This window comes from Aegilops tauschii, chromosome 7, assembly GCF_002575655.3.
Source record: "Aegilops tauschii subsp. strangulata cultivar AL8/78 chromosome 7, Aet v6.0, whole genome shotgun sequence".
Lineage (NCBI taxonomy): Eukaryota > Viridiplantae > Streptophyta > Magnoliopsida > Poales > Poaceae > Aegilops > Aegilops tauschii.
Window position 1 is genome coordinate 602,236,938 of NC_053041.3, and position 144,179 is coordinate 602,381,116.

General features: G+C 45.1%; 7 protein-coding genes, 1 long non-coding RNA gene and 1 other non-coding gene across 12 annotated transcripts in view; 4 read left to right on the forward strand and 5 right to left on the reverse strand.

Moving 5' to 3' along the window:
* Positions 1–372, forward strand: part of LOC141027848 (DIMBOA UDP-glucosyltransferase BX8-like) — a 4,592-nt gene extending 4,220 nt beyond the window's left edge. Inside the window, exon 2 of the mRNA XM_073505377.1 lies at positions 1–372. This exon is cut by the window's left edge and continues 706 nt beyond it. Within this exon, the coding sequence (XP_073361478.1) occupies positions 1–178 (178 nt within the window). The 3' untranslated portion in view covers positions 179–372.
* A 7,355-nt stretch (positions 373–7,727) lies between these two features.
* LOC109731985 (zealexin A1 synthase) lies at positions 7,728–9,351 on the forward strand. Its single transcript, XM_020291170.4, has 2 exons — positions 7,728–8,630; positions 8,737–9,351. The coding sequence occupies exons 1-2, from the start codon at positions 7,728–7,730 to the stop codon at positions 9,349–9,351; spliced, it is 1,518 nt and encodes a 505-aa protein (XP_020146759.2).
* A 2,006-nt stretch (positions 9,352–11,357) lies between these two features.
* LOC109732000 (uncharacterized) lies at positions 11,358–11,867 on the forward strand. The gene has a single exon (XM_020291181.1). The coding sequence runs from the start codon at positions 11,358–11,360 to the stop codon at positions 11,865–11,867; it is 510 nt and encodes a 169-aa protein (XP_020146770.1).
* Positions 11,868–43,762: 31,895 nt separating this feature from the next.
* On the reverse strand, positions 43,763–49,005 carry LOC141027479 (uncharacterized). The gene is made up of 6 exons (XM_073504535.1): positions 48,898–49,005; positions 47,687–48,061; positions 47,074–47,590; positions 45,374–45,821; positions 45,104–45,297; positions 43,763–45,000 (listed from the first exon to the last, which is right to left on the reverse strand). Exons 1-6 carry the CDS (start codon positions 49,003–49,005, stop codon positions 43,763–43,765), a joined length of 2,880 nt encoding a protein of 959 aa, XP_073360636.1.
* LOC120970116 (small nucleolar RNA Z247) lies at positions 47,614–47,752 on the reverse strand. The gene has a single exon (XR_005764862.1). It is a non-coding gene; the product is annotated as a small nucleolar RNA Z247 (small nucleolar RNA).
* Positions 49,006–58,702: 9,697 nt separating the features above from the next.
* LOC141027480 (F-box/LRR-repeat/kelch-repeat protein At2g27520-like) lies at positions 58,703–59,371 on the forward strand. The gene has a single exon (XM_073504536.1). The coding sequence runs from the start codon at positions 58,703–58,705 to the stop codon at positions 59,369–59,371; it is 669 nt and encodes a 222-aa protein (XP_073360637.1).
* An 11,880-nt stretch (positions 59,372–71,251) lies between these two features.
* On the reverse strand, positions 71,252–72,459 carry LOC141026464 (uncharacterized). The gene is made up of 2 exons (XR_012188653.1): positions 71,899–72,459; positions 71,252–71,808 (listed from the first exon to the last, which is right to left on the reverse strand). It is a non-coding gene; the product is annotated as an uncharacterized lncRNA (long non-coding RNA).
* Positions 72,460–73,661: 1,202 nt separating this feature from the next.
* Positions 73,662–77,654, reverse strand: LOC109732010 (glutaredoxin-C8). Its single transcript, XM_020291195.3, has 4 exons — positions 77,356–77,654; positions 74,272–74,351; positions 73,962–74,060; positions 73,662–73,861 (listed from the first exon to the last, which is right to left on the reverse strand). Exons 1-4 carry the CDS (start codon positions 77,511–77,513, stop codon positions 73,791–73,793), a joined length of 408 nt encoding a protein of 135 aa, XP_020146784.1. The 5' UTR covers positions 77,514–77,654; the 3' UTR covers positions 73,662–73,790.
* A 1,095-nt stretch (positions 77,655–78,749) lies between these two features.
* Positions 78,750–82,903, reverse strand: LOC109732011 (uncharacterized). 4 transcript variants are annotated; one of them, XM_020291196.4, is made up of 4 exons: positions 82,673–82,903; positions 81,857–81,923; positions 81,459–81,703; positions 78,750–79,333 (listed from the first exon to the last, which is right to left on the reverse strand). In XM_020291196.4, the coding sequence occupies exons 3-4, from the start codon at positions 81,639–81,641 to the stop codon at positions 79,067–79,069; spliced, it is 450 nt and encodes a 149-aa protein (XP_020146785.1). In that variant the 5' UTR covers positions 81,642–81,703; positions 81,857–81,923; positions 82,673–82,903; the 3' UTR covers positions 78,750–79,066. The 4 variants fall into 4 exon arrangements, with proteins under 4 accessions (XP_020146785.1, XP_040250889.1, XP_040250890.1 ...); XM_040394955.3 differs by having other exon boundaries at positions 81,459–81,695; positions 82,673–82,882; XM_040394956.3 differs by having other exon boundaries at positions 81,459–81,695; positions 81,857–81,932; positions 82,673–82,869.
* Positions 82,904–144,179: the final 61,276 nt, after the last annotated feature.

The window sequence follows — 144,179 nt, forward strand, 5'->3', positions numbered from 1 at the left end:
GGAGGACCAGTTGAAGAGAGAGGAAGTCCAGACGGCCATCACAAGACTCATGGATGGAAAGGATGGTGAAATGGTAAGAGAAAGAATGAGAAATCTAAGGCATGCAGTGGTGAAGTGCACTAGCGAAGGTGGGACATCTGATGTTGCTTTGCAACGTTTAGTGGATTCCAATATTTAAGTACACAACTGTTTAGGCTATGAATTGTCTATTTTTCGTACGAGTTTCTAATTCCCTTAAAATATTGATCATTAAAGATATTGCTTTTTTCTTTGACCAGCTATTTTTTTCCATCAAATAGTGAGATCAATTTATGATATTCACCTCATTCTTTTATTCTAGAAAATGCGAAAGCCTTGTGCTTCGATCTGTCAATAGAAAGAAAAGTTTGTGCAACTGATGGTTGCAAGAAAGATTTTTAAGGCGTCCACAAATTATTATGTCCTACGGAGACAGATTCTGATCAGATCAACGATGGATCAGTGGACGAAATACGCATAGATTAATGGGATTATGGGGCGATTGGGTCACATGGGGCTATCCAAATAAACTAGTTTTCATAACTACTATAATACAGGTATAATGAAAGGGTATCTTCTAATCTCACTGCTGTTAGCATCGAAAGTTATGATCTTTTTTCTAATTGGGTATCTACCGAAGTAAACCTCATTACATTATACTCCATTATGCCCGCAACAATGCTGGATGTACTATGCACTCGACAAGTGGCTAGGAAATGCCACACTCCTGGAACAATATCAAGCTCTATATAATATTGTTCGTCATAAGGGTGATACTACCGCCACGGTTCTGGAATCCTTTCCTCTGAATGTGACGTTCAGACGAGATTTAATAGGCCTCAGACTTGCATCGCGGAATGATTTGATAAATCGTCTCGCCATGGTACATTTATCACATGGAGTCGATCAATTTTGGTGGAATCTAAATGCGAGTGGTAAATTCTCGGTAGATTCAATGTATAGAGCGTTGATCTAATCTGATGTGGCAGTTTATAATAAGAAGAAGATCTGGAAGATGAAGATACCGCTTAAGAATAAAATCTTTGCATGGTATCTTCGTCGAGGAGTCATTCTTACCAAAGATAGCCTTATTAAGAGAAATTGGCATGGAAATATGCAATGTGTTTTTTATCATCATGACGAAACAATAAAACACTTGTTCTTTCGGTGCAAATTAGCTTGGTCTATATGGTCAATCATCCAAATAGCTTCTGGCTTGTATCCTCCACGTAGTGCTGCTAATATTTTTCGCAACTGGTAACATGGGATTTATCACAAGTTTAGAATTCTTATCAGGGTGGGAGCACTTGCCATTATTTGGTCGCTTTGGCTATGTAGGAATGATAAGATTTTCAACATGAAAGTACTTCTCTTATGCAGGTTACCTACAGGTGTATCGGTACACTTCGTTTGTAGTCATCTCTACAACGTGTGGACAATCAAGACCTGTTTACAGAGTGTGTGCACGCTTGGAGCACACGGCAAGGGATACTTTTACTAAACATGGATGGCAACATGATCTTAGAATTGGCCATCCTACAGTTTAGGCGGCATACATACTCGATTTCTTGTACTTCGCCTTTATTTTTTATTTTTTAGATTCGACTTGGTATGGCTGTGTGCATCTCAGTTCTGCAGAGGACTGGTGTAATGCTTAAACCTTCAAGTAATAAAGTGCCCTTTATCGAAAAAAAATGCACTGGATATATCGTGCATGCCTCACCTGTCCAACTTTTTGGAGACTTGTGCAACATTCTTCTCCCTCTGGATGGGAATATGAGTCTTGCATGGAAATTTAGGTCGTCAGATTAACTAGGCAAACATGTATAAGGTGACACAAAATATATATGTTTAGAAACTTCATTCGATGACTAATCTCAAAATAAATATTTTGTGACCTCACATTTTTGCTAATCAAACCAAAGAACTATGTGTGCCTGACTCATATTCCCATCTGGAGGGATTATGTATTCATTGCATATATCTCCTTGTATTTCTATTACATCACATAACCCCGACAACTTTTTTCACAAATTATGTGCGAGATTCAAGACACACTATGTTCCACCCATAGTGCCAGGCTTTGCTCCGCTCACCCCATGCATTAATATCTGATTTCCATGTTTGAATTCTTTTTATTTTTTAAACCAAAAGTCTAATTTATAATTAGTTTGCATATTTCCGTTCTTGGTGGCATTGACTTTGAAATAGGACCTGTCTTGAATATATTCCTATAAGTTTTGAAATTTGAATTATGAAACACAATGATACACAGTGACCCAAAATGAAACTAGGCATAAACTATTTTTCTTACAAAAATTTACATATATAACCATATGAAACAACCTAAAGTACACCGACACATGATGAAAACAATACGATTCACTCTGGATTTTGAGGGACCGCCATAAAATTGAGAATTTTTTTGCAAAAAATCTATGCATATTGGTACAGAATGTAACCGTGTGATGCACTAAAAAATAGTTTTTGTTGACACCCTATGAAACATTAAGATACATAGTTTTTATCATTTTAATAGTTTTAAAAGAGCTTCATATTATTACTATTATTGAGGGGAAGAGTTTCATATTATTGATCAGGTTTTAAAGTTGAAATTATATTTTGTTAGAACAAATATTCAATACCGATTGGCCTTATTTTCAAAATCTCGTCACAACAAACATCATTGCCCAAATAAAGATATTATATATCAGTTTATAAACTATTTAGAGTGGTATCGGGGAGAGGGAATCTCACAAAATATGGCATCATGGCATAAAGTGTACATCGACCTATTCATCGAAAATCTGACATAACATGTCGAGTAGCCGAGCTATAGTAAAAATGGCTGGGCGGGCCAGGCTAGAGGAGAGCCAAAATTTGTTTCACTCATGGCCTGTATTGCTACAACAAACTGGAAATGCCACGAGACTGTCATGCTCCAACGATGCTCCGTCACTGAACATGGCACATAATTGCATAAAGTGTATACATATTTGACAGTATAAGGATGATGGAAGTGACATGAAGCACAAAGTAACACATATTTTCCAAAAATAAAAGCATCAACGGGTAAGCCATGCACGGTATCTCCTGTGCATGGTAAGGAAAACCACTCTCTCCGTAGGTGTATCATTGCTCGAACCGCGATCATTAGCAAGCAGTGAACTTCACCTTCGATGGCACCATCGGTGCTAGCTTCGCCAACACAACACCTATTGCTTGTTCCCGCATTGCAGCGTCGCCTTCGACCATGAGAACGGGTTTGCTGCCATCGACATGTGTATATGCCCAGCGTTTTCAGCCGAGGCGACGTTCGTAGAAGGAACGTGCCAAGTTCTACCAGCTCGGGCTCGCCGCTGAACCCTCCGATGGATACCGTACGCAACATGTTGGCTAAGCAACATGGGGGCCATGTGATCTTTAGTTCCGTCGATGGCGGCAGTGCAGATTGCTCATCACCAAAGCCCTGCGTTGTTTAATAAAAGGAATATATTAATATGAGGGATATATCAAGAACCGTCCGTTATATCAATCCTGCACTTTTTGATAAAGCGAATACATTAATACCAACAAAATACTATTACATCCGTCCTGCTTTATTAGTCCCCTTGTATTTAGGGTCATAGTTTGACCATGATTTTAACTAATAAAAACATAGATTATACATAGCAAAAATAATATCATCAGAAACTATGTCCAAATATGAATCTAATGGCTTATTTTTTGTCGACATGCATTAACAATTTTGTTCGTTGTACATATGGTCAAAATTTTACACAAAATACAAAGGAGCCCAATAAACTATAACTGAGGTAGTATCAGATACTCCGGAAGTCCCCAACCCTGCATGGCGGCATGTATGCAGGCAATGACGCTTGCTTTCTTGGTAACAAATTACTCCATATTTAAATAATTAGCTGCAAAGCTTCAACAAAGAGGATACCTCAAGCTCTAGGGTTTGGACAAAAGGTGCGGCCTGAAGGAGATAAGCCACTGAAACAATGTCGTGGCTCCAAGAATAATTGTGGAGGAAGAGCCTGAGGGTGCGCAGACGGGCGAATCTGCCGTGCCGCCGCCGCAGCTGATGAGTAGGCACGAGAGGCGAGGGGAACTGCAGGGATAGAGTCCTGAGCCTCGGGAGGCGAGGCGCGTCGCCGAGGCAGTCAAGCGGGGAGTCGCCCTGCCGCAGCAAGATGAGCTGCAGCTTCCAGAGCAGCGGCGCATGGGCGTACTCCATGGCGATCAGATGGCCGACGTAGCGGAGCCGGCGAAGCAGCGGCGCATGAATTCGCATGCTCTCGAGGTCTCTGCAGCAGTCCACCTGCAGTTTCCGGAGCCGCGGGTGCGCCACGCGCAGCCCGGTGATCCGGTGGCAGCACAGGATGAGAAGGTCCCGCAGAGAGCCGCAGTGCCGCACCCGTCGAGCAGGCTCTGGAGTTGCCGGTCGGTGGCGGGGACGAACTCCAGCTTGACAACAGCAAGCGAGGAGAAGGGGGAGGGGTTGGCTACCAAGTGCCTCAGGCCGCAGTTCTGGAGCCTCACCTCTCTCAGCCGTGAGCCCACGGCGGCGAGGCTGTCCAGCTGGAACTCGTACGGCTCGACGTGGCCGCCCCCCATGGCTTCCCGGGTTGACTTCCTGGCGGTCCGCAGCACGAAGCGCTCTACTCGGGTGGCGCTCTCCGCGAGCACGGCCCACCAACCGTCCACCGCGGCGGCGTGGGCGCGGGTCAGGTGGGAAGACCAGACCGAGAATGTCTCGAGGACTCTCATGCCGACACCGGCACGAGCGGCCAGGATCGAGTCCACCTTCTGTATGAACTCGGCTGCCTGTGCCTCGCGGTCTTGGCCGTCTAGTGTGCCAACGCTGACGCTGACGGTATGGGCGTGGAGGTCGACGTGGGTGACGTTCTTCCATAGGTTGCTCCATCTACGTGCGAGGCAGCTCGTGCTAGCAGCCTGTCGGATCGGCAACCGGGAGAGGATGACTACCAGGATTTTCGTCAGGTAGCGCACTGATGCAGTCGGGGTCGTCGTGATCCTCCTGCGAATTAGGTTCCTCATGTGCGGCAATTGTTTCCTGGGCAGGTGAACCTTGAGCAGGGTAGGCGCCGGTCTGATGCCGTGCTTTCTTTGTTGGACGATCTTCCATGGCGGCGGAAGGCGACGATGGACCGATCGTACTGCCTGCGCCGTGCCCTTCCGTCAGATGGCATTGAGTTTAGACAAGCTTAGCCCGCGATATATAGCGCCATGTTGCATGTAACCCGATCGTAAAACCCTAGAAATGTCATGCCGCATCATGGGTCATGGTCCTTTACTCTTCGTGGGCCTGGTCTGTGCAATGCGCTCTGAAGCTTGTGCTAGGCCTGCTCGATCCATACCTGTCGAGACATGGGGGTGGTGTTATAAAGATAAAAGGAAAACGTTTGCAGCCGGTCGACCGGCTACCTGTTCCGCCGGTCGCTCGCGCACATGTACTGGGTCCATGGGTGCTCTTCTCTCGCCACATACCTCATCACGTGTCGCCGTTCCCCTTTCTCTTATCGATTTGACCAAGACGCCGCAACTTTCCCTATCTTCCTCACAAATCACAGCCATCGTTGCGCACAATGGCCACTAATCGCTGCTGTAAATCGAGAGGAGGCAGCTGCTGCTGCGAGGACTCCGGGGGGAGGGAGGTGCTGTGTTTTTTGGGCGGTGGTTTTGCTGTCGAATCTGGTGCTGCGGCTGCCGGGGGTCCCGACGAAAGCTGGCCGGAGCCAAGGGAGACACGAGGGCGAGGTGTGATGCGGGGCGACAACGGAGGTGCCGGAGTGCCACAACCGCGCTGTGCCTAGAGCTAGGACCGGCGTGCCGAGGTGCGGGGGCATGCTGGAACCGGCGAGGCGGAGTGCTACCACCGACGAAGAGCGGTGCTTCAACCGGATTCGGCGAGAGCTACTATTAGCGTCAATTTTTGCTACAACTAGGATTTTGTTTTGCTGGAATTAGTGAATTTTTTTGCAAGGATTTGTAATTGGGGGTGTTTTTGGCTTTTTTGCTGCTACCATATATGATTTTGCTACAACCATCCTTCTGATTTTTGCTACTGCCCGTCTTTGATTTTGCTAAAACGAGTTTCAAATTTTTGCTACCACCGCCCTTTGTTTTTGCTGCTACCGTATTTGATTTTTGTTACCAGCCTTTCTTTTTGTTTTTCTGTTGGATTCATCTTTTTGCTGGAACCAACGAAGTATTTTGCTGGGAGCAGCAAATTATTCTGCAGGAACTGGCTTCTTCAATAGCACGGCCATGGCGGCCGCTTTCCTTCCCTCGCGCAAGATGCGCCAGGGGAGCAACGAAATTGGCAAAGCTAGAACCGGCACACAATTTTGCTGGAATCGGCACCCAATTTTGCTGGGATTGGCCATGGTGACGGCTACGGTTGGAGCAACGAACTAGCGAGGATGTTTCAACCTGCAGCCTTTTTTGCTGGAACCGACTGCGTGTTTTGCTACATGGGGGCAGACACACGCGGGGCATGAGCGATGCGACCATAGAGCCGGCAAGGGGGTCCGGCGAGCTGCGCCGACGAGCGGTGACTGCGAGCCGACGACCGGCGCCATGGAGCCAGAGGCGGGAGGCCGCGGGGGGAACAACTAGCAAGCAGGGGACATGCGCGACTGGCGTCACTCGCGAGAAGAGAAGGAACTTGCGCGAGGCAATTCTGTGGTCCAAGACACGTGCATCGGGCGGCTGCACGGCGACCGGCGCCTAGTACTGGCCAAGATAAAAAGGATGCAAATTTGTCAACTAAGTAATCTGCAGCCGGCTCAAACAAACTGAATGCACACACAAATAATGCATCATTACGTATGCTTACATGGGACAAGTTTGCTTATTAGCCAGCTCTGAGTGTGGCAAATATGTAACATTATCATCATTGAAGTTGTTTTTGTTACGTGTACATATATAGAACGTCACACTCCATCGTCACTATTCATAAGAATCCTCGTACTTCCAGGAACATGCTTTAGATGCGATGCAACCTAACCATAACCATAATTTATAACCCATTTCCTTTATCGTTTAAAAACAGTTGTGAACCTAATCTGATGATGAATGCACAGTACTGGCGTCATGAAAGTTACCACTAAAGAAAAGCATCATATGCATGAAAGTTGACATTGCTATGTGTTACTCCATCCGTCTTACTTTACTCTGCGTATAAAACTTGTTCGAAGTTAAATTAGGTAAAGTATGACCAAATTTATCTTTGAAATATCAACATTATTATATAGTATGAAGATTAACTTTGTGATGCATCTAATGATATAGTTGATATTTTTCTTATATATTTGGTCAAACTTTGCGAAGTTAGACTTTAGGCTGATTTTATATCCAGACCAAAAAAACAGAGGAAGTACATCATTTTAGCTGCCCAACATGTACTCTCGTTTAGTAAAAAGTGCTATTAATAAATAAAAAGTTACATCTCTATTGCTTGGGCTATGGATCTGGTACGACCGCGCGCCGCCGTCTTGTAAGTCTGGACCTTCTGTTAGTTGATGCCTTGTGTAGTATGATCACGGGCGCTCGCGAGGCGGCGGATTTTTTATCCGCCGGCCGATGCGTAGCAGCCCCATCAAAATATTGTTTACTTGCTGTCGTCCAATATATATACTAGGTGCATTGCGATTTGCATCTTGAATCTTGAGCACCTTCCAATGGAAACAACACCCATCCAGCTCGTGAGCTACACTTTCCTCTGCGTCCTTGTCGTCACCGTACTCCTCAAGCTCAGGTCAGCCTCTGGTAGCCGGCCGAACCTGCCTCCGGGCCCATGGGCCCTGCCGGTGGTCGGCCACATGCACTTCCTGCTCGGCGCCCTGCCGCACCAGGCCATGCGCAGTCTCTCCCGGCGGCACGGCCCCGTGATGCTCCTCCGCCTCGGCCACGTCCCGACGCTCGTGCTCTCCTCCGCTGAGGCGGCCAGGCAGCTGATGAAGGTCCACGACGCCGCCTTCGCGAACCGGCCCGTGTACACCCCCGCGGACGTCTTCACCAACGGCGGCCAGAACATCTCCTTCGCGCGCCACGACAGCCGGCACTGGAAGGCCGTCCGGAAGCTCTGCACCGTGGAGCTGCTCAGCCCGAGGCGCGTCCGCTCGTTCCGCCCTGTCCGGGAGGAGGAGGCGGCGAGGCTCGTGCGGTCCGTCGCTGACGCTGGCGCCCTCGTCGATGTCGGCGAGAGAGTGAAGGTCATGATGAACGACGTCATCATGAGGGTTTCCGTCGGCGACCGGTGCCAGCAGAGGGCGCTGTACCTCAAGGAGCTGGATAGGGCGATCGACCTCATGTCCGGGTTCAACTTGACCGACCTGTTCCCGACGTCGCGGCTGGCGCGGGTGCTCGGCAGCCGGTCCCCTAGGGCGACGTGGGAGGTGCACGGGAGGATCCAGTCCATCATGGACGCCATGGTCCATGAGCACAAGATGGCGATGGGGAGCGAGGAAGCCAGCGCCGGCCATGAGAGGGAGGACATCCTCACCACTCTGCTACGGTTCCAGAGAGACGGTGGGATGGGTGGCATCGCCCTCACAAACGAAAATGTCAGCGGCGTCTTGTTCGTAAGTCACCACTCACCAGTCACCACCAGTCAAGACCTCTAGCTACCATGCATCATCTCTTGCACCGCATCTGCAGAGTATAAACTGTTGCAGTTTTTATCACCAGGACGTTTTTTCCGCGGGGTCGGAAACCACGGCGACAACGACGATCTGGGCCATGCCAGAGCTTATCAGAAACCCACGGATAATGGCCATCGCGCAATCTGAAGTGCGGCGGGTGCTCCAAGGCAAAACCAAGGTGGCGGAGGCCGACATCGACGGCCGGCTCCACTACCTCCAGATGGTCATCAAGGAGACCTTCAGGTTGCACCCTCCGGTGCCGTTGCTCATCCCCAGGTTGTGCACGGAACAGCGCAAGATCATGGGCTTCGACGTGCCTCCGGGCACCACCGTGTTCGCGAACGTGTGGGCGATCGGTAGGGACGAGAAGAGCTGGACCGACGCCGAAGAGTTCAAGCCTGAGAGGTTTGAGAGCGAGATGGTGGACTATGGTGGGACGGACTTCAGATTCCTCCCAGGTGGTGTGGGCCGGAGGATGTGCCCCGGTATGATGTTTGGTGTGTCAAACATCGAGATTGCTCTCGCGAGCCTTCTCTATCACTTCAACTGGAGGTTTCCTGGTGACGGAAATGGAAATAAGCTTGATATGACCGAGGCCTATGGTATGACGACGCGACGGAAGACTAAGCTCTTGTTGGAAGCTATTGCTTTTGAGCCTTAGCCTGCTAGTCCAAGTAACCATGTCGGTTTACGTGTCTATGTTCCAAGAGGTGTAATAAATCTTATTTGGCTGTTGAGATCGGTAAAATATATCTTTCATTCAGATATTGCTTTTGGCTCTAGGGTTTATATATGCACTTGCGTGTCAAAAATTTATTTTTCCCAGGTCAGAAAGAGGTCTTGGTACCACACCTTCCTTTTTACGTTGAGTAAAGGATTTCATTCATGTCCTGAATCAGCATCCCTGCGTATGAAAATCCCAAATTCTCCTCCATGTACAGTGTTTGTTGCGCCACACCAGTTCGCCATATATCCCTGCGTCATGACAAGGTAATTCTCCTTGCACTACCACATCAACATAACTGGTATGCAAAAAAATTAAATGCAACTTCACGTTGCTTCTACCAAACATTATCAAACCACCACTTCACACATCTCTACATAAAACAAACATGCTGCTATAACTTAACTTCACACATAACCTTTCCCCTCTTGTATCATCAAGATGAGTCTCAGACAGAAAAAGGATATCTGGACCGTGCTGCTTCTGGATTTCCAGAAGCAAACAAATTGCCGCCCTTGACAGTTCTTCATGAATGTATGAAACTCAAGGCTAGTCAGGAGTAGTTCTTCATGAATGTATCTTGCGGACGGTAGATGGTGGGCTGCCATGTTACCAATCGCAGATGGGTATCTTTACCCCTTCTTCTTTAATATATAATACGCCCACTCATGCATATCTGAGAGAAAAAAAAAATTGCCGCCCTTGGCAGTTCCAACTCAGTTTAGCTTGGTAGATCTCTTATCCAACGATGTTGAAAGAAAGCAATCAGATGATCTACAATTACTTCCTTAGCCAGTGCATACACCTCATGAAGATGGTGTTCTTCATGATTTAGAACAACTTGCAATACCTCAACATGCCTAACGCATTCATTCAGGTTTTTTGCTCATTCTATAGGTAGGAGTACTTTCCAATATGTACACAGAGGTTTTATTGACCATACATCATGTGCTTTGCGTGTTCAATCTGCCGTACTGTCAGCTACTTTTGGTGTGTCCGCCTTACAACTAGAGATTTGGCATTCAAACCACGCTGAAAAAGAAATACTTACATGAGTGTCCGGCTCCTTTCTAGTCACCTGTAACTGTAATGGATCATACAAAGGAGAATCGTTTCACCGAATGGGTTATAATTCTGTCAAAAGCTTAAATACAAAGCTGCAGCCAAAGTGGAATTGTGGGATACTAAGCTAATGAATAATAATATTTTGTTAATAAACAGTCGCTTAACCAGTCCCGACCTAGCTACACCTACTTTTGATCCAAGTTTTGTATAGCTACCCGTCTTGGCCAACAATTGTTGGAGGATCAACAAGATGCATATAAAGATCCAGTTGGAAGATCAACAAGATCCATACAAAGATCCTGTGATTATGTGAATCGATTAACTTGATTAATCTCAACCTGACTACCAGCTGTTGATCTCATAACTGCCCCTCTTTGTTTCAACGCAACTACCCATCTTCTCGTCTGCCTAGCTAGCTAGCCAACAACCTAAGGTAAGGATTAACAAGATGCACATAAAGATCATAGATCCAAGCCTGTCATAGTTATTACTAGCATGTATGAAAATTATGATATATCGACAAATGTAGCATGTCATTATGGAAAGAAAAATATTGTTCGTCGCACCTCAGGTGCAAGAATACGTACTGTTTATGGGGACTAAACTCTAAACACACACAGATTATCACTAGATATACCGTGCATGTCATGTTAATCAAACAGTCACAACTTCTGTCAGCATATGAGTTCTTGAGAAAGAAGGAAAGGTAAATCTAAATTCAACATCATTGTTTAAAGATCTTCATGGTGGAATCATAAGCTACTTAAGTAGCCTGATCGCTACTTGCTCATCCAACCTTACCCAAAACCGAAACACAGCAGCAAAAACCAAGACAGGGACGACCATACTCACCTCCAAAGTTAGCTGTGGTCTCCGGCATGGAGAAAACCGTAGGACTAGCTCTGCTGCTACTCTTCACTCTCCTGACCACGACGCATCGGTTCGCGGATGGCCAGGCCTACTGCCGGTCGCAGATCAGCCTCGCAAACGAGGCGTGCAGCCTGAGGACCTTCCCGGGGTCGAGGCCCCCCTACGTGCCCCGGCAGCTACTCAACGAAACCTCCACGTCGACGACACCCGGCAGCAAGGACTACGAGCTTCGGTCCCGGGACGACGACGACGACGGTGACGACGAAGAAGGGGGAGAACACGAGGGGCGGCACCGGCGTCGACAGCGGCACCGCCACAGCGCCGCCAACAGCGAGATGGACCCGCGTGACACGGCCTGCTGCCGGCGGCTGATGGCCATCGACAACTCGTGCATCTGCCAGGCGTCGGCGCGCCTCCCGGTGTTCATGACCGCGGTGTGGCACGTCATCAAGCTCACGCCGGTCGAGGGCTGCGAGGTCACCTTCGAGTGCCCTGGCGCCTTGTCACCGCTGGGCTGATCTCATTACATTGGTCAATTGATTGCGATTATGTCTACTACACCAAATCGAGATTGAATTCTACTGCTTGATCCATATTGTAATAAAGATAGATTAACACAGAAGCTGTACTATCATTGAGAAGATATAAATTACTACATTCTGAACTGAAGTCGGATCCATCGACTACATTGTATTTTATTTTCTCACTGTAATCCGGAACTAGCGAGCGACCAATCACCTGAACTGAAGTCCAGTTTGTCATCCAAGGACGGCAAAGGCAGGTTGGCGAGATCAGCCGCGGCAATGAGATCGTTGCTGGCGAGATCCTCCGCCACGAATGGCTCGCCCATCTGCCGCTCATCCGCGTACGGGAGCGCCTCATGCGGCATGACCGCCGCCGGCAGTGGCGGCGACGCCGGCGATGTCAAAGAAGGCATGCACGGCGCCGCCTCCGCCCCCGCATCTTGCTTCAATCTCATCTCCGACTGATTCGATTCATCTGATACAAGATCGATCTTGTGGCCGTTGCGACTCAAGTCTGCCGGCGACGCCGTCACAATCGCAACGTGAACGTAGCCGCTTAAGGAGAAGCGCGTCACGAAGTCATCGTAGGCCGCTTTGGCCTCCGCCTCGGAAGGGAAGGTGCCGATCCATCGGCGGATGTTGAGGCGATGGCTCCGGAAGTCGGCCACCCACCGGCCGGGCTGTCTTTCATAGACGCCACGAAACTTTCTCGAGGGTGGTTTAGCCACTTTGGCGCCGCGCATCCTCGGCACCCGCCGCCGGCGGCCGCTCAAGTGTCTGGCTTGAAGAATGGTTAGGGTGTCGAAGGTGTAAACCGCAGTGATCTTATTTGCCATGCATCTCGCGGCTAGCCTCTCCTCCTCTTCTTCTCCCTCAGGCGTCGCCTCCTCGGCGGCGCACGGGGGCCCCCTCCTCCACCTTCCGGCCCCCTCTCCCTGCATGGCCGGCGCCTCCTCAACGCCCGCAATGCGCCCCTCGTCCGCTGCCGTTCCCAGATCTGCGCCCTGCTTGGCGATGGATGGGCAGCCACCTGCTTGGACGCCCTCCTCTGCCCCCCGCGTGCTCTGGAGCCTTCAATGCCACCGCAGGGCATGGGGGTGCAGGCGGGGACGACCGCTAGGCCGCGCCGTCAATCAATGATCTGCGTTCCTCCTCGACCTGGCTCTGGCCCCGCCACCCGCATTGATGGCGAGGGCCTCCTTTCTACAAGCGTCCCCCACCGCGCTCCGCCCATTCCAAGCCCTCTCCTTTCAGCGAGCTTCTGCGCAAGAAGGCCTGGAGCAAGTGCTTCAAGTGTTTTGAGCCCAACCACAAGATTGCTACTTGCTCAAATCTTCCCAAGTGCCTCCTGTGTGGTCTCTCTGGTCACAAAGCTAGGCGGTGCTCGGCTCGAAATCCGGCGAGTCCCTGCCCCCCGACGCTGCAATCCCCGCCGCTCCCTCCTCCTCCACCAGGCACTCCACCACCCTGTGCTGTTCGTGCTCCCATGGATGCCCCGACGGCTGACGTGGAGGTGAGGCGCGGCACGGTGGTGGCTTCAGCGCGCAGATCCGCATCAATGGCGGAAGCGGAACGACGTCTCTCCAGGTGTGGCGTCGTGGCGGTCATTGTCGGCTTCCACCCCTCCATCGACCTGCCCGCCGTCAAGCATGCGATGGCACAGCGCTTTCGCATCCACAGTGACAACATCAAGGTCTCCTTGCGGGTGTTGGGAGAGTACCTGCTCATCTTCGACGATGCGCGTGTCCGCGACGCCGCCATTGCCATCCAAGGGCCGCTCACCATTGGAAGGGTGTCGTTCGTGCTCTCTCCTTGGACTCGTTTCCGCAGAGCCACTCCTTCCAAGTTGCTCTTTAAGGCCAGGATTTGCTTGGAGGGCGTCCGTGAGCATGCTTGGGATGTGGATTCGGTCAGAAACCTCTTTGATCCTTCTATGATCATTGATGGGATTGACCAGGAGGTGCGGTCGGAGGAGGAGACGGGTTGTCTGCGCCTTTGGGTGTGGACAGATGATGTCCAGAAGTTCAAGACGAGAGGTGTGCTGCAATTGGAAGAACCAAGGGAGCGGGGCTCTCCGGAGATGCAGTTCCCGGAGCTGGGGATATTCGAAGATGCGCCGGAACGTTGGGGACAGGTTGGCCTGCTCGGCCATCCTGTTCTCATCCATCTGGACAGGGTGGTGGATTTTCGATACCCACCTGATTCGAGCTCGGACAGCGGACAAAGCTTCAGCAGCGACATCAGCGGCATGCCGTCTGAGATCTCCTCCACGCCTCCCTGGCCGGCAAGATGGGGCTATCGGTGGTACCTGCACTATGAGGATGGGGACTTCCCACCACCGCCTGCCAGAGCATCGGCGCATTCTAGTCTTCGCTTTCCCGAGCAAAGCGATGGAGGTGACGACGGAGCTGGCGGTAGAGGAGCCGGAGCGAGAAGAAACCCTCCCAGCCAGGGCTATAGGAGACGACAGTATGGCCAGGGGCCAGGGCATGCTGGTCCCTCACAGGAAGGACGCGGCAGCGCGGGTGCTGCCGGGGTGTTCGGAGATGGCCGGCGGGTTGCTGCCGGCGGCGGCGGCGGTTGCAAGGATGCCTTGGCGACGCACTCCCCTCCCTCGCTCATTGATGCCGAGTTCATTGCAGCGCCGTCAGGCGGTGTGGACCCGTTCGCGTGCTCAGCCGATGTTCCTGTCCTGCCATTGGATGACGGGGAGGGGATGGGGCGTCTGTCGGCGGATGATGGTTTGGCAACTGATGAGTCGCCAGCCGTTGAGGGACAGATGGCCAGTTGCCCTTCCCTCCTTAGTTTGGGGAGGAGGGCCTCTGCCACTGGCTCTGCTGCTGGCTCCCTTGCAGCAAGCGCTGACCAGCAGGCGACGGACCGTCTGCATGGTTGCATGGCAGGAATATGCCAAGGAGATGCCATACCCCCCCTCCCTGAGCCGTTTGTCCTGACCGCCGAGCCGTGCGCTGGGCCTCTCGAGCAAGAAACGGGCCTCTCAAAGCGGCCTCCAACAGAAATCAGGCCGGGCCTCCCTCCCGCCTCTGCCGGCAAGCACGCTGGACTGAGCCCAATTGAAGAAGCCTCCCAGCCCACAAGCAAGGATGCCGAGCCAAATATCGTCCTGGACCAGATCTCTTCCTTCCTCAACGCCTTATCCACCAATGATGTTGCCGAGCTGCCGCCGCCACTGATCATCTCCTCGCAGCCGCCGGCACCGATGGCTCCCACCCCACCACCCCCAACGAACAAGGCCAAGGATGCCTTCCCTCATAGGAGCAGCGGCAGGCTGGCGGCCAAGCCGTCGCGGGTTCTGAGCGCCATGGACAAGGCCCGGCTGGTTCTGATGCGGAAGGAGGGGATCGTCTCCAGTGAGGCCCCCCCCCTCTCCTGATGCACTCAAGAGGTATAAGGAGCTGTACAAGGAGGAACTACCTCAACACTTCATCGACGCCGTCTCTGCCCTGGTGGAGGCAACAGATGTGGGCAAGAGCAAGAAGAAGGTTCCCAAGATGACTGCTGCGGGAAGGATGGTGGCGGCCTAACCACTACGGCCTGTTGATGCATCTGATGTTGCTTTAGTTATCCATGTTTAGTTTCCTTCAGCCATTTGGTCGGTCTGGTCAGCTGGCGCTATTGGGATGCCAACCCCTGCTGGTCCCTTGTCAGTTATTTCGTTTTTAGTTTGTTTCAAGACTTAGTTGGCTCTCTTCGTATTCCTATCCTCGAGGGCTTTTGACGCTTTGTCACAGATGTGCGTCTCTGTTTGTTCTCAAGTTCAGATTGTCATGGAGGGGCTTGCTGTTAGGTCACTTGCTTTGGGCCTTCATGCTGTTGTTCAGGGCCTCCCCCTCAGCTGCTAGATGGCGGCTGGATGCAACTAGGTTCTTATGGATCTAAACCTTTTCAACTGGAATGTTCGTGGTCTGCACAACCCGGCTAAGCGAAGGACAGTTGCTAAACTGATTGCTGATCTGAAGTGTAACATTGTCTGCCTGCAAGAGACAAAATTGGAGATGATGGACATAATTTTGGTTGCTGAATCCGTTGGTGCCAGATTTTCTGACAACTTTGTGTACAAGCCAGCGGCTGGCTCCAGAGGGGGGATTTTGATTGCTTGTTCTGATGATTTCTCAGTTGAGCCGTTGCTGTCAATCCCTGATGAGTTCTCTATTACAGCTACGATAACGGACAAATCTAACAATGCTTCTTGGAGTATCACTGCTGTTTATGGCCCCCAGAACACGCCTGACAAGCTCCGGTTCCTCACTGAGCTTGCTGCTTTGAAACCACTTGTGTTGAAAGAGTGGCTTGTGTTAGGTGATTTCAACCTAATTTGTAAGGCTGAAGAAAAAAGCAACACCAATGTTAACTTTAGACTGATGGGTCAATTCAGAAATACCATTGATTTGCTGGAAATGAGAGACTTGCCGCTGTGTGGGAAGAAATTCACTTGGTCCAATGAAAGAGCAGGCACAACTCTTACGAGGATAGATCGTATGCTCATATCCAATGACTGGGAGCTGAGATACCCCCAATACCAGCTCTCTCTCGCATCGTCTGCTGTCTCGGACCACTCCCCGTTGTTGCTCAAGAAGATGGATGTCAAGGTGTTTAAAGGGTTCAGATTTGAAGCTTACTGGTTGAAGTTGCAGGACATCGATGAAGTGGTCTCTCTGAGCTGGAATAAGCCTCTAGCATCGGCAGAACCAGTGAGACGACTGCACGCTAAGCTTGCCCGCACTGCTCTGGCTCTGAAAAGATGGGAGAAAAAGATAAAATCTGCTTCCAACCTGGCCTTCAACGTAGAAAATGAGGTTATTTTCAACCTGGATTTGGCAATGGAAGAGCGTGAGCTCTCGGAAGCTGAATGGAGCCTTCGTCGAAAGCTCAAGGCCAGACTGCTCGGTATAGCAGCCATGGGGCGGATCGCTTGGCGCCAGCGCTCAAGGATCACCAAGATCAAAGCTAGCGATGCGAGCTCAAAGCTCTTCCACCTCCGAGCAAATGGGCGTAGGAGGAAAAACCACATTCCCAGCCTTCAAAGCCAAAATGGCGCTGTCACTGATCACAAACTGAAGGAAGAAATTCTCCTGAACCACTTCAAATCCTTGATGGGGACAAGAGACTCTGGAAGATTGACAATTAATTGGGCACAGCTGCAGCACCCAACGGCGGACCTGCAGCACCTCGAGTTGCCTTTCACGGAAGACGAGATCAAGGGTGCAGTTTTTGATTTGCATGATGAGAAAGCACCGGGGCCGGATGGTTTCATTGGAAAATTCTTCAAGAGGTTCTGGAGCCTCATAAAGGACGATTTGGTTGCAGCTGTTCATCAATTATTTTGCCTTAGGGGGGGCAACTGGAGATTGCTCAATTCAGCCCACATTGTTTTGCTTCCAAAATCTACAGCTGCTAGATGTGCCTCTGATTTCAGACCTGTGAGTCTAATTCATAGTTTTGCAAAGATTTTTTGCAAACTTCTGGCAAACCGATTGGGCCCTGAGTTACAGAAGCTGATCTCCTGCACTCAAAGTGCGTTCATTCAGGGAAGGTCTATACAAGACAACTTCCTCTACGTCCAGAACACCATAAAGAATGCATACAAGAAGAACATTCCTCTGGTTTTCCTGAAGCTTGATTTTGCCAAGGCTTTTGACTCCGTTCATTGGCCGTATCTGATTGATGTCATGAAGGCCTATGGTTTTGGACAACGATGGAGAGATATCATTTGCCAGCTTCTTGCATCCTCCTCATCACGGATTCTGCTGAATGGTTGCCCTGGACCGGCGTTTACCCACTTGAAGGGCTTGCGGCAGGGAGATCCTCTGTCCCCAATGCTGTTTATTCTGGCCATGGACCCACCGCTGCGTATGTTAGATGCGGCTACGGCCAGAGGCCTACTTGAACCAATTCCTCAGAATGTTGTCAGAATGAGAGCAAGTTTATATGCGGACGATGCTGCTATTTTTGTATCCCCAAACCATTTGCAGATCATGGCCACTCTCAGTATTCTTGAGGCTTTTGGCAACATCTCTGGTCTAAAAATCAACCCTGCAAAATGTGTTGCATACCCTATCCGCTGCCACCAGGTGGAATTACAGAGCATGCTCCCGGATTTCGAGGGATCTGTTGGTTCCTTCCCCTGCAAATATCTGGGGCTTCCCCTCTCCTTCAGAAGATTAAGGAGAATTGATCTGCAACCTTTCCTTGGCAAAGGGGCTGGGAGGATGAGCATTTGGAAGGGGAAACTACTGAACCGGACTGGCCGTCTGGACCTGATCAATTCAGTCATATCGGCGACGATCACCTTTTTTCTTACATCCTTCACCCCAAGTGGTTGGTTCACTAGGAAGTTTGACAAACTGAGAAGGAACTTCCTCTGGAATGCTGACGAAGAGGCCCACGGTGGCAAGTGCCTTGTAAACTGGAAGAGGATCCGTGCCCCAAAGAATGTGGGAGGTCTAGGCATTAAGGATATCCAGGCTTTCGGTAGAGCCCTCCGTCTCAGATGGCCATGGTTTGAATGGGACAACCTGGATAGGCCATGGAAAGGAACTCCTGTCCCGTGTGAGATGGCTGACCTAAATCTTTTCGCGGCCTGCACCTCGATCTCCCTAGGGGATGGCTTGACGGCCAAATTCTGGTCCCATAGGTGGCTAGGAGGAAACGCACCAAAGGAATTAGCGCCTGGGCTGTATAATCTAGCCAGATCGAAGCAGCTAACAGTCCGCGAGGCCCTGCACAATGGGTCTTGGATGCGAGGGCTAAGGAATATCAACTCTGCCATCCTTATGGATTCGTTCATTGATCTATGGTGGAGATTGCAGGAAACTGTACTATTGCCAAGACCGGACACAATCTCCTGGAACTTCTCGCCGAATGGGAATACTCGGCTAAATCGGCATACCTTGTGCAGTTCCTCACTAGGATACCACAGCCACATCTTCACAGCGTTTGGAACATCAAAGCTGAGCGAAAAATCAAATTCTTTGTCTGGACACTTTTGCAGAACAGACTCTGGACTGCTGACAGGTTGCTTGCGAGGCGGTGGGATCATAACGATGCTTGTTCGGGCTGTGATCAAACCCTGGAAACTGCCAAACACCTGATCCTTGAATGCCCATTCGCTAAAGAGGTGTGGTTCAGAGCCAGTGCTTCTTTTCCCCTAGCCGCCCAGGCTGCATCGAGTGCATCTTCTATTCTGTCGTGGTGGCGCAAGGTTAGAGCCCTGAAGAAGAAAGGAAAAGAGATGGATAACTGTACTGCGGCTGTATACATTGCTTGGCATCTGTGGCTTGAGAGAAACAACAGGATTTTCCAGGCAAAGTGTAGCACAAGCTCCACGGTCCTCATGCTTGTTAGAGACGAGATCAGCCTCCTAATGAAGGCCTGGGAGTAGTCGTTATTGTTTCGGCAGCGTGGCTGCTTGTTTTTCTTTCTTCTTCCTAATCTACTCTCTCTGGCTGTACTCTCGTTACAGTCTTGTACAGTTGTTCCCCCTCCTATAATGAAAAGCAGAGCTCCTGTAGTTCCGGTAAAAAAAAAAAGAATGGTTAGGGTTTCTCTGGTGAGGATGTAACGACAAGTGTCTCAAGACCCAGTACGCATCCGGGTTCTGAATTTGGCATCGTGCACCTGTTTGTTACCTCACTGCCATATTCATCGAGATAAGCATAGGCCCATCATGTTTCTCGCTCGCCTGAACAAGCATAAATAGGCCTGCATGGTGCGCCCCATTAACAGGTAGAGTATTGTTCCTAAAAAAACAAGTAGAGTATTTTCTTCCTTCTTCTAATAAATAAAGAGAGTATTTACTTCGTTTTATTCTTGCAAAAATCCTAATACAGTATTCATTCAATCATATATAAACTGTCTCATGATAAGGGAAATTTTAGTGTTTATCCAAAAGGTGTAATGTTTATTTAAAAATATTCGTAAAATTATGATTTTTTATGTAATTGGTAAAGTGTTCTCACATTTTAAGTAGACGTTCATGTAATTAAAAAGTGTTCACCTGTTTTAGAAATGTTGCTGTAATTTAAAAAAACATCCACGCCTTTTTGAAAATGTTCATCTAATTTGAAAATAATACCATTTTGTAAATATTATTTTATTGTTACACTACTAGGGAAAAGCCTATCAGTAGCGCGGGTTTGAGGGCTATCAGTAGCGTAGGGTACCGCGCTACTGATACGGCGCTACAGCTAACACTTAGCAGTAGTGCGTTCCTGCCCGCGCTACTGTTATAGCTACTTAGCTGTAACGCTTTCCATACAAGCGCTACTGATAATCTAACTAGTAGTAGCGTTTTTCGTGACCCGCGCTACCACTATTCTGTTTTTCATTTTTTTTGTATTTATACGCCGTTATACAAATTTTGATACAGTACCAATTAAGAGGTTATTATATCATTATGTCCATTAATATATCATTATGAGGAAGAAACATGGATTAGATTCATTTGGATGATCCATCCAAATGAATCTAATCCGCGTTACTTCCATCAATGATATAATAATTAATCATGATCATAATAACAAATCATAATGATAATCATGATCAATATCATCATCATATTAATATAAAAACTCTTGCATCATATCATCACCAACAACACTAGCTAATAATCATCATAATCATTACCACCAACACTATTTAATCATCATAGTCATAGTGTATCTATCTAATCACCACCAACACTAGCTAATAATAACCATCATAGGCATTACCACCAACACTATCTATTTAATCGTCATAGTCATAGTGTAGCACATCATCATCTTCAAACTCATTCTAGCTAGCTAATCACTCCTGCTGCTCTCTCTCAGGTAAAATAGCATAGAACATGTGTAGCACTCCTGCTTCATCATATTGGAGAATGCAGATGAACCTGTATCCTAATTGTGGGCCGCGCTTCTGATTGCTACCTCCAAGTACTTCTCTGCTGCGATCCTTCACAATTTTGCTTCAGTCTTTGACTATTAAGACTTGCTCGCTTCCAGAAATCTTGAATGCACTCATGTGTAATGTAGGATGTCTTGGACGTAAGCTAACCATTCTCATGCGACCTTTAGACTCGATCCAATGAGGCACAACTATCATCGGCAATCCTTGTTGGAGAACATCATAGTAACATACTTAGCAATGAAGTTTACGTTAAAAACTAATGTATGCAAAAGATGCACTGAGGACAAATAGTAATTGTTTTACCATCCTTCCTAAATAGATGTGACCGTAGTTCAATATGCATACTAGTGGTCGCACGTTTTGAGTACTAATATTTCGAAGTCCCGGAAAATAATCTGTCTTACGGTATCAAGATCCTCAAGCCATGAAACATAATGACTTATCTCCTCGCAGTTTAGTTCAGCCCCGGGATAGCAGTAGGTGTTGTCTACCAAGCGCCGGATATGTTTGATTGAATGGAAATAAGTTGTCAATAGAAATTAGTTGTCAACTATTTTTAAATAAACAATATCCAAGACATAAATATGGTTGAGAAACTCACATAATGGTAGAACTGGAGGCGTCTGCACATCGACCCAAATGTCGATATTACCTTCAATATCATCTTCCGGACAAATATCAAAGGTGATAAGCATATCAGGCTCAAATACATAATCCTTGCATAGTGCTCTCTAATTTTTGCATTCAAAATAGGTGTAGGTGTCTGCATTGTATAATTTTGCCGCAAAAGTATAACCATGCTCGGTCCTCAAGTGAACTCTCTTTACCTCCATACTTTTCATAGTATTGAAACCAATCTTATCCAAAACATAAATTCTTGCATGGCAGGGGATACGCTAGTAGAATAGTAAAAAAATAAAATTATAAGTTGAAGCAAAAGTCATGCTTAATTACGAAAAAAGACTTGTCGTTCTAACTTACTGTATCCACTTCGTGTTGGGGAACGTAGCATGCAATTCCAAAAAATTTCCTACGATCACGCAAGATCTATCTAGGAGACGCATAGCAACGAGAGGGGGAGAGTGTGTCCACGTACCCTTATAGACCAAAAGCAGAAGCGTTAGGTTAACGCGGTTGATGTAGTCGAACGTCTTCACGATCCAACCGATCTAGTACCGAACGTACGGCACCTCCGAGTTCAGCACACGTTCAGCTCGATGACGTCCCTCGCACTCTTGATCCAGCAGAGGGTCGAGGGAGAGTTCCGTCAGCACGATGGCGTGGTGACGGTGATGGTGATGTGATCCATGCAGGGCTTCACCTAAGCACTACGCGAATATGACTGCAGGAGTAAACCGTGGACAGAGACGCCGCACACGGCTTGGAACAATTGGTGTGTCTCCAAGGGGTGCCCTGCCCACGTATATAAAGGAGGGAGAGGGAGGGAGGCAGCCCTAGGGGCGCGCCAAGGAGAGGGGAGTTCTACTAGGACTCAAAGTCCTAGTAGGATTCGGCCCCCCTCTATTCCTTCTCATGGAGGTGGAAAGGAGGAAGGAGTAGGAGGAGGCGAAGGAAAGGGGGCGCCGCGCCCTCCCCTACTCCAATTCGGCCTCCTTCCATGGAGGGGGCCGCCACCCCTATGTGGGCTGGTGCGCCTCTCTCTTATGGCCCATAGGGCTCATAACTTTCCCCGGGGGGTTCCGGTAACCCCCCGGAACTCCGATATGTACCCGGTACCCCTCGGAACCCTTCCGGTGTCTGAATACTATCATCAAATATATCAATCTTTACCTCTCGACCATTTCGAGACTCCTCGTCATGTCCGTGATCTTATCCGGGACTCCGAACAGTCTTCGGTCACCAAAACACATAACCCATAATACAAATCGTCATCGAACGTTAAGCGTGCAGACCCTATGGGTTCAAGAACTATGTAGACATGACCGAGACACATCTCCGATCAATAACCAACAGCGGAACCTGGATGCCTATATTGGTTCCTACATATTCTATGAAGCTCTTTATCGGTCAAACCGTAATGACAACATACGTCATTCCCTTTGTCATCGGTATGTTACTTGCCCGAGATTCAATCTTCGGTATCTTCATACCTAGTTAAATCTTGTTACCGACAAGTCTCTTTACTTGTTCCGTAATGCATCATCCCGTAACTAAGTCATTAGTCACATTGCTTGCAAGGCTTATCATGATGTGCATTACCGAGAGGGCCCAGAGATACCTCTCCGATACTCGGAGTGACAAATCCTAATCTTGATTTATGCCAACCCAACAAACACCTTCAGAGATACCTGTAGAGCATCTTTATAATCACCTAGTTACGTTGTGACATTTGATAGCACACAAGGTATTCCTCCGGCGTTCGGGAGTTGCATAATCTCATAGTCAAAGGAATATGTATAAGTCATGAAGAAAGCAATAGCAATAAAACTTAACAATCATTATGCTAAGCTAACGGATGGGTCTTGTCCATCACATCATTCTCCTAATGATGTGATCCCGTTCATCAAATGACAACACATGTCTATGGTTAGGAAACTTAACCATCGTTTATAAACGAGCTAGTCTAGTAGAGACTTACTAGGGACACAGTGTTTTGTCTATGTATTCACACATGTATCAAGTTCTCGGTTAATACCATTCTAGCATGAATAATAAACATTTATCATGATATAAGGAAATATAAAATAACAACTTTATTGCCTCTAGGGCATATTTTCTTCACTTCGAAGGTCTCCTCCAGCTTCATGCTGAAGCGCCTACCACCAACTAGGTGAGGCCTGTCGCACAGGCCGCGCTCATCTTTGCGGTATTAGCACATACCGAATTCCTTTTCGTCGTCAGACATTTCCTATGTTCATATTTGAAACATTCAAAGAAAATCGATCGAAGGCAACTACCAGGAAACTCAACACACAGATCACTACTACTCAATATGTAACGGGTTGAATTTAGGTCTGTCGAGTCTTCCTTCCTAAACTCTCATCTCACGTATATGGTGGGCACTCCCTCTCTGATATTGCGATCGTCGGTGATGGTCGCTACTCCTTTCCCTAGTGCATTACAAATATCTAGCACAAGGAAAAGAAAGAGAAGCGACCCCCATGACAACAGTCGGTATTCTTCTTCTCTCATATATGGTGGACACTCCCTCACCATTTCGACCGTCGATGATGGTCGCTACTCCTACTTCCCCTAGTGCGTAACAAAGGTCTAGCACAAAGAGAAGAAGGAGAAGCGACCCCCACGACAACAGTCGGCATTCTACCTCTCTCAAATATATATATGGTGGACACTCTCGCTCACTGAAAGACACACGAGCTGAAATAGACCTAAAGTCAACCCGTTCAATATATCGAGCAATGACTAGAAAATATGCACTAAGTTTTGCCGAAATATCATTGAATTCCCGTTCTGGCAAATCACAAGCACTCGATATGCCCTACATTGTAGCACAAGTCATGCTAAAATTCATGAAAATTTTTGGCATGACTTTTGCTAAAGACAGGACGTATCGAGCACCTGAAATTTGCAGGGACAGAAACGAATCAACATTCTGGCAAAACATGGGCCACTCGGAGGCACATTACAAACAAGAACACCAAGCCCTCCTCTATATTCAGAATGCATCATCATCGACATCAATGACATGGAAACTATATAGCACTAGCATTTTCATCATCGACATTTACTACACATTATCATTTGGCTATTCTCATCTAGAGGTCTGCTACCTCTTGAGCACTGCGTTGGTTTTCCCTTGAAGAGGAAAGGGTGATGTAGCAAAGTGGCGTAAGTATTTCCCTCAGTTTTTGAGAACCAAGGTATCAATCCAGTAGGAGGCCACACTCAAGTCCCTTGCACCTACACAAACAAATAAGAACCTTGCAACCAACGCAATAAAGGGGTTCTCAATCCCTTCACGGCAACTTGCAAAAGTGAGATCTGATAGAGATGATAAGATAATATTTTTGGTATTTTTATGATAAAGACTAAAAGTAAAGAAAGCAAAAGTAAACGGTAATAGAAATAACGGTAGATTAATATGATAGAGAATAGACCCGGGGGCCATAGGTTTCACTAGTGGCTTCTCTCAAGATAGCATAAGTATTACGGTGGGTGAACAAATTACTGTCGAGCAATTGATAGAATTGAGCATAGTTATGAGAATATCTAGGTATGATCATGTATATAGGCATCACGTCCGTGACAAGTAGACCGACTCCTGCCTGCATCTACTACTATTACTCCACACATCGACCGCTATCCAGCATGCATCTAGAATATTAAGTTCATAAGAACGGAGTAACGCTTTAAGCAAGATGACATGATCTAGAGGGATAAACTCATGCAATATGATATAAACCCCCATCTTTTTATCCTCGATGGCAACAATACAATACGTGTTGTTTCCCCTACTGTCACTGGGATCAAGCACTGCAAGATTGAACCCAAAGCTAAGCACTTCTCCCATTGCAAGAAAGATCAATCTAGTAGGCCAAACCAAACTGATAATTCGAAAAGACTTGCAAAGATAACCAATCATACATAAAAGAATTCAGAGAAGATTCAAATATTGTTCATAGATAATCTTGATCATAAACCCACAATTCATCGGATCTCGACAAACACACCGCAAAAGAAGATTACATCAAATAGATCTCCAAGAGAATCGAGGAGAACTTTGTATTCAGATCCAAAGAGAGAGAAGAAGCCATCTAGCTAATAACTACGGACCCGAAGGTCTGAGGTAAACTATTCACACATCATCGGAGAGGCTATGGTGTTGAGGTAAACTATTCACACACGTTCAGCTCGATGACGTCCCTCGAACTCTTGATCCAGCAGAGGGTCGAGGGAGAGTTCCGTCAGCACGATGGCGTGGTGACGGTGTTGGTGATGTGATCCGTGCAGGGCTTCACCTAAGCACTACGCGAATATGACTGCGGGAGTAAACCGTGGACAGAGACGCCGCACACGGCTTGGAACAATTGGTGTGTCTCCAAGGGGTGCCCTGCCCACGTATATAAAGGATGGAGAGGGAGGAAGGCAGCCCTAGGGGCGCCCCAAGGAGAGGGGAGTTCTACTAGGACTCAAAGTCCTAGTAGGATTCGACCCCCCTCTATTCCTTCTCATGGAGGGGGAAAGGAGGAAGGAGTAGGAGGAGGCGAAGGAAAGGGGGCGCCGCACCCTCCCCTACTCCAATTCGGCCTCCTTCCATGGAGGGGGGCGCCACCCCTATGTGGGCTGGTGCGCCTCTCTCTTATGGCCCATAGGGCCCATAACTTTCCCCGGGGGGTTCCGGTAACCCCCCGGAACTCCGATATGTACCCGGTACCCCTCGGAACCCTTCCGGTGTCTGAATACTATCATCAAATATATCAATCTTTACCTCTCGACCATTTCGAGACTCCTCGTCATGTCCGTGATCTTATTCGGGACTCCGAACAATCTTCGGTCACCAAAACACATAACCCATAATACAAATCGTCATCGAACGTTAAGCGTGCAGACCCTATGGGTTCAAGAACTATGTAGACATGACCGAGACACATCTCCGATCAATAACCAACAGCGGAACCTGGATGCCTATATTGGTTCCTACATATTCTATGAAGATCTTTATCGGTCAAACCGTAATGACAACATACGTCATTCCCTTTGTCATCGGTATGTTACTTGCCCCAGATTCGATCTTCGGTATCTTCATACCTAGTTAAATCTTGTTACCGACAAGTCTCTTTACTTGTTCCGTAATGCATCATCCCGTAACTAAGTCATTAGTCACATTGCTTGCAAGGCTTATCATGATGTGCATTACCGAGAGGGCCCAGAGATACCTCTCCGATACTCGGAGTGACAAATCCTAATCTCGATTTATGCCAACCCAACAAACACCTTCAGAGATACCTGTAGAGCATCTTTATAATCACCTAGTTACGTTGTGACATTTGATAGCACACAAGGTATTCCTCCGGCGTTCGGGAGTTGCATAATCTCATAGTCAAAGGAATATGTATAAGTCATGAGGAAAGCAATAGCAATAAAACTTAACAATCATTATGCTAAGCTAACGGATGGGTCTTGTCCATCACATCATTCTCCTAATGATGTGATCCCGTTCATCAAATGACAACACATGTCTATGGTTAGGAAACTTAACCATCGTTTATAAACGAGCTAGTCTAGTAGAGACTTACTAGGGACACAGTGTTTAGTCTATTTATTCACACATGTATCAAGTTCTCGGTTAATACCATTCTAGCATGAATAATAAACATTTATCATGATATAAGGAAATATAAAATAACAACTTTATTGCCTCTAGGGCATATTTTCTTCACTTCGAAGGTCTCCTCCAGCTTCATGCTGAAGCGCCTACCACCAACTAGGTGAGGCCTGTCGCACAGGCCGCGCTCATCTTTGCGGTATTAGCACATACCGAATTCCTTTTCGTCGTCAGACATTTCCTATGTTCATATTTGAAACATTAAAAGAAAATCAATCGAAGGCAACTACCAGGATACTCAACACACAGATCACTACTACTCAATATGTAACGGGTTGAATTTAGGTCTGTCGAGTCTTCCTTCCTAAACTCTCATCTCACGTATATGGTGGGCACTCCCTCTCTGATATTGCGATTGTCGGTGATGGTCGCTACTCCTTCTCTCCCTAGTGCATTACAAATATCTAGCACAAGGAAAAGAAAGAGAAGCGACCCCCATGACAACAGTCGGCATTCTTCTTCTCTCATATATGGTGGACACTCCCTCACCATTTCGACCGTCGATGATGGTCGCTACTCCTACTTCCCCTAGTGCGTAACAAAGGTCTAGCACAAAGAGAAGAAGGAGAAGCGACCCCCACGACAACAGTCGGAATTCTACCTCTCTCAAATATATATATGGTGGACACTCTCGCTCACTGAAAGACACACGAGCCGAAATAGACCTAAAGTCAACCCGTTCAATATATCGAGCAATGACTAGAAAATATGCACTAAGTTTTGCCGAAATATCATTGAATTCCCATTCTGGCAAATCACAAGCACTCGATATGCCCTACATTGTAGCACAAGTCATGCTAAAATTCATGAAAAATTTCGGCATGACTTTTGCTAAAGACAGGACGTATCGAGCGCCTGAAATTTGCCGGGACGGAAACGAATCAACATTCTGGCAAAACATGGGCCACTCGGAGGCACATTACAAACAAGAACACCAAGCCCTCCTCTATATTCAGAATGCATCATCATCGACATCAATGACATGGAAACTATATAGCACTAGCATTTTCATCATCGACATTTACTACACATTATCATTTGGCTATTCTCATCTAGAGGTCTGCTACCTTGTGAGCACTGCGTTGGTTTTCCCTTGAAGAGGAAAGAGTGATGCAGCAGAGTAGCGTAAGTATTTCCCTCAGTTTTTGAGAGCCAAGGTATCAATCCAGTAGGAGGCCACACTCAAGTCCCTTGCACCTACACAAACAAATAAGAACCTTGCAACCAACGCGATAAAGGGGCTGTCGATCCCTTCACGGCCACTTGCAAAAGTGAGATCTGATAGAGATGATAAGATAATATTTTTGGTATTTTTATGATAAAGACTAAAAGTAAAGAAAGCAAAAGTAAACGGTAATAGAAATAATGGTAGATTAATATGATAGAGAATAGACCCGGGGGCCATAGGTTTCACTAGTGGCTTCTCTCAAGATAGCATAAGTATTACGGTGGGTGAACAAATTACTATCGAGCAATTGATAGAATTGAGCATAGTTATGAGAATATCTAGGTATGATCATGTATATAGGCATCACGTCCGTGACAAGTAGACCGACTCCTGCCTGCATCTACTACTATTACTCCACACATCGACCGCTATCCAGCATGCATCTAGAGTATTAAGTTCATAAGAACGGAGTAACGCTTTAAGCAAGATGACATGATCTAGAGGGATAAACTCATGAAATATGATATAAACCCCCATCTTTTTATCCTCGATGGCAACAATACAATACGTGTTGTTTCCCCTACTGTCACTGGGATCGAGCACCGCAAGATTGAACCCAAAGCTAAGCACTTCTTCCATTGTAAGAAAGATCAATCTAGTAGGCCAAACCAAACTGATAATTCGAAAAGACTTGCAAAGATAACCAACATAGAAGAATTCAGAGAAGATTCAAATATTGTTCATAGATAATCTTGATCATAAACCCAGAATTCATCGGATCTCGACAAACACACCGCAAAAGAAGATTACATCAAATAGATCTCCAAGAGAATCGAGGAGAACTTTGTATTCAGATCCAAAGAGAGAGAAGAAGCCATCTAGCTAATAACTATGGACCCGAAGGTCTGAGGTAAACTATTCACACATCATCGGAGAGGCTATGGTGTTGATGTAGAAGCCCTCCGTGATCAATGCCCCTTTCGGCAGGACGCCGGAAAAGGCCCCAAGATGGGATCTCACGGGTACAGAAGGTTGCAGCGGTGGAATTAGGTTTTCGTCTCCGTATCTGATAGTTTGGGGGTACGTAGGTATATATAGGAGGAAGAAGTACGTCGGTGGAGCAACATGGGCCCCAGGAGGGTGGAGGGCGCGCCCCCCTGCCTCGTGCTCTCCTGGTTGATTTCTTGACGTAGACTCCAAGTCCTCTGGATCACGTTCGTTCCGAAAATCACGTTCCCGAAGGTTTCATTCCGTTTGGACTCCGTTTGATATTCTGTGAAACACTGAAATAGGCAAAAAACAACAATTCGGGCTGGGCCTCCGGTTAATAGGTTAGTCCCAAAAATAATATGAAAGTGTATAATAAAGCCCGTTAATCATCCAAAACATAATATAATATAGCATGGAACAATAAAAAATTATAGATACGTTGGAGACATATCAAGCATCCCCAAGCTTAATTCCTGCTCGTCCTCGAGTAGGTAAATGATAAAAAACAGAATTTTTGATGTGGAATGCTTACTTAGCATAATTTTCAATGTAATTCTCTTAATTGTGGTATGAATATTCAGATCCGAAAGATTCAAGATAAAAGTTTAATATTGACATAAAAATTATAATACTTCAAGCATACTAACCAAGCAATTATGTCTTCTCAAAATAACATGGCCAAAGAAAGTTATCCCTACAAAATCATATAGTCTGACTATGCTCTATCTTCACCACACAAAATATTTAAATCATGCACAACCCCGATGACAAGGCAAGCAATTGTTTCATACTTTTGGTGTTCTCAAACTTTTTCAATCTTCACGCAATACATGAGCGTGAGCCATGGACATAACACTATATGTGGAATAGAATGGTGGTTGTGGAGAAGACAAAGAAGAGAAGATAGTCTCACATCAACTAGGCGTATCAACGGGCTATGGAGATGCCCGTCAATAGATATCAGTGTGAGTGAGTAGGGATTGCCATGCAACGGATGCACTAGAACTATAAATATATGAAAGCTCAACAAAAGAAACTAAGTGGGTGTGCATCCAACTCGCTTGCTCACGAAGACCTAGGGCATTTTGAGGAAGCCCATCATTGAAATATACAAGCCAAGTTATATAATGAAAAATTCCCACTAGTATATGAAAGTGATATCATAGGAGACTCTCTATCATGAAGATCATGGTGCTACTTTGAAGCACAAGTGTGGTAAAAGGATAGTAACATTGTCCCTTCTCTCTTTTTCTCTTTTTTTTATTTGGGCCTTTTTTATGGCCTCTTTTTTTTCTCTTTCTCTTTTTTTTTATTTTTCGTCCGGAGTCTCATCCCGACTTGTGGGGGAATCATAGTCTCCACCATCCTTTCCTGACTTGGGACAATGCTCTAATAATGATGACCATCATACTTTTATTTACTTACAACCCAACAATTACAACTCAATACTTAGAACAAAAATATGACTCTAGGTGAATGCCTCCGGTGGAGTACCGAGATATGCAATGAATCAAGAGTGACATGTATGAAATAATTATGAACGGTGGCTTTGCCACAAATACGATGTCAACTACATGATCATGCAAAGCAATATGACAATGATGAAGCGTGTCATAGTAAACGGAACGGTGGTAAGTTGCATGGCAATATATCTCGGAATGGCTATGGAAATGCCATAATAGGTAGGTATGGTGGCTGTTTTGAGGAAGGTATATGGTGGGTGTATGATACCGGCGAAAAGTGCGCGGTATTAGAGAGGCTAGCAATGGTGGAAGGAAGAGAGTGCGTATAATCCATGGACTCAACATTAGTCATAAAGAACTCATATACTTATTGCAAAAATCTACAAGTTATCAAAGCAAAGTATTACACACATGCTCCTAGGGGGATAGATTGGTAGGAAAAGACCATCGCTCGTCCCCGACCGCCACTCATAAGGAAGACAATAAATAAATAAATCATGCTCCGACTTCATCACATAACGGTTCACCATACGTGCATGCTATGGGAATCACAAACTTTAACACAAGTATTCCTCAAATCCACAACTACTCAACTAGCATGACTCTAATATCACCATCTTCATATCTCAAAACAATTATCAAGCATCAAACTTCTCATAGTATTCAACACACTTAGAAGGAAAAATTTTTACTAGTCCTGGATGGCTATTACTTTAGGTCTAATTTTTCAATTTAAGAAAATTACCATGCTGTTTTGTAGGACTCTCAAAATAATATAAGTGAAGCATGAGAGAACAATAGTTTCTATAAAACAAATCCACCACCATGCTCTAAAAGATATAAGTGAAGCACTAGAGCAAAAACTATATAGCTCAAAAGGTATAAGTGAAGCACATAGAGTATTCTAATAAATTTCGAATCATGTGTGTCTCTCTCAAAAGGTGTGTACAGCAAGGATGATCGTGGTAAACTAAAAACAAAGACTCAAATCATACAAGACGCTCCAAGCAAAACACTTATCATGTGGTGAATAAAAATATAGCTCCAAGTAAAGTTACCGATGGAAGTAGACGAAAGAGGGGATGCCTTCTGGGGCATCCCCAAGCTTTGGCTTTTTGGTGTCCTTAGATTATCTTGGGGTGCCATGGGCATCCCCAAGCTTAGGCTCTTGCCACTCCTTGTTACATAATCCATTAAATCTTTTACCCAAAACTTGAAAACTTCACAACACAAAACTTAGTAGAAAATCTCGTGAGCTCCGTTAGCGAAAGAAAACAAAACACCACTTCAAGGTACTGTAATGAACTCATTCTTTATTTATATTGGTATTAAACCTACTGTATTCCAACTTATCTATGGTTTATAAACTATTTTACTAGCCATAGATTCATCAAAATAAGCAAACAACACACGAAAAACAGAATCTGTCAAAAACAGAACAGTCTGTAGTAATCTGTAACTAACGCAAACTTCTGGAACTCAACAAAATCTACCAAAATAGGAAGGCTTAGACAATTTGTTTATTGATCAGCAGCAATTGGAATCAGTATTTTATCACGTTCTGGTGATTTTTAACAATTGTTTTCGTGAACAGAAAGTTTCTGGAATTTTCAGCAAGATCAAATAACTATCATCCAAGAAGATCCTATAGGTTTAACTTGGCACAAAAACTAATTAAAACATAAAAACAAGTCTAACCAGAGGCTAGATCAAATATTTATTCCTAAACAGAAGCAAAAAAACAAAAAAACTAAAATAAAATTGGGTTGCCTCCCAACAAGCGCTATCGTTTAACGCCCCTAGCTAGGCATAAAAGCAAGGATAGATCTAGGTATTGCCATAATAATAGGATAGATCACGAAAAATCATTTCATATTCTCTACGTTCAGCAACAAGTTTTCTTTGAGGCAAGCAAAATTAATCAAAAGGGCTAAATTTAATGGGACAGAAGTCCCCAAGATCAACTTTGGGAGGTATAGGTTCCTCCTTCGGCCCTTCGTATTGCACAACCAATTCATCATTATAAGCATTTTTCTGACAGAACTTCGTGAGCCTAAAATCGAGAGAATATCCTAGCTCATTATTACGAATAGCAAAATCATTATTAAGTTCAGAAATTCTATCAACTAGAACATCGGTAGGAACCCTTTTTCTAAGGTTTTCATTAAAAGCAACATAGTCTAAAGATTGAAAACGCATTATTTCATCTTGATCAAAGAGGATAGCCTCTATGGGAGGACGGCCAGCGTCCACCCTATAGTGCGCAAAGATTTCTTTGGCATCTTTTATTATAACTCTGAACTCATGAGCCAAAAAGATTGTATCGGCACGCTTAACAGAATAATGCTCAATATTAGAAAATTCTAGGAAAATCCTTTGTATGCAAGGATGCATGTGCATAAATTGCCTTTCAAGTTCAACTACAAGCATGGCGATAGCGTCCGCAAGACTACTAGTTATATGAAGAATAGAACTACCCATAGAAGGCAAAGCACCGGCACAAGTAAAGAAATCTTGGATAACTCCTTTTCCAATAATATTACCACTACCAATTTGGAATTTTTTTTTATATGTAAGATAGGGGGTTCTTCAGCAGGAGCATCAGAATTTTCCATGTTATTATTATTGTCCATATCGACAATAATTTCCCCAATTTCAGACATAACGGCAGAAAGTGCGAGGAGCAAAAAGAAAGAGGGAGGCGAACGAGAAAGAGAGGGCGAATAAAACGGCAAGGGTGAAGTGGGTGAGAGGAAAACGAGAGGCAAATGGCAAATAATGTAATGCGAGGGATAAGAGTTTGTGATGGGTACTTGGTATGTCTTGACTTGGCGCGAATCTCCCCGGCAACGGCGCCAGAAATCCTTCTTGCTACCTCTTGAGCACTGGGTTGGTTTTCCCTTGAAGAGGAAAGAGTGATGCAGCAAAGTAGCGTAAGTATTTCCCTCAGTTTTTGAGAGCCAAGGTATCAATCCAGTAGGAGGCCACACTCAAGTCCCTTGCACCTACACAAACAAATAAGAACCTTGCAACCAACGCGATAAAGGGGCTGTCGATCCCTTCACGACCACTTGCAAAAGTGAGATCTGATAGAGATGATAAGATAATATTTTTGGTATTTTTATGATAAAGACTAAAAGTAAAGAAAGCAAAAGTAAACGGTAATAGAAATAATGGTAGATTAATATGATAGAGAATAGACCCGGGGGCCATAGGTTTCACTAGTGGCTTCTCTCAAGATAGCATAAGTATTACGGTGGGTGAACAAATTACTGTCAAGCAATTGATAGAATTGAGCATAGTTATGAGAATATCTAGGTATGATCATGTATATAGGCATCACGTCCGTGACAAGTAGACCGACTCCTGCCTGCATCTACTACTATTACTCCACACATCGATCGCTATCCAGCATGCATCTAGAGTATTAAGTTCATAAGAACGGAGTAACGCTTTAAGCAAGATGACATGATCTAGAGGGATAAACTCATGCAATATGATATAAACCCCCATCTTTTTATCCTCGATGGCAACAATACAATAAGTGTCGTTTCCCCTACTGTCACTGGGATCGAGCACCGCAAGATTGAACCCAAAGCTAAGCACTTCTCCCATTGCAAGAAAGATAAATCTAGTAGGCCAAACCAAACTGATAATTCGAAGAGACTTGCAAAGATAACCAATCATACATAAAAGAATTCAGAGAAGATTCAAATATTGTTCATAGATAATCTTGATCATAAACCCACAATTCATCGGATCTCGACAAACACACCGCAAAAGAAGATTACATCAAATAGATCTCCAAGAGAATCACGGAGAACTTTGTATTGAGATCCAAAGAGAGAGAAGAAGCCATCTAGCTAATAACTATGGACCCGAAGGTCTGAGGTAAACTAGTCACACATCATCGGAGAGGCTATGGTGTTGATGTAGAAGCCCTCCATGATCAATGCCCCCTCCAGCAGGATGCCGGAAAAGGCCCCAAGATGGGATCTCACGGGTACAGAAGGTTGCGGCGGTGGAATTAGGTTTTCGTCTCCGTGTCTGATAGTTTGGGGGTACGTAGGTATATATAGGAGGAAGAAGTACGTCGGTGGAGCAACGTGGGCCCCACGAGGGTGGAGGGCGCGCCCAGGGGGTAGACGCGCCCAGGGGGGTAGGCGCGCCCCCCTGCCTCGTGCTCTCCTGGTTGATTTCGTGACGTAGACTCCAAGTCCTCTGGATCACGTTCGTTCCGAAAATCACGTTCCCGAAGGTTTCATTCCGTTTGGACTCCGTTTGATATTCTTTTTCTGCGAAACACTGAAATAGGCAAAAAAACAGCAATTCGGGCTGGGCCTCCGGTTAATAGGTCCCAAAAATAATATGAAAGTGTATAATAAAGCCTGTTAATCATCCAAAACATAATATAATATAGCAGGGAACAATCAAAAATTATAGATACGTTGGAGACGTATCAAGGTCTTAAGGGGTCGACGATGGGGACGACTGCGGGGATGAGGCAGGGGCAAACTTGATTTCTGCATAAACAAAATATATTAACCACTTACCATAAATAAACTAATTCTATTAAGAACTTACTATAAATAAACTAATTCTATTAAGCACTTACTATAAATAAACTAGTTCTATTAAGCACTTGCTATAAATAAACTAGTTCTATTAAGCACTTACTATAAATAACATAGTTAGTTAACCTAGCTAGTTAACCTAGTTAACCTAGATAATTAACCTAATTAAACTAGTTAACCTAGCTAGTTTGAATTTTTACTAATTTACTAAAAAAAATCTACTCTAGATGAGGAGAGATGAGGGAGGGCGGAGGGAGGGAGGAGGGAGCAGGGGGTGGGGGGAGGGAGGAGGATCGAAGGAGGGAGGAGAGAGGAGGAGGGGGAGGAGGGCGTTGGGATGAGGGAGGAGGAGGGAGGGAGGAGGGGGTGGGAGGAGGGCTGCCGGCGGAGGGCTTGGCCAGAGGAGGGAGGAGGGGGCTGCCAACATCAAAGAATAATTGGCCGTCTACTCTCTCAGCTTTTGACGTTTTTCAGACTTTCCAACAGTTCCCCAGGTTCTTCATGGTCTACTCTCATCCATCTGACGTGTTAATTCGATAGATCTAGTCACCAACTCGAATCGGATACCTGCCAACACTGCTTTAGCGTCCTCTCTATACTTAGTATGCCCACAAGTCTAACCACTAGTATCTTGATCTGTAGTTGTGTCACGTGCTTACCGCACACCTCGTCACTATCACCGTGTCAAGCCCTTGCTGTCCCAATCGAGTATCGCGGGTAGCTAGCCCACACACCTCAACCCCAACTGCAGAGAACCACCGGTCCTTGTCGACTGATGTTGAGTTTCACGTATCCCTGAGGCCACTAAGCTCTAGCCCGAACAACATGTTACTTGCTTTTCTCGCTGAAATAGGCTTCGAATCTCCGTCGACTTACGCCATATCCTCTCCATCAAGACTGAGTACTCGAAGAACAGGTTCAGGTGGTCGGATTTTGGCGTGGGAATTGATTTTTCTAGGGCTCCAATGTTGCTGACGGCATCCAAGGACTTTCTGCGGACCAGATCCAAGCAATTTTTGGCTCACATTATGATATGAGAATTGAGAAGCTCTGTGCATCAACAAATGCTGGCCTTATATGGCGTGTAGTAAGATGGTGCTCCCTGAATATCCGGAGGGGTCCATGGCTGCTACAGTCTGAGACCGAGGAATGTGAAAGACTGAAAGCACAGAAAGCCACAGTAACAGATAAAGTTTCTGATATGCAAGAGACTTTGGACATCGGTGAAAAAGATAAACAATGCAGGAGATGTATCCAAGCAAAGCTTGTGAGATTGGAGAGTGATCTATCAGCCTAAGAAGCATCACATGCAGATGAAGCAGAGCGGGAGAACGAGCTTTGTAGAATTAGAAGATCAAATAGTGAATATGAATATCAGAGGAAGATACAATCCCTTGAGCAGGAAATTGAGGATCTCACTAGGCAAACTCAACTCAATGGAAAGCATGTAGCTATATACAGTACTTATTGTGATGATTAATATCACCACATTGATGTTATGTGCCTATGAAGGCATGAATATTAACTTTGTCAGTGTGATTTGTTATTTTTTGCGCTCAACTTACATGGCTATTTTCTCACATACCAAATTTTTACAAGGCTAAGTTTCTACCACTTTTGTAAATGTACGGATTTTGTTTATACAAAAATTTACAGGACACCGTGAAGAAACTTCAGAAGAAGAAACAGATTTGCTAATTCCAAGTCATCCGAAAACTACTTAAGCCTATTTTACAAGGTAACTTCAAGAGAATAAATGGGCCTGCTAATTGTCACTCATGGCGAACATTTTTTTTAGGTACGTGTCAAAGTTTGGTATAATCAACCGAGGGATGAGTTAATTTGCATCGAATGAGCGCCAAGTCACTCCCAAAAAGAGAAAAACCATACAAAATTCGTTATGATTTTATCATAGTTTTAAATAGTTTCAGCAGGGTGCCGCTAAATGGTCGTCTTCACAAATAGCCCGCTATAACTTCACTATAGCTGATTTGGAGGCCGCCACTATTTTCCATCACCCGCTATTTAAAACATTGGATTTTATATACAAAATAGGACCATCCACGACATTGCATAAAACAAAAATAAAAATCAAACGACGAGTTACTGCGGGATAGCCTGTACTGGAGTCTGCCATAAAATAAATTATTACATGCACAAACGGTGTGTTTCGCTTGCACCAAGATTTAGGCCTCCTTTGGTTTAGAGGAATCTTATAGGAATTTCATAGGATAGGACTTCTATAGGAAAATTTACTTTAGAGCCCTTTGGTTTGTAACAATGGAATCCTATTCCTATGAAGGAATTCTTCCTATCCTCCACATTTCATAGGAAAATAAACATTAGCCTAGACTCAATGGAAAAAAATCCTATGATGTGAATCAAAGGGCATCTCCTTTCTATTCCTACTCATATGATTTTAGATACATCTCCTCAAGTCCCCCACCAGGCCCGATGCCGTGCTCGCCTTCCTCGCTGGCCTCGGCCTCTCCGGCGCCGACATCACCGCCGTCGTCACCAAGGACCCCAAGTTGCTCTGCGCCAATGTGGAGAGAACCCTGGCCCCCAACATCCTTGGGCTCACCGACCTCGGGTTGTTGCGCTCCGACATTGCCCGCCTCGTCCCCCTCACCGCCGCCGGAGCCCATTTCCGCTGTAGGTATGTCGTCCCCAAGTTGCATTACTACCTGTCCCTCTTCGGCTCCTCGGAGAACCTCTTCCAGGCGCTCAACAAGGACCATTACCTCGTCGGTGCCAACCTCGAGAGGATGGTCAAACCCAACGTGGCACTCCTACACGAGTGCAGGCTCAACAATCGCGACATTTTCAAGCTGTGCATCCAAGTGCCAAGGATGCTCCACACCCACCCGGAGCGCTTCCAGGCCATGATGGCTTGTGCCGAAGGCCTCGGTGTGTCCTGCTGATCTGGGATGTTCAGGCAAGCGCTACAGGCTGTTGCATTTCTCAGGGAGGAGAATATCGCCGCCAAAGAGGAGTTCTTGAAGAACACCTTCAGGTGGTCAGATGCTGAGGTGGCCATTACTGTTTCTAAAGCCCCTTCTCTCCTAAGGAGGTCAAAGGACATGCTGCAGTGCAGATGTGTGTTCTTCATCGCTGAGGCGGGTTTCGAACCGGCATACATTGTTCATCGACCAGTAATGCTCAGTTAGAGCCTCGAGGGCCGGCTCAGGACCAGGTACTACGTTATAAGGTCTCTCAACGAAAATGTATGCTCAGGTGCGACCCAGACTACTATTCAGCTTTCAAGGAGACAGAGGAGGCATTCGTGGAGAAGTACATATGCCCTCACAAGGAATCTGCGCCGTACCTTTCTCAAGACTATGCTGACGCTTGCAGAGGGCAAGTGCCCACTAGATTCAGATTTACATGAACCAAGAATGTGGTATTGACGTTGAAAATGCTTGCCTTACCACATATTTCACTCTGCGTATTAAGCTGGTAATTCTGATTCGGCATTCTTTGCCTGGGCCAATGGTGGCTGTCTATTATACTATGTTATATGATGGTTTGGTCGTGGTTAATGCCTATGAAACTGATAGTTCGATTTGTGGACCGTGGCATGTTGATGCCGTCATTCGGTAGAGAAGAAAGCATGATTCGTATGATCTGTTTTCATGCCAAATTTTATCTAGCATGTGTGGTTTTCATTTCATCCTGTTTTTTTTTTCCATCGTATGTATGGCAGCAAAACTATCAAGAAACTGTAGATTCAATAGAATAGCTTTAAAGTTATCTACCTTAACTCAAACCATATTTGAAATTTGCAATTTGCAATTCGCAGACTAGATTTTTGTTTTGCTGTTTTTCATTGCTTTGGCTTTTAAAACTTCATTGGGAATTAGGGCGAGAGTGGATAGAAGGTGCAAAATCTCAACTATTTTGTTTATATGCTTCAGTTTAGACTCTTCAGAGCCAGAGCTACTTTATCAATATTTTTCTTTACCGCCCAAGCATCTGTATGACATGCATTTTTATTTTTTCTGAACATTGAGACTGGGCTTAACTAATTCCGTTGACAAATCGCTTTCTTATCTTAAAATTGATCAGTGTTTACTAGAATTTGAGAAAAAAGTTCTTTTGTTGTTTCCCGATGTTCAAGATGCAAAGGCCTTCATGGGATTCTAGGGAAACATGCAACATATGTGGTGCCTTTTCTAAGCTATAAGCTGGGATATTGAAGTAATTGTGCATTGGGTATTCCTTTATATTTTTCTTTATATGATGTTGATCTAGTCGTGATGGCTCCTCTGTAGTGCTCGGTTTTCTTAGAACAAGTATCATTTTTTTAACAAACACATGTGTATGAGATACCTTAGTCGGTTTCGCAAACATTACTTGCCCAGTAGCTCCTCATCAGCGATTGAGCTTTTTTTTTGCGCCTGCTAGCAAGCTGCAGCAGCCATCATGCCCTGCAAATTCTTTCTAAGGAACGTAATTTCTTTTATCGCTCATTTTGGGAGTAGTCAGCAGATTGATATGATGCACTTAACAAAGTTGGTTACTCCGATGTGGTTCCTGCATGGTAGGGTTATGAGATTTTTTACGGTACATCATCCTACCACCGGAACCAAGTAGTATTGAATCATCTCAGCCATCAATTAGCGAGGTAGTTTTGTCAAATATTTTGCTCCCTAATTTGTAAAAATCGCTCTTGGTGACCGTCCTTGTGCGGCCTCGTAGTTGCCATCGCCGGTCATCAAGGACGCATGTCCAACAATCGATCAGAGCTGGCTTCCGTGACCTTCAAGTGGGAGCTCGAAGTCTGCGATCGGCATCGAATCAATCAGCAGGCTACGGAACCGCCGCTACGGCGTCCTGGTCAGAAGCTCCGTCGTTGCTGCAGCTCCACCCGAGGTGCCTCCGCTGCTTGTGCCTGCGTCACTTGTGTGCTGCGGCCGCGGCCGCCAGCTTGATCGCCGGAAAACAATGGCTGATACATACGTACTAGTGCATCATGACATTATCAATCAATGTATTGTACATGGTAATTTCCTCAGTCAAAAAGACCGTCCGGCAAGGATCCATCGACTATCTACAATCATCGCTCTGTTGCATCTCATGTCCGCCAGAAAGTATTCCGCCGAACCGGTCCTGCAGTCTCGTCAGAGCAGGAGAAGAAAACACACGGATTTCACAATACGTATACGTGTAGAGTTTTGGTATTTATTTTGTAAGTCTTCCAATTTTACCCCTTGAATAAAATATACTGCTGATTTTTTCTAGTAGTATTGTCTCAGGGTTATACTATCAACTGCCACCTTCATCTCTTCTATTGATGATTCTATTCTTACTTTTATTTTGATTTCAATAATTCACGTGGTGTCTCATTGCTTATTTCGATAAAGAGATCAAACTCAAGTTCGAAATAGACTGGTGTTCAGGAATTCTGCAATCAGTTTCTTATTTAGGAAAAAAGGTAATCCAAAAATAGCATTTTGGTCTGACCACACGTATAGCTATGGACCTGTAGTGTTGTTGGGGAACGTAGCAGAAATTCAAAATTTTCTACGCATCACCAAGATCAATCTATGGAGTAATCTAGCAACGAGGGGAAGGGGAGTGCATCTACATACCCTTGTAGATCGCGATGCGGAAGCGTTGCAAGAACACGGATGAAGGAGTCGTACTCGTAGCGATTCAGATCGCGGTTGATTCCGATCTAAGCGCCGAACCACGGCGCCTCCGCGTTCAACACACGTGCAGCCCGGTGACGTCTCCCACGCCTTGATCCAGCAAGGAGAGAGGGAGAGGTTGGGGAAGACTCCGTCCAGCAGCAGCACAACGGCATGGTGGTGATGGAGGAGCGTGGCACTCCAGCAGGGCTTCGCCAAGCACTGCGAGAGACAAGGAGGGAGAGGGGTAGGGCTGCGCCAAGAGAGAGATGTTCTCATGTCTATGGCAGCCCCAAAACCCCCACTATATATAGGGGAGGGGGAGGGGCTGCGCCCCCATCTAGGGTTTCCCCCCCCCAAGGGGTGCGGCCAGCCCTAGATCCATCTAGGGGGGCGGCCAGAGGGGGGAGAGAGGGGGCGCACCACTAGGTGGGCCTTAGGCCCATCTGAGCCTAGGGTTTCCCCCCTTCCCCCTTCCCTGCGCCCTGGGCCCCTTGTGGGAGGCGCACCAGCCCACCTAGGGGCTGGTCCCTTCCCACACTTAGCCCATGCAGCCCTCTGGGGCCGGTGGCCCCACTTGGTGGACCCCCGGGACCCTCCCGGTGGTCCCGGTACGTTACCGATAGCACCCGAAACCTTTCCGGTGACCAAAACAGGACTTCCCATATATAAATCTTTACCTCCGGACCATTCCAGAACTCCTCGTGATGTCCGGGATCTCATCCGGGACTCCGAACAACATTCGGTAACCACGTATACCTATTCCCTATAACCCTAGCGTCATCGAACCTTAAGTGTGTAGACCCTACGGGTTCGGGAACCATGCAGACATGACCGAGACGTTCTCCGGCCAATAACCAACAGCGGGATCTGGATACCCATATTGGCTCCCACATGTTCCACGATGATCTCATCGGATGAACCACGATGTCGGGGATTCAATCAATCCCGTATTCAATTCCCTTTGTCTATCGGTATGTTACTTGCCCGAGATTCGATCGTCGGTATCCCGATACCTTGTTCAATCTCGTTACCGGCAAGTCTCTTTACTCGTTCCGTAACACATCATCCCGTGATCAACTCCTTGGTCACATTGTGCACATTATGATGATGTCCTACCGAGTGGGCCCAGAGATACCTCTCCGTTTACACGGAGTGAAAAATCCCAGTCTCGATTCGTGCCAACCCAACAGACACTTTCGGAGATACCTGTAGTGCACCTTTATAGCCACCCAGTTACGTTGTGACGTTTGGTACACCCAAAGCATTCCTACGGTATCCGGGAGTTGCACAATCTCATGGTCTAAGGAAATGATACTTGACATTAGAAAAGCTCTTAGCAAACGAACTACACGATCTTGTGCTAGGCTTGGGTCTTGTCCATCACATCATTCTCCTAATGATGTGATCCCGTTATCAACGACATCCAATGTCCATGGTCAGGAAACCGTAACCATCTATTGATCAACGAGCTAGTCAACTAGAGGCTTACTAGGGACATGGTGTTGTCTATGTATCCACACATGTATCTGAGTTTCCTATCAATACAATTCTAGCATGGATAATAAACGATTATCATGAACAAGGAAATATAATAATAACCAATTTATTATTGCCTCTAGGGCATATTTCCAACAAGTGTCCCATTGCTTTAGGGACGGTACAGAAGCAAATCAAATAGGCAAACTATAATGCCTTCTGTTAGTCTTGAAGGATTCATGAATTTTTCAGTGCTTTTTCATACTTATGTAGAAAACAACACACATGGCAGTATTTTAGCCTTACCACAATGTACATCTATAATATCAATTTTCATTTAGGTTAGTTGCATCTTGAAATAGGCAAACTATAATGCCCTTGCACTTTTGGTATTTTTATCAGACTATGGAAGGCCCTTCTCTTATAGCTGCTTTACATGCCATTATTTGAATGATTTGTCTTGAATAAAATTGAATGTAGAACTGGCATTTCAGGAATATAATTGAAATCTTGGGAATCATTTTGTGAACAACAACGCCATTTAGCTTTGGAACAGTTTTCCCTTTTTTTGGTTTAAGATATATATTAAGTCTGTCATGCACACCTAAGTAATTTTTGCAGCGACCCAACCCTGTGAAGCACCTACATTGTTTGTTCCGAAGCAAGCCACATATGCCTCCAGGAGATGTATTTGTGTTTAAGATTTATGTGCCTTCTCAAGTGTCAAAACGCATTCTTCTGCCATTGGTTGTAAACTTTGGTCTGTATTACTTGCAACATTCAGTGAAACAGGGTTAGGTCTGCCCGTGCAGATATGAAAAAAACCCAGTGTCAAGTAGAATGCACATGACAGAATGCACATGACAGCAGGGACCCTATCTACCGCTGAAGAATATTGCACTGCATATATTTATATAGGTGAGGATATAAATAATCAGCCAGATACCATCCAGTGACATCTGCATCTATAGGTGATTATAATTTGTCTTCACAGGTCCTTATGTCGCAGAGTTGCAGATAGTCCTGTCAAGGGTTTGGTTTGCCGATATTGATATATGGATGGATATGAGAAGCTGGTTATTCTGTCTGGGTGTTAGAGCATCTCTAGCAGACCCCGTTGTTGAGTATATCATGTACGTGTATATTGTGTATAGGGCCTGTAAAACGAGAGATTTAGGCAGTTCGGCACACCCAACCTGGGGCGCCCTAGGCATGTATTTATAGGGAGAATACAAGTACAGATCGATCTCAAAGGATCACAACTAAATAGAGGTTTAAACGCAATCTACAGCTGGCTAGGATATATCTCTAGCTAACCTACTTGGCGTACAAGTTACAACAGAATCGGTAGTTTAACACACACCCTCAATCACAACCGGATAAGTTGAGATTGTGTCTAAACAGCCGAAGTTGTTGTACTCCAATAGGTTTCGTCAAGCCATCAGCCAGTTGGTCTTGTGTAGGAATGAACCGAATCTCAAAAGCCTTGAGTGCAACTCGTTCTCGTACAAAATGAAAATCGACCTCAATGTGCTTAGTCCGTGCATGAAATACTGGATTAGCAGAGAGGTATGTGGCGCCAAGATTATCACACCAGAGAATAGGTGCATGTGCTTGATAGGCTCCTAGTTCACCTAGCAAAGACTGTAGCCAGATGATCTCAGCTGTAGCATTAGCTAATGCCTTGTATTCTGCTTCAGTACTTGACCGTGCCACCGTGGCTTGCTTGCGGGAGCTCCATGACACAAGGTTGCTTCCATAAAAAACTGCAAAACCACTAGTAGATCTCCTGTCATCTGCAGAGCCTGCCCAATCAGCATCTGAAAATGCACTGATTAAGGACGAGGTGGACTTGCGAATACGTAGTCCAGTGTGAGAAGAATGTCGCACATAACGAAGAATTCTCTTAACCGCTGTCCAGTGATCATCTGTAGGCTCATGCAAGAACTGACAAACTTTGTTTACTGCATAGGAGATATCTGAGCGAGTTAATGTGAGGTACTGCAATGCCCCAACCATACTGCGATATTTGGTGACGTCGTCAGAAGACAAAGGAGTACCCCCTTCACGCAAGAGCTTATCACTGACAGCCATTGGTGATGTAGCTGGTTTGCACTGTGTCATACCTGCTCTGTGGAGCAAATCAGATGTGTACTTCTCCTGAGACAAGACAAGATCCTCCCCTGATCGACGCACTTCAATACCCAAGAAGAAGTGGAGATCGCCAAGATCCTTAAGGGGAAACTCAGTGTGAAGATCCTGAATAAGTCGAGTAACAGCTGACGGTGATGAGCTGGTGACAATAATGTCATCCACATAAACCAACATGAAAATAATAACACCACCAGAGTTGTATATAAATAGGGATGCGTCAGCACGGGATGGAGCAAACCCCAATTCCTGGAGACGTGAGCTGAGACGGGAGTACCAGGCACGGGGTGACTGTTTGAGACCATATATCGCCTTGTCCAGCTTGCAAACATGATGCGGAAAGCGTGAATCAACATACCCAGGTGGTTGATGCATGAACACTTCCTCTTTCAGAACGCCGTGCAAGAACGCATTCTGTACATCAAGTTGCCGAAGAATCCAGCCACGAGAAACTGCAAGAGACAAGACCAAGCAGATGGTAGCAGATTTAATAACCGGACTAAGTTGTCCTCATAATCAACCCCATAGCGTTGCTGGAAACCTTTGGCGACCAACCGCACCTTATGACGCTCAACAGTACCGTCTGCACGCTGTTCAACCCGAAAAACCCATTTGCAGTCAATGAGATTTCGTCCGGAAGCAGGAGGAACGAGATGCCAAGTGCGATTTCGTTGAAGCGCCTGGAATTCTTCCTCCATAACTGCGGCCCAGGCGGGATCAGCGAGAGCAGCAGAGACAGTTTTGGGCTCCTGTGCATGCGACAATGTGGCAGAAAAGCCACGCTTCTTCATATCGTATGGCACCGTGCCATCCGTACGAACGTACGACTTGTGGACCCCCGCCTGGGATCGAGTGCGCACCCTTGGAGGTGGCGCAGGCGCGTGAGGAGCGCCAACCGGAGCGGGCTGGACAAGTGGCCCAGCACGAGTGGAGGCAGGCGCTGGCCCGCCAGGATCCAGAGCGGACGAAACCGCGTGGGGTTCCAATGAGGACCCCGCCAATGTGGGCCCGTCGGGTGGCGCATGATTAGTGGAGCGCCGAGGCTGCAGCCGGTCAGGGAAGACCGGATCGTTGCAGGGATCCGGGCCGGTCGGCCTGGCAGCTACAGCAGGCGAATCCTCGCCGGGATCCACACCTGCGGGGTCAGCTACGGGATCGGGGGCAGCAGACTCCGGATTTTCTGTGGCTAACTCTTCCTGCACATGCAATGACGCAAGATTTTGCTGCAAAATAGGATTAGTCCAAACAGGTACAGGTGAGGTAGTGCTGATTTCTGCATGTTGGTTATCCAAGTCTGTACGTTCCATAGCCTCAGGAGAGAACACAAGGATCTGATCGAGGAGTTGGTCAGGTGTTTGTTTCGGTGTGTCATTTGAGAAGGGAAAAGTATTTTCATCAAAGATGACATCTCTGTAAATATACACACGACCAGAGGAGACGTGGAGACACCTATATCCTTTGCATGCTATAGCCAAGGAAAACACATCTCTTGGAACGAAACTGAAGTTTGCGCTCATTGTAGGGCCGAAGACATGGCCAACATGCTGAGCCAAACGTGCGTAGAAAACTGTAGTCGGGTGCTTTCCCAAATAATTGTTCTAGAGGAGTAGTGTTATTGATTGTGCGAGTGGGAAGACGATTAATAAGAAAGCATGCGGTAAGAAACGCTTCATCCCAAAACCGAAGTGGCATGGAGGCATGTGCAAGGAGAGTGAGACCAACATCACATGATGATGCTTGCTTTCAGCGGAGCCGTTTTGTTGGTGGATGTGAGGACATGACACGTGGTGTTCAATCCCAAGTTGACGGAAAAAGGAGTTGAACTTCTCATACTCGCCACCCCAATCCGTTTGCATGCAAATGATCTTATGATTAAGTAATCGTTCAACATGGACTTGAAATTCAAGGGACACGCGATAGACATCAGCACGGGACTTGAGACAATTAATAAAGCCAAGTAAATTTACTATAATCGTCAATAAAGTTGACATAGTACTTGAAACCACCAAAAGAAGTGCACGCATGCCCCCATACATCCGAGAAAACAAGCTCGAGAGGTTTGGAGGATGACCTATTCGATCTTGAAAAGGCAAGTTGATGACTCTTTCCCTGTTGACAAGCATCACAAACAGGGATTTTATTTTTATTGGACTCGCGAAGAAACTATAAATTTTGACGACGAAGTGCTTTGTCCACCACCGGAGAAGCTGGATGGCCTAGACGATGATGCCACCATGCATGGGTATGCTTGACGATGGAGAGAACTTGATGTGTCCGGCCATGACTACCGGAGATGGGGTAGATGCCACCATCAGTGCCCCCTCGAAGAAGAACCCTCTTCGAAGCCCGATCCTTGACAAGGAAAAAAGTAGGATGAATCTCAACACAAACATTGTTATCATTGGCAAGGTTATCGGTAGAAAGCAAACTTCGTGTGGCTTGTGGGACATGAAGAACGTCATTAAGGATCAGAGGTCTATGTAAGGTGCGAATTTGAGAAGTACCAATATGAGAAATCGGCATACCTGAACCATTCGCTGCATGGACTTGATCCTTGCCGGTGTAGCGCTCATGCATGGTGAGCTTGTCCAGATCACCGGTTATATGGTCGGTGGCGCCTGAGTCCAGATACCACGCTGGATCAAAGCCTTGACCGGTGGAGACGTTGCTAGCGGAGCGCTCCTTGCGGATGAAGGAGTGATCGAAGCGGCGATAGCAGTCAAAGACGTCGTGTCCAGCGCGCTTGCAGAGCTGGCAGATCGTCTCGCTCTTGCCGCCGGCGCGCCCAGGACTGGGAGCGTTGCAGGCGCGACCGTGGTTGTGGCTGGGATCGCCACAGTTGTGGTTGTGGCCAGGAGAGTTGCAGGTGCGGTTGCCACCGCCGCCGCCATTAGGACCACCGCCGCCTCCGCCATTGCGACCGCGGCTTCCGCCAGAGTTGCGGCCGCGGTTGCCACCAGAGCCGCCGCTGCCGTTCCCGCCGCCAGGGTTGCGGCTAATGTTGTTCACCGAGGGGCCACAAGAGCCAAGGAGCTGGAAGATCTAATCGTTGTGTTGATGACGAATCTCGAAGTCCAGCAGGTGCGAGGAGAGGTCGTTGAGAGAGATCGCTTCTGCTCGAGTGGTGACAGAGGTCACAAGGGGATCATAGCTAGAGTCGAGGCTGGTGAGGAGGTAGATGATGATATCCTCCTCATCCAGCTGCTTGCCGGCGGCTGCAAGGGCGTCGGTGAGGCCCTTCACCTTGGTGAAGTAATCCACCATGGACATCTCCTTCTTCTGGATGGTGGCGAGTTGACGACGAAGCTGCATCACATGCGCCCTAGACCGGGTCGCGTACGTCCATTCCAGTGCGCTCCAGACCGCCGCCGAGGACGGCAGAAACAACACCTGAAGGAGGGTGTTGTTGGAGACCGTGGACAGGAGGAAGCTGAGGTAGTGCTGGTCCCGGGTGACCCAAGCGAGATACTCGGGGTTGAGGACCGGCGGAGCACCATTAGCACCGGGAATCACCTTGTCAGGGCCAGTTCAGAACCGTCAGCGATGGACATCCAATGAGCGCCACGCAACGCGGGAAGGATCTGGGCCTTCCAGAGAAGATGGGTGTCATGGGAGAGCTTGACGGTGACGAGGCCGGTGAACGATGGTGATGGTGAGGTGGAGGCCATGACGCCAAGGGACTGGGTGTCTAGGGCCCCGGCGGTGAGAGATGTGAGGGCGGAACTGGTGGAGGCTATGGTGGTGGAGGAGGATTGGCTGGAAGTCGTCGACATCTCAGATCGAGAGAGGATGCACTGATACCATGTAAAACGAGAGATTTAGGTTGTTCGGCACACCCAACCTGGGGCGCCCTGGGCATGTATTTATAGGGAGAATACAAGTACAGATCTATCTCAAATGATCACAACTAAATACAGGTTTAAACGCAATCTACAGCTGGCTAGGATATATCTCTAGCTAACCTACTTGGCGTACAAGTTACAATAGAATCGATAGTTTAACAGGGCCCACCTCATCTTTCCTCTATATAGTTGAGGTTGTGGCCCCTCTCTGTACTCATATATATGTGCTTGGTGCACCGATCAATGCATTACGATTGCACAACCCATACTTGTCCTTCTACATGGTATCTATCGCAGCATGGTCCTAAACCCTAAGCCGCCGCTGCGCCTCTACGCGCCACCGCCGCCGCCGCGCCTCCCTGTCGCCGCCACAGTCGTCGCCGCCGCCGTCTCCTTGGTTGTCGCCGTCGCCGCCGCCTCGCACCACCGTGCCTCCCGCCGCCGCCGCGGCCTCTCCAAGTCTCCGCCGCCGCCGATCGCTGCCTCGCTTCTGCCCCTTCCCGCCACCCGTGCTGCACCTTCCCCGCGCCGCCACCACCTCCCACCCGTGCCGCTCTCCCGCACCGCGACCACCTCCCTCCCGCGCCGCAGCCACCCGCGCTGCTTCCACGCCATGCGTCGCAAACCCTAACCCTAGCCATGAGTTCCTCCTCCTCCACCGTCTCCAACCCGTTCGCCGGTCCCGATGTCAATCTCATCTGCGACCTCAACATCCACGAGCGTGTCCCGGTGAAGCTTGATCAATCCACCGCCTCCTACTCCGCTTGGAAGCGGTATGTTTTGCTGGTGTTCCGCGAGTACCTCCTTCATGGTCACGTCGACGGCACCGTGGACTCGGCCCTCACGATCCACGACGAGGAGTGGATGATCCTCGACGCCACCATCATTCGCTGGTTCTACCTCACCATATCCAGCGACCTTTTCCACACCGTGGTGGATGACGATGACGACGACGACGCCTACGCCGTCTGGACCAAGCTCAACGGCCTCTTCACCGACAACAAGCTGCAGCGCAAGATCCTTCTCCACAACGAGTTTTACGGGTGCCAGCAGCTTGACTCGTCCATCGACGATTTTTGCATGCGCTGAAAAAGCTTGCCGATGAGCTCCGCGATCTCGGGGAGACGGTTGGCAACGAGCTCCTCATCAGCACCCTCACCGCCGGTCTCAACGAGGATTTTGGGAACGCCGCCTCCAACCTCACCCTCATCCTGAAGCCCACTTTTGCTAAGGTGGTGGCGTACCTCAAGCTAGAGGAGCGCCGGATGAGGATGGCACAGGCTCGGGCGACCCCCACCGTCCTCGTCGCCGGCACCCGCAGGGTCCAAGCCCCGCCACCTCCGCGCCCGACGCCGACCCAGTCGCCGGCGCCCGCCTTCCCGCCCGCCTTCCCGAGACTGCCGACTTCCACCTTCGAGGAGTTTCGTTCCAGTCTCTACGTCACTGGCGTCGCTTCGACTACGTCACTGGCACCGCCACTAGTAGAAAAAGGGTCATCTGTCCCGGTTGGTAAGGGCCTTTTGTCCCGGTTGTTGAACCGGGACTAAAGGGTCGTTACTAATGCCCTAGCCCTTTAGTCCCGGTTCTTACACGAACCGGGATAGATGGGCCTCCACGTGGCCGCTGCGGCCAGCCCAGGCAGGAGGGCCTTTGGTCCCGGTTGGTGACACCAACCGGGACCAAAAGGCATCCACGCATCAGCATTTCAGTGGCTGGGGTTTTTGTTTTTTTAAGGGGGGAGGGTTTAGGGGGTAATTTAGGATGTGTAAGCTAGCTACCAGAGAGAACTGTCCTCTCTTATTTCCGTGCTTGATTTACCAACGCTACTGCTATGCCTAAACATGGCTTAGATTAAAGTGAAGGCAACATGTGGTGCATGTCGAAATTATTATTAATCCTAACTTGATCAAGTTTGGATTAGTACTACTTTCGACATGCACCACATGCTTGTTGCCTTCACTTCATTCCAATCCATATCACCCACTGATATATAATAACTCTTCATGACCGCATCATGCATCATCATAATAACAAGTCCTACTAATCATCATCATACAACTTCTACTCGTTATTAATAACAAGTCATACGATCATCATCCTCATAGTCATCGAACCAACCCTACTTAATTGTTCTTAGCACATGATCATCAGTATTAGGTAGGACCTAAATACCCTCTTTAAGGTAAAATAGCATAAAACAATATAGACCCCGACTCTCCATTATGGAGAATGGAGATCATCCCGTCTCCAATTTTTGCGCTTCGCTTCCTTTTGATTCCAAGAACCTCCTTGCGACTGTCCATACATTTTTTCCATTCTTTGATTTTCATGTCTCCACTTTTTTTAGAAATCCGGTATGGACAGTTGAGATTCGTAGGATGACCTGGTTGTATGTTCAAAACATCAAGGCTACCATTCTGATACATCAAATGAGGCACACAATCCTCTGGGATTATCTGTTGAAAAACATAGTAATAACTTCATAGTTAGCAATGATGTACTAGTTTTAGAAGTATGCAAAAGATTATATTATTTTGTTTCTAATTACTTATTTATTTTATTTGTTATTTTTCATGCACCATTTTTCATGCATTTACTGATTATTTTGAGCTATAAGACCCTAAAAATGAAAAGCATTTCAAATGAACTCTGAAAAGGTTGAAAGTTGGCATGGTATCATCATGTCATCCACATAGCATGTGCAAGAAAGTTGAGAGGGTTACGGCAAAAACTGGATGCACTTCGTGTACAAAATGGACAATCTCTTTCAAAGTATCAGGATTTCATACGGAAACTCGTCTGTTACAAAGGGATTTCATTTTTTAAAATTTATTTGAACTCCTGACTTTCTGTGTGTTCAAAATGCACCATTCAAAGCCACATCATCATTTTTCAATCCTTTCTGACTTCATTTGTTATTTTACATGCATTTACTAATTATTTTGAGCTATAAGACCCTAAAATTGAAAAGCATTTCAAATGAACCTGAAATTGAAAAACCCTACAAATGAACTCTGAAAAGGTTGAAAGTTGGCATGGTATCATCATTTCACCCACATAGCATGTGCTAAAAAGTTGAGAGGGTCCCGGCAGAAGCTGGATGCACTTCGTGAACAAAATGGACACTCTCTTTCGAAGTATCAGGGTTTCGGAGGAAAACTCATCTGTTACAAAGGGATTTCATTTTCTTGAACTTATTTGAACTCCAGACTTTTTGTGTGTTCAAAATGCACCATTCAAAGCCACATCATCAATTTTCAACCCTTTCTGACTTCATTTGTTATTTTTCATGCAGTGACGGATTGTTTTGAGCTAAATGACCCTGAAATTGAAAAGCCCTACAAATGAGCTCTGAAAAGGTTGAAAGTAGGCATGGTATCATCATTTCACCCACATAGCATGTGCTAAAAAGTTGAGAGGGTTACGGCAAAAGCTGGATGCACTTCGTGAACAAAATGGACAATCTCTTTCGAAGTATCAAGGCTCCGGAGGAAAACTCATCTGTTACAAAGGGATTTCATTTTCTTGAACTTATTTGATCTCCAGACTTTTTGTGTGTTCAAAATGCACCATTCAAAGCCACATCATCAATTTTCAACCCTTTCTGACTTCATTTGTTATTTTTCATGCAGTGACGGATTGTTTTGAGCTAAATGACCCTGAAATTGAAAAGCCCTACAAATGAGCTCTGAAAAGGTTGAAAGTTGGCATGCTATCATCATTTCACCCACATAGCATGTGCTAAAAAGTTGAGAGGGTTACGGCAAAAGCTGGATGCACTTCGTGAACAAAATGGACAATCTCTTTCGAAGTATCAGGGTTTCGGACGAAAACTCATCTGTTACAAAGGGATTTCATTTTCTTGAACTTATTTGAACTCCGGACTTTTTGTGTGTTCAAAATGAACCATTCAAAGCAGAGACTGATTTTGAATGGTGCATATTCAACACACAAAAAGTCTGTAAAGATCGCCAACCCCAACATAAAAAAATGAGCATAGATGCGCCTATAGAGAGAATTAAACCTAAATTCATAATAAATTTCTATGAATTTCAAAGAAATTTACTCTGAATTTAGGTCAAATTCCCTGTATAAGGGCATCTATTTTCACTTTGAGAGGAGCTCAACAAGGCAGAGAGGGACGGGCTTATAAACCGGTGTGAGCGCCCTTCGGTTGGCGAGGTGGGACTAAACTCTGACCGCAACGAGGACCAACCCTTTAGTCCTGGTTTGTGGCACAAACCGGGACTAATGGTCATGGGCCAGGGGCGAGGCGCATTGGTCTCGGTTCGTGCGTGGAACCGGGACCAAAAGGTCCAGACGAACCGGGACCAATGGCCCACGCGGCCCGGCCGGCCCCCTGGGCTCACGAACCGGGACAGTTGCCTCCTTTGGTCCCGGTTCGTGAGCGAACCGGGATTAATGGTATTACGAGGGCCGAACCAATGCCCTGTTTTCTACTAGTGCGCCACCAAGGACACCCTCTCATCGCTATGATTGTATGTCTGGTGTTGCGGTCAATGGCGCATTGCACTTCCTATCTCATGATAACTACGTGCTCTGCTTCGACCTCGAGAGCGAGCAGTGGAAGGTGATCCATGGGCCACAAGGAGCCGCTAGGCCTAGGGGCCAAGACATCATAGGCATATCCGAGCTCAATGGCACCTTGTGCATATCCCGTATATCGCCTCATGTGATCAATGTATGGCTCTTGAGTGATTCCAACAAGAACATTTGGATCAAAGGGTACACGCACTAGTACAAAACAGGGCTTTCGTCACAGGGCAATATTCACATTAGTCCCGGTTCAGTCACGAACCGGGACTAATGTGAGCATTGGTCCCGGTTCGTGCGGCTAAGGCATTAATCCCGGTTCACCTGGGCCCTTTAGTCCCGGTTGGTGCCACGAACCGGGACTAAAGGGTGCGATGCCCATTAGTACCGGTTGGTGGCACCAACCGGTAGTAATGGGCTTTGAGGCATTAGTACCGGTTCATGGCACGAACCGGTACTAAAGGGCCCATCAAACTCTAACCCCCCCCCCCCCCCTCCCCCGGACTGCCTTTTCAGTTTTAGCAAAAAAAAATGATGGAGATGTCAAAAAAATAAAATAAAATAAGTTTCCCATGTGACATGTGGTCTAGTTGTTGGGAAAATTAACAAATATGAATTTTGACTTTATTTGCAAAATCTCTCTGGAATTTCTTAAAATGGGCATAACTTTTGCATACGAACTCGGATGAAAAAGTTTTTTATATGAAAAATCATCTACTCGAAAAGTTACATCCGAATTTAATCGGAGGAACCCCGTTAAACATTTTCAAAATCCTCAAAAACCTAACAGAAAAAAGATACGGGGCTTTTAAGATCTGGAGAGGCAAAAGAATTCAAAAAATTTCAAATTGTGGTCAAACTGTGGTCAAACAATGGTCAAACTAATTATTCTAGAATATTAGTGTTACTAAATAATTATTTCAGTTTTTTTAAATTTTGGTCAAATTGTGGTCAAACTGTGGTCAAACAATGGTCAAACTAATTATTCCAGAAATATTAGTGTTACTAAATAATTATTGTTTTTTAAAACAATAGTTTCAAACTCAAACAGTGACATGCTCAAGCTAAATTCCTGAGGGTTAATAGAATTGACATCTTACTATTGTCAGGAAAACAACAAGTGCAGACTTCGAAACAAGGGAGAATAGAACCCGAAAGTTAAGCGTGCTCAGGCTGGAGTAGTGAAAGGATGGGTGACCGTCCGGGAAGTTAGATGATTTGGAAGGACAATTCCTCGTTCTGGGAGATGCAAAGACGTGAAGACGCCAACCAACCTCATCGGCAAAATCGGCATTTGCAGCTTGAACTAGGGTCCCAAATCTTTTGGTAACCCTTGTAGTTGATCATGTTCAAGTTTTTTTTGTAGCATCCCTCTGACAGACCAAACGAATAATAAAGATTTATGAGAAAGAAGCAGAAAATGTATGATTTTAAATGTCAATTTTTGAACATAGTACAATCACAGCTGTCATAAACCCGCACATACACTCATCCCAATATATGAGAATAACTAAAAAGTGCGGATATTCAAATGTGAGTACGGGCCCAATTATATGCTCTTGAGTGACCAGTAAGTAAAAATACTAACAAAAATAAAATAAAAACCTTTTTTACAAATAATGTGTCTGTGTGTTCTAGATGTTTGCAAATTTTCGTGAACAACAAATATATGGGGTTGTTTGAAAGAAAAGGCAAATTTGGTGTTGAATTAAGGCTTTTAGACGACTCAATTTTGTTCACCGACCACCACACATGTTCCAAAACGCCCCGCCCCCCTCCCAATACAAAGTGTGCCCCACTCATGGGTCCCACTAGACCGCCACGTACGACCAAGATTGGCTACTGTGTCAAGCATATTGGTTGGGGGTTCACCCCAATCTCGTTAGACGGCTGCACTAGTATTACTAGACCAAGCTAATTAACGATCTTGCTTACAAAGGCTTGAAGGAAGAGGTTGTCGAAGAAGACAATGTTGCCACCACCGAAGCGCATGGAGCCATGCTGATAGCAAACACAAATAATCAACCAGTTATCCATGAAAAACATGGAAAAAAGCTCGAGGGCTTCTCATCCACCAAGCGCCACCAATACATGATTGGAGTTGAAGGACTTCTATTCAGATGACACCATCAAAGGGGTGTCACCATGACATGAAACCTAGTACACAAAGAACGAGAGTCAAGGACCTTCTCTCCTTCCCCTCACGACCCTAGAGTGATGGTCGGGAGTGGAAGGGAGATGTGATTGATTTTGTGGCGGCTCAGGTTCCAAGATGGCTGAAGTCAGTGAGCCTTAATGTTTGGCATTTTGTCAGAATGAAGTAAACAATCATATGAGTTTATATCACTAATCATAAATGGACAATGGTGTCTCCTTAAGACCTAAATAATGTATACAAATGAACTACACCATGATCCGTTTTATGAGTCATACTGTATTACTATTGATTTGGATTACTAGTGTAAGAAATCAGATCATTGTGCTCAAACTTGCTTGTGACTCGACATCTTTGTCATGGTTAATCTAGCCTCTCCGGGCATGGTTCGTGCCGGTAACGGTCAATATCGTGCATCCATGGCTTCTTAGGAGCGGGACATGGACGAAGGCTACGACAGTGGCAATGGGCCCGCAGAGGTAGATGGAGATAGTCCGACAACAACTTATCCAGGTTTTGACGGGGAGTAGAGAGCTCGGGGGAGGGTGGAAAGAGACAACAACAGTGTCAGGTGTAGGGGCTCGCCGCAGATATGGGGCAAAGGCGCCTCTGGGGCGGGCAGAGTGGTGTTGGCGGGGGGACACCTACGCTAGGGACGTGTGTGCGCTGGAAATCAATTTGGGTTGGGTCCAGGTGGGGATGCCACTAATTTGTTTAGTTCCACGGTGGAAGTGAACGGATGCGGTATTTGCCGAGTGCTAGCACTCAGCAGAAGGTTCTATTTTTTTCATTAATTTTTTTACTTATTTATTTTCTATGTTTCATTTTCATTTTTATTTTCTTTCCCAATTATGTGGTTTCTTTTTTTATTCTCTTGGATCCTTTATGTTTTGTTTCTTTTATTAGGAAGTATTCATTATTCAAATTTGACCACAATATAAGAAAAATGCCACATGTGTGATGTAGTAGTTTGTTTTGCATGTAGAAAAGGTTTCAAAGCTAATTCATCGGTCACTTCGCATGCAAACTTTGTCCGTCCCGTCTCAAAATCTAGTTCTTACCACAACGGGGTCATATCATGACACCATGCCAAATTTTGTATTTTTGACACTTTGCTTGAATTTTTCAAAACTAAATAACCACTAAGCTTCATGTTGATGCCCGAGTTTCGAACAACATGCTGCTTGGGACCCTTCTCAATTACTTTTCTTTTTTGATGGATTCTTCTTTACTTACTTGTTCAAAAGATAAGTAAGCAACATGAAAAGAAAAAAGAAGGAAAAATCAAAGCAACTAAAAGAAAATAGAAGAAGAAAGCAAATAAAAAAAGAAATCAAAGCAACTAAAAGAAAATAGAAGAAGAAAGCAAAGAATAGAAATAAAGAAAGAAAAACAGGAAATATGAGAAAGAAATTAAAAAAACACCATGGCCGAGTGCTGGATGTCGGGCACTCAGCAAAGCGGCTGCGCCGTTACTCTGTCATCCACAACACCATCTGTGGCACCGCATTTGCGAGTTAGTGGTCGTTGCCGTGTTTTTTTTCCAATGGCACTAGGCAAAGGTCCTGTTTCGTTGAGTTTTGTTGTTGGCGACTGGTACGGATCAACCGACTGAATCAGTCAGGTTGCAAGCTGTTGGATCCATCCCCTTAGAGTCGTTGGACCAGTCAATGCGAAGACACGTCCTTCTCACATCGCAGCCGCAGTGAAGTAAGGCGTCGCCATGGGAAAGCAGTCTCGCATGCTCGCAGCAGGACTTGCACCGGCAATGGTACACTGCACCCCCCCTCCCCCTCCCGCCGCATCTTGCCGCCGGTGAAGCTTCATTGCAGCCGCCGATGAAGCTCCATTGTAGCACCGTCCGCTACACTGCAGCTCAGGGCCGCTGGTTAAGCTTCATTGCAGCCACCGCTGAGGCTCCATTGCAGCACTTCCCGCTGCATCGCAGCTCTGGGCCGCCAGTGAAGCTTCATTGCAGCCGCCAGTGGGCCTCCAATGCAGCCACCGGTGGGCTTCACTGCAGCCACCGGTGAGGCTTCATTGAAGCCGCCGCGCGCTGCGTTGGATCTCCGGGCCACCCGACGAGCGCTCCACTGCAGCACCACCGCATGACTCCATTGCAACGCCAGTGATCCCCCTGCACCCAGCGTCCACTGCGGCTTGCAGCGGTCGTTCTCCCTAGCTGGCCACTGCAGCACACAGGAAGCTTCCATTTCACTGGTGAGATGGGCAGCAGGGAGGCAGAGGAAGAACATCGACTGAGGAAATTACTATTTCCATCTCAAAATAAGTGTCTCAAGCTTAGTACAACTTTACACTAAGGTTAGTACAAAATTGAGACATTTATTTTGGGACGGAGGGAGTAGATCGCAGAGGTAAGGGAGAGCTGGGGTCAACGACCCAGTTTCTGCTTTGTGTGGCTGGGGCGTCTCGCGTGAGAGTAAGGATAGGGCGTGGATAAGCGGTGTGCAGGCCCCACCAAGACACATGTCGTGCACCAGAGGAGGTTTACGCCACGGAGTAATCAGCCAACTGGTTTTAATCGATTTCCTTTGTTATTTTGCCGAGTGTTTTCTTTTCATGGAAGTCTGCAAAGCACCTGCTTTGCCGAGTTATTCTGTTTTGTGAGTGTTTTTCTCGTGGCACTCAACAAAGTACTTTTTCACCGATTGCCCCACAAATTGCACTCGGTAAAGATAATTTTTCCTGTTGTGACCAGTGCATACGATACGGTCCTTGCGAGAGATGCTAGACTCACGGGCTGTTTACAGGGGTTTAATGAAGTGGTTACCAGTGCTTGCTAAGATTTGGTTTAATGAGGCGGGCCCAGCAGTGAAAATCAGGGGGGGGGGGGGCAATTAGTGGAGGGCATGTAGGAGGGGTCCATAAGAGTCCGTTGTTTCCCTCCGTGCGTATAGTATTATCGCGGTCCTTGCCATGGGGAAATGCACGGACGTGATGAACACTCTGCCTTTACCTCGTCGGTACAATCGGCCATTGCAAACCCTCTCTCTTATTCTTTTGAAATAACTTTTAATGGACATAATGGATAATAATTAATTATGGTGTTCTCTTAGAGCAAGCTTCTTGCGTTCTATACTCACTACAGAGCACTGAAAAAAATAGCGCACTATAGCGTCGCTAATAGCACGCTATAGTGTATTGAGAATTGCCTCGTTAAATATATCGGTGTACAATGTCTCGCTAATAGCACGCTATAGCGCGATATAGCACGCTAATAGCATATTTTGAGGTCGCCGCTATTTTGTTGTAGCACGCTATTTTTTTCATTGCTACAGAGTAGAGATGCAACTGCAGAGTTAAAATTAGTCCCGACTGTAACAGAAATCTCAGCGACAGATTTTACGGAGACTTTAATTGCAGAGTTCCAAAGCAATACATTGTCAAAGAAAAAAGAAGTTCTAATGCAATACGACAGCAAAGTGCAACCCGAATCCGTGTAAGATACCTCCATGATATGTATAGTACATAGAAGATCCTTCAGCCTTCACCAAATCCCAGATCGATCGAAAGCGGCAAACCGAGAAGGTCTCTAGCTAGGCGGCCGGATTGACTCCTGGTCGAGTCTGTCAGCGCGCTGCCATGGCGTCGGCGACGCTACCACCAGCGCCTAAACAGCACAGCCTTGATCTCGGCTCCGCCGCTGAGACTGCGACGACCACGACTGCCGCCTTTGTCAGGCTGCCAACGGACGTCATCTTCGAGATCCTCAGCTGGCTGCCGGCCAATCCCCTGCGCCGATGCCGGTGCGTGTCCAAGAAGTGGCGCGACCTCATCTCCGACCCGGCCTTCGTCACCGCGCATAGGTCCCGCGCGGAACCGGAACCGCTTCTCGTCGCCTTGACCGGCGACTCCCATGCTACTTGCCTGCAGCTGATGGACACGGAGGGCACCGTCGTGAGGGCGGTGAGCTTAGCTGGGCAAGAGCACTGGACGTTCCGCGCGAGCCTGGACGGCCTTGCCTGCGTCACCTTGGGCTACAACAACTCCCGCATCCAGATCGTGGACCTAGCCGCTGGCATGACGCTCAAGGATTTACCGACGAAACCGGCTGTGGAAACTTCCTACACATGGAGCACATGCTTCGGCTTCGGACGCACCGCCCAGTCCTGTGTGTACAAGGTCCTCCACCTCTATGCCTACTACCGAACTTGCGAGGTCCTCACTGTAGGAGATGGCGCCCAATGGAGGCGGACGCAACGGTGCCCAATGATGGTCCGTCGTCGCCATTATTCCAGTTCCGGCCACTAGTAGAAAAAGCGGCTTCCATACGCCCCATTAGTCCCCAAAATAATCGAACCACGACAAAAGGGTCTTTAGTCGCGGTTCGGGAGGAGACCCGCGACCAACTATCTGGGCCCAGCGCGCTCGGTCGACAGCTGGCGGACGGGAGGGGCTTTAGTCCCGGTTGGCCTGGCCAACCGGGACTAAAGGTCCCCGAAGGCCTTTAGTCGCGGTTGGCCAGGCCAACCGGGACTAAAGGCCCATCCAGCTGGCGGACGGGAGGGGCTTTAGTCGCGGTTGGCCAGGCCAACCGGGACTAAAGGCCCATCCCTATATATAGGACTTAGCTCACTTCACTTCACTCAGCTCACTTCACAATATTCAGAAGGGGGTGGTGGGTTTGCTTTTGGTTCCTCCTATGCATACAAGGTGTTCGATGAAATGCCCGAGAGACTGAAACAAACATGATATGAAGTGTCCGAGCCACACTTGAGCTTTCTCATTTATTTTTCCTCCGCGATCGCGGTTAGCAACTTGAACCTTTCATGTGTCATTGATAAAATATGCATGTGTGTAGTTCATTGTTTAATTTGTATTATTTCTAGCTAGTTAGTTTAACAAATGCATGATGGTTAATTATATACTTTATATAATAATAATGCAGATGAATCGGCAATGGATGTACGGTCCCCGACTCTCCGGCGAGTTCACTACGGGTTTGAAAGATTTCCTCGTAGTGGCAAATGCGAACAAGCAGCAAGGTTTTATTATCTGTCCATGTGTTGTCTGTAAGAATCAGAAGGGTTACTCCTCCTCAAGAGACGTTCACATGCATCTGCTTCGACACGGTTTCATGCGAAGCTATAATTGTTGGACCAAGCATGGAGAAAGAGGGGTTAGAATGGAAGAAGATGAAGAAGGGGATGATATCGATGACAACTATCATGATCATTTCGGTGATACTTTCATGGAGGATGATGCTGAAGGTGGGGAAGGGTTAGGTGAAGGTGAAGAAGAGGCACATGATGAGCCCGCTGATGATCTTGGTCGGACCATTGCTGATGCACGGAGACGCTGCGAAACTGACAAGGATAGGGAGAATTTGGATCGCATGTTAGAGGATCACAAAAAGTCGTTGTATAATATGTTTCCATTGCTGATTGCTTTAGTCGCGGAAGGTGAAGGTGACTCATCATTTGAAAATTTGCTGAAAATGTTGAATAATATGTTTCCGAAGAATAACGAGTTGCCCGCCAGTACGTACGAAGCAAAGAAGGTTGTCTGCCCTCTAGGTTTAGAGGTTCTGAAGATACATGCATGCATTAACGACTGCATCCTCTACCGCGGTGAATACGAGAATTTGAATGAATGCCCTGTATGCACTGCATTGCGTTATAAGATCAGAGGCGATGACCCTGGTGACGATGTTGAGGGCGAGAAACCCAGGAAGAGGGTTCCCGCCAAGATGATGTGGTATGCTCCTATAATACCACGGTTGAAACGTCTGCTCAGGAACAAAAAGCATGCCAAGTCGTTGCGATGGCACAAAGAGGACCGTAAGTCCGACGGGGAGTTGAGCCACACCGCTGATGGAACGCAATGGAGAAAGATCGACAGAGTGTTCAAAGATTTTGCAGCTGACGCAAGGAACATAAGATTTGGTCTAAGTACTGATGTCATGAATCCTTTTGGCGAGCAGAGCTCCAGCCATAGCACCTGACCCGTGACTCTATGCATCTACAACCTTCCTCCTTGGTTGTGCATGAAGCGGAAATTCATTATGATGCCAGTGCTCATCGAAGGTCCAAAGCAACCCGGGAACGACATCGATGTGTACCTAAGGCCATTAGTTGATGAACTTTTACAGTTGGGGGCCAGACCTGGTGTACGTGTCTGGGATGAGCACAAAGGAGAGGAATTTGACCTACGAGCGTTGCTTTTTGTAACCATCAACGATTGGCCTGCTCTCAGTAACCTTTCGGGGCAGACAAATAAGGGATACAATGCATGCGCGCACTGCTTACATGAGACTGAAAGTGTACGTTTGGTTAATTGTAAGAAGAACGTGTACCTGGGTCATCGTCGATTTCTTCCCCGAAATCATAATGTAAGAAAGAAAGGCAAGCATTTCAACGGCAAGACAGATCACCGGCCGAAGCCTGCGGAACGTACTGGTGCTGAGATATTTGATATGGTCAAGGATTTGAAAGTCATCTTTGGAAAGGGTCCTGGCGGACAATCAGTTCCGCGGGGAGTTGACGGGCACGCACCCATGTGGAAGAAGAAATCTATATTTTGGGAGCTAGAATATTGGAAAGTCCTAGATGTCCGCTCTGCAATCGACGTGATGCATGTTACGAAGAATATTTGCGTGAACCTGCTAAGCTTCTTGGGCGTGTATGGGAAGACAAATGATACAAAGGAAGCACGACAGGACTAGCAACTTTTGAAAGACCCAGATGACCGGCATCCGGAATGGTTTCAAGGTCGTGCCAGCTACGCTCTTACCAAAGAAGAGAAGGTCATTTTTTTTGAGTGCCTGAGCAGTATGAAGGTCCCGTCTGGCTTCTCGTCGAATATAAAGGGAATAATAAACATGGCGGAGAAAAAGTTCCAAAACCTGAAGTCTCACGACTGCCACGTGATTATGACGCAATTGCTTCCGATTGCTTTGAGGGGGCTCCTACCGGAAAATGTTCGAGTAGCCATTGTGAAGCTATGTGCATTCCTCAATGCAATCTCTCAGAAGGTAATCAATCCAGAAGATCTACCACGGTTACAGAACGATGTGGTCCAATGCCTTGTCAGTTTCGAGTTGGTGTTCCCACCATCCTTCTTCGATATTATGACGCACCTCCTGCTCCACCTAGTCGAAGAGATTTCCATTCTCGGTCCTGTATTTCTACACAATATGTTCCTCTTTGAGAGGTTCATGGGAGTATTAAAGAAATATGTTCGTAACCGTGCTAGGCCAGAAGGAAGCATCATCAAGGGCTATGGAAATGAGGAGGTAATTGAGTTATGTATTGACTATGTTCCTGACCTTAAGCCGATTGGTATTCATCAATCGCGGCACGAGGGGAGACTAAGTGGAAAAGGCACGATCGGAAGGAAATCAACGATATGTATGGACGGTCATTCTATGACTGAAGCACACCACACAGTTCTGCAAAATTCCAGCTTGGTGGCTCCGTTCTTCGAGCAACACAAGAATATTTTACGCTCGGACAACCCGGGAAGCCTGAATCCTGGATTAGAAAGGCCCACATGGAGACTTTCGGCAGTTGGTTGCGAAAACATTTAATGAATGACAATGATGTTGGAGATCAGCTGTACATGTTGGCCAAGAAACCATCTTCGACTATAACGATTTTCCAAGGGTACGAGATACATGGGAATACATTTTACACCATCGCCCAAGATAAAAAGAGCACCAACCAAAACAGTGGTGTCCGCTTTGATGCAGCAACCGAGAATGGGCAAAAGGTCACATATTATGGTTACATAGAGGAGATATGGGAACTTGACTATGGACCCTCCTTTAGGGTCCCTTTGTTCCGGTGCAAATGGTTCAAGCTAACAGGAGGTGGGGTAAAGGTGGACGAGCAATACGGAATGACAATGGTGGATTTCAACAATCTTGGTTACCTTGACGAACCATTCGTCCTTGCCAAAGATGTCGCTCAGGTTTTTTATTTGAAGGACATGAGTAGCAAACCGAGGAAACAGAAAGATAAGAAAACGATCAGTACATCATGCGATGATCCAAAGCGCCACATTGTTCTTTCAGGGAAAAGAAACATCGTGGGAGTGGAGGACAAGACAGACATGTCAGAAGATTATAATATGTTTGGTGAAATTCCGCCCTTCAAAGTGAACACTGACCCAAGCATTAAGTTAAATGATGAGGATGCTCCATGGATACGGCACAATCGTAAGCAAGCAGGGACACAAGGGAAGAATTGATGTGTAATAATTTATTGTACCTTCAAGGGATCGATGAACTGAATTTTTGATATATTATTTGTATTTTTAAGATTTTAAAATGAATTAGTTTTATTTTTGTGATTTTTTGATATATTATTTGTATTTTTAAGATTTTAAAATGAATTAGTTTTATTTTTCTGATTTTTTTGATATATAATTGTATTTTTAAGATTTTAAAATGAATTAGTTTTATTTTTCTGATTTTTTTGATATATAATTGTATTCTTAAGATTTTAAAATGAATTAGTTTTATTTTTCTGATTTTTTTTGATATATTATTTGTTTTTTTTAAGATTTTAAAATGAATTAGTTTTATTTTTCTGATTTTTTTGATATATTATTTGTATTTTTAAGATTTTAAAATGAATTAGTTTTATTTTTCTGATTTTTTGATATATTATTTGTATTTTTAAGATTTTAAAATGAATTAGTTTTATTTTTCTGATTTTTTTATATATAATTGTATTTTTAAGATTTTAAAATGAATTAGTTTTATTTTTCTGATTTTTTTGATATATAATTGTATTTTTAAGATTTTAAAATGAATTAGTTTTATTTTATATGAAAAAGGACCTTTAGTCGCGGTTCGTGACACGAACCGCGACTAAAGGCTCTTTCTGCGCGGGAACGAAAGCGGCGCGAAAAACCTTTAGTCCCGGTTGGGGAGGCGGACCGCGACTAAAGGTACCCTTTAGTCGCGGTTGGGGACACCAACCGCGACTAAAGGGTACCTTTAGTCGCGGTCCGCCTCCCCAACCGGGACTAAAGCTCTGTCTATATATACAGCACTTAGCATTTTCCGCCACCTCCCATTCTCCTCTCGACGCCGAAGCCCTGCCCCGACGCCGATCGACGCCGACGCCGCCAGGCTGCTGCCCGACGCCGATCGACGCCGACGCCCTGCCCCGACGCCGATGCCCTGCCCCAGTGAGCTCCGCCGCCCACCACTTCCCCTGCCCTGCGCGCCGCCGCCCCCGCCCCCAGTGAGCGCCGCCGCCGCCCCTGCCCTGCCCTAGCGCGCCGCCGCCCCTGCCCTGCCCTGCCCCTGCCCGCCGCCCCTGGCCCTGCCCCTGCCCGCCGCCCCTGGCCCTGCCCCTGCCCGCCGCCCGCCGCCCCTGGCCCTGCCCCTGCCCGCCGCCCCTGGCCCTGCCCCTGCCCGCCGCCCGCCGCCCGCTGCCCCTGCCTGCCGTCCTCCGCCTCCCGCCGCCGCCTGCCGTCCAGGAATGGAAGAAGAAAGAAACCAAATGAAAACCAAAAAGAAAAAGGAAGAAGAAGAAAGAAACCAAAAAGAAAAAGGAAGAAGAAGAAAGAAAAAGGAAGAAGAAGAAAGAAACCAAATGAAAATGTTAAATGTGTTTCAAAAAAAGGAAGAAGAAAGAAACCAAATGAAAACCAAACAGAAAAACAAAGAAAACAAAACAAAAGAAACCAATGCTAAAGGAATGAAATCAAGAAAATCGAGAAGAAAAGGAAGAAGAAAAGGTAGAAGAAAAGGAAGAAGAAAAGGAAGAAGAAAAGGAAAAAGAAAAGGAAGAAGAAAAGGAAAAACAAAATAAGAAAAGGAAAAAGAAAGGGAAGAAGAAAAGGAAGAAGAAAAGGAAAAACAAAATAAGAAAAGGAAAAAGAAAAGGAAGAAGAAAAGGAAGAAGAAAAGGAAAAAGAAAAGGAAGAAGAAAAGGAAGAAGAAAAGGAAAAACAAAATACTTGGCAGTGCTCAATAATCTTATTTTTTTAATTCCTCCTCCTCTATGTCCCCTTAATCTTATTTTTTAATTCCTTTATACTTAAAGAATTTTTACTACATGCAGGAGTGACATATGGCGGACGATAGAACCGAGCCGCTTAGGGATCCGGAGGCTGGACGTTATTTAATGGGCATCATCAACAACGAGATTCCTTATGTGCCGGGCTCAGAATATGAGCAAGAAGAGGATGTAGTCTCTTCTTTTCTGAACCTTGACGGTGGAATAGACATTGTCGATGATCAAGAAGGTGAAGGAACGGACATTGTCGACGGAGGTCAACCGTCAACAAACGACGATCTCGAAATGCAAGTAGCAACCACCTCCGGCGAGGTATATATATACATTGAGCCTCTCGTGATACAAACTTACTGAAATGTGAATACATATGTATTAACGCGCGCGACTCTCTTTCTTTTTTTAGCCCTCGGCCGGATCGAGTACGACAAAGCGTGGCAAATCCAAGGCGATGAAAACAGGAGAAACATATGCCATTGAGTTTGTCAGTGAAACCGGCAAGCCCCTACAGCACACCTCAAAGTTTATCAACCAATGCGGAGTCGTTGTTAGAGACAACGTCCCGATCACCGTCCAGGAATGGAAGGAGCCAAAGAAGGCACGTCTTGGTTTCAGTTTTGTCGACAAGAGAACGAAAAAGGATTGCTGGAGAAAGCTTATGGAACATTTCATTCTACCTCCGGAATACAACAAAGTCGATGAATTCGGTAACGAGGTTCTGGGTGGACGTGAGAGGAGGAGGCTAGTTAAAGAGTTCGCTCTTCAGAAGATGGGCGAAGCATTCCGGAACTTCAAGAAAAATTTAACCCGTGACTATGTCAACAAGGGCAAGACTCCGGATTTCAATGGACAACATGAGAAACTGAAAGATGATTGGCCAGAATTTGTGAGGCAAAAGCAATCGGAGCATTTCAAGGAAATATCGAAAAAAATAAGGATAATGCGAGTAAGAAAAAGTTCCATCATATTATGGGGCCAGGAGGATACCGCCTTTCGGAGCCTAGGTGGCAGAAGATGGAGGAGGACCTAAGGGTGCGAGGAATCCCTCTAGGTACAGAGGGATGGGACCCAAGGGCCAAAAGCTGGTGGTACGGGCATGGGGGATCGCTAGACCCGGAGACAGGGGTGTGTGTTCACTGGAAGAAAAAGTTTGCTCCCACCCAAGCCCTTATTGACGAAATGACCCAAGCTCAAGAGGGCTTGATCAAGTTCAACAGAGAGAAAGACGCACTGACAACAGCCCTCGGGAATAATGAACACGGAGGACGTGTACGAGGCAAAGGCAAAGTTCCGTGGAAAGTAGGGTTTTCCCAGGACAATGACCCGTACTGTTACAGAAGCCGTAAGAGAAAGACGGACCGGGATGCAGATCTTATGGCGAAGTTTGCATCGGAACTCCATGAGTTGAAGCAGACCGTGCATGAACTAGTAAAAGGAAAATCGGCTGCAGGGCCGCATGAAGATCATGAAGCGGATCGCGGAAGCCAGCAGCGGAGAAGCAGCGTGGCTTCCACGGATGCCCCGCCTGGTGCTAGTGCGCCGATGATCGAGATTCGTGCACCGGAGCCTCACTACCCCGTGGATGATGTAAAGGAGATGAAAGAATGTGATCTGCATTATCCCGTGGGGAACGTTTCCACGAAGGTAGCTAGCGGCAGTGCTTTACCCTGTACACCTGGAGCACTCCACCACAACAACCCCATTGCATATGGCTATGCTCGTGTCACGGTGGAAGACATAGTCCAAGGGTTTGAGGACCTGGAGATTGACAAAGCTACACCCGAAGGGGAGACAAGACTTGGAGATGTCAAGCGCCAGATCATTCTATGGAAAAAGAAGTACATAGTGTTTCCAGGCGAGGCGCCAAGGCTAACAAGTCCACCCCCCTCCGATGGTGGTGGTGGTGGCGGTGGTGGTGGTCGTGGTGGTTCACCTACACCTCCTTCACGCCATTCGACGCCGTCCCCCGATCCACAACCTCCGGCGGGTACGACACCCCCCAATCCTCCTCCGGCGGGTACGACGCCCCCCAATCCACCTCCGGCGAAGAAGCAGAAGCAGACGGACAGCAAGGAAACCCGCTCCTGGACTATTAACCCGGACCCTTATGTACCTAAGACCACAAGGGTACCGGAGCCATCACTGAAGCCTCTCCTCCCAAGGCCTTGGGAACTTAGTGAAGCTGAAACCAAATTGGCCGCGTCTGCTCATTATGAGAAATGGAAGGCGGATATGAAGGCGATAAAAGAGCCTGAGCCCAAGCAAGTATTCACTGAGAAGCAAAAGAAGTGGGCTAAGGATTTTTTAACGACACCGTCCCAAGCCGAGCTGAATATGCCTGACGACTATGGACATGAACTTCGTAGGCAAGCAAAAATATTGAAGGAGGAGAAAGAAGAAAGTAAAAAAAGCGGGAAACAAGTTGACCAGCTCGGGATGCAGAATAAACAATCGATCCCCCCGCTCATAGTGAAAGCCGGTCCGGAAGAGGACCCCGAGATCATAGCAGCTGCGGCAGCACTTGGATTGACTGTAGCGAGTGCCATGAAACAAGCGTCCGAGATGGGTTTGACTCTTCGTGCCTTCTTAGGCCTTGAGGATGCGCCAGTATGTGAGATAGCATTACAATATGTGCGGAATGGGCCTCTCGTCGAGCCTGCGCGGGAAAAGAGTCTACCACCACAAATGCGAAATCTGCTACGTTGGTACAAGCAATTCATAACATGGGCCGACAAAGAATATATTTATGCGGATGTTACAGAGGAGCATCACACCAAACGGTACTCTGTACAAGTTCATATAAGTGAATTGTTCCAGCTGTTCAATCTGCGCGACCTCGACAAAGCTATGCTGAGTTGCTACGTTCTGTAAGTGATTTATTTCTACCTCATCTCGTTCTTCATTGCCTGCACTATATATATATATATATATATATATATATATATATATATATATATATATATATATATATATATATATATATATATATATTGTCCTAACTATATTGTTGCGTACGCTATTATGCAGATTGAAGATTTGGGAATGCAAAATAAGAAACATCCATGATGTTGGGTTCATTGACCCACATATCGTTAATGGACATGTGTTACAATATCACCCCGAAGACGTGGAGAAAGACTTGTACAAGTTTCTTAGAAAGCATCAACTCAAAAGTCATATTCTATTTCCTTACCATTTTGGGTGAGTGTTTCTCTCTTGTGCCCATTCTCTTTTGTTTACTCCATGCATGGTATGTCTAATCGATGAGTTATGCATGACTGTGCATGTAACGTGTCCGCAGGTTCCACTGGATTCTGCTAAATATTGAACTTCACACCTCCAGAGTTCTAATCATGGACTCTATGGATTCGGATCCAAAGCATTGGGCCGACATGAGAAAAATGTTGCAAAAGTAATTATTTTCAATCATTTGAGCTCTATATCGATCGATCTCTTTCGTTCATTTCCTAATATCAAGTAACTAATAACTCCCTTGTTCATTTAATTTTCTTTGCCCTGTAGGGTTTGGAGACGGTTCTCAGAAGAAATTGTCGGTGAATTCAAACATGAGCTAGATTTTAGAAGGTTAGTTAATGTGGATAAGCAGCCACCGGGGACCAATCTATGTGGATACTATGTTTGTGAGAACATCCGGAGACAAACCTCTGAGCGGAAGGCATCGGATAGCGTGCGGAAGGCGACGGATAACTTGCGGAGGAGGCTTAGTCCAAAAGCTCGCTTCCGACCAATTCAAGATGAATTAGCAGGATTTTTCTTGAGGGAAGTCATCAATCCTAAAGGAGAACACTATACCGAGGACGAAGACATTTATATGCATACCCGAGATTGAAACTTGTTCGAAGTTGTATATGGTCCTCCATCCTAATTGTGTATGGAAACTTGTTCGAAGTTGTATATGGTCACCCGAGATTGAATATATATTATATATTCCTCTTGAATTCTTCTTGTTTGAAATTTCATATGCATGTATATAGTAGCGTAGAATATGTGTACTGAAACTTCATCAAAATTAAAACAAACACAAAATAAAATATAAAAGAAATAAAACACTACAAATTAAAAAGAAACCAGGTTTAGGGGGGCTAAAACCCTAAACCTGCGGAGGAGGCCTTTAGTCCCGGTTAGCCACGAGAACCGGGACTAAAGGTCCTCCGCCCCGACGGACCCCTGGCGCCCACGTGGACGGGCCTTCAGTCCCGGTTAGCCACGAGAACCGGGACTAAAGCCTTTAGTCGCAGTTCGTAAGAGGCGCGACTAAGAGGGGGGGGTCTTTAGTCGCGCATATTTAGTCCCGGTTGCACAGCCGGGACTAAAGGCCTTTGCGAACCGGGACTAAAGGCCCATTTTCTACCAGTGGGCGTCACGGTTAATGGCGCCTCACACTTCTTGTCCCAGGATGAAAACTATGTGCTCCACTTTGACCTCGAGAGCGAGGAATGGAAAGTGATCCATGGACCACAAGGAGCCATCAGGGACCAGAACACCAGAAGCATATATAGCCGAGCTCAACGCCACCTTGTGCATGGCTCAAATATTGTCGCCTGTTATAATCAATGTATGGCTCTTGACTGACTCCAACAAGAACATTTGGGTCAAAACATACACGATGCCAACAGATTGGAAAGTCGTCAATTATGTGGTGCCTTTGAGAGAGCTACATCTCGGCGGGCTGCTCTTCTACTACCATGGTAACAGTTCAAAGCCAAATCTGCAAGTATATGATCCTGTTTCGGGGAGGTGCACAGATGTGGCGACACCGACCAATATCGTCGGCAAAATCGGCCTATGCAGTCCGAACTTGAATCCTAGCTATATTATGGGCAGTCTTGCTGAATCTTCTTAATGTTCGGTGTTTTGTTAGAACAAAGCAGACAATTGTTTGATTATAAATCCCAATTCATACATGAATTTGTTGACCGTATGCATCATTTTGATGCAGAGGCCGGGATGACCTCCCTTTTCGAAACACTTCACGGCCACATCTACAAGTATATGATCCTCTTTTGGGGAGATGCACAGACGTGAAGACACCGACCAACCTCGTCGGCAAAATTGGCCTTTGCACTTCAAACTTTGGATCCTAGCTACATTATGTGGGCTGTCTTGCTGAATCTTCTTAATGTTCGGCGTTTTGTTAGAACAAAGCATGCAATTATATGATCATAAATCCAATTCATAAATGAATAATGGTGTCTGCTTGAGAACTCAAAAATATATACGAGTAATTTCAAAGCGATCTCTGTTTTATGGGTAAGTTATTACTAGTTGTTTAGCTTTGATGGTGTCAGCAATCGGTTCACTATGTTCATACCTATTTGTGCTGCAAGAGCTTTTCCAAATATCATGGTCAATTCATGTCTTCTTTGAGCACGGCTCACACCATTAATGGTTTATTTGGTTCTTTCGAATTATAAGTAGCGAAGAGTCGAAGAGTCGATGTGGCAGAGCACCATCCGACATCCATGGTTCATGCTCCTTTATCCTGAAAAAGCTTCTTGTCCTAACCAAGAGTTATCACGATCCCAGCATATGCTCAGCCCTAAAGAGAAGTGAATTAGGGGAGAAACTATACATAAGTTGCCTGAAATTGGTATTTCAGTCAGTTTCTTTAAGCTGAGGGAATGAATCAAAAATGTAATCACTCTTATTGTGTCTTGTATGTAGTCTAGTGAGCAGGCATTTGCCGGTGCGTGCTTGCTCTAAATATACGTACTGGTCACCATATTTGAGTTAAATTACTGATATTACAGTCCACACATGTATGCAGGATTTATGCTGTGTTTTGATGATATAAAAAATTATAATCTCATGGTAATTCACTCGGCCAAGATAAGCTCGAGTCCAGCAGCTGACGTACATGAGTTGTCGTCACCTCACGCTAGCCCTGCACGAAGAGCATTGTCACTAAACTTTTAAATATAATGAAAATAAATTTATTTAAAGCTTCTAACACAAAGTGAAGTAGTGTCACATGATTAATGTATTAAATCGTCCTCACATGCAAAACATAGGAGAAAATCCAATGAACGAAAAACATCAATAAATAAATACACCAAAAAATTAAAAATATAAACAAAGGCAAAATTAGCTTAAAAGAAGAAATGAAATGAAAAATGGAAACTGAGAACAAATAATGACAAAAATTTGCACACAGATTGCATAAAACCTGCAATGTTCCACAATATGCAAGAACCATATAGTTGTGTAACTTTCAAACAACAACACGATTTACACAAATATTGCATAGAACTTGCATGTACACGTTTATGTTTAATACTCGATGTTCAAACAAAAAATTTAGGGCAGTGATGGGAGCCGGTCGACCGGCCCAAGTTTGGGCCGGTCAATGCACAGCCACCCGATCAATTCATCCGTAACTGTTGGATTTGGCCCCTCTGCGTCCTCTTCTTCCTTCCACTCCTTGAGAGAAAAACAAGGGGATCCACGGGCACACCACCACCACCCCTCCTCGTCGCCGTTGTAGCCGTGCCCGACGAGCTCCGGCGAGGTCCCGCTCCATGGCTGCCGGGATTGCATAACGGCCCCATTGATTCCAGGCGCGATTCATCAAGGATGAAGCTCTAAAAACAGCCAGATCCAACTCGCGGGTGCCATGATTGCAGCATCCCCAGCGTAGCCTCGCCTCCGGCTCGCCGTGATCGTCGGCTTGGACCATCGTGCCCAGCAAAAAAAGATCTAAAAAATAATAAAATCATTGGTGGTCGGTTGAAGCAAAATCATTATAAGGTTCCAGCAAAAAAAATCATTAGTTCCAGCAAAATTAACCTCAACAGGGAGAACTTCAGTGGTTGATTGTAGCAAAAATAATTGCTAGTTCCAACAGAAAAAACGCTGATTCCAGCAAACTAACTCAGCAGGGAGACTTGAAGAAAAGCTAGTTCCAGCAAATTTCGCGCATCGGTGGTGAGGGCGCGTCTGGTTCCAGCAAATCGCTGGCCGATGGCAGCAAAAGCTCATGCCTATTCCAGCAAATTGATGGCCGGTTGCAGCAAAAAAAAAAAGCCCGCAGCCCGCCATCCATCTCCCACGGCGCAAAGACCTTTTGCCGGTTGAAGCAGCAGGGTGCACCGGTTCCAGCTCGTGGATGCCCGGTTGCAGCAAAAAGGTCATCGATGCGGTGACCATGGCAGCTCACCCAGCGCGGTCCAGCAAAAACCACGGCCACCTCTGCAACATCCAGCGGTTGCTTTCCAGCTCGCGCACCGCTCGTTCCAGCCCACAGCATTCGTGGTTGAAAAACTGCGCAAGGAGGGGAAGGTGCGAGCTAAGATGCCATCCATGGCGGACGAGAAAGAAAAGGAAGAGGATGAAAGGATAAGGCTAGGCGGTTGAAGCAGCGGGGTGCACCGGTTGAGAAGGAAAAGGAGAGAGGAAATCGGTGGCTGGGACCCACCAGCCTAACACGTCACGCGCGAAACCGTTTCACACAGGTAGTGGGCGAGCCAGGAACGTTTGATTGCCCTCGATCCAACGTCTCACGCGCGACCGGCCGAAGACTTTGCTGGTCCGCCGGCAGTAAACGTTTCCCAAAAATATAACAATGTGAAAGCGACACATACACAAAGGAAAAACTTGAGAAACACACGCAAAAGAGGGGAAAAAAGACAGAGCAAAAACAAAAATTGACTATTTTTTCTTCAAAAACTAAAAATATGAAAACTAAAATGGTGATCTCTAGATAAAAATGAATTGTGACTAATATTGATAGTGTGGTCTTCCACATCTCTCTCGATCACACACATGCGCATGTGCAAACGGACACACGCGAGTTAACAGACACACGGACACGCGTAAGCAAGCACACATGCTCGGGCGAGCGAGCACACACATCACACATGGAAACACACATAGGCACGCACGAACGTATGTTACATTTTTTTTAGGCTAACGAACGCATGTTATGTGCCTCTGCCTATTTGATCCCCCTGTTTTTTTTTTTTTTTTTGAGGCAAACCCACCGTGTTTGTTAATTGGATCGATTATCGCCTTTGAACGTGGGCTGTTCAAGGCCCAAAGTATGGGGCAGAGAGCAACAGGTTAGAGGAAGGAAAAATTTGACTGAAGCTAAAAACTTTTCTCAGGCAATATACAAATACCAAAAGTGGTGAATTAGTGGGTTTAAACCTGATAGGACTGGACTAAAGACGACGTGTATTTGTAAACTAACTTAGGCCCCGCTTGGAATCGCTGTAAGTTGATACGTCCGGATTTCATTTACAGTGTATATTACCGGCCGTAGCGTAACTTTCGCCGTCTTACAGGGGTATTTAGGAGCTAAACGATAATCCAAACGGGGCCTTAGATATTCTTACCTCCCAAGTCACGATGCTGAGCGTTGATTCTTTATTCAATGAAAATTGAGAGGCTGCGTACTTCAAAAACTGTGTACAATTGAAGCATATCTGTATTCGCTGCATATGATGATATGCAGAAACGATCTGGGGTTTGTGCTCGAGATGCAATCAATCAGTATGCAAGGGCCAAACAATCACATTGTGAGATAACAACCGAGGGATTGCCACGGAGTATGGTTAAAACAGTTTATACTTTAACACGAATACCGGTGATGGGTTCTGCGAAAATGATAATCCATAGTTGCATTGCAAGGCCTTTGTAACCTCGAAACAAGAAGGACGATATTTGTGCTAAAATGATATTCAAAGATCGTCCTTGACACTAATATTCAGAAGTTTAGCCAGCTCGCCACTTTCATATGCATCAACGGTATCTGCATTTTCCCCATGAAAATAGAAAGTAGGAGTCAGGATGGAACAAGAATTCATAGAAATCCTTGTTGTAACTGATCTATGTACCAGAACACTACGTACCATCAGAGCCTCCCAAGTGCTTTCCTCGGATAAAAACCTGAGGAACAGTACGCCTGCCAACCATGTCGGATAAGGCGTCCTGGATTTCCCCACCATCCTCTGCATCACAACCAGAATAAATCTTTTCATTGAAAAAATTCCGTGAATTGTAAGCGATTTACGACATTTTCAGGATGTTGGTGTTTCCGGTCTAAGAGCCAACTTGTGGAATATAGGGGACATAACAGCATAATATTGAAGGCAAAATCTTTTACAGATAGATAAACAAAGAGCATGATCGCATACAGATAACTAGTGAGAATGGATGTACCTCGCTGATCAAGCTCGACGACATATGGGTCCTTCTTCAGTTCAAGTTCCTTAAACACAGCCTTTGCCCTTTTACAGTACCTGCAAAAATTGAGTACTTAAACATACTGTTCCTTCAGACAGTACGAAAACACTGAAATATGGTAAGTTGACAGTAGTTGGGTTCTGCAACTATGGGCAGCGGCGGAGCCAGGAACAGAGTAGGTGTGGGGCTAAATTATGATAGGCGAAATTTTTCACCAAATATCAAACAACACACACCATAGTAGGAGCATATTACCACTCACACTAACATAAATCTCTAATCTCCAGATCAAACCCACCAATTGGTTTTCGAAGCCAGAGATCGGCAATAATTTCATCCATATTCACTCTGCTCTTCTCTTTAACAGCACAATATGTGTTCTGCTTTGTGTTACAAACTTTTGCTAGTGCCTGGCATCTTTTGGGTATTATCTATCCACCATATTCCTAGCAAATTATGAAATTACAAAAGATAAAACACAGTCTAATTAGAATTAAGCATGCATCCATCCAAAGATAGACTAGTTTTCTAGTTACAATATATTTGGGGTTTCACGAGATGGAATAAACAAGGATAAATTTACACACCAACCTAGGGTTGGCCTTTGCTGAATGGCTAAATTGGAGAACAGCTGGTTGGGGAGTTGATCGTAGTATCATCAGTACCGCTGGAGCGCCAGCGGTAATCACTGCTGGCCTGCCGCCTGATGCCTGGGTTTATGGAGATTAGAAATTTTGAGAGGGGAAAGACAAGAAGCATGAGTCATAAATCTCTGGTGCTAGCACAAGGGATGCGTGGAGTCATAGAGATGTACAGATCACTATATCGTCGCTCCAGTCAGCCAGGTGGTGGTGCCATGGCGCAGCTGGTTCTGCACTTACACCTAATACGGTAATACGTACTCATTTACGCCATGGGCTGGACCGGTGCTACAGCCCGGGTAGAACCAGCCGCAGCTCCGCCCCCGACTGTGGGCATCATCATCATAATTCATTATGCACATGATCTGACTGCCTCAGTGCCTTTCAGTTTCATATTATCTGACCATATCAGTGCCACCCCGCATAGCCATGCACTCTTCACAAGTGTTCGCGTTCAAGTATTGAACTTCACACAACCATTTAAGTTTAGCTTATTTCATTATACTTGCAAGAGTTCTGGTGAGCTAATCAGACTCGAGCTTGTACCGGACAAACTCAAAATGCTAACCTAATAAAGCATTCTAAAAGGAAAGTAGAGATCCAGATTCTCCTACATTATCTATGGCATGAAACCAGAGGCTCGCTAAAATGACTAAACCAGAACAAAGAGAACTTTTTCTTGTTTCAGATAAAACAAGCAGTGTAGAAAAGTACTGCTACTTTCTCTCATCATGTAGTGTATCAAGAATTTTAAGAAAATAGAAACTTAGAACACTAACACCAGGTAAGGCCAGATAATATCTTCCTGTTCAGTTCAGTACCAACAAGGCAACAACAAATAGCTGTTGCCTAAATCTTCATACAATACAAAATCCGGTTTACCGTGTTCGAGAATTTTGAAGCAGATAGAGCCATGGTATGATTTAGATCAAAGTTTCATGGGCTTGTCACTCAATGACAACGTAAATTCTCTTGTTCGGCAGTATGATTCTGCCGGGGGGGGGGGGGGGGGGGGGGGGGGGGGGGGGCATCATTAATAGAGGTGTTCAGCCCGTCCTTATTCCCTCTGTTTGCTCCATTGTAGTGCCACCTCGGGTGCAGTTCTTTCTCTGGCTCCTCTCCTCTCACATAGTAAATTAATGACTAGGCACAATCTTGAAAAAGGGGAAAATAAACAAGCCTTTAGATTGTGTTTTCTGTTCTGAACAAGAGACTAGCTTTCACCTCTTTTTTTTGATTGTGTGGTGGCCAAAGAGTTTGGGAATTACTCCCATCTTTCTTTGGGAAACCTCCAGGTGCTGATTACTTGTCAATTGCCAGATATTGGCCTGCCAATAAGAACCATACTGTACTTGATTCTGCCTGTGCTTGTGCTCTGTGGTGCATTTGGAAAACTAAAAATCCTCACATTTTGATTTGAACAATGCATTATGGTCTGATATTAAACAGGTTTGGTGGCTGATAACGATTACTCTAAAAGAGTGACAAATTATGCTCAAAGAGGATCACCTAAAGAGAGCGAATGCACTCTCACAGATGATCTCCAATCATGTGAATCGACCGCACCTGCTGTCGGTGGGGTGACAGGATGTGATCTGATAGCTGGAGGTGAGATGAGCAACCTGTCATCCTCCAACAGTCTTTGGCATGCTCTGTACCATCCTGGCACTGACACCACCTCTCCGCCTCACTCCAAGCTACCCTGGGAACCAAAGTTGCCCACTCTCAGCCCAAGTACACCGCTGGAGATAGTGAATTCGCCATCACAATCGCCTATGAAGAGGATGAAGGTGGCGTTCGTCAACATCTCCACTGTGAAGCTAGGAGGCGCTTATGATCTGGGTTTGCTGTGAGTTTGGAGGAGACCAATGTTTGCCACAACTGTTTCTGGTTTTGTGTGATGTAATGGTGTAGTGGAGCAAGAATGTCTACAGTCCAAACGATTTCGGCTCTGGTTTTAGTACAAAAGAAAGCAAGAAATCACCATACTACAGTAGGATCCTGGAAAGGAGAGACTATTCTCTGGTTCCTCGTCCAAACAATTTTGACCAAGTTCAGAACTTCAAATTTCAGTTTTCCGTGCTCTAGTAAGTTTCAAAGTAGATAAAGGTTTGGATCTGCGCTCGACGGTACGGACGATTCAAACGAAGCAATAAATCACCATACTACAGAAATTCTGCAAAGGAGAAACTAATATCTCTGTTCCTTGACCAAAATAAATTTCTGACCAGGCCATGGGGCTGAATTCACTAAGCAAGGCCCTAGAATCTAGATGTCCTACATCGCCACCGTCAGATCAGCGAGACCAGAACACGCAGCAACCACATCCAAATCCAAGGTCGCAGTTCATCGGCGCAGGCAGGCAGGCAGCGGATCGACGCAGATCGAGGGGTGGGGAGGGAAGGGAGAGGGGACTTACGGGCAGTAGGACTTGGAGAAGATGACGACGTCGTGGGCCTTGACGGTGGACTTCACGAAGGCCGTCTTGGACGCCGAGGCGGATCCGAAGGCCGCGAGCGCGATGAACGCGGCGGCCGCCGCCGCCACGCCGAAGCGCCGGAACGTCGTCGACGCCATCTGGCTCCGCCGCCGGCGAGGTCGAGGTCGAGGCGCGGTGAGTAGACGGCGGGGTTCGTTTGGGGTCTGACGAGTCTTCCCTCCGGTGTGTGGACGCCTTTGCTATAGGCTGTACGCCGGTGTTCAGCTCGCGGTTACGGAATCAGGGGAGTACGCCTTCTTGCTTGGATTGTGTAAAGCCGGCCAAATACGACTTCAATGGTTTCTTCTCCTTTTTTTTTTCGTCCGACATGTATAGCTATCGCCTATCGGTAATCAGTGACGACCGACCAAAGATGATGGGTCAGTGGTACCAAAAAAATTGCATTTGTCACCGCAACTTCCTCTTGTAAGCGTCTTCTATTTTCTTTACAGAGAGAATAGATTTCTCGGACACCGACGATGGCGATTGAGAGGACAGTGAGGACGGGATCCTGGCGTGGTTCTGAGGTTGGCAGGTGGCTTCTGATCGATTGATCTTGGCCGCCCATTGTGCTGTGATATTACTCCCTTCATTTTTTTTTATTTCGCATATTTGCTTTGTTTCAGGTCAAACTTTCTAAACTTTGAAAGTTTATACCAAAAAATATAACATCCACATGTCAATCCATTAGAATCATTATCCAATAAATTCTCATACTGCATATATTTTTTATTGTGAAAATTTAGATTGTTTTGATAAACTTGGTCAAACTATATAATGTTTCACTTAGGAGCTAATACGGGGTGTAAATCAAAACGGAGGGAGTACTACTACTAGTTCCGTACCTGTGCGTGCTTTTGGGAGTTTAACACTCTGTATGGACGAAAATCCATTTTGGCTCTTAGGGAGCACATGCTCCTGCGTGCCAAAAATGGATTTTATAAATATAAAAAAGAATGAAAAAACATTTTCATTGTCACACCCAAATGACACATGCAAATTTTCAGGGGAAAAACTTAAGCATTTTGACCTATGAATAAAAAGCGAGTTGAATTCCAAATGTTAAATTTTTTTCACCGACGAAGCACTGTTGTCCCATATGACATGAAAATTGCCAGGCACACTTGCTACACTAATATGAACATCCACAAAAAAAAATCATAATTTTAAAATTTATTTATGATTAGGGAGCATATGCTCCTACCCAAAAATCAGCGTCCCTCTGTACAGACTACTATATTGATGAATAAATTGCAACCAATACTACTATATTGATGAATAAATTGCAACCAATCCAATGCTGTTGTACCAAGGAGTATGCATCGTTTCCCATGTTTTGCAAATCTCTTTCACAATGGATTCATTCTGACAAAGCAAATAAGCACCACATCATAAACCTTACCTAGTGATGATAATGCTATCACCAATAAGATCATGGGTTGGTTCCTTATTGGAAGCTTACATACATGCATGGGGAAAAACATGCAAAATCAGCTTTCAGGTGCGCCAGCTTCTTTTGAAAACACAGCCAAGTTCAATTCTTCTACTTCTTGCCCTACTTACTTTCTAGTCAACAATATTGGGAAGACAACAGATACTGCTTTCAAGGGAGCACATCTGGAAGTGCAGATATCTTGAGACACCCACCAATCTACTCTTCCTCGGCCTCGTACTCGTCGTCATCGTCGTCGTCGTCATCGTATTCATCAACATCATCATCATCTTGAGTACTAGCAGCTTTACGGCGGAAGCTGTCCATCTCGTACCTCCCGTCATCCTCGTTGATGAACTCCAGACCATACACCGCATCCCTGTGCTTCACTACCAACCAGCGAAGCAGCCGGTCCTCCTTGTTTAGATAGTGCAGTTCTTTAGTAAAGGAAGGTGGCACCATCATGGTCATTTGCACAAGTTGACCCTGAAAGCACAACGGCACATAAGCAAACCAGGAGACCACACACAATGCAATTCATCAGTTTACACTTTATGCTGCAATGCTAGACGAAAGGAAAGATGACAATGAACAACGATTGGAATTTAACACTACTTAACCAGGTGTGTATCAGAACAATTCTCAAATGCACTGAGATGCATTCCGTGTGCCTCCCAGATGCTTTGGCCATTTTTCTATGGGTGCTGTAATTTACTTTTCTCACTATTTGGTCCAAGGTTTATCAGAGAGTTTTGGGGGGGGGGGGGGGGGGGGGGGGGGGGGGGGGGGGTGGATTTATACGGACATTCTCACGGCGCTGCATTTCATTTTCAAACTGTTTGGTTGAAGGTTTTATTGAAGAGTTGCAGGAAAAAAAATGTTTACACCCAGACTGCTACTGGGTCCATCACAATTTGGTACAGGTGGAAAGTTACAACCAGTTAACTGATGCATCACTGCAATCCTTAGTCAGACTGACATAGCACTCACTGTATGGAAGTTGACGAGTTATTTCAAAACAAAGGCTGAACTACAAACTTCAAAAGACGAGGATGCGATAATACAAGATATACTGGAAATGGTGTGTTCACAATTTGTCAAAGTTAAAGCGCATTCCAATCGGCCAACCACTGTTAATTATTCAGTAACTCACAAACTAATCTCGCATGAGAAGGTAATGACTCAAGTCAGATTCACATACAAAAAGTGAGATTGCATGAAAAGATACAGTAACAAAAAAACATGGTATATAAGTGAGAAAGGATAGCCTGCACATCAAAGGAAAAAAAATATAACCTCAATAATGATCACTCAGAAGCCTGTAGAGTAAGGAACCTGAGAAGGCATAATGCCTCCAAAGTTCTGTTCAAGAACATTAACAATATATTGTTTTTCTACACTCCCCAATAGTCTTTGTGACAGTGATCAGCCCTTCTCCACTAAGATGCTTGTGCTAAAAGTGTTACAGGGTCTCAACCTGAAAATTGACAAAGCAGCCTTTATCGAGGTCAAGAATTTCAGGGGCTGAGGCCTCGCGACGTGTTCCAACTGAACATCCTGTCTCAGACAGGCTGACCATGCTGCAAAGGTTGTCATAATGGCAGGTGTGTTCAAGCAATGGGAAGAGTGAAACTTGTTCTCGATATAGATAGCAAAAGTACTATCTTTCCCTAAATTCTTCTCCTGTGCATGCTATCTCGTGTTCCGTGATTAGAAAAGACCTGTTTCTTGTCACCAAATAAAGCCCTTGAGTGCTTCCAGAAGAAGCAAGCAGTGTCATTCAGCTGCACGATAATATCAAGGATCTCCAAGGATATGGAGTAAAAAAAGGTGCTGAAACCGTCTTGAGTACAAAGAATGTGGTCATGGACAGGCTCATACTTCCAGTGATTCGACTCCTTGGGGTCAGTGACGTTCCTGCGTGTTGGCCATTTGAACCGCCAAAGAAATTAACACCACTGCTTGGGACAAAGAACCATGTGCGGCACTGGAGGTGGGAGAAGCAGAGGTGTCAGCTAAGCTGGAGCTATGGCGGCAGTGATATGTAAGCAAGCCCGATTGGTGAGCTTGCCGGAACTGTGGTTGGTGGCCAAAGTGTGGCAGCCAAAAGGATCGTAAAAAGGGGTGAGCAGAAGGGCAATGCTATACCAAGAATACTTTTAAACCCCAGAAAATCAAAGATCCAAGCACCATACCCTTCTATTCAGTATTCAAAGCAAACAGATCACAGTGCGAGCCACTCGACCAGTGCAATCCTGAGTTCTGATTTAAAACACTAACTGGAATCAATAGAATGATCTGAACCTAAACAAATTATCTACTAAGGCACTCTATCGATGACACCGAGGTCAATACCCACGAGCATTCTAAAAACCAACGGCCAAACCTACTTGGACATTTCATCGAGCATGTCAAAGGCACCACCCATCACCAAGACCCAAAACGCTAAAGGCCTAAACACTCATACCAACTTAAACATTTCTTCATATACGCACCAATCTAGCCGAACGAATCAGATCGGCACGCTCCGCGCTGTCACGAGGCACATCACACGGGGAATACGAGGCTTTGATCGAGGAGTACAAATAACGAGTGGCAAACCGGGGCAGACCTGGAAGTGACGGCCGTCAAGCTTCCTGATGCCGTAGCCGAGGTGTACTTTGCCAAAGGATTTGAGCTCGGTGACAACGCCGTTGCGCTGGTAGGCGCGCCCCGCCACCCGCGCCACAAGCTCCGCTATGGCCTCCTTGGTCACCATCGGTTTCACCATCAGCATGCAGTCGTACAGCGGCATCTTCCCCGCAACTCCTCTTTGCCTCTCCCTCGGCGAGCCTGTACCTCGCGCTCACTGGTTCTCTAAAATGCACCGATATGGATACGTGTATCAGTATCAGGCCGAGACGGATATGTAAATTCAGAATTTTTGAAAAGCGCCAATACGGGGATTCATTTTAATATTTTTTGATTCACAAAAAAAGTATAGAAGCTAGGATCAGAACAGCTGATTACCTTCTTGTTTGCTCTACTGTGGATGCCGAAGCAGCTCCAAGCCCCTCCAACTGACAATGTTGATGCCCTGTTCCAACTCCAAGTTCCAAAGTGGTAGAATTCGACTTTCAGTAAGTGTAAAATGAATATGGAGCATCAAATCAAATCACTAGTTAGTTGTACATCTATCATGGCATAACACGAAAGGTGGAACCTGAAAATCAGTCAGCTAACATGCAAAAGGAGAAACAATCTCTTTAAACGGCAATATTTTAGGTCTGACTGTTAAAATCAACAACACAGCATAACGGTAGCACTATATTCCCAATCATAAACAAGATTTGGGATGTCTATCATGCCAACAATACCACTAGTACTAATGTGCGCACCAATTTCGGCCAGTATAACCAAGACAAAGCTTGTGCTCTCTCAAATTGCATGTTACTGCTAAGCTTTGATTTCAGGTGCAGATAAAACAACTTAATCTTTTTCCTTTTCATATATCGTCAATCATTGCATGTTTCACTGCTAACATGTTTAAACCAAAATATTTGCTCATCTAAAAAAATCAAGCTACAAGTTGTAAACATTTGGCCCTACAAGCATATCACAAACGCCTATGAAGCAAAATGCTCTCACATGTAAACTCGAAAAATCATGCAGCAAGTACTCATCAGGAAATAATCATCGTTATATATATCCTCACAATATCAGATCTACAGCAAGTACCCACCCAATACAAAAATCAGGAAGGGAAAAACATTGAAGAGGGGGAAAGGAGAGAGGAGGGGTGAGGGAGGAAGGAGGGAGGACGAAGGACGAAGGAGTGGTGGCTACCTGCTACCTGCTGCCTATGGACTGGTAGAGCGGCTGCTCCAGGGAGGGAGGCGCTGCTGGGATCCTGTACCGGCGGCGGGGCAGCGGAGGCTTCGGCCGGCAGCGGCACGGCGTGCCGGCAGTGGTGGCGGCGGCGGCGGGTAGGAACCCTATACCTGTCGCGCTAGGGAAGGACTCTTGGGGGAGGGAGGCTCGCTTAAGGGCAGAGATCATCAGCCATTCAAACGCGCCATCCAACGGACGTCATCCATCCCAAGCAAAAGCCTCCCACACTTGACGAACGAGGCATCCAGCCCAGTACAACCGAAACAAAGTTCAGTTTTTCAGCCTGTTTTCAGTCACTAAAAAATACAAATCCTCCCCTCTGATCCGTTTTAAGATGTACTAAAGCTGCGACAGTGTCCAAGGATAAACTCTTGCAACGTTGGCAGCCTCCGCCTGATACTACGATCAAGATAAACTCGGATGGAGCGTTTCAAGCGGGAGAATCTCATGCTGGATGGGGGGTCATTGCCAGAGATGCAGAAGGAAACATCATCGCAGCCCGGGCCGGTCGCCAGGACAACGTGTGTGATGCTTTCGGGGCCGGAGCACATGCGATGGCACAAGCTATAGCCCTTGCTGCTGATCTAGGCATGCCACGGGTGATCTTTGAGACCGATTCCCAGCTTCTGGCCGATGCCCTGGATTTGCAGAAGGTCGACTCATCACCTTATACTGCAATTATTGAGGATTCGAAACTCCAGCTGAAGCTATGGTTCTCCAAACATGTAATCTCTGCATGTCGGCGTAGTGCAAACTATGTAGCTCATGAACTAGCAGCCATTGGGCGCATGTATGAACCAAACCACTACATAGAGTGGGAGTCCGATGTACCAGCCCTTGTGATTGTTTGTGCTCAAGGCGATTTGCCTGAGCACCGTTAAGGTTCAATAAAGCTTTGCTTTATCTAAAAAAAAAAAAAACTGCGACAATAATATGGATCGCACGGAGTAACATTTTTCCAGTCAGTTACCAATACAAACAACAATTTTTTTTTACAAATTGCAGCATTGTATAATGCAAATGATTAATATTTTTCAGTTAGTTAACAAACAGTTTTCTGGTTAACAGACAATAGTGTGGAAGCTCTTTTATTGCTAAGATACACTCCCTCCGTTCCTAAATATAAGTCTTTTTAGATATTTTAATATAGACTACATACAAATGTATATAGATATACTTTAGAATGTAGATTCACTCATTTTGCTCTGTATGTAGTTCATATTAAATTTTTTAAAAAGACTTATATTTAAAAACGGAGGGAGTATAAGCTACCCAGTAGGTTCGAACAGCATCAGTTTTTCAGTCTGTTAACAAACAATAGCAATTTTACTACTGAGATACACAGCAGTTTTTCAATCAGTTTTACTACTGTGATAAGCAGCAGTTTTACAGACGAACAACAACAGTTTTAGTACTGAGATAAGCAGTAGTTTTTCTGTCAGTTAGCGAACATTAGTAGTTCTTCAGCAAGATCTTTCATGTATACTTCCATTGCATAAACATGAGCAGAAATAAGCTAGTACAATTTAGAAAAATAGCGAATCGAAAAATTGCAGAGAAGCAACTCTTGTGTAAAACACTTTTCTTCAGATTTCTTAAGAGACACGAGCCACTTATCATTGAAATTCAAAAGCTCTTGTACAATTTCAGAACAAAGTGCTATTACTGAAACAATGATTCAAGTGAAGAAATTTGGCCATTTCCCTTGTACAATTAGGTCACAAATACTCAAGCCTAATCATTAGAGGTACACGCAAGAGTTTTCCGTGAGTGTGTGCGTGGGGGGGGGGGGGGGGGGGCAACTGTTGGGGAACGTAGTAATTTCAAAAAAAACTCCTACGCACACGCAAGATCATGGTGATGCATAGCAACGAGAGGGGAGAGTGTTGTCCACGTACCCTCGTAGACCGAAAGCGGAAGCGTTAGCACAACGCGGTTGATGTAGTCGTACGTCTTCACGATCCGACCGATCAAGTACCGAATGTACGGCACCTCCGAGTTTAGCACATGTTCAGCTTGATGACGTCCCTCGAACTCCGATCCAGCCGAGTGTTGAGGGAGAGTTTCGTCAGCACGACGGCGTGGTGACGATGATGATGTCCTACTGACGCAGGGCTTCGCCTAAGCACCGCTACGATATTATCGAGGTGGATTATGGTGGAGGGGGCACCGCACACGGCTAAAAGATCAATGATCAATTGTTGTGTCTATGGGGTGCCCCCCTGCCCCCGTATATAAAGGAGCAAGGGGGGCGGGGAGAGGCGGCCGGCCAGGAGGGGCGCGCCAGGAGGAGTCCTACTCCCACCGGGAGTAGGACTCCCTCCCTTACTTGTTGGATTAGGAGAAGGGGGGAAGGAGGAGGGAGAGAGGAAGGAAAGGGGGGCGCCGCACCCCTCCTTGTCCAATTCGGACTAGAGGGGGAGGGGGCGCGCGGCCTGCCCTGGCCGCCCCTCCTCTTCTCCACTAAGGCCCATGTAGGCCCATTAAACCCCCGCAGGGGGGTTCCGGTAACCCCCGGTACTCCGGTATATATCCGATAACCTCCGGAACCATTCCGGTGTCCGAATATAGTCGTCCAATATATCAATCTTCATGTCTCGACCATTTCGAGACTCCTCGTCATGTCCGTGATCACATCCGGGACTCCGAACTACCTTCGGTACATCGAAACATATAAACTCATAATATAACTGTCATCGAAACTTTAAGCGTGCGGACCCTACGGGTTCGAGAACTATGTAGACATGACCGAGACACGTCTCCGGCCAATAACCAATAGCGGAACCTGGATGCTCATATTGGCTCCACATATTCTACGAAGATCTTTATCGGTCAAACCGCATAACAACATACGTTGTTCCCTTTGTCATCGGTATGTTACTTGCCCGAGATTCGATCGTCGGTATCTCAATACCTAGTTCAATCTCATTACCTGCAAGTCTCTTTACTCGTTCTGTAATACATCATCCCGCAACTAACTCGTTAGTTGCAATGCTTGCAAGGCTTATGTGATGTGCATTACCGAGTGGGCCCTAGAGATACCTCTCCGACAATCGGAGTGACAAATCCTAATCTCGAAATACGCCAACCCAACAAGTACCTTTGGAGACACCTGTAGAGCACCTTTATAATCACCCAGTTATGTTGTGACGTTTGGTAGCACACAAAGTGTTCCTCCGATAAACGGGAGTTGCATAATCTCATAGTCATAGGAACATGTATAAGTCATGAAGAAAGCAATAGCAGAATACTAAACGATCGTGTGCTAAGCTAACGGAATGGGTCAAGTCAATCACATCATTCTCGTAATGATGTGATCCCGTTAATCAAATGACAACTCATGTCTATGGCTAGGAAACATAACGATCAACGAGCTAGTCAAGTAGAGGCATACTAGAGACACTATGTATGTCTATGTATTCACACAAGTATTATGTTTCCGGTTAATACAATTCTAGCATGAATAATAAACATTTATCATGATATAAGGAAATAAATAATAACTTTATTATTGCCTCTAGGGTATATTTCCTTCAGTCTCCCACTTACACTAGAGTCAATAATCTAGATTACATAGTAATGATTCTAACACCCATGGAGCCTTGGTGCTGATCATGTTTTGCTCGTGGAAGAGGCTTAGTCAATGGGTCTGCAACATTCAGATCCGTATGTATCTTGCAAATTTCTATGTCTCCCACCTGGACTAGATCCCGGATGGAATTGAAGCGTCTCTTGATGTGCTTGGTTCTCTTGTGAAATCTGGATTCCTTCGCCAAGGCAATAGCACCAGTATTGTCACAAAAGATTTTCATTGGACCCGATGCACTAGGTATGACACCTAGATCGGATATGAACTCCTTCATCCAGACTCCTTCATTTGCTGCTTCCGAAGCAGCTATGTACTCCGCTTCACACGTAGATCCCGCCACAACGCTTTGTTTAGAACTGCACCAACTGACAGCTCCACCGTTCAATGTAAACACGTATCCGGTTTGCGATTTAGAATCGTCCGGATCAGTTTCAAAGCATGCATCGACGTAACCATTTACGACTAGCTCTTTGTCACCTCCATATACGAGAAACATTCCTTAGTCCTTTTCAGGTATTTCAGGATGTTCTTGACCGCTGTCCAGTGATCCACTCCTGGATTACTTTGGTACCTCCTTGCTAAACTTATAGCAAGGCACACATCAGGTCTGGTACACAGCATTGCATACATGATAGAGCCTATGGCTAAAGCATAGGGAACATCTTTCATCTTCTCTCTATCTTCAGTCTTACTCAACTTCACACCTTGTAACATAGGCAAGAACCCTTTCTTTGCTTGATCCATTTTGAACTTCTTCAAAACTTTGTCAAGGTATGTGCTTTGTGAAAGTCCAATTAAGCGTCTTGATCTATCTCTATAGATCTTGATGCCCAATATATAAGCAGCTTCACCGAGGTCCTTCAGTGAAAAACTCTTATTCAAGTACCCCTTTATGCTATCCAGAAATTCTATATCATTTCCAATCAGTAATATGTCATCTAGATATAATATCAGAAATGCTACAGAGCTCCCACTCACTTTCTTGTAAATACAGGCTTCTCCAAAAGTCTGTATAAAACCAAATGCTTTGATCACACTATCAAAGCGTTTATTCCAACTCCGAGAGGCTTGCACCAGTCCATAAATGGATCGCTGGAGCTTGCACACTTTGTTAGCTCCTTTTGGATCAACAAAACCTTCCGGTTGCATCATATACAACTCTTCTTCCAGAAATCCATTCAGGATTGCAATTTTGACATCCATTTGCCAAATTTCATAATCATAAAATGCGGCAATTGCTAACATGATTCGGACAGACTTAAGCATCGCTACGGGTGAGAAAGTCTCATCGTAGTCAATCCCTTGAACTTGTCGAAAACCTTTCGCAACAGGTCGAGCTTTATAGACAGTAACATTACCGTCAGCGTCAGTCTTCTTCTTGAAGATCCATTTATTCTCAATGGCTTGCCGATCATCGGGCAAGTCAACCAACGTCCACACTTTGTTCTCATACATGGATCCCATCTCAGATTTCATGGCCTCAAGCCATTTTGCGGAATCTGGGCTCACCATCGCTTCTTCATAGTTCGTAGGTTCATCATGGTCTAGTAACATGACTTCCAGAACAGGATTACCGTAACACTCTGGCGCGGATCTTACTCTGGTTGATCTACGAGGTTCAGTAACAACTTGATCTGAAGTTTCATGATCATCATCATTAACTTCCTCACTAATTGGTGTACGTGTCATAGAAACCGGTTTATGTGATGAACTGCTTTCCAATAAGGGAGCAGGTGTTACCTCATCAAGTTCTACTTTCCTCCCACTCACTTCTTTCGAGAGAAACTCCTTCTCCAGAAAGATTCCAAATTTAGCAACAAAAGTCTTGCCTTCGGATCTGTGATAGAAGGTGTACCCAACAGTCTTTTTTGGGTATCCTATGAAGACACATTTTTCCGATTTGGGTTCGAGCTTATCAGGTTGAAGCTTTTTCACATAAGCATGCAGCCCCAAACTTTAAGAAACGACAACTTTGGTTTCTTGCCAAACCACAGTTCATAAGGCATCGTCTCAATGGATTTCGATGGTGTCCTATTTAACGTGAATGCAGCCATCTCTAAAGCATAACCCCAAAACGATAGCGGTAAATCAGTAAGAGACATCATAGATCGCACCATATCTAGTAAAGTACGATTACGATTACGACGTTCGGACACACCATTACGCTGTGGTGTTCCGGGTGGCGTGAGTTGCGAAACTATTCCGCATTCTTTCAAATGAAGACCAAACTCGTAACTCAAATATTCTCCTCCACGACCCAATCGTAGAAACTTTATTTTCTTGTTACGATGATTTTCAACTTCACTCTGAAATTCTTTGAACTTTTCAAATGTTTCAGACTTATGTTTCATTAATTAGATATACCCATATCTGCTCAAATCATCTGTGAAGGTGAGAAAATAACGATATCCGCCGCGAGCCTCAACATTCATCGGACCACATACATCTGTATGTATGATTTCTAACAAATCTATTGCTCACTCCATAGTTCCGGAGAACAACGTTTCAGTCATCTTGCCCATGAGGCACGGTTAGCAAGTACCAAGTGATTCATAATCAAGTGATTCCAAAAGTCCATCAGTATGGAGTTTCTTCATGCGCTTTACACCGATATGACCTAAACGGCAGTGCCACAAATAAGTTGCACTATCATTATTGAAGGAAATATGCCCTAGAGGCAATAATAAAGTTATTATTTATTTCCTTATATCATGATAAATGTTTATTATTCATGCTAGAATTGTATTAATCGGAAACATGATACATGTGTGAATACATAGACAAACAGAGTGTCACTAGTATGCCTCTACTTGACTAGCTCGTTGATCAAAGATGGTTATGTTTCCTAGCCATAGACATGAGTTGTCATTTGATTGACGGGATCATATCATTAGGAGAATGATGTGATTGACTTGACCCATTCCGTTAGCTTAGCACACGATCGTTTAGTATTCTGCTATTGCTTTCTTCATGACTTATACATGTTCCTATGACTATGAGATTATGGAACTCCCGTTTACCGGAGGAACACTTTGTGTGCTACCAAACGTCACAACGTAACTGGGTGATTATAAAAGTGCTCTACAGGTGCTTCCAAAGGTACTTGTTGGGTTGGCGTATTTCGAGATTAGGATTTGTCACTCCGATTGTCGGAGAGGTATCTCTGGGCCCACTCAGTAATGCACATCACTATAAGCCTTGCAAGCATTGTAACTAATGAGTTAGTTGCGGGATGATGTATTACAGAACGAGTAAAGAGACTTGCCGGTAACGAGATTGAACTAGGTATTGAGATACCGACGATCGAATCTCGGGCAAGTAACATACCGATGACAAAGGGAACAACGTATGTTGTTATGCGGTCTGACCGATAAAGATCTTCGTAGAATATGTAGGAGCCAATATGAGCATCCAGGTTCCGCTATTGGTTATTGACCGGAGACGTGTCTCGGTCATGTGTACATAGTTCTCGAACCCGTAGGGTCCGCACGCTTAAAGTTTGATGACGGTTATAATATGAGTTTATGTGTTTTGATGTACCGACGGTAGTTCAGAGTCCCGGATGAGATTAGGGACATGACGAGGAGTCTCGAAATGGTCGAGACGTAAAGATCGATATATTGGACGACTATATTTGTACATCGGAAAGGTTCCGAGTGATTCGGGTATTTTTTGGAGTACCGGAGAGTTACGGGAATACGTATTGGGCCTTAATGGGCCATACGGGAAAGGAGAGAAAGGCCCCAAAGGATGGCCGCACCCCTCCCCATGGACTAGTCCGAATTGGACTAGGGAGGGGGGGCGCCCCCTTCCTTCCTTCTCCTTCTCCCTTCCCTTCTCCTACTCCAACAAGGAAAGGAGGAGTCCTACTCCCGGTGGGAGTAGGACTCCCCCTTGGCGCGCCCTCTTCCTTGGCTGGCCGCCTCCCCCCTTGCTCCTTTATATACGGGGGCAGGGGGGCACCCCATAGACACAACAATTGATCTCTTAGCCGTGTGCGGTGCCCCCTTCCACCTCGATTATATCGTAGCGGTGCTCAGGCGAAGCCCTGCGTTGGTAGAACATCATCATCGTCACCACGCCGTCGTGCTGATGGAACTCTCCCTCAAAGCTCGTCTGGATCGGAGTTCGAGGGACGTCATCGAGTTGAACGTGTGCAGAACTCGGAGGTGCCGTGCGTTCGGTAATTGATCGGTCGGATCGTGAAGACGTACGACTACATCAACCGCGTTGTGCTAACGCTTCCGCTTTCGGTCTATGAGGGTACGTAGACACACTCTCCCCTCTCGTTGCGATGCATCACCATGATCTTGCGTGTGCGTAGAATTTTTTTGAAATTACTACGTTCCCCAACAGTGGCATCCGAGCCAGGTTTTATGCGTAGATGTCATATGCACGAGTAGAACACAAGTGAGTTGTGGGCGATATAAGTCATACTGCTTACCAGCATGTCATACTTTGGTTCGGCGGTATTGTTGGATGAAGCGGCCCGGACCGACATTACGCGTACGCTTACGCGAGACTGGTTCCTCCGACGTGCTTTGCACAGAGGTGGCTGGCGGGTGTCAGTTTCTCCAACTTTAGTTGAACCGAGTGTGGCTACGCCCGGTCCTTGCGAAGGTTAAAACAACACCAACTTGACAAACTATCGTTGTGGTTTTGATGCGTAGGTAAGAACGGTTCTTGCTAAGCCCGTAGTAGCCACGTAAAACTTGCAACAACAAAGTAGAGGACGTCTAACTTGTTTTTGCAGGGCATGTTGTGATGTGATATGGTCAAAGCATGATGCTAAATTTATTGTATGAGATGATCATGTTTTGTAACCGAGTTATCGGCAACTGGCAGGAGCCATATGGTTGTCGCTTCATTGTATGCAATGCAATCGCCCTATAATGCTTTACTTTATCACTAAGCGGTAGCGATAGTCATAGAAGCATAAGATTGGCGAGACGACAACGATGCTACGATGGAGATCAAGGTGTCGCGCCGGTGACGATGGTGATCATGACGGTGCTTCGGAGATGGAGATCACAAGCACAAGATGATGATGGCCATATCATATCACTTATATTGATTGCATGTGATGTTTATCTTTTATGCATCTTATCTTGCTTTGATTGACGGTAGCATTATAAGGTGATCCCTCACTAATCTATCAAAGTATAAGTGTTCTCCCTGAGTATGCACCATTGCAAAAGTTCTTCGTGCTGAGACACCACGTGATGATCGGGTGTGATAGGCTCTACGTTCAAATACAACGGGTGCAAAACAGTTGCACACGCGGAATACTCAGGTTAAACTTGACGAGCCTAGCATATAACAGATATGGCCTCGGAACACGGAGACCGAAAGGTCGAGCGTGAATCATATAGTAGATATGATCAACATAGTGATGTTCACCATTGAAACTACTCCATCTCACGTGATGATCGGACATGGTTTAGTTGATATGGATCACGTGATCACTTAGAGGATTAGAGGGATGTCTATCTAAGTGGGAGTTCTTAAGTAATATGATTAATTGAACTTAAATTTATCATGAACTTAGTCCTGATAGTATTTTGCAAATTATGTTGTAGATCAATAGCTCGCGTTGTTGCTTCCCTGTGTTTATTTTTGATATGTTCCTAGAGAAAAATTATGTTGAAAGATGTTAGTAGCAAAGATGCGGATTGGATCCGTGATCTGAGGATTATCCTCATTGCTGCACAGAAGAATTATGTCCTTGATGCACCGCTAGGTGACATACCTATTGCAGGAGCAGATGCAGACGTTATGAACGTTTGGCTAGCTCAATATGATGACCACTTGATAGTTTAGTGCACCATGCTTAACGGCTTAGAATCGGGACTTCAAAGACGTTTTGAATGTCATGGACCATATGAGATGTTCCAGGAGTTGAAGTTAATATTTCAAGCAAATACCCGAGTTGAGAGAAATGAAGTCTCCAACAAGTTCTATAGCTAAAAGAAGGAGGAGAATAGCTCAAGCAGTGAGCATGTGCTCAGATTGTCTGGGTACTACAATCGCTTGAATCAAGTGGGAGTTAATCTTCCAGATAAAATAGTGATTGACAGAATTCTCTAGTCACCATCACCAAGTTAGTAGAACTTCGTGATGAACTATAGTATGCAAGGGATGACGAAAGTTATTCCCGAGCTCTTCGTGATGCTGAAATCGACGAAGGTAGAAATCAAGAAAAACATCAAGTGTTGATGGTTGACGAGACCACTAGTTTCAAGAAAAGGGCAAAGGGAAGAAGGGGAACTTCAAGAAGAACGGCAAGCAAGTTGCTGCTCAAGTGAAGAAGCCTAAGTCTGGTCCTAAGCCTGAGACTAAGTGCTTCTACTGCAAAGGGACTGGTCACTGGAAGCGGAACTACCCCAAGTATTTGGTGGATAAGAAGGATGGCAAAGTGAACAAAGGTATATTGGATATACATGTTATATATGTGTACTTTACTAGTGTTTATAGCAACCCCTCGGCATTTGATACTGGTTCAGTTGCTAAGAGTAGTAACTCGAAACGGGAGTTGCAGAATAAACAGAGACTAGTAAAAGGCGAGGTGACGATGTGTGTTGGAAGGAGTTCCAAGATTGATATGATCATCATCGCACACTCCCTATACTTTCGGGATTAGTGTTGAAACTAAATAAGTGTTATTTGGTGTTTGCGTTGAGCATGAATATGATTTGATCATGTTTGTTGCAATACAGTTATTCATTTAAATTAGAGAATAATTGTTGTTCTGTTTACATGAATAAAACCTTCTATGGTCATACACCCAATAAAATGGTTTGTTGGATCTCGATCGTAGTGATACACATATTCATAATAATGAAGCCAAAAGATGCAAAGTTAATAATGATAGTGCAACTTATTTGTGGCACTGCCGTTTAGGTCATATTGGTGTAAAGCGCATGAAGAAACTCCATACTGATGGGATTTTGGAATCACTTGATTATGAATCACTTGATGCTTGCGAACCGTGCCTCATGGGCAAGATGACTAAAACGCCATTCTCCGGAACTATGGAGAGAGCAACAGATTTGTTGGAAATCATACATTCAAATGTATGTGGTCTGATGAATATTGAGGCTCGTAGCAGGTATCATTATTTTCTGACCTTCACAAATGATTTGAGCAGATATGGGTATATCTACTTAATGAAACAGAAGTCTGAAACATTTGAAAATTTCATATAATTTCAGAGTGAAGTGGAAAATCATCGTAACAAGAAAATAAAGTTTCTACGATCTGATCGTGGAGAAGAGTATTTGAGTTACGAGTTTGGCCTTCAGTTAAAACAATGTGAAATAGTTTCACTACTCACGCCACCTGTAACACCACAGTGTAATGGTGTGTCCGAACATCGTAACCGTACTTTATTAGATATGGTGCGATATATGATGTCTCTTACCGATCTACCACTATCGTTTTGGGGTTATGCATTAGAGACAGCTGCATTCACGTTAAATAGGGTACCATCTAAATCCGTTGAGACGACATCTTATGAACTGTGGTTTGGCAAGAAACCAAAGTTGTCATTTCTTAAAATTTGGGGTTGCGATGCTTATGTGAAAAAGTTTCATCCTGATAAGCTCAAACCCAAATCGGAGAAATGTGTCTTCATAGGATACCCAAAGGAGACAGTTGAGTACACCTTCTATCACAGATCCGAAGGCAAGACATTCGTTGCTCAGAATGGATCCTTTCTAGAGAAGGAGTTTCTCTCAAAAGAAGTGAGTGGGAGGAAAGTAGAACTTGATGAGGTAATTGTACATGCTCCCTTATTGGAAAGTAGTTCATCGCAGAAACCAGTTTCTGTGACGCCTATACCAATTAGCGAGGAAGTTAATGATGATGATCATGGAACTTCAGATCAAGTTATTACTGAACCTCGTAGGTCAACCATAGTAAGATCCGCACCAGAGTGGTACGGTAATCCTGTTCTGGAGGTTATGTTACTAGACCATGACGAACCTACAAACTATGAAGAAGCGATGGTAAGCCCAGATTCCGCAAAATGGCTTGAGGCCATGAAATATGAGATGAGATCCATGTATGAGAACAAAGTATGGACTTTGATTGACTTGCCCAATGATCGGCGAGCCATTGAGATTAAATGGATCTTCAAGAGGAAGACGAACGCTGAAAGTAGTGTTACTATCTACAAAGCTAGAATCGTCGCAAAAGGTTTTCGACAAGTTTAAGGTGTTGACTACGATGAGAGTTTCTCACTCGTATCTATGCTTAAGTCTGTCCGAATCATGTTAGCAATTGCCGCATTTGATGAAATCTGGCAAATGGATAAACAAAACTGCATTCCTTAATGGATTAATTAAAAAAGAGTTGTATATGATGCAACCAGATGGTTTTGTCAATCCTAAAGGTGCTAACAAAATATGCAAGCTCCAGCGATCCATCTATGGACTGGTGCAAGCATCTCGGAGTTGGAATATACACTTTGATAAGTTGATCAAAGGATATAGTTTTATACAGACTTGCGGTGAAGCCTGTATTTACAAGAAAGTGAGTGGGAGCACTACAACATTTCTGATAAGTATATGTGAATGACATATTGTTGATCGGAAATAATGTAGAATTATTCTGCAAAGCATAAAAGAGTGTTTGAAAGGAGTTTTTCAAAGAAAGACCTCGGTGAAGCTGCTTACATATTGAGCATCAAGATCTATAGAGATAGATCAAGACGCTTGATAAGTTTTTTCAATGAGTACATACCTTAACAAGATTTTGAAGTGGTTCAAAATGGAACAGTCAAAGAAAGAGTTCTTGCCTGTGTTACAAGGTGTGAAATTGAGTAAGACTCAAAGCCCGACCACGGCAGAAGATAGAAAGAGAATGAAAGTCATTCCCTATGCCTCGGCCATAGGTTCTATAAAGTATGCCATGCTGTGTACCATATCTATTGTATACCCTACACTGATTTTGGCAAGGGAGTACAATAGTGATCTAGGAGTAGATCACTGGACAGCGGTCAAAATTATCCTTAGTGGAATAAGAATATGTTTCTCGATTATGGAAGTGACAAAAGGTTCATCGTAAAGGGTTACGTCGATGCATGTTTTGACACTAATCTAGATGACTCTAGGTCTCGGTCTAGATACATATTGAAAGTGAGAGCAATTAGCTAGAGTAGCTCCGTGCAGAGCATTGTAGACATAAAAATTTGCAAAATACTTACGGATCTGAATGTGACAGACCCATTGACTAAAATTATCTCACAAGCAAAACATGATCACACCTTAGTACTCTTTCGGTGTTAATCACATAGCGATGTGAACTAGATTATTGACTCTAGTAAACCCTTTGGGTGTTAGTCACATAACGATGTGAACTATGGGTGTTAATCACATGGTGATGTGAACTATTGATGTTAAATCACATGGCGATGTGAACTAGATTATTGACTCTAGTGCAAGTGGGAGACTGAATGAAATATGCCCTAGAGGCAATAATAAAGTTATTATTTATTTCCTTATATCATGATAAATGTTTATTATTCATGCTAGAATTGTATTAACCGGAAACATGATACATGTGTGAATACATAGACAAACAGAGTGTCACTAGTATGCCTCTACTTGACTAGCTCGTTGATCAAAGATGGTTATGTTTCCTAGCCATAGACATGAGTTGTCATTTGATTAACGGGATCATATCATTAGGAGAATGATGTGATTGACTTGACCCATTCCGTTAGCTTAGCACACGATCGTTTAGTATTCTGCTATTGCTTTCTTCATGACTTATATATGTTCCTATGACTATGAGATTATGGAACTCCCGTTTACCGGAGGAACACTTTGTGTGCTACCAAACGTCACAACGTAACTGGGTGATTATAAAGGTGCTCTACAGGTGCTTCCAAAGGTACTTGTTGGGTTGGCGTATTTCGAGATTAGGATTTGTCACTCCGATTGTCGGAGAGGTATCTCTGGGCCCACTCAGTAATGCACATCACTATAAGCCTTGCAAGCATTGTAACTAATGAGTTAGTTGCGGGATAATGTATTACAAAACGAGTAAAGAGACTTGCCGGTAACGAGATTGAACTAGGTATTGAGATACCGACGATCAAATCTCAGGCAAGTAACATACCGATGACAAAGGGAACAACGTATGTTGTTATGCGGTCTGACCGATAAAGATCTTCGTAGAATATGTGGGAGCCAATATGAGCATCCAGGTTCCGCTATTGGTTATTGACCGGAGACGTGTCTCGGTCATGTGTACATAGTTCTCGAACCCGTAGGGTCCGCACGCTTAAAGTTCGATGACGGTTATATTATGAGTTTATGTGTTTTGATGTACCGATGGTAGTTCGGAGTCCCGGATGAGATTAGGGACATGACGAGGAGTCTCGAAATGGTCGAGACGTAAAGATCGATATATTGGACGACTATATTTCGACATCGGAAAGGTTCTGAGTGATTCGGGTATTTTTCGGAGTACCGGAGAGTTACGGGAATTCGTATTGGGCCTTAATGGGCCATACGGGAAAGGAGAGATAGGCCCCAAAGGGTGGCCGCACCCCTCCCCATGGACTAGTCCGAATTGGACTAGGGAGGGGGGGCGCCCCCTTCCTTCCTTCTCCTTCTCCCTTCCCTTCTCCTACTCCAACAAGGAAAGGAGGAGTCCCCCCCCTTGGCGCGCCCTCCTCCTTGGCCGGCCGCCTCCCCCCTTGCTCCTTTATATACGGGGGCAGGGGGCACCCCATGACACAACAATTGATCTCTTGATCTCTTAGCCGTGTGCGGTGCCCCCCTCCACCATAATCCACCTCGATTATATCGTAGCGGTGCTTAGGCGAAGCCCTGCGTCGGTAGAACATCATCATCGTCACCACGCCGTCGTGCTGACGGAACTCTCCCTCAAAGCTCGGCTGGATCGGAGTTCGAGGGACGTCATCGAGTTAAACGTGTGCAGAACTCGGAGGTGCCGTGCGTTCGGTACTTGATCGGTCGGATCGTGAAGACATACGACTACATCAACCGCGTTGTGCTAACGCTTCCGCTTTCGTTCTACGAGGGTACGTAGACACACTCTCCCCTCTCGTTGCTATGCATCACCATGATCTTGCGTGTGCGTAGAATTTTTTTGAAATTACTACGTTCCCCAACAATTATCAACTCTACATCTTTTGGATTCAATATTATGAATATGTGTATCACTACTATCGAGATTCAATAAAAATAGACCACTCTTCAAGGGTGCATGACCATAAAAGATATTACTCATATAAATAGAACAACCATTATTCTCTGATTTAAATGAATAACCGTCTCGCATCAAACAAGATCCAGATATAATGTTTAAATAACAATTATTCAGGTCTAAAACTAATCCCGAAGGTAGATGTAGAGGTAGCGTGCTGACCGCGATCACATCGACTTTGGAACCATCTCCCACGCGCATCGTCACCTCGTCCTTAGCCAATCTTCGCTTAATCCGTAGTCCCTGTTTCGAGTTGCAAATATTAGCAGAACCAGTATCAAATACCCAGGTGCTATTGCGAGCATTAGTAAGGTACACATCAATAACATGTATATCACATATACCTTTGTTCACCTTGCCATCCTTCTTATCCGCCAAATACTTGGGGCAGTTCCGCTTCCAGTGACCAGTCTGTTTGCAGTAGAAGCACTCAATCTCAGGCTTAGGTCCAGACTTGGGTTTCTTCTCCTGAGTAGCAACTTGTTTGCTGTTCTTCTTGAAGTTCCCCTTCTTCTTCCCTTTGCCCTTTTTCTTGAAACTGGTGGTCTTGTTGACCATCAACACTTGATGCTCCTTCTTGATATCTACCTCCGCAGCCTTTAGCATTGCGAAGAGCTTGGGAATTGTCTTATCCATCCGTTGCATGTTATAGTTCATCACGAAGCTCTTGTAGCTTGGTGGCAGTGATTGAAGAATTCTGTCAATGACGCTATCATCTGGAAGATTAACTCCCAGTTGAATCAAGTGATTGTTATACCCAGACATTTTGAGTATATGCTCACTGACAGAACTATTCTCCTCCATCTTACAGCTGTAGAACTTATTGGAGACTTCATATCTCTCAATCCGGGCATTTGCTTGAAATATTAACTTCAACTCCTGGAACATCTCATATGCTCCATGACGTTCAAAACGTCGTTGAAGTCCCAGTTTTAGGCTGTAAAGCATGGCACACTGAACTATCGAGTAGTCATCAGCTTTGCTCTGCCAGACGTTCATAACATCTGGTGTTGCTCCTGCAGCAGGTTTGGCACCTAGCGGTGCTTCCAGGACGTAATTCTTCTGTGCAGCAATGAGGATAATCCTCAAGTTACGGACCCAGTCCGTGTAATTGCTACCATCATCTTTGAACTTTGCTTTCTCAAGGAACGCATTAAAATTCAACGGAACAACAGCATGGGCCATCTATCTACAACAACATAGACAAGCAAGATACTATCAGGTACTAAGTTCATGATAAATTTAAGTTCAATTAATCATATTACTTAAGAACTCCCACTTAGATAGACATCCCTCTAATCCTCTAAGTGATCACGTGATCCATCTCAACTAAACCATGTCCGATCATCACGTGAGATGGAGTAGTTTCAATGGTGAACATCACTATGTTGATCATATCTACTATATGATTCACGCTCGACCTTTCGGTCTCCGTGTTCCGAGGCCATATCTGTTATATGCTAGGCTCGTCAAGTTTAACCTGAGTATTCCACGTGTGCAACTGTTTTGCACCCGTTGTATTTGAACGTAGAGCCTATCACACCCGATCATCACATGGTGTCTCAGCACGAAGAACTTTCGCAACGGTGCATACTCAGGGAGAACACTTATACCTTGATAATTTAGTGAGAGATCATCTTATAATGCTACCATCAATCAAAGCAAGATAAGATGCATAAAAGATAAACATCACATGCAATCAATATAAGTGATATGATATGGCCATCATCATCTTGTGCTTGTGATCTCCATCTCTGAAGCACCGTCATGATCACCATCGTCACCGGCGTGACACCTTGATCTTCATCGTAGCATCGTTGTCGTCTCGCCAATCTTATGCTTCTACGACTATCACTACCGCTTAGTGATGAAGTAAAGCATTACAGGGCGATTGCATTGCATACAATAAAGCGACAACCATATGGCTCCTGCCAGTTGCCGATAACTCGGTTACAAAACATAACATGATCATCTCATACAATAAAATTTAGCATCATGCCTTGACCATATCACATCACAACATGCCCTGCAAAAACAAGTTAGACGTCCTCTACTTTGTTGTTGCAAGTTTTACGTGGCTGCTACGGGCTGAGCAAGAACCGTTCTTACCTACGCATCAAAACCACAACGATAGTTTGTCAAGTTGGTGCTGTTTTAACCTTCACAAGGACCGGGCGTAGCCACACTCGGTTCAACTAAAGTTGGAGAAACTGACACCCGCCAGCCACCTGTGTGCAAAGCACGTCGGTAGAACTATTCTCGCGTAAGCGTACGCGTAATGTCGGTCCGGGCCGCTTCATCCAACAATACCGCCAAACCAAAGTGTGACATGCTGGTACGCAGTATGACTTATATCGCCCACAACTCACTTGTGTTCTACTCGTGCATATTACATCAACGCATAAAACCTGGCTCGGATGCCACTGTTGGGGAACGTAGTAATTTCAAAAAAATTCCTACGCACACGCAAGATCATGGTGATGCATAGCAACGAGAGGGGAGAGTGTTGTCGACGTACCCTCATAGACCGAAAGCGGAAGCGTTAGCACAATGCGGTTGATGTAGTCACACATCTTGACGATCCGACCGATCAAGTACCGAACGTACGGCACCTCCGAGTTTAGCACACGTTCAGCTCGATGACGTCCCTCGAACTCCGATCCAGCCGACTGTTGAGGGAGAGTTTCGTCCGCACGACGGCGTGGTGATGATGATGATGTTCTACCAACGCTGGCTTCTCCTAAGCACCGCTACGATATTATCGAGGTGGATTATGGTGGAGGGGGGCACCACACACGGCTAAAAGATCAATGATCAATTGTTGTGTCTATGGGGTGCCCGCTGCCCCCGTATATAAAGGAGAAGGGGGGGAGAGGCGGCCGGCCAGGAGGGGGCGAAGCAGGAGGAGTCCTACTCCCACCGGGAGTAGGACTCCCTCCCTTCCTTGTTGGATTAGGAGAAGGGGGGAAGGAGGAGGGAGAGAGGAAGGAAAGGGGGGCGCCGCCCCCCTCCTTTTCCAATTCGGACTAGAGGGGGAGGGGGCGCGCGGCCTGCCCTGGCCGCCCCTCCTCTTCTCCACTAAGGCCCATGTAGGCCCATTAAACCCCCGGGGGGGTTCCGGTAACCCCCGGTACTCCGGTATATATCCGATAACCCCCGGAACCATTCCGGTGTCCGAATATAGTCGTCCAATATATCAATCTTCATGTCTCGACCATTTTGAGACTCCTCGTCATGTCCGTGATCACATCCGGGACTCCGAACTACCTTCGGTACATCAAAACATATAAACTCATAATATACCTGTCATCGAAACTTTAAGCGTGCGGACCCTATGGGTTCGAGAACTATGTAGACGTGACCGAGACATGTCTCCGGCCAATAACCAATAGCGGAACCTGGATGCTCATATTGGCTCCCACATATTCTACGAAGATCTTTAGCGGTCAAACCGCATAACAACATACGTTGTTCCCTTTGTCATCGGTATGTTACTTGCCCGAGATTCGATCGTCGATATCTCAATACCTAGTTCAATCTCGTTACCGGCAAGTCTCTTTACTCGTTCTGTAATACATCATCCCGCAACTAACTCATTAGTTGCAATGCTTGCAAGGCTTATGTGATGTGCATTACCGAGTGGGCCCTAGAGATACCTCTCCGACAATCGGAGTGACAAATCCTAATCTCAAAATACGCCAACCCAACAAGTACCTTTGGAGACACCTGTAGAGCACCTTTATAATCACCCAGTTACGTTGTGACGTTTGGTAGCACACAAAGTGTTCCTCCGGTAAACGGGAGTTGCATAATCTCATAGTCATAGGAACATGTATAAGTCATGAAGAAAGCAATAGCAGAATACTAAACGATCGTGTGCTAAGCTAACGGAATGGGTCAAGTCAATCACATCATTCTCCTAATGATGTGATCCCGTTAATCAAATGACAACTCATGTCTAGGGCTAGGAAACATAACCATCTTTGATCAACGAGCTAGTCAAGTAGAGGCATACTAGTGACAATCTGTTTGTCACTAGTAGAAAACGGGGCTTTGGTCACAGGGGAATATTAACATTAGTTCCGGTTCAGTCACGAACCGGGACTAATGTGAGCATTGCTCCCGGTTCATGCGGCTAAGGCATTAGTCCCGGTTCACCTGAGCCCTTTAGTCCCGGTTTGAGACACGAACCGGGACTAAAGGGTGTGTTTGAGACACGAACCGGGACTAAAGGGTGTGATGCCCTTTAGTCCCGGTTCGTGTCTCAAACCGGGACTAAAGGGCTCATTTTCAAACTCTACCCCCCCCAGTGGATCGCCTTTTCGGTTTTGTAAAAAGCAAAAGAAAATGATAAAAACTTCAAAAATTAAAATCCTTCCAGATGTAGTTATGTTACTACATGTACTAGTTAGGAAAATTTAAAAACTTAAATTTGGACATGTTTTGCAAAAAGTGTAGGGAAAATGTAAAACGGCTATAACTTTTGCATACGATGTCAGAAAAAAGTATAATATATAAAAATGTTCAGCACGAAAATCCGCATCCGATTTTGACTGCCTACGGCCTATTTGCAAATTTGTAGAAACCTCAAATTCTAAAAGGAAAAAAAGTTATGCTCAAATTTCTTTTTTTTTGAATTTTTGTTAAATCTGGTCAAACTACTTATTCAAGAAGTATTAGTGTTACTAAATAATTATTCAAGAATATTAGTGTTACTAAATAATTATTTCAGTTTTTTTTTGAATTTTGGTTAAATCTGGTCAAACTGTGGTCAAACAATGGTCAAACTAATTATTCAAGAATATTAGTGTTACTAAATAATTATTTCAGTTTTTTTGAATTTTGGTCAAATCTGTTCAAACTGTGGTCAAACTGTGGTCAAACTATGGTCAAACTACTTATTCAAGAAATATTAGTGTTACTAAATAACTATTTCAGTTTTTTTGAATTTTGGTCAAATCTGGTCAAACTGTGGTCAAAATCTGGTCAGACTATGGTCAAACTACTTATTCAAGAAATATTAGTGTTACTAAGTAATTATTGTTTTTTAAAACAATAGTTTCAAACTCAAACAGTGAAATGTATGACTTCGTGCTCAAGCTAAATTCCTGAGGGTTAATAGGATTGACATCTTACTATTGTCAGGAAAACAAGAAGTGCAGACTTGGAAACGAGGGAGAATAGAACCCGGAAGTTAAGCGTGCTCAGGCTGGAGTAGTTAGATGATTTGGAATGATGAGGGGTGATTAGAGATTAGAGGGTAAATTGTGCAGTGATGAGGGGTGGTGATTAGAGATTAGAGGTTAAAATAATTCAGAAATTTGAAAATAAAAAAAAATTTCAAAAAAAATTTTCAAATTTTTTTTGAAAAAAAATCATAAAATTTCACCAACCGGGACTAAAGGTGGAGCTCCAGGCTGCGGCCACGTGGACGGCCTTTAGTCCCGGTTCGTGTAAGAACCGGGACTAAAGGGGGAGGCTTTAGTAACGACCCTTTAGTCCCGGTTCCGACCCTTTAGTCCCGGTTCCAGAACCGGGACTAAAGGCCCTTATAAACCGGGACAAAAGGCCCTTTAATACAATTCTAGCATGAATAATAAACATTTATCATGATATAAGGAAATAAATAATAACTTTATTATTGCCTCTAGGGCATATTTCCTTCAGCAACAACCTCCTTTGCCCCCCATGAATATTCTAGGATGCCCTTGAATAGTATGTTTGCAATACAGAGCTGAAATGCAACACTTCCCATTCTTGACTGAACTGCACAACACCGGAATGTAGTGTCATTTAAGACAATAGCTTGCTTCATGCCAAGAACAGAGGATTCATATGGTGCAGTAATGAATAAAAATAATCTGAGTACATATTGTCCTGCTTAGTGTTCTTGGCAAGAGTTAACCAGGTCTTTTATGGGCATATTGGTAGTATTATGGTAGTTTTAGTGAACATGGTGAGAGTAAGTTATGTAGACATCATGCTTCTTAGGTTTAATTCTGTTGTTGTATGTTCTGTGCTTAAGAGTGCAAATTTTTACTACCGTGACATCGTAATGTAGGTGTTGTTTGTTGTTGTATTATTGGTGAATACTAGCGGCCGTGGTAAACTCCATGCCTTCGAAGCCCCCTTTTGGCTAATATTTTTGTCTCATTACACTATCTCTGACTTCCGGATGCATCTTCTTCCCCAGCTAAATTGTCGTACTCACTTGGCAGTCCCAGATCGATGTTCTGGACTCTTGGTATTCAGTCTGAGCAAGTATGGTGCTCCATGTTTGTTTATTGGTGTCTACGCACAAATAGATGACAATTCATCAAGTGTCTTTACTATTCATATTCACCACTAATATTTTAACTTTTTTTTGCTTAAACTCTCATAGGTGTAGCCTGCAAGCATAACAAAAATGGATTCGTATTTCAGAGTCGATTCATGCATTGGCTTGTTACTTGGGGTCCACTGACTGTTTGAATATCATAACTGCAGCTAGACTGACTAAATGCACATGCAACGTCAGAAGTAGATGGTTCTCCCAACAACAGATTAAATGAAAAATCAATATATGTTGAAACAGATAATGCCAAAAACACACTGAGGTATGAGATGTGGGATCACACGAAGTGTGATAGAGGTGTATGCAGACATGGGTCAGCCTATGTAGTTTTCATGTCACATATCACTTCTAATATAGTAATCTGAGCTCAATTTTGTTTTATCAGATTAACTTCTGAGAATTCTGAAACCTGCAATTAGTTACTTAATTTGGGACTTTGATAAGTGTCACACGTGTGACACGAACACATGGCAACTCCGAACGTTTTTTATGACAAGTTTAGTGACGTGAGGATGACAACTTAAGTTGTCAAGCATGGCAACTTTCTTTTTAGATGGCAAGTTTTAGTTTTTTTGGTTTGTTTTTTCTTTTCGGATGGCAATTTTAGTTGTAAAAAAGCCAGGGCCGGAGTGCTTCGTGCCACACTTGTGGCACTTATAATTTGGGTTAATTTATAGTTGGTATTTCTTAATGTGGTAGTTTTTTTGGTTTCTTCAAACAACTATGAACTGAAGCATGCATATCTAACTATTGTTTCTGTAATTATTTTTCCACTACAAATTTACTATCTCCTAGCTTTGCCATTTTGGGGACATTTCATTAAACCGGGACTTAACCACCTACTCTAATAAGAGATTAGAGATCAGGTGCTACCACAGATTACATGCTACCATTCATCAAAAAACACATTTAAATGTTTAAAAAAATTTCCAAAAAAAATTGTGAGTGTTCACAAGACATGCAATGTTGAGGATATCACTTATCGTTAGCGTCTCGTTTGGCTGGAGATTAGAGATTAATAGGAAATCAAATGATTAATCAATTTTATCGATTGACTATTAATCATCTATATTTTTACAAATCTCTGGTTCGCAGCACTAAAATATGATATATTCAACACAAAAACAATATGGGACTGAAGTGTTACCATGATTCCTTGCCTTTGAATCTTTGTACAATGATAAACAATATAGGACAGCAGCACATATTACATAACAAGGTACACAAAAACAAATAAACATAGTTCTTGCACACATAGTGCTAGAAATATGCCCGACTTACCGGTAGATTCCTGATAAATCACTTATCAGAGCAATAAATCGGCCCAACGATAAATGGTGAGATATGGCATAATCTTATCGGTGACCCACCGAGTTGCGATAAATTGGTGAATCGCCGATATTTTGAACAGTGGTATCTAGATTTCAAATCCAAATTCGAAACACACAAGAAGAAACAAAAAAAAGACAAAATCAACGTGAATAGTGTCACAAAGAGACAAAAGCCAAAATGACACTATTCACTTGTGTGTTTTTTGACCCTTGGATCTCATATCAATGACTAACCTTGCACTGGAGCACCTGAGCTTAGGTGCTACGGTGGCACCTGATATTCTTAATCAAAGAGGTTTTCAGACGACTTGCTAATCCATGATGACACTGCTACACTGGTCACATGGACCCAGGTTGGTGTATTTCTCCTTTCTTTCCCTTTATAATTTCTTCATCTTTGTGCTTGATGTACATTGCTAACTTGGGAGGTTACAAACTTTTGCAAACTGGAGGTGTCACATTGCTTCTTATACTTTGACCATCATTGCACTGAACGGAGCTGCCTATTTGCCCGGTGAGTGCCCATGTTGCTGGTTCGAAGGTTCCTGCTGGTTCAGACGTAAACAAAATCAAAGAAACAAGCTAACAAGCACAATCTGAATACTGAAACAACAGTAAATCATGTGCATTCTCAGCCAAATAAAGTTAAGTCTAATACAATCTTAGTAGTGAATCATGCGTATGCGTACAGATATCTGGAGATTAGCTGTGATAGCTCATATAGCGGCGGCAAGTCGACCACGTTTGTCCCAGAGAATCGGGATTTTTTTTAAAATCTCTCGAACATAATGGGTTTACGCATAATTGATGACAAATATCTTCACAAGTAACCTTTTGTATTGCAATATTTTCAAACATTCTGTTAACTCTCTTATGTTAGTAAATTATTCAAAATTTATTCATTTTATTGATTTTTTTGAAGACGAATGATAATTTGTTTCACATGATAATAGTACGTGTGTTGCACATACACACTTACTAGTTCAAGCCTAATAATTAGGAGTACATTCAACAGTTTTCCTGTAGTAAAGGGGCAATCCAAAATACTCCATCTGTAAACTAATATAAAAGCATTTAGATCACTACTCTAGTATTCTAAACGCTCTTATATTAGTTTATGGAGGGAGTACTATCTAATGAACTAGCATGCTAGAATAGATAATCATCATCACAAGGTGGAACCGTCAAGAGATGGTTGATGAAACTGATGATGCCATTGCTCTCTTGAGCCTCCATTTTTTTTCTCCTTTCTTGTTTTCATACTTGTTCACTTGTACTTGAGGCTCCACATCATCTATTTTATTTTGTTGCACACCATCCTTTTTCTTGTGTTGCTGCCAATGAAAAATGCCTATGATTTGTTCATCGGTCAAACTAGGTCAACGTTGTCTAAATCTGATTTTGGACGAAACTTATCCGGGTTTGAGACTTGAAGGACCAAATGCCAACCAAAAAATCTTGAGGGACCAAGTCTATACTTTTGGAGAATTTGAGGGACCAAAAACATACTTTTCTCTATTATCTATTGTTCTAAGTGCACATGAGTGATATTATTAATTGCAGCTCTTATCTTGAGTTAACATAACTTTTGACCACGTCTACATATTGTGATATACAGTCCAGCATTACCGTGTTGCAGAATTTTCTCAATATGAAATATTTAATGTTCTTACATTGGTGCATAATCTGTTTTTATTATATGGAACATAACTTTGTTTGAACATGTATGACAAATATCCAATTCTGACGAATATGATTCCTTTTATCAAAACAAACACAAATCTTATACTGAATAGCCAAGATTGTTGATAACAATCAGTGACAAATGTTTAGAGTTGCTGTTTTTATTGAATTTACATCTCATGTGTATGGAACAGTTTAGGTTGTTCCAAAATTCTCATATGGACGCACCGGTTCCCTTTTAATTTCAATATAGTCCACTGATGTAGCTTGTGCAGTATCTACCTTTCCCAAATAATAGAAAAAAGGTATGTAATGTAGAAAAAATATGGTCAAAATAAGTGAACCCTGATTCTTATTTCCAAAAATAAAGTGCAAAAAATGATTGCTTCTTTTTATTTTCTATATCATAATTAAAGCTGAACTTGTTGTCCACTTAACAGGTTGGTTACTGGATTACTATCTCCCGGATGTGACGTCCGGCGACCACAGTCTGATTATTGTGCTCAAGGTCTAGACACCGATGAGACCCTCAGTTGATGGGGAAATAGTTGGTCAGGCTAAAACGATCCAAACTTGGTAGCTATAGTTTGCATAGTCATTTTGTCCATGGATTTGCACAAGACATATATAGAATAATTTGCCAATGTTCTTCAAAGAGCTTCCGTATATGTTACCCCATGTTTTGTTAAGTACCTTCGGGTTCGAGGTCTAGAGCTACAAGTATTTGCAACTAGAATGTGGTCCGTATGCTAATTCAAGCTGATGTGCATGCTCACTGAACTTTTGAAATGAATGGATGAATTCTTTACCAGAGCAAATGGGGTCTCTCCAAAGACCCGCCGCAGTTAATTCACTGGTTTGAACTTTTTGTAACTTGTTATATGTGTCTCCCAGACTAAAACATTTCTATCACTACAAAAAAAGACACATCCGTGACATTTTGGGCCGAACGAAATTTTTTTCTGTCATACTTATGACACTTCTATGACGATAATTGTGACAAAACCCGGTATCATCATAGATGTGGTGGGCTCCTACTTCTATGACAAAAAATCATGACAGAAAATGGGCTTTTCGTCCTGGGTGGGCCGGAGATGCAACTGCATGACATTCTTTGGGCCGTCTATGACGGAAAAAACCGTGGTAGAAGCGAGGGCGAGGAAAATATCGGGGTGTTCCCGGTTACGGTGGGTGGTCGGGGCCAAGTGATGCGCGTTTCTCTCGTACACGCACGCGCGTGGGTGCGAGGCGTTGGGCTCTAACTGAACCCGAGCGAGGCATTGGGCTCTAACTGAACCCGAGCGATTGCACTGCATGCTACGCGTTACTGAACCCGAGCGATCGATCGATGGCTGTTAACTGAACCCGATCGAGCGATTCCTTCGCTACTGCTGCTAACTGAAGCCGATCGATGCTGCCTCTGGATGAATAGTGAGAGTTGCCGGGGGGGGGGGGTTGGATGAACAGTTCCCGGTGGGGGTGGATGAACAGGACCCCGTGGTGTTGTCTCTGGATGAACAGGACCCCGATCGATCAAGCCGGTTGGGGCTAGATGAACAGGACCCCGTGGAGGGCTGGATGAACAGGACCACCCCGTGGAGGGCTGGATGAACAGTAGATGGTGGAGGGCTGGATGAACAGTAGCCCGTGGAGGGGTGGTTCAACAGGAGCCCGTGGAGAGGGCTGGTTGAACAGTAGCCGGTGGAGTAGCGCGCGGTGGAGGCTGGATGAACAGGAGCCCGTGGATGAATAGTCGCAGGTGAAGGCTGGAGGAGGTCGACGGTGGATGAACAGTAGCCCATGGAGGCTAGAGGGGGTCGACGGTGGAGATGAACAATATCCCATGGATTCCCGTTTTACGGTACGCCACACCCCTCCCGATGAACAGGACCCCCGTTTTGACCGTAGCGCTCCAACATAAGTCCGTTTCCTCCGTTTTGCGGTACGCCACACCCCTCCCGGTGAACAGGACCCCCGTTTCAACCGTAGGAGGTCCGTTTCCTCCGTTTTGAGGTACGCCAGACCCCTCCAGATGAACAGGATCCCGTTTCGACCGTGGCCGGTCGAACACAAGGCCGTTTCCTCCGTTCTGCGGTACGCCAGGCCTTGTTTCCATCGGCTGTTCCGTCCAAGCCCTCCCGATGAACACGACGACGCATTCCATTCCAACCCAGCCGGTTGGCTCCCCATGAACACGGCGACGACGCTGTTTCTCCGTTCCGACCCAGCCATGTACACGAGCCTTGGCCATACATACGTGCGAGTAGGTGTTCGAGACCCCGCCCGTATGTACGTATGTGGCCATATTTACTTTGTTGCACCCTGGCCGCTGTACGTACGTGTACATGCTACGTGCACGCCTCTACTACGACACGTGCGCGCTCTACATCGACCAGTATGTACGTACACGTTCGCGACCAGAATGAGAACGCTACGTACGCTTCGACCAGGTGGGTCCCGACTGTCAGGCACTTCCTTGCGTGCGAAGATGTAGCTGGTGGGTCCCAGCAGTCAGGGGGGTGAATCGTTTTTTTGCCCGGACGCACTTCCTTGCGTGCGAAGATGTAGCTGGTAGGTCCCAGCAGTCAGGGAGGAAACATTTTTTTCACGAAATACGGTTGCCCGTCCGATGGGTCCCTGCTGTCAGGTGGATGAATCATTATTTTCCGTGTAATAAGGAGGCAGCTGTCAGCCTCTCCACGTACAGTCCATGTCCGATGGAAGCCGTTCCTTGACCACGTTTACCACGCCGCGCCGAGAGCACCAGGGCGGTGGACGACGGCAAGGCCTAGGAAGGGGACGACGCGGAGCCGGGGAAGACGCGGCATTGGATGCCCACGCGTAGAGGAGTATGAGGGTTCACTGGTTCGGCTGCGGTGCGAGGCTGCCGTCGCCGTAAAATAACAGGGGGTGTGTGTGAGTAGAGGGATGGCCTTGCCAGCGGTGGGAGTAGTAGGGGGCGGTGAGGCCTCCGCGGCATCATAGCCGGCCATGGGAGGCAGGAGCACGCGGCACGACCGGCGCTGGTTTGGTCGGCTGGAGCAAGAAGACCAGAGGTTGAAGAAGCACTACGGCCGTTGGATGGACATTGTACGGTCACTGGAGCTAGAATCATTCATATTGACTAAGTTGACAAAGCTCTCCGTCCCCGTCAACTTAGTAGGCCCACAAGTCAGCCTCCCACCAAGGTGGGTCCCAGCTAGCAAGGGGAGTATTCATTTTTTCTGCGTAATAAGGAGGCACTTCCGGTGGGTCCGAGCTGACAGCGGGGGGAACGCTTTTTTCGCGAAATACGGTGGCCCGTCCGGTGGGTCCCAGCAGTCAGGGGGGAAACGTTTTTTTGCAAAATACGGTGGCCCGTCCGGTGGGTCCCTGCTGTCAGGTGGAGGAATCATTATTTTCCGCGTAATAAGGAGGCACTTCCTTACTGCGGCCGTGGACCCAGCTGTCAGCCTCTCCACGCACAATACACTTCTGATGGAAGTCGTTTCTTGACCACGTTGACCACGCCGCGTTCTGTTGCATGCATGCGTCCATGGGCGTGCTGCGTCCCCACTGTCAGCCTCTCACGTACAGTCATCTTCCGATGACTCTCGGTTGTTCACCACGTTGACCACACCGTGCCGAGCGCACCAAGGCCGGTGGACGACGGGGAGGCCCCAGACTGGAACGACCCGGAGATGGGGAAGACGGGGCAGTGGAGTCGCAGATGGAGAGGAGTGGGAAACTTGACTGGTTCAGGTGCGCGACATCACAGCCGCGGTGCCGCCCACGGGAGACAGGAGCAAGAACAGAGGTTGAAGAAGGAGCACGGCTGTTGGATTAACATACAACGGTCCAGCTGCTAGAATCATTTGTTGATTAAGTTGACAAAGCCCTGCGTACATGTACACTTAGTAGGCCCACAAGTCAGCCACCAAATCTGACGGGTCCCAGCTGTCAACGGGAGGAATAATTTTTTTCGCATAACAAGGAGGCACTTCCTTCCGTGCGAAGATACAGCCGGTGGGTCCCAGCTGTCAGGTGGAGGAAACATTTTTTTTCAGCTTAATAAGGAGGAACTTTCCATGCGTGCGACCATGGACCTCGTGGGTCCCAGCCGTCAGGCTCTCCACGTACAGTCCTCTTCCGATGACTCTCGTTTGTTGACCACGCCGCACCGGGCGCAACGAGGCGGTGGACGACGGCGAGGCCCCGGACGGGAACGACTCGGAGATGGGAAGACGCGGCAGTGGAGTCGCAGATTGAGAGGAGGAGAAGGGTTATAACTGGTTCTGGTGCGGCGTGGGGCTGCAGTCGGTGGAGAATAACAGGAGGTGTGGAGGGGTGGAGGGATAGCCTGGCCGGCGGTGGGGTAGCGCTTCGCAGCGATGTGTGCTAAGCAGAGCTGCTAGCCGCCGGAGGTCGGACCAGGCGGTCCCGGCGACGCTGGAGGAAGAAGACAAGAGATTGAAGGTGCATGCCGGCCGTTGGATATAAATCCAATGGCTGTGGATGTCATAATCATTTGTTGACCAAATTGACAACGCCCTGCGTAGGCTTCGACCTATTGGCCCACATGTCAGCCTACAAAAATGCGGCATATATTTAACCCATGTTTTCTAGAATGTACAATCCATTTGCTGGGCTGGGTGAACAAATAATTTCGCGTCAGTGCGGCCCATTTATATTTTCTAAGGAATCCTAGCCCATTTGCACTTTCTTCAAATACACGAATTAGCTGGGCTCGTTATATATATAATGTTATGTTAGAAGAAGCAATTAATATCAAAAAATAAACCGGAGAGGCACATTTTTTATATACATAATTAACAAATTAGCGAGTTATTTCTCAAAATAAAAATGAGCGCGTTATTATTACAATGGTCCTTAAAATCTTCGCAAGCTTTTGTACGCAATCATCAGGATTTTCCTTGCCTGTGAGTCAAAAACAACCAGGATTTTCCTTTCCAAATTCTGTTAAACATTTACTTTTATAAGTTAATAACACGTGGGATGTTTTTATAATGTATATATAAGTCTCTATAAAATATACGATAATAGTAATAATATAAATATATATATAATGTGGTTAAAAAAATACATTGGGCTGCCGATCTTTAAGAAAAAGCCCATAGGCCGGTATGGACCTTAAAAAATAAGTTGAAACCACTGTCACCGTATGTCGTGGGCTACGGATGTTAAAATATAAAACCTAGGCCTAGCTGATACTTGTTCGCCCTCTGGAAAAAAGTTCATACCAGATCCCCGAGCGAACTAGATTAAAGAGGGGGCCGGCGGCACGACTGAAGAAGCACATCAGGAGCATTTTTTTCTTTAGTGGATGGATCTCGATGGTGTTTTTTACTTGCCTCTGCACCATACAACTTGTATTTTTAGCCTCCCAGTCCGTGGTGGACCAGCAGCCCATTTGCTGGGCGGGCCAACCTACAGAAACCAGCACTCAATTTTTCATCAAGCCCCAAAAACAACGCAAGACTATGTTTGTTTTGAGGCCGAAAACATTACGGCAGGGGTTGAGCGGGGGAGGGGGCCAGACAGAGCAAAAAGATTAAAAAGAGCTGATGCGCCGTTGCCACCCTAACAAAGCAGGTGCAATTCTTCTCGGGAAGAAGGTGTGCCGTTGACACCCACACGTCACATACCCACAGTAGGCATACTAACAAGTTCACACACAAGTACAACGGAAAAGGTAAACATTCGTATCAAACTTAGGTTCACAGGACACGTTCATATTCATAGCCAACATTCACTATCAACAACTCAAAAGATTCATATATACACAAGTTCAGCATGTCTATGGATCCAAATGATTGATAGATCACACAACAATATTCATAGATAATTCACAAAAAGATTCAGGTATACACATGTTCAGTATGTTTATGCATCCAAATGATTGAGATCACAGCCAATATGATCCATGGACGAACTTTAATTACCTAGGGTACAGACTGGTAAATGGTGTTCAGTCGGAGGTACTTCTTGCTAAAATTAATGCTTGTACGAGTAAACTTTCGAGTACATAAGAGGTAGCATAGACAATCTGAACTTTGCTTGTAGGTTTGTCCTCAAATAGTGGCCTCGTGTCAAGGGAGGTTTGAGCAACTTGGCCACTACTTTCATCCAACTAGTTTACTGGCTCATCTTGGTCCTGTAGCTCGCCAAAATTCTTCATTGCAGACTGGTAAATGGTGTTCAGTCGGAGGTACTTCTTGCTAAAATTAATGATTGTATGAGTAAACTTTCGAGTACATAAGAGGCAGCACAGACAATCTGAACTTTTCTTGTAGGTTTATCCTCAAATAGTGGCCTCGTGCCGAGGGAGGTTTGAGCAACTTGGCCACTACTTTCATCCAACTAGTTTACTGGCTCATCTTGGTCCTATAGCTCGCCAAAATTCTACATTGCAGACGAGAAAGGAGGCGGTTGAGAAAATGAACCACCCAAATTGTTTGTGCAGTTCAACTGAAATGGAGCATCCCTGGCGTGCAGACTGATTAAGTGCCAGATGAATATACGCGTCAACCAACTATTCTGGAATCTTTAGACCCCATGCCATACAGTTCGCTACCATATCTGCCGATAACCAAAAGGCACAAGTTGGGACCAAAGACTGGACTGCATTTTTCTGGGCTATGCGCCAAGCAATATTTTTGGCATTCACTCTCCTAATACTTGGAGTTTGACAACTGCTTGACGCCAGTTGATACTCGAAAGAATAGAGGCACTTCTTCTTGTCAACATCGATGCTTGTCTGAGTGAACTTTGGAGTACATAGCAGTAGCATAAGTACATGTCCATCTGATATTTTTGTGCAGTTCTACTGAAATCACCCAATTTAATGATTTGCCCGCCAGTTCAGGCTCCAAGTTACTCCTTTATGAAATCGGCAAACAGTAGCACAATACCAAATTACCAATACATATGACAAGCACAATAATCAGGATAAAGACCAGTACCAACCTGTGTGAGGTAGCATATCAATTACTATTTCCTTTGACTGGAAGCCGAGATAAGCCAAGCGACTGACAGCAAAGGAAGAATGCAAGCCCATATTAGCGACTGACAGGAAAGGAAGGAAGCTGTCGAGGCAATGAAACACCCAAAGTTTTTGTGCAGTTCCACCAAAATCGAGCATCCCTGTTGGCACATATATTGAGAGAGTGAGATTACTGTAATAGTGGGACTAGTTGATGAAACATACACTAACAAATAGAAGCACCCTCATTATCTTAATGGGTAAAGTTAGCAACATAGTAGTCTTGCTTAAAGAGAGGTATTTGTTTATTTAATCAGTGCCAATTAGCTCAAGACTCCAAGCATTGCCATGTATCATAGGTTGCAAAACTTTAACGTGCAAAGATAACGGAGTTTCTCATGACAGCAGCACGATACAAATAGAGATGACAGCAAACAAATATGGATGAAGGCCTTAGGCCGGTACAAACCTGAGGAAAAAAGCTTATTCATGTAGTCCCATAAGAGATGATAAAGCACTCACTAGAATCACTCAATAGTGTATATTTTTGTGCACTTCAAATGTATGGTTGAAATCACTCTTGTTTACCAGTGCTGAGATTATATCGAAAGATTACCAAGAACTTCCAGCAGAGTTAAAGCACTGGCTGAGATACAGTTCATTGTATTGTCTTGTGTAGTTCCACTAAAATGTATGATTGGCACAACATGACCTGTTTGCACAAGTAGGTACCAGGTGAAACCTTCATTAGCTTGGTGAGAAAGGATAGAAAGACATTAGCATATCACTCTAACAGTAGCATCAAATTCATGATGGACAATACGCAAAACATTGCCTCATTAAACCAATGGCAATAAATTGACATGCAAAACAATAGCACTATTATGTCATGACACTAATAATATTCCCTCCCTGCTCCACCACATGATTCACCTCCATAGACAAACATACACACGTACATGATTCAGCATAAGGTGCTACTAAAGATTTGTTTAACTCCGACATGAAAATTAGGCAGCAATAAATTAGTGATACTTAAGTACTCCTAATTAATTAAGTGACCTTGCAGGAGAGACAACAGAAGTGGAAGGGCTCCCCGGAGGATCGTCTTACATGTAAGGTAGATGTTGCCGGAGCCCTTGAATGGCCTCGACTGAGGCCTCTGGCTTCAGCAAGATCACCTTGGCACTGTTTATTCTTCTTCTTCTTCCTCTTCATCCTCTGTTTCTCTTTCTCCTCACCAGTTGGTGAAACCAAGTACATGATTGGCCTTCTATTTCTGAATTGGTTTTGTCAGTGAGGGAGTACAAGTGTACTAGTAAACAATAGCATTATTTTCTCATGGGAGTCGCAAAATAGAGATGAACACATGCATTAAATATCATTCTTACCTAAAGGAAGGTTATGGCGCCAATATGGATGATGAGGATTGGAACACATATCTCCCTTTGTGCAGTTCCACCGAAATGAATCAACTATTCCATTCTGACATTCCAGTTAAACAGCACAAAAGTCACTTCTTTTAAGTAGTGTTTTGTGCAGTGCACCAAAAGGTCACAACAGCAACCTGGTGAAATGGATATCCCTGTTTGCACAAAAAGCTACAATGGAAACAGTCAAAGTCTCAAACAATTACAAGCAAAAACATTTGGCTAAACTTGTCATGGCTTATAACAGTGGCATGGCTTCATTTTACCAGGGGCATTAGATTAAGAACAACTAAATATTTGGTATAAGGGCATGGGACAGTGGGTGCACCAGCAGTCCAGCACCATGTACCTAAACAGGGGCATAAAGTGGTGATTTAGAGTTTGTTTCCCTGAGAAACAAACATCCAAGAAACATATCTGGGTTGGTCCCATTTTTTTCACTCTAGCCACCTACTCCTATGTGTCGATAGCAAATCTAGTCCTGGTCATACCACTGTGTACAACATTACCCCGATATTTCCCTTTTCGACCAAGAGACCAGTTGGATGACCAGTCTGTACTACTTTCACCCCTTTCCTTCCTGTTTGTACCAAGTCCGATGTACATACTAAATTCCCCCACCCCCACTTTATTTCTTGTTTGAACCAAGTACAAGATTCGACTCCATGAAGTAGCTTTACCTCTAACAATAGAAGAAAAAAAAATAGGTGACGTTGGACCATCCTATCGAGAGGGGCTGAGAGGTAGAAAATGATGCACATGCAGCGACGTAGCGAGCTGGGGAAGTAGAGCTAAGGCGGTTTCGAAGGAAGATATACCTGAAGGTCGTCGGGATGTGGATAGGTGGGCGGCGGGAGGCCGGATCCACCCACACTAGGGTAACGACGAAGGGATCAGAGGACCTCCCGCGCCGGCGCTCGGCCAGAGATAACGGTGCGGCCGGCAGTGGGTCTCCTCCCTTGCTGTCGACGACGGCCTAAACACTGCCCCTCCTCCCCTTCACCGGCGGAGGGGGACACGTCCGGATCTGTAACCAGCGGTGAGGATAGAAAGACAGTGTTTTTTGAAGGGAGAAAGATAGTGTTACCACCCCTATCTTGTTTAGATCTGGAGAGGATGAGAGAGTGTGAATAGAGCAACCCTAGCAAGCAAGTGCGGAGGATCCGGCCTATATATACGTAGTGGGGTAGTTTTCCTTTTTCACTCCACCAAAACAATCGTTAAAATTTTTGTACTACGTGCCAGGTCACCCATTTTTTAGTTGTTGATTGTTTTTTGAGATAGCTACCCGCTTGTTCCAAGTGGTGTTACGGTGTGCCAGGTCGCACATTGTATCGTTCAAGTATGGTACAAGTCCCTCCATTAAATGAACAACCACCCCCTCGTAAAAATTGTGAACAAGCCCACGGCTAAAATTATCGGAAATGTGGGTTGCCCCAACATGCATTATTATTTATATTTTCTACTCCCTCCGTTCCTAAATATAAGTCTTTTTTATTAGCCACACCTAAGATAAGAATTTTTTTATTAGCAGTGAACCCCACATGTCATAGACACAAAAAGTGTGGCAAGATTCCCTTAGGCAAGCCAAAGTGTGTCTAACAATTTGAGTAACTCAAGTTAGGAAAGTGTGGCAAGTGTGGGAAAAATAATTTGGCAACATAAGACAAACATAGTCACAATCCAAACAGCCCCGTAATTTTTTGTGACATGCATGAAAATTTGGTTAGTTAAATTTATAGTCAAAATTTGGCAAGGTGCATCAAATCAACACATGCAAGTATGAAAAGGGAAGTCATGGCATGCATGCATGCGTTGTACTCCATCCGTTTCCAAATATAAGTCTTTTTAGAGATTGCAACAAGTGACTACATACGAAGCAAAATATGTCTACATACATCCGTATGTCCATTTGAAATGTGTAAAAAGACTTATATCGAGTGCAGTGCTTTGATGTGTCGCGTCAACTCATACAAGACCGAGAAGTTTGATTACTACAACGCCCTCTCCCTCCCGGACTGAGCTCTGGTGCCTTAACTGCACCTGCCTTTGGCTGCATGACAGGTGGGCCAACCACCTATTGGGCCCACCTATCATAGACGCAAAGGCAGGAGCAGTAACTCAATGAAGCTGCGTCCCTCCCTCGCGCATGAGCGTGGTGGCTGGCAGGACTAGTAGGAGCTTTCGCTACACGCTATCCCTCCTGCACGAGGTGGACGGACATGCAGCAGTGGATTCGATACTGTAGAAGTAGGAGTAACATCATTGTTCGTCTTCTCGAAGAGGCGAAGAGCCAAGCGCAACCCGAACGTGGCAGTTGCTAACGCTCCCGTGGTGCGGTGCCTTGGAGCACGCATATAGCCAGGCTCTTGCATGAGACAAAATTGCTATTTGAGCCCACTATTGTAGTACTAGTACTTGCTAGTATAGCCCTGTAAACCGGAAAGGAGTATTTGCCTTTCTAGAGATTTCAACGAGTGACTAGACTACGCCGCGTGCAGTACTCCCTCCCTTACGGTTTATAGGGCTCAAATCTCAAATCTCATCAACCAAGGCATTTTGCGATTGGAGGAATGTATCTCGTACTTTACAAAACAACCCTAATTAAACTCATGAATTAATTATGTAGTTATCTCGTTTTCCTCTCTGCCTTGGTCGCGGTGCACAATATTGAGCACTCCTATATGACTAGCCGCTCTATCTACATGCGGGACATCAAAGCATCCGGGCCCGCGTGCCATCCACCAAATCACAGCGAGGTGCTACAGTCGAAACTCACGGGTCACCCCGGTGTGGCCGTCATGACCCGTCATATCACAAAACCCACACCTTTACAAGCAGTAGTAAAGTGGCCTCAAAGTTGGACTGGACGAAGCAACCATCATTTCACTGGAATGCTCGTTGAAGCCCTTTCTCCCCTTTCTTGAAGAAAACCTCACTCCAGGCTACTCACTTCTGCCATTTTTCTTCTGTACCGACGTAGGAAAGGTGGGCGAATCAGTGATGCTTCTATATTTTCATTCCAAGAATCTTCTTGTTGCGAAGCACCGACCGATTCTCACAGCCTATTCTTTTCCCGTTTTCATTGCGAATGTGGTTTCCTTTCGATTGCTTTTTGTTTGTCAGTTCATTGATGGATCCTAGAGCACTAGGCAAAGAGTTGCCGGGGGACAACCCACTGGAGACAACGATCTCTAGGAAGCGAGCACCGACCAACGAGTTGACCATGTTGGCGGGCCAACCCATGGAGACGAAGAACTCCAAGAAACAAGCACTGGCCAAAGAGTTGACGACGTTGGCGGACGAACTCCTCAAAGAAAGTTGGAAGAACAGCAAGGGCCCCACCGTGCCTACCCCGGAAACTCTGATGGCCACCTATGCGAGGCTCAAGGCCGAGTTTGAGGAGATAGTCGCCATTGAGAAGCAGTATTCCCCTGGCAAGGTGATGGCCCCCATCGAGGACGAGGAGATGGCCCCCGGAGGGATGGGATCCCCCGGTGAGCTGCACAAGGTAAAAAAATGGCTTATTACCATAGTTGTCGTTTTTGATTTTTTGCAATGTGCTTGCTAATATGTTAGGGTTGTGCAGGTGCCGGTGGTCGTCCTTGATGATTCCGATGTCGCGGCCCTTCCTGTGGACAACGCCCCAGAGATCGTTTTCGATATCGCGATCCGTCCTGTTGGCATCGCCCCGGAGATCGATTCCGATGCCGCTGTCCATCCTGTGGACATCGCCCTAGAGATCGATTCCGATGTCGCGGTTAGTCCTGTGGACATCGCCCCAGAGATCGATTCCCATGCCGCTGTCCGTGCTGTGGTCATTGCCCGAGAGATCGATGACAAGAAATAGTTGGTCGCGCTAATCCTTCAGGGTAGTTTGCATTGTACTGTGTTTAATTACCAGAACGATGCATGTTATCAAACCATCTTAGGGCTAGTGCACTGTCTTGTGTGGGCGGTACTTGCTACTTCTGTTTGATAGTGAATCATGCGAACCCTCTCCGAGTTATGGAAACAGATGTATCCTCACCAGCTTTTGATGTAATATATGGCATGCTTAGATGTAAGTTTGAACTGTTTATCATATCAGTAGGGCTTGTTTGATGATTCTTGGTGTTAGTAGGCTAGCTACTGTGCGAGCTATAGTACTTGCAAAACACTCACCGAAGAGAAACGTTGGGGATGATGAGCTGGTGGTACGCTTATACTTATCCGTCGTTGATCGGCCAATAGCCCAAGCTCCTAAAATTGTAGGCTTAGTCGACATGGATACATTCAAGCCTCATTTGGTTCACAGGGTAGGAAAATCATAGCAAAAGTACAGAGACGTACAACAGAAAATCATAGCAGTAAGAGACGTACTCCCTCCGTTCCAAAATAGATGACCTATAGGCGGGCTAGTTTGGCCTAGTGGTTTTTTTAGGATGGCCTAGTGGGTTTCAGTGATATGACGTGGTACAGTGCCGTCCAGTCTTCGCGTGTGGTAGCAGTATTGCGGGTACAGTAAGTTTTCTTGAAGAAGCGGAATGCAACGAAGTCATGATGGTTCCATCGTCCGACCAACTTATAGTGGGAAAGGTTGGGCCTGCGATACGACCGGCGTAGACCAGGATAATTTTTTCAAAAAAAGTATCACTGCTGATTTATATTTTTATTTTATTTTTGATGAATGCTAGCGTTTCAACTCTTACGACGAAGAGTGCCAAACACGGCACGTGCTGGATGTCCCACACGTCAGCGAAAGGAGTGGGACATGAACAGCGTGGTAGAGCCCAGCGCAAAAAAAATTAGCGTGGTAGAGCGTCTCCACTTCTTCCACTTCTGGGTCGGAGACCACACGTAGTAGTACTAGTGGTATGAACGATACAAAGTGCGACCTGGAGAGAAAGACACGTCTAGTTGGAAGGTCTCGGGGCAACAATACAATACGTGCCTTACTGCCCCTACTTTTACTGGGAAAGGACACCGCAAGATTGAACCCAAAGCTAAGCACTTCTCCCATTGCAAGAAAGATCAATCTAGTAGGCCAAACCAAACTGATAATTCGAAGAGACTTGCAAAGATAACCAATCATACATAAAATAATTCAGGGAAGATTCAAATATTTTTCATAGATAAACTTGATCATAAACCCACAATTCATCGGTCTCAACAAACACACCGCAAAAGAAGATTACATCGAATAGATCTCCACGAGAGAGGGGGAGAACATTGTATTGAGATCCAAAAAGAGAAAAGAAGCCATCTAGCTAATAACTATGGACCCAAAGGTCTGAGGTAAACTACTCACACTTCATCAGAGAGGCTATGGTGTTGATGTAGAAGCCCTCCGTGATGGATGCCCCGTCCGGCGGAGCTCCGGAACAGGCCCCAAGATGGGATCTCGTGGGTACAGAAGGTTGCGGCGGTGGAATTAGGTTTTTGGATCCGTATCTGATCGTTTGGGGGTACGTAGGTATATATAGGAGGAAGAAGTACGTCGGTGGAGCAACAGGGGGCCCACGAGGGTGGAGGGCGCACCCTGGGGGGTAGGCGCGCCCCCTACCTCGTGGCCTCCTGGAAGCTTCCTTGACGTAGGGTCCAAGTCTCCTGGATCATGTTTGTTGTAAAAATCACGTTCCCAAAGGTTTCATTCCGTTTGGACTCCGTTTGGTATTCCTTTTTTGCGAAACTCTGAAATAGGCAAAAAACAGCAATTCTGGGCCGGGCCTCCAGTTAATAGGTTAGTCCCAAAAATAATATAAAATTTAATAATAAAGCCCAATAATGTCTAAAACAGAAGATAATATAGCATGGAGCAATCAAAAATTATAGATACGTTGGAGATGCATCAAGCATCCCCATGCTTAATTCCTGCTCGTCTTCGAGTAGGTAAATGATAAGAACAGAATTTTTGATGCGGAGTGCTACTTGGCATTATTTCAATGTAATTCTTCTTAATTGTGGTATGAATATTCAGATCCGAAAGATTCAAGATAAAAGTTTAATATTGAAATGAAAACAATAATACTTCAAGCATACTAACTAAGAAATTATGTCTTCTCAAAATAACATGGCCAAAGAAAGTTATCCCTAGAAAATCATATAGTCTGGCTATGCTCTATCTTCACCACACAAAATATTTAAATCATGCACAACCCCGATGACAAGCCAAGCAATTGTTTCATACTTCTGACATTCTCAAACTTTTTCAATCTTCACGCAATACATGAGCGTGAGCCATGGACATAGCACTATATGTGGAATAGAATGGTGGTTGTGGAGAAGACAAAAAAAGGAGAAGATAGTCTCACATCAACTAGGCGTATCAACGGGCTATGGAGATGCCCATTAATAGATATCAATGTGAGTGAGTAGGGATTGCCATGCAACGGATGCACTAGAGCTATAAGTATATGAAAGCTCAACAAAAGAAACTAAGTGGGTGTGCATCCAACTCGCTTGCTCACGAAGACCTAGGGCATTTTGAGGAAGCCCATCATTGGAATATACAAGCCAAGTTCTTTAATGTAAATTTACCACTAGTATATGAAAGTGATATCATAGGAGACTCTCTATCATGAAGATCATGGTGCTACTTTGAAGCACAAGTGTGGTAAAAGGATAGTAACATTGTCCCTTCTCTCTTTTTCTCTCATTTTTTTATTTGGGCCTTTTCTCTTTTTTTTATGGCCTCTTTTTTTTATTTAGTCCGGAGTCTCATCCCGACTTGTGGGGGAATCATAGTCTCCATCATCCTTTCCTCACTTGGGACAATGCTCTAAAAATGATGATCATCACACTTTTATTTTCTTACAACTCAATACTTAGAACAAAATATGACTCTATTTGTATGCCTCCGGCGGTGTACCGGGATATGCAATGAATCAAGAGTGACATGTATGAAAGAATTATGAACGGTGGCTTTGCCACAAATACAATGTCAACTACATGATCATGCAAAGCAATATGACAATGATGGAGTGTGTCATAATAAACGGAACGGTGGTAAGTTGCATGGCAATATATCTCGGAGTGGCTATGGAAATGCCATGATAGGTAGGTATGGTGGCTGTTTTGAGGAAGGTATATGGTGGGTGTATGATACCGGAGAAAAGTGCGCGGTATTAGAGAGGCTAGCAATGGTGGAAGGAAGAAAAGTGCGTATAATCCATGGACTCAACATTAGTCATAAAGAACTCATATACTTATTGCAAAAATCTACAAGTTATCAAAGCAAAGTATTACGCGCATGCTCCTAGGGGGATAGATTGGTAGGAAAAGACCATCGCTCGTCCCCGACCGCCACTCATAAGGAAGACAATAAATAAATAAATTATGCTCCGACTTCATCACATAACGGTTCACCATACGTGCATGCTACGGGAATCACAAACTTTAACACAAGTATTTCTCAAATTCACAACTACCCAACTAGCATGACTCTAATATCACTACCTCCATATCTCAAAACAATTATCAAGCATCAAACTTCTCATAGTACTCAACACACTCATAAGATTTTTTTACTATTCTTGAATACCTAGCATATTAGGATTTTAAGCAAATTACCATGCTATTTAAGACTCTCAAAATAATCTAAGTGAAGCATGAGAGATCAATAGTTTCTATAAAACAAAACCACCACCGTGCTCTAAAAGATATAAGTGAAGCACTAGAGCAAAACTATATAACTCAAAAGATATAAGTGAAGCACATAGAGTATTCTAATAATTTCCGAATCATGTGCGACTCTCTCAAAAGGTGTGTACAGCGAGGATGATTGTGGTAAACTAACAAACAAAGACTCAAATCATACAAGACGCTCCAAGCAAAACACATATCATGCGGTGAATAAAAATATAGCTCCAAGTAAAGTTACCGATGGAAGTAGACGAAAGAGGGGATGCCTTCCGGGGCATCCCCAAGCTGTGGCTTTTAGGTGTCCTTAGATTATATTGGGGGTGCCATGGGCATCCCCAAGCCTAGGCTCTTGCCACTCCTTGTTCCATAATCCATCAAATCTTTCACCCAAAACTTGAAAACTTCACAACACAAAACTTAACAGAAAATCTCGTGAGCTCCGTTAGCGAAAGAAAACAAAACACCACTTCAAGGTACTGTAATGAACGCATTATTTATTTATATTGGTGTTAAACCTACTGTATTCCAACTTCTCTATGGTTTATAAACTATTTTACTAGCCATAGATTCATCAAAATAAGCAAACAACACACGAAAAACAGAATCTGTCAAAAACAGAACAGTCTGTAGTAATCTGTAACTAATGCAAACTTCTGGAACTCCAAAAAATCAGCCAAAATAGGACGACCTAGAAAATTTATTTATTGATCAGCAGCAATTGGAATCAGTATTTTATCACGTTCTGGTGATTTGTAACAATTGTTTTCGTGAACAGAAAGTTTCTGGAAATTACAGCAAGATCAAATAACTATTATCCAAGAAGATCCTATAGGTTTAACTTGGCACAAACACTAATTAAAACATAAAAAAACATCTAGCCAGAGGCTAGAAAAATATTTATTCCTAAACAGAAGCAAAAAGCAAAAAACTAAAAATAAAATTGGGTTGCCTCCCAACAAGCCCTATCGTTTAACGCCCCTAGCTAGGCATAATAGCAAGGATAGATCTAGGTATTGCCATCTTTGGTTTTAGGGAAAAAGAGAGCAAACTTGTTGTCTATGGAATTAATCTTTCTATTTTGACAAAGTACATGGGCATTAATGGTAGAATAAGTATGTTGCGGAAATTGGCATCTAGGCTAGCTTTTATCTCTTTGATAGATTCGTTTTGGTAAGAAAGCAAAAGAGAGGTAATTTCAACTTTCTCGTTAATGGGGTGCCCAAATATAGTTTTCATCTTTTCATAGGTATCTATGGGGTCCCCTTCGAGAAAACCCTCATCAAAAATAGAACCTAAAACTTGTTTGAACGAAGCGGGCAACCCAACATAAAAGCTCTTTAAGTAAACCTGAATTTGGTATTGAGGTACATAGCTAGCCCGGATCTTTAATAGCCTATCCCAAGCATCTTTCAAAGATTCATCGAGTAAATAATGAAATATTCCAGAATCTTCTTCATCAAAATTGCTAAGGTTTTCATTAATAACCCTGGCAGGTTTTTCCATAGTATTTTTATTTATGAGTTTAGATAAGATAGCAAGATTGTCTAAAGTGCTAAAACTTGGGAGAGGAACCCCAACTCTTTTTGGTTCCGACATGGCAAGGGAAAAGAGAACGAAAAGAGGCAACCGGAAAAGAGGAGGATGGAAAAGAGAGGGCGAATAAAACGGCAAGGGTGAAGTGGAGGAGAGGAAAACGAGAGGCAAATGGCAAATAATGTAATGCGGGAGATAAGGGTTTGTGATGGGTACTTGGTATGTTGACTTTTGCGTAGACTCCCCGACAACGGCGCCAGAAATCCTTCTTGCTACCTCTTGAGCACTACGTTGGTTTTCCCTTGAAGAGGAAAGGGTGATGCAGCAAAGTAGCGTAAGTATTTCCCTCAGTTTTTGAGAACCAAGGTATCAATCCAGTAGGAGGCTACGCGCGAGTCCCTCGCACCTACACAAAACAAATAAATCTCGCAACCAACGCGATAAGGGGTTGTCAATCCCTACACGGTCACTTACGAGAGTGAGATCTGATAGATATGATAGGATAATATTTTGGTATTTTTGTGATAAAGATGCAAAGTAAAATAAAAGCAAAGGAAATAACTAAGTGTCGGAAGATTAATATGATGAAGATAGACCCAGGGGCCATAGGTTTCACTAGTGGCTTCTCTCATGAGCATAAGTATTTTACGGTGGGTGAACATGTTGAGAAATTGACAGAATTAAGCATAGTTATGAGAATATCTAGGTATGATCATGTATATAGGCATCACGTCCGAGACAAGTAGACCGACTCCTGCCTGCATCTACTACTATTACTCCACACATCGACCGCTATGCAGCATGCATCTAGAGTATTAAGTTCATAAGAACAGAGTAACGCCTTAAGCAAGATGACATGATGTAGAGGGATAAATTCATGCAATATGATAAAAACCCCATCTTGTTATCCTCGATGGCAACAATACAATACATGCCTTGCTGCCCCTACTGTCACTGGGAAAGGACACCGCAAGATTGAACCCAAAGCTAAGCACTTCTCCCATTGCAAGAAATATCAATCTAGTAGGCCAAACCAAACTGATAATTCGAAGAGACTTGCAAAGATAACCAATCATACATAAAAGAATTCAAAGAAGATTCAAATATTGTTTATAGATAAACTTGATCATAAACACACAATTCATCGGTCTCAACAAACACACCGTAAAAGAAGATTGCATCGAATAGATCTCCTCGAGAGAGGGGGAGAACATTGTATTGAGATCCAAAAAGAGAAAAGAAGCCATCTAGCTAATAACTATGGACCCGAAGGTCTGAGGTAAACTACTCACACTTCATCGGAGAGGCTATGGTGTTGATGTAGAAGCCCTCCGTGATGGATACCCCCTCCGGCGGAGCTCCGGAATAGGCCCCAAGATGGGATCTCGTGGGTACAGAAGGTTGCGGCGGTGGAATTAGGTTTTTGGCTCCGTATCTGATCGTTTGGGGGTACGTAGGTATATATAGGAGGAAGAAGTACGTTGGTGGAGCAACAGGGGGCCCACGAGGGTGGAGGGCGCGCCCTGGGGGGTTGGCGCGCCCCCCTACCTCGTGGCCTCCTGGAAGCTTCCTTGACGTAGGGTCCAAGTCTCATGGATCATGTTTGTTGTAAAAATCACGTTCCCGAAGGTTTCATTCCGTTTGGACTCCGTTTGATATTCCTTTTTTGCGAAACTCTGAAATAGGCAAAAAACAACAATTCTGGGCTGGGCCTCCGGTTAATAGGTTAGTCCCAAAAATAATATAAAAGTGAATAATAAAGCCCAATAATGTCCAAAACAGAAGATAATATAGCTTGGAGCAATAAAAAATTATAGATACGTTGGAGACGTATCAACCTCCTCCTCCGGAGCACAAGGTTGTGAAGATTTCTGCCTCCACGTCGCCGTCAAGCGGCTAATCGGCCGCCGATTTTTATCCTACCAAGCTTGGCGTCGACTGAGTGGAGGAGCGGTGGCCTTCCTGGGAACAGAGCGGCGGTGACCTACCGTGTACTACTCTTCCTCGCTGCCGGCTGCGCCCGCGCATGCGCGCCGGCTTCATGGTCATGGCGGCGGAGGGCGGCCTGGGGGGGGAGGGGGGCCGGCGATCTCCTTCGTCTGCTCCTGCGACAGTATGTCCAATAGAGCTTTGTAGCGCGCCCGGAGCGGTGCCGCCGATGTCCTTCGTCTGCTCCTGGGACAGTACGTCCAAGAGAGCTTTGGAGCGTGAGGAGGCCATGGTTGGAGTGGTGCCGACAGAAGGAAGGGACTGGAGGAGAATGAGTGTGGCTCTTTGGCTATGGCTGGGAGCTGGGGCTCAAGTTAATATAGCGTGCGAATGGCAATGAGCCACGGCAGACGGATGGACGGCTGGCGCCGGAGTAGGTTCGTCGGTAGCCGTGTGTCATTAATGTGGGCGGCGGACGGAAGGATAGCCGTGGTGTCGTTAACGCGGAACAGTCGCTTGCACCGGGATGCCGCGCGGGTGGCGCTCTCTCGGCCGTCGCGCTGCTGCAATGCCGGCACCAGTGAGAGGTCACGTCGGGCGTGAATGCGGACGCTGCTTCAGTGACTTAACCGCAGGTGCATTGTATCACTGACATGTGGGCCCAACGGGCATCTGGCCCGCATGTCAGTGACACACCAACTGCACCTGCAGTTAAGGCCGGTGAATGCGGCATTGACGTTCTGGAGAGACGGTGATCGTTTCAGGCGAGAAGCGCGCGCTAGCGATGGAAGGGGTTTCGATAGGCCAGGGCGGTCAGACGCTGGCGTGGTGGTAAAATGTGAACTCATGGATGACGAGCCTTTGAAGCGTATGCGGCACGTATTGACAACCAGGCGTCCATGCAACCGCTCTTGTCGCCAGCTAGCCTTCGACGACCACCAGAGCTGTCACCAAGCGTCGTTCATGCCACCGCGCCGCACACTAACCGGTAAGGAAGCGATGGCATCCCACCGCGCTGAGTTCCTCGCCGCCCACGACCACACACAGAATGGTAGGGAAGCGGTGGCATCCCGCCGTGCTGAGTTCATCGCCGCTCGCGACCTCACACCTATGTGGGCGGAATTTGAAGCCGCCAAGGCCGAATGGGCGGTAGAGCAAGAGGCGGCCAAAGCCGCACAGAGGGAGCGGAAAAGTTAGAAAGCACTCAAGAAAAGAGAGGCCCGCCGCCGAAAGAAAGAAGAGGACGCACGCGCTACTGTGGAGAGGTCGGCAGAGATCCAAGCACGGCGGGGTGTCGCCGACAAAGCCAGGAAGGAGAACGACGGCGTCTGGCCAGCATGTGAGAAGTAGTAGTACTAGTAGTTAGTGTGTGTGTCTGTGTCACCCGTACGTTTGTTTAATTAGTTACGAGCATGTACCAGTACTACTAGTTACTACTATAGTTTTTAGAGAAAATTACCAGTACATTAGCCTAGACTCAATGGAAAAATTCCTATCCTATGCATCAAATGGCATCTCTTTCTCTATAGGAATTGAGATGCATGTCATCTCACTTCCTATGATTTTCCTATTCCTATAAAATTTCTATCCTATGAACCAAAGGAGGCCTTTGCTGGAGTAACTACTGTAGCTAGCAGTACTGCTGGTACAGTAGTTTTCTTCAAGAAGCGGAATTCAACGAAGTCATGATGGTTCCTTCGTCCGAGCAACTTCACAGTGGGTAAGGTTGGGCCTGTGATTTGATGGCTCATTAGTAATTACTACGACGCGACGAACGGGGTGACTCTCCCTTGGAGTTCTGCGGGCATGGCAAGTGGACCAGGATGGTCGACGTCCCACATGTCGGCGAGCGGAAGTATTCTTTCCGATATGGAGGAGCAAGGAAACCGCGTGGTATAGTATCACTGGTGATTTATATTTATTTTTTATTTCTGATGAATGCTAGCGTTTCAACTCTTACGACGAAGGAGTGCCAAACACACGGCACGTGCTGGATGTCCCACACGTCAGCGAAAGAAGTGGGACATGAACAGCGTGGTAGAGTGTCTCCACTTCTGGGTCGGAGACCACACGTAGTAGTACTACTGTACTAGTGGTATGAATGATACAAAGTGCGACCCGGAGAGAAAGACACGTCTAGTTGGAAGGTCTCGGGACATACACGTAAACAAATATAAAACCTAATATGTGCCTTCAATTAATATAGTAGTAGTAGAGTACTTAGTCACGTACTCCATAACATCACCGAGCATTGCACGTACAACATTTAGTGGTAGTAAGAGACAAATGCCTATATGCTCCGCATGTTCATACTATTTGTGCCTTTCTACTTCACTTACTGCGCTACATTACACAGGTTCGCATGTCCACTCCTGGGTACATGTCCGTCTCGTAGTTCCAGTCCCACGTGTTCTTCATGTGGATGGAACGATCCTTGCATGACACGTGCACCTTGATGCTAGATGTCTCGTGTGTTGGGAAAAGGGTGAACAAAGCTCACATAAAAAAATAGAGTGGAAGAATATAGATTCCCGACGACCGAGAAGGAGCAAGGAACCTCGTGGTGGAGCATCTGCACTCATAATATTTTATATTATTCAGCGATATAAAATCAACCAATCATCTCCACAGTGGACTGCAAGAGTACGAAACACGGCAGCCCAGTGTAGTTACATCATACTAGTACTACCTCCGTCCGGGTATACAGGACCGTTTAGGAACACAGCCGCGTACGCTTTTACTAGGCCGCTCCCCCTCGATTGTTGTCCCAGAGATTAATTTGCAGCCGCTGCATGCGAAGGAGTCACTGCATGGCCAACATTTGTTCCGGGAGTAGTGCTCCCTCCTTTGCATGTGCAAAATCCAGCCAATGCAAGCGATCATCTCAAAAGGCAACAGTGCATGCGGCAGTTAATACCATCGGGAATCAACGAATTTGCGTGCATCTTCGCTCTGCCTTGGTCCTGTGGATTCGGTCGGCCGGACCTATAATCCCGGACGGAGGTAGTACATGGCTGACCCACGCTATCACCATATTTCTTGGCTTTCGTGAGACACCTATCTCTAGTAATCCAGCAGCCCGTATCGCTTCTCCCTCCTCGTCTCTTTCAAAGTGTGGCGGGCTGGCGTTTTTGCCGTCTATTGAGGTCGGTTAACTCATCACATGTTAGCGACATGCCAAGAGCATTCTAAAAGAAATTCCTTTCACATTCCGTTTTCAAAAAGAAAAAAAATCCTTTCACATACGAATTTGACTGTATGCTTTGAGCAACTTGCATGTCCTATACTGCTCCTGTTTGGATACTCTAACTTAGCTAGAGGTTAGACTAACTCATGACTAACCCTGAACTAACTGTAGCCAAAGAGGTGTTTGGGTGACAGGGTTAGATTGACAAAAAATGCACTTGATGGAGAGAGAAAAGTGATTTTTCAGTGGTCCGAATGAGAACTATCTCCAGTTAGCACCTCTTGGGTGGGATAGTTTTTTTTTGGTTGGTTCGGTGCAACTTACTCCAATTTAAACCCTCATGCTTGGATACTTTAGGGCTATTTGAGCCCCAACTAGCTCAAACTAACTCTAACCCATGGATCCAAACAGGGCCTATGGCCAGCCTCGACGCAGAGCAGTCGCGTGCACCGGGAAGCGGCTCTCTCTCGGCCGTCGCGCCGCTTCAAAGCTGGCGCCAGTGAGAGGTTGCCTCCGCTCTGGCCGGGCATTAATGCGGCACTGACGCTCCAGGGCGACGCTGATCGTTTCACGTGGGAAGCGTGCGCTGGCAAGGGAGTATAGGTTTTGAACCGTTTCAGGTGTAGTACTGGTAGTTTGCAAAACTACTCAATTATTGCACTCAGTTTCCTAAGAAATTGTGGTAAAAAACGTTACTCCACAGCCCGCTTCCCTTCTCCTTCCTCTTCCACCGCCCGCGCACGTCCGTGGGAAGCGACCGGTCAACCCTTATATAGGAGTTCTAGCACAAAAAAGATGCATGCATGACCACTAAAATTTCCAGAGTAAAGCGCCGCTCCGGCGGGTGTATGGCGTATGTTGTTACCTTCGGCCGGGCCATGGCTACTAGGCAACGGCGACCAGAGAAGAGGAGGCGGGAGGGGAATGAATGCAGCTACTGTTTGGGTACGCCGTCCGGCTTAAATAAATGCGCAGCATCACGTGTACCCGCGGGTGCACAAATTGTAACATACGTGTCTGCTTACGTGGGCGTCATATAACTGGTGTGTGTGTGTGAGATTCTGAGAGACAGAGTGCGTGTGTGCAACTCTACTCTTCGGACATGTACTCAACCTTTTGCATCGGGATATAAGTATAATGGTATTTACTTTAGCTAGTGATTTATGTGGCCATGTTAACATGGTTGTGTAAAAAAATGTCACTTCCTGCTCGTGATTTGCGTTATATAATTACAAGCAAGATGCTCGTGCATTGCACGGAACATCAATATGCATTTGTTTTACAAAACACCTGTTGTGATTTACCCATGCAGGAGTAATCCCATGTGTATGTCATCGAAAAAATGAAAGATGAGAGATAAGGTGAGGAGGAGTGGAGCGTGGTGGTGACTGGTGGTCGGAATGGGCGGAGGCATGGGGATGGACGGCGCCGGCAGGCGGCAGCGGCCACCATGCTAGATTGTTCCAGAGACTTCCTTTTTTAATTGCTCAGCAATGAGGTTGTGGGAGATAAGGATGTGGAGAGAGGTGCGGGTATCTTTTGTAAAATTATCATAGTTTGCTTTCTATCCGTCAGATATAGATCAGACGGTCTATATTACAAGATGGCAGGCACACCATCATCGCCAACTCGGTTTTTTATAAGGGTACAGATGATAAGTTTGCTAACTACTAAAGTAAAGTGGAATTTGTCCATGTTATACAAGTAAATTAAGGTGATTGTTTGTCATACTGGTAAGGTTGGATGAAGGGTGGTAGGAACAAATGCTCCGCCTTGAGCATGTGTGTGTGAGATGGAGTCTTAGTGTGTGTGTGTGTTTGTGTGTGTGTGTGTGTGGGTGTGTGTGTGTGTGAGAGAGAGATGGAGTCTTAGTGTGTGTGTGTGTGTGATGGAGTCTTAGTGTGTGTGTGTGTGTGGGTGGGTGGGTGCGTGTGTGTGTGTGTTTGTGTGTGTGTGTGGGTGTGTGTGGCTGTGTGTGTGTGTGTGTCGCGGGGTCCTCGGTGGCGGATGTAATTTAAGTGTGCATGGCTTCATCATAGAGAGGTGATGTGTATGGCAGAGGCCACCAACGATGGGGTGCGAGAGAGAAAATGCCCGTAGAGAGGGAAGAGAAGGTGTGTGCGCGTGAGAGGAGTCGACATCGAGAGAACATGTTTGTTCGAGAGACACCGAGGAAGACTACTATATATCGATGGTGCATGTAGGCGGGAATTAAACGAAGGGATGGTCTTATTGGTTTCAGGGATATAGGGGAAGAGTGAGAGGGGGGAGGGGGGGTAGCTAGAAGGAGATTGTTAAGTGTGAGTGTGTGTTTTACCCATCCAGGTGGAAGTTATGTGCACACAAAAAGAGAACGATTCGATGTGGCGTTAGGGTTGAGGGTAATTAACTACGTATGGAGACATAAAGACCTTGAACGTGCATGTGTGAGAGGTATACATGTATACGTGAGATGTGTGTGTGTGTGCGCGCGCATGATCGAGATAAAAGAAAGAAGACATAAGTCATAAGATCAACGACATGGGAGAGACGGATCGGTATGACAATATGCATGCATGTGAGAATGCAGGGAAGAAGGCCCGACAATTGAGCATGTGTTTTTGTCTTTAAGAGATAGTGGCGTGGGCTGGAGCATGCATCTATGGCGAGCAGAGGGAGTGAGGCACAACGATTGTGCAAAAGAGATCAACCTATAAATGAAAGAAGGTTGATGGAGAAACAGATAAATAGAAAGATAAAGATTCTAGCTAGTGTGCGTTAGAGATAGGAGTCGAGTGGATCAGAAGGCTGAGTTATTTGTGTGGGTGTGAGAGAGATGAAGACAGGGTGCATGTGACTCACATACAGGCAAATATCGGAGAGAAATGAGATCCCGAGAGACGGAGTTTTGTGTCTGCGAGAGAGAAAGATATTTCACAACGAGAGTGATAGCTAGAGAGACATATGAGGGAACGCAAGATATCTCTAGGGAGAGAGAGTGTGTGTGAGCGACATACAAGAGAACAGTGGAGAAATATGAGACCCTAGGAGACAGAGTTTGTGTTTGTGTGTGAGAAAGAGATATTTAAGAGGAAGAGTCGTAGGTTCTCATACCTAAGGAGCGAAAGACATCTCTGTATGAGGGGTGTGCGAGTGGCACACAGGGGAATAGTAGAGAGAAATGAGACCCCGGGAGACAAAGTTTTGTGTTTGTGTGAGAGAAAGAGATTCCACATGGAGAATCATAGTTAGATACACATAGCAGGGAGCGAGATATACTTAGAGAGAGATAGAGTGATGAAGGTCGAGGGAGAGAGTACCGTCAGTGTGTTACGAAGAAAAAAGATCATTGCCGACATACAGGTAGCACGAGAGATACCCGAGAGACGATGAATGCGTATAGGTCTAGAGAGATAGTCCTATATAAGCATGAGTGATAGTTATATGAGACGAATATCTGGATTAAATGGGATTCAAATATTTAAACTCGAGATCACGACATCGATAATATCATAACGCAAATTGGTGTATCAAACATGCATATTCATTGAATTTGGGGACACGTGTAATGTTATATAGTTTATCAATATTGGTGATCCATAGATTCTTTATTTAGAAACAATGCATGGTTTATATGCAATTAATGTCTAAACGGGGTTACACTATATGTTGCGTGTGTGAAACGCATTATACATGTTTAAGAAGTAAAAAAACCCCGCATGAAACACACATTAATTGGAGACAGTTAGCGAGGAATGCATACATTGGATTTCAACATAAAGTGGTTTCAAATATTTGGAAATCCAAATTGATGGATACAACCTTATGAATCTGAGATCATGCCATTTGTAAACCATATTTATGTATAAAGGGTGTTGTGCTTCTGAAACTATATATAAAAAATGATGTATATAGAATTTTATTCCAATCGAAAATGGATCCCGCCCGAAAAAATAGAATACAAACGGGATTCGAATTGAGTTGGCACGGGAAACGTGCACTCTGCAAAATTTAAACGAAGCGGGGAAAGTCGCAGTAACCGCCCGAAACCAAAATCTGCGAGATGGAAATTACTAATGCCTATCCCTGCCACACAAAGCCTATCTGCTCGATTTCTATAGGTTTCGATAGGGGTAGGTTTGTAATTTCACTCAAACGTGACATAACCGCCTCTCACCCGGATTCATACACGGTGGGCGCCAAAACACAATGTGTCCTTGGCCGAAATCGACTCCCTCCCCGATTCATACACGGTGGGCGCCAAAAACAAACTCTCGTCGGCAAATATTCGGTCTATGCGAGATTACCGTCCTATCCCCAACCGACTAATATTGCTGTGATGTAGGAAATTTGAAACAGGGGCTAAGTTTGTAAATTTCCTCGCATTTGAGACAAGCGCGCCCTGAAGACATGGTTCCCCCTTCCTCTCTACCTCCATTTCCCAATTCGTACTCCGTGGGCGCCAAAACACCCTCTCCACCCCAGCCTCGTCTGTTCGCCACCCCATACACCGCCGTCCTCCTCCACCATGCCGGAGCTCATACCCCGACGCCACCGTCTATTACAAGAGATCGACCTCTCTCATCCACGGCTTCGGACCGGGATCCTTGCATCCCGTCCTCTCGCTTCATCCCCGCCATCGTCCACCTTGCCGGCGCCGCTCCTATGACCATCTCGTCCACCGCGCCCCGCCGCCACCGTCTACCCTCCTAGATCTGCTTCCACGCCACCCACAGCCATCGCTACCACAGCATCGTAAAATTCTCAGCAGATGCATACACATCGCCGCACCAGAGGCGGTACTCCTTCGTATCTGCTCAACTTATTTATCGCAACAAGAAAATAGATCGCCACTGCTTTACTCTGATTTCTTGTCCATCACTTACTTGCTAGTTGAAAGCAAACATTGGTTGCGAAGTTGCCTTTGTCCGGTTTGCACCTTCAGATCCGCCATGGCACGCTCAACACTATACTCCCAATGCTTATGGTTTTCCCCTTTTATATTCCACACTAGTTAAATCACAGTAGACTAAATTTCAAAATTGGGTCAGTCGATTTTTCAGACCTCGCTGGAGTTCGCCGGTGCGAACGAAGGGGCTCGGGTGGGGACGGTGGTTGTGGGGGGGGGGTGGTGGGGCTTCACTGAACGAAGAAAACTCAACGCGGGTGGGGGCGGGGGTGGGGGGTGGGGGTGGCGGAGGAACACAGGCGGTGGGGGCCAGTGGTCCGGCCGGTGGCCCGTGCGGTGTTCTGTAAGGGAAGAATCAGAGACGAGGAAGAAGAAGGGTTAGGAGACGTAGGATCTTCATCCAACAGCCTGAAATGGTCGACTGACCCAAATGACAAAATTCACACGACTTGCATGCAGACATGCCTTTATATTAAGTACCATCATCGTACCTGCTTAGCACTGCTCCTGAATCCATCAAGCTAAACAATGTGCCACTCATAATTCCAAACTTGTTCCTCAAGTACGAATCTGAGATGATGCTGATATTACTAAAATAGATAACATTTAATTGGTCAGCTAATGTTCCTACTTTACTTTCGAAAAGCACGTGCACCACATATAGAGAGACAGCAGGGAGTTGCTTTCTTAATGTGCTCTGGTTCATCATGTGTGGGCACTGCGCAACGAACATTTTATTATCCAAAATCTGCTTGCTCTTCTTTAGCATGTTCCTCTTCCGTTCTTCTTTAATAAGTACTCTCTCCGTTCCTAAATACAAGTCTTTGTATAGATTCCACCATGGACTACATATGGAGCAAAATGAGTGAATCTACACTCTGAAATGTATCTGGATACATCTGTATGTGATCCATAGTGGAAATCTCTACCAAGACTTATATTTTGGAATGGAGGGAGTATGATAGTAGTACAATATGTTCCTTGTAGTGAAGATGAGTAGGGATATTTGCAGTGTAGAGGTCTATACGGTCGGTTGTGATGGACACTTTGAACTCTTTGGGCCTCTTTGATTCGTAGGATTTTGTAAACATGGGAATAGAATTTGTAGTGGCCTGCCCACTTGAATCCTATAAGAATAGCAAGGAAATGCGGGGAGCTGTGTCGCCTTTGAGAGTTACACTCATATTAATAGTACCGCACCTTCAGTTGAAGAGAGCTGGTATCCGAAGCCTTTCTAGCCGTACCGGCAATACTAGCACATATATTCCAGCAAGTTCCACTTTGGTGATTTTACTCTGATGCTTACGGTTTTCCCGTTATATCTACACTATGATCTGTGTAGCTGCTTTGTGTCGCACTAGCAGCAGTCCACTCTTGAAGCTAAACACCGCAATGACTTACAAAATTGGCACCAAGTCATTGAGTGCCATTCTGGATGCAATGAAACTCATACGCTCCCCACCTGTTGATTCTTGTTCAGAATATGATCCTAATGACTATTCTAACCTCGAGGAGTCAAAGGTAGATGGCCTGTCTTATTCACCCATCAAGGTGCCTGTTCTAATTTGGCAAGGTTTTATTGATTGTGCGTATCTTGCATATGTTGTCTTACATTTCTTCTACTTTGTTGCACCGCCATCTGCTTAGTTTACTCACCATATATGTCGAGATGCCATGCCCATCCATTATCAATACATATTCCATCTGTCATCATACCATGTTTTTTCACTCAAATGCTGTTCTTGTGCATCAGACATCAAAAAGGAAGAGGGTGATTGCCGAACCTGAAGGAGCAGTAGCAAAGTCCTTGAAAAACGTGGTTGTGCCGGAGAAATCAGACAGTACCCCACTTATATTGGCTGTACAACCAGTGACACAAAATGTAGGACCGACTCCAGCAGATTGTACCCATACTTCACTGGCCGCACCACTAGCCCCACCACACAGGACCTGCACTCCAGCAAAAGGTATGCCGATTTCAGTTGCCATAGCACCAGCCGTACCACAGAAAAATCCCACTCCAGCAAAAAGTACAGCAAGTCCACCGGCCGAAGACCTATCCCAACTGCAGAGACGACCAAATCCTGCAGATTGGAACCCCATTCCAGTTATTCCCAGTTTAAAAGACAACGCTTTCAATGTTGTTAGGGACTACGTGCATATATTCCCATCATGGGAAGATTATAGTGAAGACAAACACCATTTTCACATCTTCCTGTCCTACTTACGTGTAAGTGCTATTATTCATGGTGATTATTTTCCTATTTTCTGCTGATTGAACACATCAATGATTTACATTACATTGTTGTAAGTAGGCGAGGGTCAATCTGGATAGTCATGACGAGCAAAGCTTGCTTGCGCTTTTCAAGGAAGCATTGCAGCAGTATCGGTGTTACCTGAGGAAATCACACTTTGATGGAAAGTCTATAAACGAATTTCTGGTGAAGTCTCCTATGCTAAATTTAAAAGACATTGAATGGAAAAACCTTGTTATGCACTGGTCTCGTTCCGAGGATGAGGTACTGTCTATGATATCGCATGATGATTTGAACTTCTACTTTTCCGCATGTGCCTTACGGATCTTTTTTTGCAGGAAATCTGCTCGAAAAGGAATTTCGGTTTGAAAAGAACGACAGGATATCGCAAATATGCTGCCCGCTGCTTTGCTCTTGTTAGTACCTGTTGTCCTGTATCAGTGTACTTGCATACATACCTGGTTCATTATGTGACAGCAGTATGCATGATAGCTTGCTTATCAATTGTTCGCTCTAAATTATCTGATCTGTATGAATGGTTACATTAGTGTATAATATATCCAATGCCAATGAATTTTTTTAGCTCTGCATATTTCTTGTAAGATCCTTTATCAGTGTACTTATATTGGCAGGTAGTTGTTCATGTACCATCACTTTGCAGCTTATTTTCCTTTGCCCTCCATTTTCTACACATAAGATCTATATTTACTCTTACCATAAGGTTGGATAACACCGATGGTACTGAAGAAGTTTAGCTCTGCATTGCTCTTGGCTGTACCTTTTGCCTGTATCGCTGTACTTACATTTATAGCTACTTGGTTATGTAGCATCACTCTTCATATTATCTTAAATATTCTCCATTTTTTCTTATATTGTCACATCTATATTTACTCTTAACAAAATGTAGAATAAAGGCAATGCTTATGAAGAAGATTCTCTGGTAAACTTCTTGAATTGCCCCCCCATCAGCATGGACAAGGGCTTTATAGAGCCTGCCTTCACCAATAATGTAAGTTTGTCCTTCTCAAGCCTTCAAACTTTGTTGTGTATATTTGGTTAGGCATGACTGCAACAACTGTTTATTTTTGGTGTTTGCATCAAATTGCATGTTTAAAGTTTATTATGTACTTCATAAACAAAAGTTTGTCCTTCTCAATTTAAGTTTTTAGTTGTACAACCAAGTTCCTTCTTCATACCATGTAAATTAACTATACAGAGCAAGTGATCTTATTTTGCCAATCTGAAATGGGATAAATTGACAGCACACTAACCATTGATACTTATGAGTTCTTGATCTGTAATCCAGTGGTGCCGTGAAGCTGCCAACTCCTTCACAATGTCATTTCCTGCCATGTCTTGACCTGAACAATACCACATTGTGTTAATGCTATTTTAAACTATGTCACTTTATTCGCCAGTAAGAAATGTGATGAATTGTCAGCACTGATACTTATATGTGCAAAACCTGTCATCTGTCTGCTTGTTTCTCTTTCAGAGTGAGGATGATATAAGTGTCAAACAAGTGCAGTCTCATCAGCTTGCTCAGTTGCTTGCGCTGCAGCTCCCGAACAGGGCTAACCTTTCTTGAACTCTATTGAAGTGCTGTCAGTTTTGTATATTATTTTGTCGGCGTGTTTAATTGCACTGGTGGCGATCTTTGATGCCCAATGTATGTAACTGCTGTCTGCTTGTGCTTTATTATCATAGTGGCGAACTTTGATGCCCAGCGGAAGTAATATGTCGTAATTTCTTTATTGTATAGTCTAGGTTTTTTTCTTATTCACGATGCTGCAGTTATTTTACTGTATATATATCCTGTCTTCGCAGTAAACCGGCCAAACTATAAAATTACGGTACATAATCGGGCCATCATGCAAATCACTATGTATGATCCGCATCATGGGCCCCGTCATCTTGGTCCGTTAACAGGCCTAAATGTAAACTGGCCCACTAGTAGATTCGGGCCTTTAATAGGCCGAGTAAACCGCCGGCCCTATTTTCCCAAGAGAACTCACTGGGCTTTTAGGAGGCTGAAAAGCAGGTTGGGCCTGGAAAGTGCCGAACAGCTCACGGGCCGACAGCAGGCCGAAATAGACCCCGGCCCATGATTATGCCAATCAAATCATGGGCTTATAACAGGCCAAAATTGTCTCGGTCCTTGTTTGGCCCAATCAGATTATCGTCTGTGAGCAGGCCGGATGCAAACGGGGCCGCAGTTAGGCCCAACTATATGACGGGCTTTTAACAGGCCAAAATATATATAGGGCCGAAATGTTAAACGGGCCTTTAACAGGCCGAAACTAATATCAGGCCAAATTACTAAATGGGCCTTTATCAAGTGGGCCCAAAAGCATATCGTCTAGTTGACGGGCCGAATCTGATATGGGCCATAATTTAGCCCAAAGCCTCTCAAAGGGCCGGACGTGATCTTGGCCGTAATTTGGCCCAGAACGTGGTAGGCTTTTAACGGGCCGGATCTCATATGAGCCTTTACTATGCCCGGAACGTGGCAGACTGTTAATGGACCGGATCAAATATGGGCTGGCATTTGGCCCAAAACATGGCAGCCTGTTAATGGGCCGGCCTACTAGTGTCATCAAAATCTTTTGGGCCTTCAGCTGGGCGACCAATTATGGTCGGCGAAATCTCGTGGGCCTTTAGCTGGGCCGACCCATTATGGTCGGCAAAATCTTGTGGGCCTTTAGCTGGGCCGGCCCATTATGGTCCGCAAAATCTCGCGGGACTTTAGCTGGGCCGGCCCATTATGGCCCGCAAAATCTTGTGGGCCTTTAGCTGGGCCGGCCCATTATGGTCCGCAAAATCTCATGGGCCTTTTGCCGGGCCGGCCCATTATGGACCGCAAAATCTTGTGAGCCTTTAGTTGGGCCGGCCCATTTAAACTTTATGGGCCGGTCCATGTGTCAACATTTCATAAGCGCATCTCGCCCATTGGATGAGTGACACTTGTGCCAACGGGGAGCTGACACGTGTTTCCTCCAGCCAATGATGATTTTACACGTGGAAAGTCGCCATTGGTCCGGGCTGTTAACGTGTTATCGGATCCAAAACCCGACCCGATAGCTTAACGGCGTTCCGTTACGGTGGATGCCACGTGTCAGTCACCCTTGACGAAAGCACTTCTGTGACGCGCGATTTTTCGTCATGGAAGTGGACACTTCCGTGATGATAATTTTGGTAATGTCATGGAACACTTCTATGATAGCACAGGTATGACTATCTTGATTCTGTCATAAATTTGTCATGGATGTACATGCATGACAGAAAACGTGACCTACTGTGACAAACACGTATCATCACGGAAGTGTACTTTTTTTGTAGTGTATGTTAGTAGCTAAATACTTTGTTGGTTAATACTCAGGGTTGTTAAGGAAGTTAAATGCTTGTCCATTGTTATATAAGTTTGCACGTGTTGTTTAAAAGCTTGTATCACTGTAATCTCTAATGCTTAGTGCAGATAAAAAATATATCAAAGTATGCAGCGGTCTATGATAATTAATCTATGAAAAAAATCAGTGCATTGATATATGATATTGCACGAGTTGTTTAAACCCTTGTGTCATTCTAGATAGATCCTGTGCGTAGTTCTCATAGTTTCTTTTAATTTCTCGTAGCATGTTGGTTTCAGCGGATATGTTTTACCTCCTGTCATCTTGTGTAATAATGACTCTCAAGATTATTGAACAGAGAATCAGTTTATTGATTTGCCGTGAGAAACTAAGAATGATCATTAGAAAAAGGGGAAATGTCCAATATAGAAAAAGATGACAGGCTTTGTCAGATTATGAGTTTATTGTTTGAAATGAAGAGATTTTTGGGAACCCGGAGTTCTATGGCCTATGATTTATTTATGAGAGAAACCGAACCCCACTGATTGACTAATAATGCACGTGAGTATACTGCTGCTATGTATGCTCTATTTGTCTGGTTTACATTTGGTGTTTGGAGAAGTGGTCCATCCTTCCACTGCATTGGTGTTTTCTTTGTAATACTATCGATGTATTCCACATAAAGCTTAGCTACACGTCCTAGACATGATGAAATGGAGGACTCAAGGGGGGAGAGGGAGAGGGGGAGAAGTCCTAGAGTATCAACATGGTGACATGAAGGACGCGAGGGGGTAGAGGGAGAATGGGAGAAGTATGATTTTATGGTAAAGAAATCGACACAACGCATGATGTCCATGCGAGTATCTAAAGGTAACAAGTTACACATGATAAATATTGCGCATGAGATACTCGTAACTCGACTACATTCTAAATTTACGTCAGTCGATTTTTGGGAGAACGCAAGTGCAACCCGAGGCAAAAGCCGTCGATGGCACGAAAAGTGGCTACGAGCTGCAATGGCGTGGCCGAGCCAGGACCTCGTTGGAGACAGGGATGACATTGCTCACGGTTACAAGTTGCAGCGTCGCGGTCGGAGGTGAGGAAGAGGGTTGACAGGTGCGGTGGTTCTCCGGAAAAATCTGATTGCTGTGCCGACTTAGAGGATGGTCGGGTGTGGCGACGAGGCATCCGTGGCAAATAAATTGGCCAGTGCTGGTTGGCGGTTCACGAGGAGGAAGTAGCTAGAGGTTGAAGACAAACAACAACCATCCGATGAAGATCCAATGTAGCTCGAGCTGTGTCATTGCATTCAAAGACGGGAAGAGGGTTGACAAGTGCGGGGGGGGGGGGGGGGGGGCTGTTGCGGGTGGCAGTGGCAGTTGGCGGTTTAGGAGGAGTGATATGTCTCCAACGTATCTATAATTTTTGATTTTTCCATGCTATTATATTATCTGTTTTGGATGTTTAATGGGCTTTAATATGCTCTTTTATACTCCCTCCGTTCCACAATGTAGCGCATATACATTTTTCTAAAAGTCAAACTTTATAAACTTTGACCAAGTTTGTAGAGAAAATCATATACATCATAGAATACAAAATACATGTGCTTAGATACATCACAAGACATACTTTCATATTATATACATTTGGTATTGTAGATATAAGTAGTTTTCTCTATAAACTTGGTCAAAGTTTATAAAGTTTTACTTTGTAAAAAATCTATATGCTCTATATTATGGAACGGAGGGAGTATTATTTTTGGGACTAACGTATTAACCGGAGGCCCAGTGCCAGTTTTTGTTTTTTTGCCTATTTTAGTGTTTCGCAGAAAAGGAATATCAAATGGAATCCAAATGGAATGAAACCATCGCGATGATCTTTCTTGGACCAAAAGCAATCCAGAAGATTTGGAGTTGAAGTCTGGAACGCCACGAGGCGGCCACGAGGTAGGAGAGCGCGCCCCCACCCTCGTGGGCCCCTCGTAGCTCCACCGACGTACATCTTTCGCTTATATATACTCTTATACCCTAAAAACATCAGGGGGAGCCACGAAACCACTTTTCCACCGCCGCAACCTTCTATACCCGTGAGATCCCATCTTCGGGCCTTTTCCGGCGATCTGCAGGAGGGGGAATCAATCACAGAGGGCTTCTACATCAACACCATAGCCTCTCCGATGAAGCGTGAGTAGTTTACCACAGAACTTCGGGTCCATAGTTATCAGCTAGGTGGCTTCTTCTCTCTCTTTGATTCTCAATACAAAGTTCTCCTCGATGTTCTTGGAGATCTATTCGATGTAATACTCTTTTACGGTGTGCTTGCCAGATCCGATAAATTGTGGATTTATGAACTTGATTATCTATGAATATTATTTGGTTCTTCTCTGAATTCTTATATTTATGATTTGATATCTTTGCAAGTCTCTTCGAATTATCGGTTTAGTTTGGCCTACTAGATTGATCTTTCTTGCAATGGGAGAAGTGCTTAGCTTTGGGTTCAATCTTGCGGTGTGCTTTCCCAGTGACAGTAGGGGCAGCAAGGCACGTATTGTATTGTTGCCATCAAGGATAGAAAGATGGGGTTTATATCATATTGCTTTAGTTTATCCCTCTACATCATGTCATCTTGCCTAATGCGTTACTCTATTCTTATGAACTTAATACTCTAGATGCATGCTGGATAGCGGTCGATGTGTGGAGTAATAGTAGTAGATGCAGAATTGTTTTGGTCTACTTGACACGGACATGATGCCTATATTCATGATAATTGCCTTAGATATCTTCATAATTATGCGCTTTTCTATCAATTGCTCGGCAGTAATTTGTTCACCCACCATAATACATGCTATCCTGAGAGAAGCCACTACTGAAACCTATGGCCCCCGGGTCTCTTTCTTATTATATTGCATCTCTTTTATTTACATTGCATCTCGTTTACTATTTTGCAATCTTTACTTTCCAATCTATACAACAAAAATACCAAAAATATTTACTTTACTATCTTTATTAGATCTCACTTTTGTGAGTGGCCGTGAAGGGATTGACAACCCCTTTATTGCGTTGGTTGCAAGGTTCTTGATTGTTTGTGCAGGTACTAGGTGACTTGTGCGTTGTCTCCTACTGGATTGATACCTTGGTTCTCAAAAACTGAGGGAAATACTTACGCTACTTTGCTGCATCACCCTTTCCTCTTCAAGGGAAAACCAACGCATGCTCAAGAGGTAGCAAGAAGGATTTCTGGCGCCGTTGCCGGGGAGATCTACGCCAAGTCAAGACATACCAAGTACCCATCATAAACTCTTCTCCCTCGCATTACATTATTTGCCATTCGCCTCTCGTTTTCTTCTCCCCTACTTCTAAAACGATTTTCGAAAACCTTTGCCTTTTCTTCGCCCTTCTCCATTCATCTCTTTCCGCTTGCCTCTTGTGTGTTCATCCTTAGTGCGGTTTGTTGCCATCATGTCTGAAACTGGGGAGGTTATCGTTGAAAAAGATAGTAGTAACAATGGGGGAAACTTTGATGCTTCAGATAATCCTCATGAAAAACCTACTATTTTACACACTAAAAAGTTTCGGATTGGTAGTGGTAATATTATTGGAAAAGGATTTATTCAATATTTCTTTACTTGTGCTGGTACTTTGCCCACTATGGGTGGGTCTATTCTTCATAGAACTAGTAGTCTTGCTGATGCTATATCTTTGCTCGTGGTTGAACTTGAAAGACAATTTATCCATATGCATCCTTGCATACAAAGGATTTTTCTAGAGTTTTACAACGTTGAGCATTCTTCTATTAAGCGAGCGGCTACCATCTTTTTAGCACATGAGTTCAGATTTATAATAGAAGAGGCCAATGAAATTTTTGCGCATTATAGGGTTGATGCTGGCCGTCCTCCCATAGAAGCAATCCTTTTTAATCAAGAAGACATAATGCGTTTACGATCTTTAGATCATGTTGCTTATAAGGAAAACCTTAGAAAAAAGGTTCCTACCGATGTTCTAGTTGATAGGATTTTTGAACTCAATGATAATTTGTCTATTCAGAACAATGGGTTAGGTTTTTCTCTTGAACAAAGGCTCATGACTTTCTGCCAAAAGAATGCTTATAATGATG

Bases quoted from the DNA above. Each gene is read 5' to 3' on its own strand.
- LOC141027480 (XM_073504536.1), top strand. From the start codon at position 58,703: ATGGCGTCGGCGACGCTACCACCAGCGCCTAAACAGCACAGCCTTGAT.
- LOC141027479 (XM_073504535.1), bottom strand. From the start codon at position 49,005: ATGGCGTGGAAGCAGCGCGGGTGGCTGCGGCGCGGGAGGGAGGTGGTC. The intron at 48,062-48,897 runs GTGGCGGGAAGG...GGCCCTGACAAG, and splicing joins GCGGGGAAGGTGCAGCACGG to GTGATTCCCGGTGCTAATGG. The intron at 45,298-45,373 runs GTACGTTCGTAC...TCGCATGCACAG, and splicing joins CAGGCGGGGGTCCACAAGTC to GAGCCCAAAACTGTCTCTGC.
- LOC109732000 (XM_020291181.1), top strand. From the start codon at position 11,358: ATGGAGAAAACCGTAGGACTAGCTCTGCTGCTACTCTTCACTCTCCTG.
- LOC109732011 (XM_020291196.4), bottom strand. From the start codon at position 81,641: ATGCCGCTGTACGACTGCATGCTGATGGTGAAACCGATGGTGACCAAG. The intron at 79,334-81,458 runs GTCTGCCCCGGT...TTGTGCTTTCAG, and splicing joins TTGACGGCCGTCACTTCCAG to GGTCAACTTGTGCAAATGAC.
- LOC109732010 (XM_020291195.3), bottom strand. From the start codon at position 77,513: ATGGCGTCGACGACGTTCCGGCGCTTCGGCGTGGCGGCGGCGGCCGCC. The intron at 74,352-77,355 runs GTAAGTCCCCTC...CAATTTTTGCAG, and splicing joins TTCTCCAAGTCCTACTGCCC to GTACTGTAAAAGGGCAAAGG. The intron at 74,061-74,271 runs GTACATCCATTC...GTTGTGATGCAG, and splicing joins CGTCGAGCTTGATCAGCGAG to AGGATGGTGGGGAAATCCAG.
- LOC109731985 (XM_020291170.4), top strand. From the start codon at position 7,728: ATGGAAACAACACCCATCCAGCTCGTGAGCTACACTTTCCTCTGCGTC. The intron at 8,631-8,736 runs GTAAGTCACCAC...TTTTATCACCAG, and splicing joins ATGTCAGCGGCGTCTTGTTC to GACGTTTTTTCCGCGGGGTC.